The sequence below is a fragment of the Dryas octopetala genome, chromosome 6, assembly GCF_963921425.1.
Source record: "Dryas octopetala chromosome 6, drDryOcto1.1, whole genome shotgun sequence".
Lineage (NCBI taxonomy): Eukaryota > Viridiplantae > Streptophyta > Magnoliopsida > Rosales > Rosaceae > Dryas > Dryas octopetala.
The window spans coordinates 11,208,607-11,332,415 of NC_141371.1; the positions used below are offsets into that span (position 1 = coordinate 11,208,607).

Sequence of the window (123,809 nt, forward strand, 5' to 3'; positions counted from 1 at the left end):
AATGTCAGCTCTCAAAGTCACAATTTAACAAGTTAACAACATATAATTTAATTATAAATAGAGGGGGAAATGCATCACTATAGAATGTGTACATCCCAACTAGGTTGGCACCTACACAACCTATCTATCATTTGCATTTCACATGTACATCCCAACTAGGTTGGCACATACACAACCCTCAAAACTGAAATGTATTGATTTAATTATACTAAAAGTAACAATATGCAGTTATGAGTTATGGTGCTTAACTCCTTATGGAGTTTACAAATTACAAACCAATAGTGAAACTGAAAAAATAAAATCAGTTAATCAGGTGGCTGATTCAGCAGGGGAAAGGCTCTCTTCTTCAACAAATTCAGGTCTTGATAGCTTGATATTCATTAGATCCTCTGCCCAATCCTCCTCTTGAGCAGCCTCTTGCATTCTTGCCTCAGCTAAGCGCCAATCTTTGACGCAGATTAGAGCTTCTATAGTGTTCGGACTCAAGCTAGCCCTCTTCTCCGATACCACTCTACCACCTGCACTAAAAGCAGCTTCGGATGCAACAGTTGAAGCTGGAACAGTTAGCAAATCACGGGCCATGATGGAAAGCACAGGATATTGTGTATCATGTGATTTCCACCATCCCAAAACAGAAAATGCAGTTTCATCAACATCATCTAAAACCGGTGCATCAAGATAGTATTGCAAATCAGAAGTAGAACAAACAGAGGATTGCACCTTTGCCATTTTCAAGGCTCTCATAGCACTGTTTTGAAAGTTAGGAATAGAAATTGGGGAAGAACTAGTACTACCAGAAACAGTACTTTGAGGATTAGTTGTGGTTTCAGTAGAGTTTCGTGATGATGCAGCAGGCACATTAGTCTTGTAATGGTCATACAATTTAAACAGAGAAGACTTAATTTCATCTACCTTTACCTTTATGTCATCTTCCTCACAACCAATAACATTTAACCACTCACTAATTGCCCAAATTTTGAACCTAGGATCCATAACAGTAGCAAAACAAAACAATTTAGGAAAAGTTGCCCAATATTTATCAAATTTACTTTTCATAGCAACCATAGCAGTTTCAAATGCATTAATATGAGAATATGATTGAAATGCACAATGAATATCAATCAAACAAGTCAGCACACGACTAGAAGTAGGATAATACACACCACATAATATTTTTGTTGAAGAATCAAAAGTCTTTAAAAAACCACAAACAAACTGAGCAACAAGCCAATCATGTTCAGATGGAATCGGTAAAGTAGAACTTCTAGTTGATTGATTTATTGTCTGAACATATCTATGCAAGGCAGCTTTATATTGAATCGCTACTTCTAACAATGCATATGTGGAATTCCACCTATGAGGAACATCATTGTCTATGTTTCTCTTATCCAAACGAACATCAACACAACATTTTTTCCAAATTTCATGTCTCTTATTTGAAGAATTCAAACTACGCACAATTGCAACAATTTTATCAATAGAAGGACCTAAAATAGCCAAACCATCTTGCACAATCAGGTTCATAACATGAGCACAACAACGCACATGAAACATTTGTCTAGGCACATCATCAATCATAAGATATAAAGGCAGCAAATCAGCAACAACATCATTATTTGAAGCATTATCTAGTGTAATTGAAAAAATTTTATTGTGGATACGCCAAGAGTTGAGTTCCTCATGTATATGAGTTGCAAGTGACTGTCCACTGTGTGGATACTCAATCATTTTAAAACAAATAATCCTTTTATTTAAATTCCAATCAGCATCAATGAAGTGAGCAGTTAATGACATAAAACCAATTTTTTGTCTAGAAGACCAAACATCAGAAGTCAAACAAATTCTGCCTTCATATTTTTCAAAATAAGACAGCAATTGAGATTTTCCTTCAACAAACAGTTTCATAACATCCCTTTTACAAGTTGTGGCAGAAATTCCTTTATATTGTGGAGTAAAGCCTCTTTGAATCATTCCTTTAAAATCATGTTTTTCCACGAAAGTAAAAGGTAATTCTGCCCTAACTATAAAATCAACTACTTCTTTTCGAGCATTTTCCTCTTTATAAACAAAATTTGACAAATTACCAGCAGCATTTGATTGTAAAAGCATTTGATTACCAATATTAACATTTTGGCTTTCAAGATGTTTCCTATAATGACGAGCTAAATGAGTAGTACCATTTGAAGAACTGCCATCTAATTTTTTTCCACATATTGCACATTTTGCTTTTGTAACAGATTTACCATTTTCAATTTCAACAACTTTTTCAAACCAGTTCCACACTTCACTTCTACTGGATTTAGGAATAGAATTAGATTGGGGTGTGGATGGGGGGGAACCAATGGATTCATGGATTCCAATTACACTAGACTCTGGGTGAGTAGACATCCTAAAAAAACTACCAACAAATAACCAGCAAATAACACTACCAGCAAATAAATACCAGCAAATAACACTATCAGCAAAAAAATACCAGCAAACTGCAAATAACACTACCAGCAAAAAAAAATACCAGCAAACTGCAAATAAACACCAGATCTTATCATAAACACCAGATCTTATCATAAAAAAAATACCAGCAAAATGCAAATAAACTGAAATTCAGCAAATTGCCATTTGCCACTCACACAGCAGCCAGCACCAGCACCAACACAAGAGGCCAACTCCTACACAGGACAGCTTCACCACAAGCTATTAATCTTCACCACAGCTACACACACAACAAAAAAAAAACACAATTAGTGAAACAGTGATGAATTTTTTGCTGAAATCACAAAAATGACAAAGGGAGGCAAACTGGCAGGAAAATGACTTACACTTACACAGTTACACGCAAAGGGAGACAAACTGGCAGGGAGCTTGCGGCGGAGTCGCTGGTGCGAAGGTGGCGTTGCGGTGGTGCTCGGACTGTCTGAGCGATAGTGCTATCAACTATCCGATCGCAGTTCAGATCTCGATCTGATCATTAATTGATCGGATCGAGTCCGATCGATCGGAGTTTGGTGGGTTGGGCTTGCTTTCTGGAGAGAGGCTGGGTTGCTAGGTAGCCTGGGTTCGATCGGAGTTGGGGGTGGCGAGATGGTGAATCGGTGATGATGGTGATGATGGAGAGAGGCTGAGACTGAGTGAACCCTAGGAGAGGCCGAGAGGGTCTGAGAGTCTGATGTTGAAGGGGTTAGGGTGGCGAGATGGTGAATCGGGGTTAGGGTGGCGAGATGGCGAGATGGCGAGATGGGGTTAGGGCCTTAGGGGTTAGGCCGAGAGGGTGGATGGCGAGATGGCGAGGTGGATGGCGAGATGGCGAGATGGCGAGGTGGCGAGATGGCGAGATGGCGAGGTGGCGAGATGGCGAGGTGGCGAGGTGGATGGCGAGATGGCGAGGCGGAGGTGGCGAGATGGCGAGGTGGCGAGGTGGATGGCGAGATGGCGAGGTGGCGAGATGGCGAGAGTGATGATGGTGATGATGGAGAGGCCGAGAGGGTTTGAGAAGTGAGAAGTTTGAGACTTTGAGAGTGTGAAGTTTGGCGAGATCACAGATCACTGATGACTGATGTTGAGAGTGTGAAGGAGGCGGCGACTGTTGAGAGTTAGGGTTATAGTGAAAGTGTGAGACAGTGAGAGTGTGAGACGTTTATATACTTATGACTTAGGGTTTAATATTTTATTAGTTTAGGGTATTTTGGGGTTTGGGCTTAGGGGTTTGGATGGGGTTTGGTCCGTTTGGATGGGGTTTCAGGGTTTGGATGGGGTTTGGATGGGGTTTGGATGGGGTTTGGATTTTTTAATTTTATTACATGTGTAATATATGCTTTATTATATATTTTATTACATATGTTTTATAAACAAATGATGCAATTGTGTTTTTAACGATCTGAACCGTTCAAATTTTAATTTCTCACTCAAAAATAATTCATGCAAAAAATTAGCTCGATCGGAGATGTAAAAATGACGTAACGGTGGTCGAATTAATGAACGATCGTTGTTTTTCTAATGATAATCGAATGGGTAGATGAATTCCGATTTTGCTGATTTTTTGTAAGGATGATCTTTGACTATGAATATAGAAAATGAACGGTTCAGATTGTTGAAATCACGTTGTGGTCTTCACAATTATGAAAACAATAAGGTTTCAACGAGAAAGTTATTAAAATTATACTCTTCAACTCTTCAAGTGTATTTATATGTAGAAGCTCATATATCGATCGTGTTTTCAACGATCCGAACCGTTCAAGTTTTAGTTCCCCACTCAAAGAGAATCCTTGCAAAAAATTAGCTCAATCAGAGATGTAAAAATGACGTAACGGTGGTCGAATTAATGAACGATCGTTGTTTTTCTAATGATAATCGAATGGGTAGATGAATTCCGATTTTGCTGATTTTTTGTAAGGATGATCTTTGACTATGAATATAGAAAATGAACGGTTCAGATTGTTGAAATCACATTGTGGTCTTCACAATTATGAAAACAATAAGGTTTCAACGATAAAGTTATTAGAATTATACTCTTCAACTCTTCAAGTGTATTTATATGTAGAAGCTCATATATCGATCGTGTTTTCAACGATCCGAACCGTTCAAGTTTTAGTTCCCCACTCAAAGAGATTGCTTGCAAAAAATTAGCTCAATCAAAGATGTAAAAATGACGTAATGATGGTCGAATTAATTAACGATCATGGTTTTTTTAATGATAATCGAACGAGTAAATGAATTCCGATTCGACCGATTTTTTGTAAGGATGATATTTGACTATCAACATATAAAATGAACGGTTCAAATTGTTAAAGTAATGAACAATCATGCCATCATGGTTTAATAACTTCAATTATAGTTGTATTATAAAAATTGTATATGCACATATACATTTATGTTTTATTATAGTTGTAAATTTGTAATGTTGTATATAATTTTAAAAGTTTATTATTTATGGTATTACATACTTACATAGTATAGTTTACACTATTACTATTTAGTATTTACTAACATTATAGAATTATATAATAACTTAATAAACATATTAATAATTTATTAGAATAAACAAACGAAAAACCTATTAAATATGTTATGATTCACCAATTAGACAAATAAACTAGTTAGCTCAGTTGGTTGAGAGTTGAAATTTGTTCTATGAGGTCTCAAGTTCGATTTAGAACATAGCCAAAATCCTATATTTTTTTTATTGAAGATATTAAACGGGCTTTGGGCTTTGGGCTTCGGGCTTTGGGCTTTGGGCTTTGGGCTTCGGGCCGGGCTTTGGACCGGGCTTTGGGCGGGCTTTGAGCGGGCCTAAGCGGGCCGGGCTTTGGGCGGGCCGTGGGCTTCAAGGGGATGGCCCAAGCCCAACCCAAAAAATTTTCGGGCCGGGCCGGCCCGGCCCAAATGTCGGGCCACATCGGGCTTCGGGCCCAATGGGCTGGGCGGGCTTCGGGTGGGCTTCGGGCCTTGGGCTATTTGGTGAGCCCTAACCAACAGCCTCTTGGGCTTGGAGCTTGAAGCTCTTTACCTAAGCCATTTCGAAGGTTTCCAATTCATAGAGGTTTTTGTACTCTTTAAATAAATATGCTCCGAAACCGAAAGTTTACGTCCATATTTTATGATCCTAACCATGTAATTTCCTCCATATCCAACCAATCTACCCGCCAACTCTCCCTTCCCTCCTTCCCGCCACATTCATCAAATTTAAAATCTCTATTCTCCAACGGTCTACTGAGAGAAGCCTTGGTGGAAATGACAGTCCAAGGCCTTGAGATGAAGTTCGAAGGCTACTATACGCTCTTAAATGAGTGTGTAAGCCGAAAGGCCTTCAGAGAAGGCCAAAGAGTCCATGCCCACATGACCAAAACCTGTTATCACCCGCCAATGCACCTCAGGACCCGGTTGATCGTCTTCTATAATAATTGTGATTGTTTGGATGATGCACGGCGCGTGCTCGATGAAATGCCTCTCCGAAATGTGGTGTCATGGACGGCCATGATTTCGGCTTATTCTAAGAGGGGGTATGCATCCGAAGCCCTGAATCTTTTTCTTCAGATGTTAAGATCAGGTATTATTGGCTTTAGTTCTAGTTGTAAGTGGGTCTATAATCATTTTATCAATCATGTTTGACCCCAGGAATTCTCAATTAGATAAGAGCATTTCATCAATTTCGGAAGATCAAAATGATCTTCTGATAAGGGTCCGAGATTAGAGATTATTGTTTTATTCTTTTCTATTTCTATGTTTAAAATGGTCTTCTTATATTGGTGGTTATATGTAAACATTGCAGGTACAGAACCTAATGAGTTCACTTTTGCAACTGTACTTACTTCATGTACTGGTGCTTGGGGGTTTGACTTAGGAAGGCAAATCCACTCTCTCATAATAAAAGCAAATTATGAATCACATATTTTTGTTGGGAGCTCGCTTCTTGACATGTATGCCAAAGCTGGTAGAATCCTTGAAGCCCGAGGAGTTTTTGACTGCTTGCCAGAAAGGGATGTTGTTTCTTGTACTGCAATAATCTCTGGCTATGCTCAGCTGGGTCTTGATGAAGAGGCTTTGGAGCTATTCCGTCTGTTACAGAGGGTAGGAATGACTTCGAACTATGTCACTTATGCCAGTGTTTTAACAGCATTATCAGGGCTTGCTGCATTGGATCTTGGCAGGCAAGTTCACAACCATGTCCTTCGTCGTGAACTGCCCTCATATGTGGTTCTTCAGAACTCTCTGATTGATATGTACTCAAAATGTGGAAACCTAAGTTACTCGAGAAGGATCTTTGATAGCATGCCCGAGAGAACTGTTATCTCATGGAATGCAATGCTCGTAGGGTATAGTAAACATGGAATGGGAAAAGAGGTGGTTAAGCTTTTCAAATTAATGAAAGAAGAAAACAAAGTCAGACCAGACAGTGTCACTTTTATGGCTGTTTTATCTGGTTGCAGTCATGGAGGAATGGAAGATAGAGGGCTGGAATATTTTTATGAGATGGCGAAAGGGGAAAATGGAATTGAGCCAGAGCTTGAGCACTATGGTTGTGTTGTTGATCTGCTTGGGCGTTCTGGCCGAGTTGAAGACGCATTTGAGTTTATAAAAAAGATGCCTCTTGAGCCAACTGCCGCTATATGGGGTTCACTTTTAGGTGCTTGTAGGGTTCACTCAAATGTTGAAATTGGAGAATTTGTGGGTTTTCGGCTTTTACAAATTGAGCCTGAAAATGCTGGGAATTACGTCATTCTGTCAAATTTATATGCTTCTGCAGGGAGATGGGAAGATGTAAGAACTGTAAGGGAATTGATGGTAGAGAAGGCTGTGATAAAGGAGCCAGGAAGAAGTTGGATTGAGCTCGACCAAACCCTTCATACTTTTCATGCAAGTGATCGCTCCCATCCAAGAAGGGAAGAGGTGGCTGCAAAGGTGAGAGAATTATCAGTCAAGTTAAAGGAAGTTGGTTATGTTCCTGATATGGGTTGTGTTTTATATGATGTGGATGAGGAGCAGAAGGAGAAGATACTCCTAGGCCACAGTGAAAAGCTGGCTTTGGCTTTTGGCCTGATTGCTACTCCGGAAGGAGTGCCAGTTCGAGTGATAAAAAACCTCCGAATTTGTGTTGATTGCCATAATTTTGCCAAACTCGTCTCAAAGATTTATGGAAGAGAAGTGTCTTTGAGAGATAAAAACCGGTTTCATCACATTGTTGGAGGAATCTGTTCTTGTGGAGATTACTGGTGAGTTTTGAAGATTCTTGCTGTGAAACTTTGTTCTGTCCCTTTGAAGATACGAATCTCTGATTTAAGAACAGAACCAAAGCAAAATGTGGACAGCATGCGTTAACCTTACTGGAGGGTTCACAGCAGCAAACAAAAAGAATTCTCATGGCTCAACCAATATGGACAATTCTTTGAGACACCATCAAAGGTGTCATGGCCACTAGCCATTGTATACAGTGAGTTTTTATTATTATTATTTTTTTTTTTTAAAAGAAGATCAATTTATGTTTTTGGCCACTATAGTTTGGACCAGGTTCCACTAATGTAGTTTGGTTCAAGTCTCATTAAAATCTCTATAATAAATTGTGCCAATTTTTCCAACTTAGCAATTTGGGGACACACTTAATGCTGTCAATTTGTTCGAAGAAAATAGAATGTGAAGCACACCACTAACCATATTTAAGTCTTAGGATAGTTTAGCTTTAATGTATCTAAATACTTCAAATCATGCACATCAGATATCATTTACGTCGATCAAATTGACATAATTAAGGATGTGTCATTAAATTAAAACAATTAGAATATTACATAGGCAAAATTGACACAATTAAAACTATATAGATTTTAATAAAACTTGACCCAAATTAGAAGGACTAAAATAAATTTGACGTAACAAAATTGAGTAGAGATAGGGGGTTGGGCCTGGCCCATAGAACTTGTAGCAAGGCCCAACCTTTCAACGGCAAGGGATGGCTTCATCACTTTGAGCAAAACGCCCCGTCGCATAGTGCACACAGCAAAGCAAAGCAATCCACAGTCCACTGTTTTCTCTCTCTCTCTCTCGCTGGGAGCAAAGTCTAACCACACCCGCCTCCACCACAATGCTCCGCCAGCGCCTCATCCAGACCCTCCGAACCCGAGGCGGTTCAGCCACCGGTCCGAGCCGGTGGACTAGCCCGGGCCACGAGGAGCAGCCCAAAGGTTACCTCTTCAACCGGACCCCTCTGCCCCCAGGCCAGTCCCGCAAATGGGAGGACTGGGAGCTCCCGTGCTACGTCACAAGCTTCCTCACCATCGTCATCCTCGGCGTCGGCCTCAACGCCAAGCCCGATCTCACCATCGAGACCTGGGCCCACCAGAAGGCCCTCGAACGCCTCGAGATCGAGCAGGCGGGTCTCTCCGTCGCCGGGTCGGGTGAATCCGACTGATTTTCGATCTGGGTTTCCCGGTAATGGATCGATCCTTTTTGGGTTTCGTGCGTTTTCGCTGTTGATATGATATGTAGTTGAAATAAGGGTTTTTATGGATGTTTTATTGGGCTTTCGAGAAGCTCGAATACACTAATTTTGTTGTTTTTTTTTTTTAATTATAATTATTTGGATGTTTGACTTGTTCATGTTTCAAAATCTCATCACTTTCTTGTCTCAAGTTAAAGTGTTCATGTTTATTAATTTCTATCATGTAGTGGTAATGTGGTATCAGGAGCTGTGAGCTTGTAATTGCCTTGAGTCTTACAAATCAATTAACAGTATAAATATGTGGGCAATGATCGAAAATTTGCTCTGAAAATTTTGAAGTATTTCGGTTGTGAAATTTACCCCCCCTATACAAGGGTTTTTATCAATACTACATTATGAACACATTCTTAATTACATTATATAATTGATGAGGTGGGTTGGCATTTAATTGAATTGTCTTTTTCTTTACTTCCACGGATTATGTTGCAGTCTCACATTCTAAAACTTGGGGGATCTCTAGTTTTTATCATAGAGGTTATCTGTGCTGTTTTGAAAATCACAATCACAAATTGGGTGTCATTAGCTAAAATGGGAGTGTTGTGCTAATCACCTATATCTAGAAATGAACAGTGTGTTACCCCTTTAAGTGGGGTGTGTGTTGCTTTCACATGTTTTGCACGTGTTCGATTACTCATTAGTTATGCTTCAATTGACTATTATTGAAATTTGAAGAAGAATGTGAATAGTTTGAATTTGATGTAATCAAGAACTTGTTTCTGCGACTTATCTGTGAGGTGTTTGTCATTTGGCATGTGATGGTAGATGTATCTCCATGTATAGGCTCTTGTTTGTATCAAGAAATTGGAGTTTTTATCATATCATTGCTCCATACCATTGCTCAATTTTTGTGCCTGTTTTGTGTAATATAATCAAGGGTTGAGACTTGGTGTTGATGTAATTGTTAAAATATAGATTCTGTTGCCTCTGTCCTATTTTTGAGCTTTTCAGTCATAAAGCCAAGTGATGGGTTGGTGTTATTATAGAGATTGGGTTTAAAAGGGATGTAGTAGCCATTTATGATTCATCCTTTGTCAATGGAGTTCATAGTCTTGGTTTCAGGTTGGTTTCTTGTTGGATTTATGTTAATCCTAGATATCATCTTGAAAAGGGAATTTGAGTTGTTCTGCATGGTTCAAATATGCCTTAACCTTTAATTAGACTAGATCCAAAGATTTTGGGTAGGTTTGTGCTTGATTGATTACCTTGGACCAAGATGTTAAAGTATATTGTGGAAAATACTTGGGAAAGCCGGGACATAAAGGAACTATGAGTACCAAAATGCTGTTTGATTATATACTAGAAATTTCTTTCTCTTCACTATGAGACAGCCTTTTGGGAAAGGTATGTCTAACATTATGAGTTGAATTGGTTTGGATCCTTTGTATGATTATCTCGAACCTCATATGAGTTTGTAGTCACCGCTTTATATATTCATTGGTGCTCAATTTATAGGTGTTAAGTCTCTCCTTGATTAGGAAGCAGAAGAAGAGGGGGGGGGGCGGCGTGTGTTGTTTTATAGGTGAAAATGACATTGAAGCAAACATGATACTAAAATTGTGATATAACCATCTTTCTAGCGGGCTGCTGCTTACTGGGTATCAAGTATCAACTGTATCAGAATGTGTTACTTGTTGTCAGATGCTTCATATGGATATGCGGATGGTAGATTTTTCTCCAACCATTTCTTGTGCCACCATGGTTAAACTATTTTTGCTTCTACTTGTCTGGAAATAGATTTTGCATATAGTTTTATGTTTTTCAAGAGTTTTAGGGTGCGTTTGGTAACGTTTTACAAAACAGTTTTTCATTTTACAAATTCAAAAAATGATAAAAATGCGTTTGGTTTCCGTATTGAGAAAACAGTTTTTGAAAAACACAAAATAGAATTTCTAGTTTACAGTGTAAATTCAGAAAACGGCTAAATGATGTTTTCAGTGAATTTAGAAAATATAGAGAATACGGATACAAATAAAAAAAAAAATTTCAATTACGCTACTAGACGTCTTTTCATATTTTGAGAATACAAAATTTAATTTGTCATTTTCATTTTACAATACAGTTTTTAGAAAATTGTTCTGTAAAACATTACCAGACAGGCCATCCTTGTATACACCATTGTAACATAAGGTTCTGATAATTTGGTTTACTCAACTCCAGTCATGGAGAAAATGGATAATTGGGTATGATTATCATCAACCTGGCTCTGATTCTCTGAATGGGGCAGGGATATAAATATATGATTATCATCAACCTGGCTAGGATTAACAGGTAACCACAATGGTCTTGCACAGAGCAGCAAATATAACAAATTAACAATCCTTGGTGGAAGCCACCACAAAAATCGAACCCAATGCCATCAGGAGGCTCCAGAATTCAAAAAACTGGCAGCAAATTCCGAGTTTTTGAAGCCAAAAGTCTATTCAAACGAAGAAAGCAAAAGAAAGTACTTTTGAAGTTTATTAGCCACCGGATTCCGTGTTTTTGTTTTCTATCAAGTAAAGGGGATTCGAACTTTGTACATCTTTAACATTGTGAAGTGCGAGCAAATTCTTAGTTGGTTCCTCATGATCACGAATCACGGATAATCACCAATTTATGAATAAAAAAACCTTTAAGCTCCAAACAGACTTTTTATAAGAAGTTTCGAGTACTCAAAAACACATTTTCATGCTTAGAAAATATTGAGAAAGAGATCAGGATGATCCGATGATGGAGTGTATACGTATTAGAAAAGTGAATATTGGTCTTTTTTTTGGCTAATAAAGGAATTGACAATTGTATCCCCTTTCCAAATTCAGTCCATTATAATTTGAGCTTGTTGTTTGCTCACATATATGCATCAATAACACCAACTTTAATTAGTATTTGAATCATTTGATAAATTAAGCACTGCACTTCCTACAAGCATACAAGTTCAATAGTTGAAGGCACTTTTTCTCTAAGATGTTGCCTAGCATGATTTCTTGACCATTCTTCCCTCTTCAATTCTTAATATCTTTCTTCAGTCTGTGCTGAGGAAAATACCAAGGTCGTATGGCAGCATCGACAACAATTTTTTCCAACTCAACAGCAGTCTCTGTCAAGTATTTGACAAGTCCAAAATCACTGGTGCGACCAAAGTAGCCTACCATTTCCACCACCCTGAGGTAATGGTGGTAGCATTTGACAGCTTTCTTATATTGTATTTGAATATTATTCAACAAAATACCATGACCAAACAAACAATAAGCAATTGTGCATGGCTACATACTACATGCATGCATATATAGGCAGCTTCCAAAGCGGAAATTTGCAAATTAATTTGTGGATCAGATCTAAGCATTTGTGGGGCAGATCGAAGCCCCTTCAGTTTAGCACAATGGGGTTCCAGTTCTAACCTCATTCCTTGATTTCAAAACCGAAAACCCTACAAGCGAGTTGAACATCGATTTCAAAAAAAACCCTTTGAGCCAAACTAAAAAGGGATTCAATTACTTTGGTCTGCAGTAATTATATATATACACACTGCACACATATTAACAAGTTAAAAACATAACTACAAATCTCAATTGAACATTTGAATTAGGTTATCGGATCATGATATAATCGATCTCTAGTATATTTTGTTGCATTACAGTGACAGACATGATTTTGCAATTTAAAAAATAAATAAATAAATAAAAGGATATATATGTACTCACATGCAAAACAAGTTTGTGCAAGTAAGGAGATGCCTCAATCAAGGAAGTTAACTGAAGAAGACTACAATCATCATCTGAATCGAATAATAATTCCAAATGCTTGAGATTTGCTAGTATATATAGGAAATACAGGATTCTCCTTGTAAAAATGAAAACCAAACAATTAGGAGTAGGCCAAAGGAATTAAAACAAACACATAACAATTAATTACATGAACTAACCAGTGCTATTCGATTCAGTTTGAGAATATGTAGCTGAGAACCACAATATGAAAGTTGGCCGAGGGCAACCTCTATGAAACCACCATTATAGGAGGTCATCTCATAAATTGTTACCTCAACAAGCTTCGGTACATTTCTAAGAAGGAGGTTTATCTTACCTCCAGCATAAATAAATGAAACAAGGTTTGCTTCACAAATCTCAATGCTTTTGACATTGAAACATAGTTGTATCACTAAGTACTTCAATGCGATTGTTGGGCTGCAAACTCTTAAATTACACAAAGATAGAGAATCATACACGAATAATTGTTCGAGAGCTGGGCAGTTAGACAAGATGTACTCTAGAACTTGTCCGGTCACATTAACAGATTTGAAATGAAGAATTTGGAGGGACTTGAAGCGGCCGATACCTCCTAATTAAAAGTTTGTTGGTAAATGTATAAGATCGGAAACTTGATCGAGCAGAAATACCATATTGTAACAAGTCCAACTCAAGCATTTGAACTCCCTTTCTCATTGCAAATTGAATCCATTTACTAATGGAACTTGCAACTCTTATCTAGATCAAAAGCAACCCTAAATTGTTTGATGTTTGGGGCCCTATGTTGTTCCACCACACTATTCACCCAATCCATGTACCTTTGGACTTCCAAATGTCGTAATTTTTTCGGTTTGAGGTGAAAAAAAGTGCATAAAGTTTTCTCAGCATCAAAGTTGAGAGTCATAGTAAACTCCCAAACGTACCTTCATCGCTTGGAAAGGATACTATACCCCCCTAACTCAATTTTAGAAAACGATGCTAACTCAATTCTATTAAATGCTTTACCCCAAAACCGTTAAAAATCAATATCTCTATTATAGACACGTAGCACCATGTTGGCAACATGTGGCTTCTGCCTGATGTCATTTTAGGCTTCAGTTGATGGTTAACACAACATACCCTCACGCAGAAAGTCAAGTGGCACCAATGTCACGTCACATGTGCAAAACTAACAAAGAAATTGATTTTATTTAACGGTTTTGGGGTAAACTTTTTAACAAAATGAGCATCAGAGCATAGGATATGAAGTGTCAAAAATTTTAGTCTCGGGAACAAACAGCAATCATGATATACTTTGAGGGTGATATTTGCAATTAAGCCTTTAAAAATCAATATTGGTTTGGTTTGAAGCATAGTTATTAATATACGGGATGGTTACGTACCAGTATTATCAAAATATTTACTTTAAAAGTATGGTAAAAATTCGGTTATAATATAATTTTTTATTTTTTTCAAAAGTATTCGAATAATACATTATAATATGAAAAATAATACATGTATAATACAAGAATGATACGCATATAATTGACTAATATGTGTATTATATGTTTAAATTGAAAAATTTGCATACTCTTTTGTTTTTTTAAATATAGAAAACGAAACGCGAATTTGCTAACTATGGTTTGAAGTTTATACTTTGATAGTTTGATCCTTCCCATGGTCCCCTCTGACCTCAAGATGGGCTTTTGCCTTTCTGTACTTTGAAAGAGTTAGGTTTAGTTCACAATTTTTTAGTTTTGGGGTATACATTTGGGCTTTGACTATTTGTGCAAGTGCCCTTGGATATACGCTCCAAACAGACATATATTTTAAGAATGTTTCGAGTGCTCATATGAATAATGCTATACTTACCACATTCTTATACCACATTTTTATACCATCTTACGTGCCATTACTTTTTTGGACAAAATTTTTCTTTTTCATTTTGGATTTTTATTTTTATTTTTTAGTATCCAATGTATGAATGCCATGTAAGTTGCCACATAAGGTGGTATGAAAATGTGGTATAAAAATGTAGTATATCTAGCACTACTGTAAAAATTATTCAGCAAGGGTCAAGAGATCAGGATGCGATGGCGTACACACATATATATATATATATATATGCTTATATTAATCAATTTCTTGTAATTCTATATCTGTCTAATTGAGAATCAATTAATTCTTGTATATATTCAAATATAAACCAAAGCACTCTCCAAGCATGTGGGGTACGTGCAATCAGGCACATGCATGCATGTTTCTCTGGGTGTTCCTTTTGTAACCCAGAAAAGGCATACGCATATGCATATGTTCATGTGAAAGTAATGAATGCCATGTTTGTTTAAGAGTATAAAGCAATTCTCGATTAACCTTGACTTGATCACTGGCTATTAACTTATTAAGTGTACCCAAACCATCCATAATCGCATCCTCACATGCGTAAAAACACCTTGGCTTACTTGATGCGTATGTTTTGAGGAGTTCTAGATCCAATCTGTCATGGATGTAAAACAGCCAAATTTAATTAGTGTACGTTGACCTAAAGATGGCCGGGCTTTTGTCTTTCTGTACTTTGAGGAGTTACTTTTTTTTTTTTATCCAACTCAAAAAAAAAAAAAAAGAGAACTCTATAATGTATGTAAAATTAATATACAGTAATCCAACTTTGGCAGTTTAGCGACACTTCGTTAAAAAGAAAAACTAGGGTGTTCACGAAGGGAACAAATAAGTAATTAACAAATTAAGAACAAGAAAGACAACTTCTAATGATAAAATCTAAGCAAGAATTGTTAAGGGATTGAGGATTAGTTGGAGTTTCCGAGCATTTACTAAGGGCTCAATAATTGAATAATAAATAAAAGACTACATAAAATCTATCGAACCCCACTAGCTTCTAAGTACATTCACCTCTATACATACACCATTTTATGATGTGTGTAGCATGGTCCATGCGGACCATGCCGCTGCCATACGTCCAAATTGGCCGGACCCAACTCAACCACTACTTATAATTAAGGTGGCATACCTTATATATATATATATGTGACTGTACAAAGAAGCTAGTTTATTTGTGGACATTCACAACTAAGACAAAATGTAGATGTACAATCTCTAGCCTACGGTCCAATGGGCATGAAAGTTGAAGTGTCAACATCCACATTTAAGAAAGAGAAATGCTAATTACTTTTTTTTATTTTTTATTTTTTATTTTGTCTTCTCTTGCTTATTATGCAGTGTAGTTGTATGGTCGAATTAATTTATTTTCTAGACCCTCTTTAGAGATCATATATCTTTGTAAAAAGTAAACTGTATCAAAAATCATTTAGTTATTTAACTGTTATTATATAAATCGACAATTTTGGTAATAATTAAATTTATCATACATCTATTTGATAACAATTAGATGACTAAATAATTTTCGATACTATTTCGATCATGCGACTAAATTGCATAATGAGTTGGAGAAGAGAAAATGTAGAAGGAAAAGATAGAAAAGATAAGATAACTAACATTTCTCTTTAAGAAAAATCTAGAGCTCTTAGTCCTTATTTGCGGATCGAAAATGTCTATCTTTTAAAATGAATCCTTGAGAAAACTTAGTTTAATTAAAAATTGTTTATCTATTTATTTATCATAATTATCATTTCTGTTTCAACAGATAATTGCATTTATTTGTTTAAGAGTCAAGACCAAACAATATTCCATTTGGTTAATTCTTCTTGAATAATTTAAAAAGTGCACCCTTGATCTCCTGTAGTTTGGTTTTTGTGTACAAGATCACCGGAAGGTGACAAGAAAAAGGTGGATTCTTTTACTGTTTTGTCATAATAAAGTGATGGTAGGAGACAAAGACGAGGATCTCACTCAACAATCAACATAGCCTGCCAAAAAAAATAAAAAATAAAAAATACATAGCCTGCTACCGCTGATTAGCAGAAGGTCATTGTCGGTGGGAGTAGTTGTCCGTGAGAATGAGATGACCAAACTATACAACTAACCATCACAAATTATGTGATAGCCTTTTATAAATTTATATCTAGATTTTCATTAGAGCTTTAATAATAAGTAAAATACTTGCATATATGTTATCACACCCTTTAAAAATTAGAATTTAAATTTTGGATTCTAACATATTCTATAATTTATAAATTTCTTATGAAGTAAATTATGTATTTGGTCGATTTATTATTTTATAAATTTCATTTTGGTCTATAAATTTTTTGAAGTTTTATATTGGTTCATGAATTGTTTAAAGTGTTTCATTTGTTCAAATTAAACAATTTTGTCCCTCAATTTTGTACCAATGAGTTGACTTTGAGAAATAAAATTGTCCATTTTAGACCCAAATAGAACATATCAAACAATTCGTGGACTATGAAGCTTAAAAATTCATGGACCAAAATGAAATTTATAGAATAATAAATAGACCAAACGCATAATTTTCTCTTTCGATGACATTGTGGTAAATTATACAATTTGAGCAACTAGCCATGCCATCTAATGTAAAAAAAAAAATTGATAGATTTAAGAATTTGATTTTAATTGCAAACTAAATTAGATCACGAATATTTGATTGAAATTTTTTAATTCGCATTAAAGATAAAATTCATCCAAGATCAAAAGTGTAGTGATGAATCTAACGCCTTCTCTCCTCTTTTGATGAATTTCGAACTCCAAACTTATGGGTAACCAATTTGTTTGAGAATGATTTAAAGAGAAATATCTATATTCATTAACATGCTAGTAGTACATTATTAAAATCGTATAAAATTTTTCTTTAACGTAAATGTTAAAATGCTTACACAAAAGTGTTTCACTTTTGTATTTTATTACAGAACACTATAAAAAATATTTTATTTTATTTTATTTGTGAGAGAATTTGAATTTGTGAGATCTCTAACATTATGGAAAAAATAACACAAAATTAATAATTAATTGGTATATTTTTAATTATTTAAAAACTTCAAAAATATTTATAAAAACAAAAAAATTTAAAAGATATAACCGATATACCATTATGTGGTATAACTAATCCAACTATAACTATAGTCATAAACTTAGCTCTGAACTTTTCTAGTCTAGAATATGGTAAAAGCTTGAACTACCTCATTATAGTGATCACATGACTTAAATCACATTGTCACGTGCATAGGAAACAACTTATGAAAGTCTCAAAAGACATAAGAAAATAAGTTAATCACCTACCTATTAAAATAATCAATAGATAAAGCCATAAAGGTACCAAATTAGGTCCACAAGTCGCTTGAATGGAAGTCCCCTTTTGTCAACTAGTACAGCTGAATCCTTGCATCTACGAGACTACGACCATAATTACACCAATCTTTAGTCTTTACATTAATTTAAGTTGGCATTTCAATCTCAAGTAGGAATGACAGAATTTAACACCACGTACTGTTAAATAAATGTACAAGTAGTCAAGTAGATCCATAATTCGGCTATGAGCCTATGATATAGTATTTTTTTTTCAAATTTAAATTTCATTTGTCTAAGTATGTTGTATTGTTGCAGTTGGTGGGTAACTCGTTTAGAAGAGGAGTATAATTTACCTCTCCGCACCCAAATTTAATTCCCTCTCCCTCTAAATCTAAAATAAAAATAAAAATTTGTTGTATTATTTTTTGCTAACAAAAAGAGAAATTGGCTTTTTTGCGGGTTTGTCTTGGGGGTTTCTTTTATTTTATGAAGTTCAATACTCAAATTATCATCTCTTGATTTCAGAAGATGAAGAAGAATTTAGCCCACAACACACTTTTTTAGAGGAGACTAAAAGAATTCGAATTCAATTTTTCGAGATTAACTGTAGTTCTGTGTATGAAAATTATAATGAGCCTGCTCATGCTCTTGTTGTTTTGAAATACATTGTGCGAACCTAAAAACTCTCCACAAACTCGTTAAAACCCGAAACTTTTTATTCGGCCTATTGGGTCTATCAAACTTAATAGTAAACGTTGGATTATCTAGACAATAAAAAAAGTTAATTTCAATCTAGAATAATGTTAGGAAGATGGCATTTTGATACCACTTTCACATCTCTTTCTAAGACTCTATGGGGTCGTTTGGTAAGGCTAACTATTAAGGATTTCACTATTTTTTGAGACTGTCCTGTACTTTCTCGGATAGGCCTAAGTTAGACTAATATTATCCTACATTTGATGTATGTTGCATCAGACTAAGAAGATAAATTATCAAAATAGTGATGACTTGTGTTTGTTGTTATATATCGGACTAAAATATTAAAATTTCTTTTTTTTAATAATAAAATATATCATTTGTGTTATTCATCTTTACGATCATAAAAAAATCAACAACTCATATATAAACACTTTTTTTTTTCTTTCTTCTTCTTCTTCTATGATCTGCAACTCTCACCTCCTCTTTTTTCTTCTTTTTTTTTTTTTTTTTCTAATTCTTTTTTCTTCTTGTTTGATCTGAAATAATTAAAACAAAAAAAACATTAGAACCCAGAAAAATCAAGTACATCGCTTGCCTCTGCTTCTGGCCTTTCTCTTAGTCCTGACCAAGTACATCGCCTGAACTGGCCGTCTATTGACCATCGCCTTCATCTTCTGTGTCGATTTCTCTCTCTCCGGTAGACGGGGGAGAAAGAGTTGCAGAAAGGGAGTCAGCTCAGTGAGGGGGAGAGGCTCCTTGTTATTTTGTGAGGTGCATTTGCACAGTGCAATATTAGAACGTGTAAAGAGTTGTGGTTAAGTGAGCTGGATGGATAATACAGTCTCACTTAAAAGTTAAAGCTAGCACTGGTGGTGGTGGTACCAAATACGGGATACGTGTCTTATTTAAGACAGTCCCTCTAATGCCCTATAATCCCGTGCGACATGCCGTACTTGTATTAGAGAGATCATATACAATATAGTTACCACAAAGTAGAAAGAGGATATGGTATATCACATTTTCCATGGACCCATAAAGAAGCAGATCATATCTAATACTCGATCAACTTTGTCCCTCCCAGATCCCAAACCCATCTATCTCACTCTCCCTCCAGCGGTTTAATACATGTTCTCATTTCAAAGACACTGACTGACACACACTTTTTTTTTTTTTTTGGCCGAAGACTGACACACACTTGACTTGCCACTGTGGTAAATCCACAAAGGCAATGATGGCAATTTAGGTATACCAGCAGTAAACTTACACATAACGCGTAACGTAACCGGTACTACCCGGTCACTTCCCGCCACCGACAACTCTTTACCGGTCACCCCCTCCATTACTTTCCGTACCCACCCACTCCAGTGACCCACGAAGCTCACATCTCCCGAGAAAAAACCCTTTTTAAATGCCATCTTCCCTCCCCCACTCGTTATTATTCAACACTGCCAGTCTGCCACTGCCAAAATCTTCACAAATAAAAGCTCATCCTTCAATGCTCACAATCACTCTCTCTCACTACACCCGATCTCTACATACACCTATACATATAGAGAGAGAAAGGGAGAGACAGAGAAGGGCCCAAAGTTGAAAATTGACATTGATAATCCCTAAGCAAAAAGGTTAGTTCAACTTTTAACTGTCAGTTACAGCTTTTTTGACTGCTCGATGTTGTTCTTTTCCGGCTCGGAAACAGACAACACGACCAAACGGCGTCGCATCGTTTTATTAGTATTCTGATCTGAATTCCGAAGCCTTTTTTCATGGTTCGGTTCGATCTTTGTCACTTTCTGACTCTCTGTTTTTTGCTTCGTTCCCAGGTTTGAGTTCTTCAATTCCGGCATTTCCTACTCTTTCATGGTGTTTTGCGTTTAGCTCAATTCGCCGTCGTTTTACGGTTTTAGCTTGGATTTCGACATTGCTCTGGAGCTCTGGTGACGTTTCCGGTTCTGTTGTTTCAACGTAGTAAGTTCTCAAAGCCTTTCTTTCTTTTCCTGTAAACTTGACATTGTTTACGGTCTAGATCTCGCCACGTCATCATATTGGTCAATGAAATCATTGTTATGGCTTATGATTGAATCTCAGATTGTTTTTAAGAAATTTCCATTTTTGTTTATTGTTAATTTGTTATGATGATTAAATTCAGCCAACTTTTCCCTTTTTCTTTGTGTTTTCTGAAATAGTAATTTCATAGATTTGATAGCGTTCTATTGGTTGGCCAAATCTTAAAAAGAGAAAAAGTAAATTAATCTAATATTAGCGATTTAATTGGACCGTGCGTTGTTTAGCTGTACCCAGTTGCCAGATTGAGGCAATATTCACTGTGTCAAATGCTATTCCACATTGATGGGGACGTAGAATATGATAGATTTGCGCTCTACTTCATTTTTGCTGGACCCTCCCAACTTTTTTTTGCTCTGTTTTGTTTTTATATCGAATTGATTCCCAAAATTGACCATTTTCACCCCGCATCATTTTGCACAAGTTTGAAATGTTTTAATTTCATTGTTTTGACATGTAGCTCCTCCCTGTTATTTATGATTTGGACCCCTCTGGCTGAAATTAATGGAAAATATCTGTGTCTTAAATGACAGTGGTAGGGAAGCTGGCCCTTCTGAGTTGAATGAACAAACCAACTTTGTTTGGTCTGTGATGATTGATTTTTTTTTGTTTTGTATTTTATGGTGTATCCTTTGAGTTTGAGATGGGAAGGCCAGGCTCCATAACTGATACAGACTTTATATACAGTTGTCATGAGCTTGCTCCTCACTGGGTTCTGCTGTTATGAAAATGAAGCTCTTGTGTTTTGTGTGTACTCAGTGGATTGCTGTTCTGTTTTTCATTTTTTAAAATTTTGTTTTTTCTAATGTCAAAAGTGTCGTACAAGCCTCCAATTGATGACCCAGAATGATGTTTTATTGCAGGCTGATAAGAAAACAATTTGGAATAAGGAAAGGCCCAGATAAAGTTTTGCAGCATTTTTAATGCAGAGAAAGTCACTAAGTAAGAGGTAGTTGCAATCCCATGTTTTATGCATCTAGTGTTAGCTTGGTTATATTTTCTTTCTTTTGTTTTTCCCCTCTCTCGTCTTCATCTGAGAGTAATAAGAAGAGCTTTGATTGATTGTTGATTGTTTGTCTTTTTCCATGTAACAGTTTCTTCATTTGATTGTTGTAGTTGGAGGAAGTAAAACTTGTTAAGCATGAAAGAGGTTGACAAAAGGAAAACCTCAAATACCAAAAACACCAAGCGCACTGGAAGAAATGACAGGAGAGATCCTAAAGCGAACCAAGGGAATGCCAATAAGACTTTGCATGGAAAAGAAACTGAATCTAAAGACTCTTATACTAGACCAGACCCCTGTACTTTAGTAAGTGATTCAAACACGGGCACAGAGATCTCTGAAGTTAATGAAAACTTGGTTATACATTATGTGGATGATGTCAACAGGTTTGAGGAGGAGCCTCAAGATCTGAAAGCCAATCCGATGATTTCCAAAGAGAACATTGATGAAGCTTTAGATGATCATTCTAGTGATTTGGAAAAAGAAGCAAACAAGGGGAAGGAAGAAGTGTCAGATTGTGAGACAATAAAGGATTCAGTATCATCTCAAGGGGATTCACCTACCCCTGAGGATGCGAATGTAGAAAGAGCTTCAAGGGTTCCCAAAATTATTGCAAAGAAGAATTCCTCGGAGAGCTCTCATGAATCCAGGGAGAGATCTCGTCGTGAATCTATTAAGTCAAGATCCAAGGCATTACATCAGACTGCCAAAAAATCCACTAATTCAAATAAAGGGCGTTCTGGAGGAACCACCAAAACTTCTTCTAGGGATGAATCTAGCAATACAGAAGTTTCCTTTAAATCTTCATCAGAATCATCTGAGGAACTTGATGATAAGCCTATTGAAGAGGTAAAAGGGACTGACATCCTTGATGGGGCCTCAAATGGTGCCCAGAGTGTTGAAAGTGACAATGAAATAGTAGATGCTGAAGAAAATGGTGAACAAGGGGATGCAACAAATTTGGAACAAAAGATTGAAGAAATGGAGATGAGAATTGAGAAACTTGAAGAAGAGCTGCGGGAAGTTGCTGCTCTTGAAATTTCCCTGTATTCTGTAGTACCAGAGCATGGGAGCTCTGCACATAAGGTGCACACACCTGCTCGACGCATTTCTAGACTTTATATTCATGCTTGCAAGCATTGGACACAGGACAAGCGAGCCACAATTGCTAAGAACGCGGTATCAGGGCTTGTTTTGATCGCAAAGTCCTGTGGCAGTGATGTTCCAAGGTAAAATTTATCATGTTATAGTTCAGACTTATAGTGTTACGAAATGTTGTAAATATCTGGAAACTAATTTTTTTTTCTCCCTTTTTATATTAAGGTTGACATTCTGGTTATCAAATACTGTTGTGCTAAGGGAGATCATATCTCAAGCAGTTGGTAGTTCACGCCACTCAAGTTCTTTAACAAAGTTTGCTGAGTCAAATGGGACTAGCAAAAGAAGTGAAGTGAAGTCTGCAACACTGAAATGGAGGGGTAGTTCTGGTAGTCAACAAATGAATGGTTTTATGCAGTTTGCTGATGACTGGCAAGAGACAGGAACCTTCACAGCTGCATTAGAAAAAGTTGAATCCTGGATTTTTTCTCGGATAGTTGAGTCAGTATGGTGGCAGGTACATCTACACAAAATTAAGTGTGATGCATATATTTGATTCTACAATTGAACCATAGTGTTCATTGGACAGAAACAACCAAATAACCTCTTATTCTTCCTTTATCACGTTAAAGTCGGCTGAGTCCCTGAATTCTCAAAAATCACACTGTTTTAATGGCTAAGTTGCATTCTCAAATCTGTTTTTTACCTGAATTATTATATTCATAAACTTATATAACATACTTGATTAACATTTTAATGTGTGTTGTTATCAGTGGGTTTGATTTTTTTCCTGAGTTACTGTGTATATATATATATATACACACACTTAACATTTAACGCGTGTTGTTATCAGTCGGTTTGATGTGCTTTTATGTTTTTCTGATTGGAATCATATCTTTTTAGGCTTTGACTCCGAATATGCAATCTCCAGTTGAGTATTCGTCTAATAATAGGACAACTGTAAGGTTGTTGGGACCTGCCCTGGGTGATCAGAAGCAAGGCAGCTTTTCTGTTGACCTATGGAAAAATGCTTTCCAGGATGCTTCTCAACGACTCTGTCCTGTTCGAGCAGGGGGGCACAACTGTGGCTGCTTGCCTGTGTTGGCGAGAATGGTATGGAATCCTCAAATGTCTTTTTTATTCTCCTTCTGCAGTTTAAATTTTCATCACAGACATTGAAATATAATGTCAGGCCACAAAGTTTCTCGTCTATATGAGCTTTCCCTTTGCTTCCGAGGTTTAATTAGATATGATTTTCCTTTTAGGTTATGGAACACTGTGTTGCCAGGCTAGATGTGGCAATGTTCAATGCTATTCTGCGTGAGTCAGTCCATGAGATCCCTACTGATCCGGTGTCAGATCCCATTATTGATTCCAGGGTTCTACCTATTCCCGCTGGTGATTTGAGTTTTGGATCTGGTGCACAACTCAAAAATTCTGTATGTATCATTCTCATTTTTTTTCCCCTCCCTTTTCTTGTTTTTTTAGACCAGAAGTATTCACTTCTACATGGTTTGCATAGTTGATGAAAGCATTTTCTTATAAAAAAAAAATTGAAATTTCATCCATTTGGAAGGCTAGGCCTCAACTACAAATTTCCCAAGTGCTGTGGTCCTTTACCTTAAAGTATTATGAGTTTTGATCACTATGGTGTACTTAAGTCAAGTGCCATCATAAGAAGTAGGCCTTTAAATGGCACACTAGTTGTTGGTAAAACCACACTTTTGAATATCTGCTTGCCTCGTTTTAATACAATCAAGCATATTAGTCAACCTGATAAATAAAGAAAGTCACATGTGTAGTAGCTCCCTTGATTGATTTGACCTTCCTCATAATATTCATGCATCCTTAGATATTATGTGAAAAAATTATGATGCAAGTGTTAAAGCAAGACGAGGCTCTATGTCATGCAGATTGGAAATTGGTCTAGATGGCTAAGTGATATGTTTGGCATAGATGCTGATGATTCCCTGCAAGATCAGCCGGGAAGTGAGGATGATGACAAGCAGAGTGGAGATGGTCGACCGAAACCCTTCCTTCTTCTCAATGCATTGAGTGATCTTTTGATGCTTCCAAAAGACATGCTTATCGACAGATCAATCAGAAAGGAGGTTGATTTTATAATTTCAGTGCATTTATATTGAAAATGGATTCAGCATTTGCCTTAAGTTGTGGCCATCTGACTGTGATTGAACTTTATGTTGTCTTTTATTTCCTTATTTCCCCTCTCTTTGGGATAATTAAACTTTTGTTGCGTGTGTCCTAGGTGTGCCCATCAATTAGTCTTCCATTAGTTAAGCGGATACTGTGTAATTTCACACCAGATGAGTTCTGTCCAGATCCTGTCCCAGGAGCTGTATTGGAGGTACTCAATGCTGAGGTATGATTTTGCTTTCCTTCCAACACCCTCCTATATTGTTCGGTTACCTTAGGAAAGCTTTTTATTCAGTTTTCAAGTTCCATAACCAGATGATTTTGTGCAATTACAGCTGGAACTCCTTTCATTGAACTGCTGTTTAATGTTCATGTTAAACCAAATGGATAAAATCTTTAGATCATCATTTTGTAGTTCGAAACCCCAAAATTGTCAATCATGAAGGTTTGATTTATTTTTCATTGTTTCTCTAGAGTATTGTGGAGCGGAGATTGTCCGGAGAATCTGCGAGAAGCTTTCCTTATACAGCGGCACCAGTTGTGTACACCCCTCCTTCCTCAGCCGATGTGGCAGAAAAAGTTTCAGAAGCAGGAGGGAGATCTCAATTAGAAAGAAATGTGTCGGCTGTACAGAGAAAGGGATATACCAGCGATGAGGAGCTGGAGGAGCTGGATTCCCCTCTTACATCTATCATCGACAAATTACCATCATCTCCAACTGTCATAGCAAATGGAAATGGAAAACACGAGCATACAGGTCATGCCAGCATGAATGCAAGGTATGAACTCCTTCGCGAGGTGTGGTCTGTGTAAATGTTAGAAGACCGAATTATATATGTACATCTGGTTGTTTCTGTACTAAAACGAAATTATGGGGACAACATAAACAGAGTTGTGAATAATGAAAGGCTCAAGATGATTCAAAGTCTTTAGGAGATTCTCAAATGTCGCTAAAGCCTTTAGCTTTTTTGTGTATTTGATTTTAACAGTTTTGTTATCATTTAGCATATAGTAAAGATTGCATAATACTCGGTGAACTCGAATCTGGTTCAATATCGAATAATCTACAGTCCAAGTGCAGCAAAGATGATTGTTTCTGTCATCGATCATCTTTGAGATGTCAGAATGTGAGTCTTGAGTTTCGTTCAATGGATTCAAACAGCCAGGAAGTACACTGAGCATTGTGGTGGTACTGGTCTGGTTGCATTACCCAAAATCATGGCTCATCATCTTGATGCCAACTACCTTTTACTATTTGAGTTTGAGGCTTTTATTTTGGCTGGGCCTTATTAATTATTTTTACTCCAAAAGGGCCTTGTTAGTTGTTATTTCCTTTTCTATTTTTGTTTTCTGATACGAAGGAGGGGAATGAGAATCAAACACTTGTCATGGATATAAAGTGTTCTACAACTCTCACAGGAAAAAGATAAAAAGAAAGAAAAGAAAACAGAAGTGTTCCACCACTTGAGTAAGAAGCTCCATAATTTATGCAAGTAATTAATTGAGTAAAATGGAGATGGATTAGCGAGTTATAACTAGTTAATTGAGTAAAATGGAGGTGGATTAGCAAGTTATAACTTGCGCACTTGATGTTTCAATGTTACATTTGTTCATACATGGCTCACTCCAACAATTATTATTTCACAATAAGAAAAATGACATTTGCAATAATACATCATTTGTGATACAAATTTCAAATCCTTATCATTGTTGTTTATTTATTTATTTATTTTTGGCCAGGTTATCAATGTTGTTTCTTAAATTCAAAGAAGTTGCATGAAACTTGCATGGCCACTTCATGCCTGTAAATGGCTTTGCCCCTGAAATTGAATATCCTATCAAATTACATGAACTAATTGGTATTCATATGGGATTATAATTGATTTTAAAAGGGTTTGAAAGTCTAGAGATATTCAATTCAGAGTTTTTAAGTATTCTATAAAAATTTAGATGTACTAAAAAATCTAGGTGGATTTTAGTGAATTTAAAGTGAGTGGTATAAATACCAAAGATCATGAGAATTCTAGCCTTTCACTCTCATATTTTCAAAACTCTTCTCTCTATTTTTTCCCAAAATCATATACCGTTCTTGTTGTTGGAAGAAGAAGACAAATTTGTTGTTCCATGTCCGGGTCGTTGACTTTTTGGTAGAGAAGATTCTTTATAATTCATCACGTTCTATAGCCCTCTGTGCGTACCCAGTGTTCTGCAGCATTCTTTTATAAAATATTTGGTAAACAATTCAGTATATTATATTGTATTGTAATATTAGCTTTTTCATAATACATTTTTTTAATATGTTAAAAGAAGTCCTAAATTTGAATCTCCATCCCTAAATAAAAAAGATTAAAAAACAAAAAAAGTTTTGCTTGTACTGCAAGTCTAAATGGGAGCTTGCATTAGAGGTGCCTATAAGTCGGACTTAGAACCTTTTGGGAGTTTTATGTCTTTTGTTTAAATTGTAACGTTATATTTAAGGAAAATGCTAGATGTACTATCTAAGTGTACTATATCTCAAATAGAGGTGGGCCCTACTAAGTGGGACCCACTCAAGTGGGCCAACTTTTATTAGAGAGATGATAGTATTACCCTATATTTAAACGGTTAGGATTGAAACAATTATTATTTTTTTTTTTTTAAGGCAGATAATCCAAATCCTTTAAATGAACCCAAACAATTTTATTAGCTACCTTGAACCCAATTGTAGAAAAGCTTTGGAAATTTGCAACGACTCTCATTCAAACTCTTCAAATGATTATCCACTATCTTCCTTTCTTTATCCGTGTATTAATATTAATAATAAAGCTGTTTTTGATAGTGATGGAATTCAATTGATTGCCCAGTTTCGCAAAGCTCGATCTATCTTTTTTATATGGCTCGAGATTTGCCTTCGACTCTGTTTCAAGTTCCAGATAATTTCCAATGGGTTTGCTCCATTAATTCCCTATAAAAACTAAAGAAATCTTACTCAAAAAAACAAGCTTGAAGCCTTGAACAGTTGAACCACTCAGCCACTCAAGCTTTTAATCAAGCAGGTGGTGGGCGACTAGGCATGCTGGGCAGCGAGGGGGTCACCGGCCAGAGGTCAAGGGGTCGCCGTCCAGATGTTTGGGGGGTCAACGGCGGCTGAGAAAGGTGGTTCACGGCTAGGAGTTCCGGCGTTGGGGGGTCGCCCGACCTCCTTCCTCCCAACGTGCATCCGTCCCTGCCTACACCATGAGCTAGTTTTTGCGGCAGGCTCTTCCTCAAAGTATATGAAAGGATGTCTTTTTGGGCGTCATTTATTTGTAATGTGAGACAAATTCTTCTCCAAAATGAGAGTTTCGGATCAGGGCGTATCAAGAAGTGTCTATGCTTGTAGAGGAACATGGCAGCAAATATGAGTAGAGCTAATGAGGAAGAAACCCCAGTAATCAGGAAGAGGCCCCAAAAGCTATCAAGGCTAAGAGGACTGTTGGAATTAGAAGCCATGTTGTAGTTTGGGTCTCTACAACTTGCTTGTTTATTGAACCACTTGTCCTTGATAGTTTCCATTTTACCTTCCTCTTGCAGATTAGTGATCGCCCTTGAAACATCGAGTGTGAGAGACGAACCTTTTGGGAAGACCTGTAAGTCACAAAAATCAAAGAAAGGTTAATCCCACATGAGAAAACATAATGTTTGTATATATATGTACTTGTTAGAAATAAAAGAGGTTTAAATTAAGTGTCCTCAGATTTGATGCAAATAAATATAATGAGCAAATTTAGTGAGTGTAGCGGTGTAGAAAAAGAGCAATAAGTAAATTAACTTACAAAGGCAAAACCGCTGTCAAATTTAAACAATGTTGGCTCAACCATGGCATATTTGGAGCAATAAGTTGAAAGAAAAAGGTTCATGAAAGGGGTTTCATCAAATGCCGCAGAAACACTCCCTGTTTTAAGAAGTCGATCCAACTCTTCTGCAGATGTATAGGCCTTAAGCTTTTGTGCATGAAATCCTAGTTTTATCAAAATCCCATAAACAAAAGAATGTTGTTGGTAGCCAATAAAGTCCCCATTCTTGAGGAGCAGGTTTACATCAGTAACAGTTGGTTGGAGTTGTTCCACTGTAAGAAGTGATGTTAAACTGGCAGTGTAACTTTGAGTCAGTATGAGCACAACAAAACACCATACTGTCACTACAAACCTAGCTAAGTTGCTATTTATTTGCTCCCCTGTCAAAAATAAAAAGAAAATAAGCAAACAATTAATCAAAAAAATGAGTATCAATTGTTTAGTTTCCTTAAAGAAAAGATGGGGTACATTTGTGGATAGTTTTGATGAAAGCGTCTACAAAATTGATTAAGATGCGCATCACCAAAAAAAAAAAAAAAAAAAAAGACTTAACATGAAGAGAACTTACTGTGCGCAAAAACCATGGTTGAGAAGGAGAACCAAAAGATTGTGCCTACTTGGCGTTGTGGAGACCCGCGAAAATCTTCATTTATCCGGTGCTCAAGAACCCAAACAACAAAACCAGTGATAACGAAAAAACAGCAGCTTATAACCCAAAGGTTCCAGGTAAAAGGCTTCAAGAACACCAATGCACTTTTCTTACTTTTGTTGTGTTTGATAGGAACCACCATTGATACCCCAGATTCTGTGTATGGCAATGTAAAGTCAACATACAACGACCTATTTGCTCTATTCGTTATATCTCCCACTGCTGCATCATAGTTCTGTCAAATAAGATATGACATTGTAATTTGTTTCAATGAAGAAATTTAACACTTTTGCTAGAATAAAATGTGAAATATCAGAAAAAATAAAATAAAACTACTATTTGGACCATCTCCAATATAAGTGGATTCTAGCTCTATTAGAGATGTTCACAACTTGATTGATGTAGCATTACTCCATAAACAAAAAATGATGTATTGAAAAAGTAGCAAAGGATAAATGATTTACCCCAAGAAACACTTGAAAGATCAAATCATTGTAGCTGCCAGCCAGCTCGCCATTAGGCTTTGCAAAGGGATAAAATTCGTAAGAAACAGCATATGGTAGTTCTTCTATCGCTGCTTCAAAGACGTCTATGCAATATCCGGTGACCAAGGTTGTGTTAGTACTAGGATCATATGTCACATTCACAAATTCTTCAAACCCATGCTTTACCGGAACTAGAATTTTCAACTTATTCCCATGGTTAGGAATCTGCCAACCTTTTGGAATGGTGGTAGTGTCTCCAGGCCATATAATGGGTCCAAGAGAACTGGCACTGGAAGTAGTATTAGAATATGTGTTTGTGTTTGTGGAATTTAAGCTTCTTACAAGTCCATTTTGTGGTGTCCAAAACCCAATTCCTCTTACCCCATTACCATTGACATTAACTATCTGAAAATTTGATGATTTCAGTTGTCCATTAACAAGACTGAAATTTCCGGAAAGGCCTCTGAATATTGTACTTGATAGTGCTTGGACAAGTTCAGGACCACTCTGAGAGACCTCTATTCTTTCTAGATCATTGGAACTGCCAGAAATGTTCACCTTTTGGAAGTTGAAGTTTGTAGTACTACTCCTAACCTTCTCAACTGCCATGGCTAGTGCCCAAGCAGCATCATAAGCCCACAGTCCAAAAACATCCAAATTAACATTAAGGATGGTTGGATTGTCCTTTTGGAATTTCCTTTGCCATCTGACTATGAAATCTTCAAGCTCTTTTGTATTTGGAATATAAGTTTTTAAACCCAACACCCCCTGCATGTTATCTATGACAGAAGAATTTATGGAACCAAAAAAGTTGGCCATCCCATCTGTCATTATCCAAACATAACCTTCACCCATCATGCCAATCTCTTTTGCCTTGGCAAAAACCCGAGAGCCAAGAGAAGGCAACATGTGTACGATGAATACCCTTGTTTCATTGTCAACAACTGTTGAAGCTGTGCAACAATTTGGTCATCAGTGGCCATTGGAGAGATGACACTTATATAGGGGATATGAGCACCAACCTCTTGCAAAGCATTAGTCAAATGAGATATTACTCCCTCATCGAACTCATTGTCAACGTAGATGGGCACTACTTCAGTCCAACCAAAGGCTTGGATGATGGCACTTATGGCTTGCACTTGAGATGAGTCATTCAGTGCAACTCGAAAAAAGTATGAACTCCGAAAAGAAGTTATGGAAGGGCTTGTTGAAAAGGAGATTATGGGCACCTGAGCTTTATCACCAAGATCAATTACAAAGTTGGCTTGCATTGAAGATTCCGGCCCAATGATGATTGCTTGTACTTGAACATTCTTTATTAAGTCTAGGGCTGTTTCAATGATGAACATTAGAAATTGAAGTAAATTATGATGCAAGTCCAACTTTAATTAGAAATGAGCAGGATTCTAGGCTGGAGAACCAATATTTATTAGGGGTTTTTAGCATGGGCTCCAAGTGACAGTTTTAAAATTACAAATTTACAATAAAACTTATTAGGATCAGTCGTCTCATGTCTTTTATGTGACTCTAGCATATTGTTTAATTTAAGCCCAAGTTGACATTTTAAAACTTGCTTTCTTTGGACTTCCGGTTTTTACTCCATGATGCTGAGGTTGAAACTTCCTAGGTTTGACATTAGAGTGGGCTTTTAAGGATCTGCTATATCTTGTTTAAGGTTGAATCTAATATAAATGTAGAGATCGATACTGTTTTAGAGATGAGCGCCTATTGTTTTTCTTGATTCATGAAGGAGAGGAAGACGAGACTTGAACTTTGGCGAGATGGAGTTGGAGGAGATGCTCCTTGGGGGAATGAGTTGTTCGCTCAAGTGTTTAATTAGAAGACGACAAAATCAATTTGATTAACTTTTGAGGTTGAAATTGTTTTCAACTATCAAAAGTCAAAATCAATTAAACAAGACACCTAAAAGAATACAATTTCAATATATAAATATTTTTTTCATCCAAGGATTGGTTTTGAACTTAAAACCGTTGAAACATTAAAAATACTACTAAACCAATAAGTAATTGATAAAAAAATATTATTTTATAATGAAAAGCAATTACAGATTCAAAACTATATGCGTGGAACAAAAACAAAACATGATCAAAAGAGAAGAGAGAGGGAGAGAGAACCCTGCAGCAGCTTCCACAACAGCATCTGTCATGGAGTCCCTTGTGTTGTAATAAGCATGAGAGGCATAGAAGTCAGAGAGGGCTATGTTGATGTGCGCAGCTCAGCCCTATCTTCCCAAACAGCGAATCAAAGTCAACCACCACACCCACATTTACTGGGATCGTTGTGTTTTGTGCCATGCCAAAGAAATTAATCCTAAACAATAACAACAACAACAAGAGAGAATAAACTTGGCTGGTACTGTTAAGATTATTGATCATGTTTGAATCTCTTGGAAGTTGGAAGGTCTGCAATTCATGACATCGATCGAGTAGGAAGAAGCTTATTTATATGATCATTATGAATGATGGGGTTTCCAAGAAACCTCGCTTGAATCTCTTGGTAGCTTCAATGTAGAGTAAATTTCAAGTTAGCCGGCCCTAAAAAAAAGTCAAGGAAATTTCTAGCTAACATAAAAAATATATAATATAAATTGAAGTCAATGACAATTTTTGATCTTAGTAGTTGTTCCATAATATTAATATATGTTGCATGCATTATTTGTGCAAATTCATATAACTAAGCAAAAACTAATATTATACAGACTAGAGAACGGTTCAAATTCTGTTTTATAGACTTCAACAACGTACAGAAGACTTTTTTTCTTTGAAGCCTATATAGTTGAACACTGGATCTATTTTACTGAATTCAGACGTCTGAAATTAAAACTAGAGGAGGGAAAAAAATAATGTTTTAAAAAACTGATGTTATCCACACACCTCTATTTTTCTCACCTCACACACATATATATTTTTTAATATATATTACCCCTCTTCATCTCACTACACACCCGTGACACCCCCTTTACCTATTTTTTGAAATGACAAAAATCACCCAAAACAAAATTACCATAAAGGACAGAAAATAAAAAAACTGACAAAATAAACCAAAAATCACCCAACTCCTTGCTGGCCTCTTTTTGCCCGCCACCGCTCTTGTCACCGACCGGTAGTTGGATTCCTTGTCGGCGGCGCATTTCTTCCTTCTGCCTCTCTCTCTCTCTCTCTCTCTCTCTCTCTCTCTTTCTCTTTCTCTTTCTCTTTCTCTTTTTTGCAAGACCCTTACCGAACGGAAAGGGAGGCCGGTGTGCTTGTCGGCCTCTAGATCGAAAGTTTCTGACTTCTGATCTCAAGCTCGCCAGCCTCCCTTCCCGACAAAGGTCCCGCGAAAGAGAGAAAGAAAACGCTAGAGAGAGAGAGGGAAGAGAGAGAGATAGAGAGAGAGAAAGAGAGAGAAAGAGAGAGAAACAGAGGAGGGAGGAAGAATGAGCCGGCGAGTCCAGTGGCAGTGTGGAGGGGATGGGTCGAGTTTGGAGTGTTGTAGTTAGGTTTTTTTTTTTTTTCGTGTGTAGATGAGGTTATTTGGTAATATTGGAGGTGTTTAAAGAGAAATTTAAAAGTAAAATAGGGTTTGTAGAAGTAAAGGGTGTGTAATGAGAGGAAAAATGGTGTGCATATAGAAACCCTCTTTAATTTTAATCCATTTCTCCATACACACCCTCTACAATTCTCAAAATATCCTCATTAAACAAAAACAAAAAAAAAGCAACACAATCCCCACCTCGACCCCAGCCCCAACCCCACTGCGCATGTGCTACCACTATCACCGGCGGGTACCGCTGGCCCCCTTCCTTTCTCTATCTCTCTCTCTTTTCCTATCTTTCCTCTCTCACTCTCTGCTCTCCGATCTGTTTCAAAGGAAGGCCAGTGACCTTGCTGTGTCTAGATCGGAGGTCGGCATCAACTGATCTTACCAGCCTCCCTTTGCAACAGATTGGAGAGAAAGGGAGAGAAGATAGAAGTGAGAGGGAAATGAAGAGAGGGATATAGACAGATAGTGAATGAGAAAGAGAAATAGGAAGAGAGAAAGGAAGGAAGGTCGGCAGGTTGGACCACCGGCAACATTAGGGTTGGGTCGGGTCAGGGTGGGGGTTATGTTGGGTTTTGTTTTGTTTTAAATTGTGTCCTTTATGATCTTTTTGTATTGGGTTTGATTTTACAAATTAAAGGAAAGGGGTGTGAAGTGAAAAGGAATTGAGCGTGAGAATATATAGCAGCAGTCTTTAAAAATAGGAGAAGGTACGAGCTCCATATAGTGGTAGACTCTTTAAAGACAAAGCAACAAAATTCATAACTCATAAGGTCTCACCTCTTCTAATGGAGAAGGACTTGCCTATCAAAGGGATAGGAGAGGTGGCATTCCTCCCTCTCATCTCTATCTCTGTCTTTGTCCCCCTCGATCTCCCTCTCTCCTCTTTCTCTTTCTCTCATTTATGTCATGTCTCTCTCTTGGGAGGGATGCCACGTCCCTTATCAAGGGGACATGCAAGTTTAATTTATTCCTTCTAATGATGTACAACCACCCTTCTCTTTTTCATCATCTTTGAGGGCAGCCTTGTACATTTCAGTGGCAATGGCTAAGAGCTCCCCCATGCAGTATCTTAAGCTTCAAGCCCACCAGCTTTAATTAACAAGTTACAAGTTTATGGTTTATGAATAAAACGTACTATTTGTTCTCAATTGATTATGTTTTATACTATCTTTCTAGCTAATAGAATTGAGACCCTAGCTTCTATATGAGACAGGCGTATGTAAGTCTCATTTCTATGAGAAAATTGATAAAAGACTTATTCAATAATTGAGATGGTACAAGTAGTGATACTCTAAAGTTTTAGATTCTACAAACTAAAGAGACAACTAAGACAACTAAGACAACTAGGTCTACTACACCATTCATCTAGTACAGCTAGGTCTGCATACATAATCAATCCTTGACTTATGGGATTGTGTGATCCCCCTTTACCCGTTAGATATATAGCTTGCTACTTTGACTTTGCACCATACTTGTATTTATGAGTGTTCACACTTAAGTTGTATAAAGCAAACCACTTTAAAAAAATCGGGCCAACGAGCCATTCATTTCAATTTCTTCTCAATCTCCTTTCACCTCTGAAATCCTATACAAACTTGCCTAATAATCTTAGTCTTTTGCTTAATTGTTCGATCAATTAAGTCTATAAAGTCTATAGAATTTGAACACATCTGTAATCGATCTGTACCACTTTAGTATTCAAATATCCATGCCCATTGAATACTATGAAACAACTACTAAGTCACACATTGTCATTGACTTCATATTTATATATTCATATTGCCTTTTTTATTTGGCCGGTCAACATGAAATTCGTTTATTCTACCTTGAAGCTTCCAAGAGATTCAAGTGAGGAATCTTGGAACACCCCATCAACCATAACCATCATATAAATAAATTTCTTCTTACTGGATATCGATACCATGAGTTGATTGCAGACCTTCCTAGAGATTCAAACATGATATTCAATCCAACCTGCAGCCCTCTCTTCTTGTTCTTGTTGCTATTCTTTAGGATTAATTTCTTTGGCATGGCACAAAACTCAACGATCCCAGTAAATGTGGGTGTGGTGGTTGACTTTGATTCCCTGTTTGGGAAGATAGGGCTGAGCTGCATCAACATGGCCCTCTCTGACTTCTATGCCTCTCATGCTTACTACAACACTAGGCTGCTCCTACACACAAGGGACTCCATGACAGATGTTGTTTTTCAAGCTGCTGCAGGTTCTCTCTCCATCTCGATCTCTTCTCTTTTTTGATTGATATATCATGTTTTGTTTTTGTTCCATATTAACTTTTGAATCATTAGCTGTTTTTTATTAAATTAACATTTTTTTTTTTTATCAAGAATCAACATTTCTTTAGATCGACATCATATTTTGGAATATGCATGTTGTGTTTTTTAACTTGTTTTTACTCAAATTTTAATTTTAGCCTTGTATATTTAGTGCCGGCTTAAGCATAAGGCGATCAAACCTGTGCTTAGGGCCTCATGTTGAGGGAGACCTCGTATTGAAAGTATTTGACACACTATTAAAAAAAATAACTTTAAATATTTATAATTAGCCAATTAGGCCTCAGAATTCAGAAAGAGGCTTTCCACTTTCTTGTTATTAGTAATCATTATGTCTAGTAGAAAATTTGAATCTAGATATGAAAAACTTAAGAAAAAAGGCCTCCTAACTTAAGATTTTTTTTAAAAAAATATTTTTAAATTGAACAATACTTGGGTCACCCCTTGGGGGTACCTCAAGGTCACCTCACCCTCCTCAAATCATGATTTCGGTAATGTCGGCGCATAATCGGAACCGTTCACTTTTTAGATAACATATTAAAAATCATCTCTACAAAAAATCAAATCAATCGGAAATCGTTTGGTTATATAACTGTTGTCAATTAAATAGAAAAAATAGATGGTTTTCAATTAAAGAGTAATTTTTTTACCAAACCGTTGATTTTTTCTATTTAATTAACAACAGTTATATAATCAAACGATTTCTGATTGATTTGATTTTTTGCAGAGATAATCTTTAATATGTTATCTAAAAATTGAACGGTTCCGATTATGCGCCGACATTGTCGAAATCATTATTTGGGGAGGTGGGATGACCTTGAGGTACCCCCAAGGGGTGACCCAAGTATTGTTCTTTAAATAATATATTTAGAAGGCCTCTGTGTAATTTCGCCGTATGCCTCACTTTTTATTGAACCGCCACTGTATATATTATTTCAAACAATACTTGGGTACTCAACTTTGAATACGAACCTTATACTCATCACCAATCGCATAAATCTAAGCAAGCAGTTACGTATCTTATAATCTATGCTGTCTAAGCAAAAGTTGACATAGATTCATACTCTTTTGCATAGCATGAAATTGGGGAGCCCACATCTTTTAGACCCGGACCCACCACGTTGCACTAATATTGCATGTCTTGTCTCCAACTTGAGCACCTAAGTCTAATACAGGGTGAGGGCAAGCCCAACTATGAACAATCGCTTATATGGTGTGAGACATTTATATTTGATATCCACAATTCCTTTTTTTTTTTTTTTTTTTGCCAAATTATATCCACAATTCCTAACTAAGTACCCAAAGCCCATATCTTGTTGACTTTGATATTGTAATTGTCCTCAAATTTAACTTTCAAGTCGTTATATATATCCAAATTTATCAAGTAGAGTTGACCAACTCTCGCCACACACGGCCAAAGTTTGAGGCTCATGACCTTGCTGGACTTCAGACTTACTGTGACGTCCTTGGCAGTGTCATTTTGGGCTCTGCCCATGAGGATGAAGATGAGAGAGAGAGAGAGAGAGAGAGAGAGAGAGAGAGAGAGGGAGATTGAGGAGGGAGGAGGGAGGAGTGGTAGCCCCCCGGCTTCTTTAGAAGATGGAGAAACCACTTGCGCCTCGCCCAAGAGGAGGGGGGGGGGGGGGTTAAAGGTGTTGTTTTTTATTTTTTATTTTTTAACTTTCTTTAAGGGCAATTTCTTAAAAGATGTTGTTAGCTAGGTTTAGTGAGCAATAATTGAGAGATGTCCATTTAGAACTTTCCTTTACTTTTTTTTATTTGAGGGAGGAGTAGTCGAACTTGGGACTTCTCCGAAAATATTGTCGGAGAAAATACCACTAAATCAATAGTTAGTGAGCAAATGAGAGATGTCCATTTAGAATTGAAATTCCCTTCGCTTTATTCTAATATCTTTCACCCTTGAAACAGCTCTAGACTTGATAAAGAATGTTGAAGTGCAAGCCATCATCATTGGGCCGGAATCATCAATGCAAACCAACTTTGTAATTGATCTTGGAGATAAAGCTCACGTGCCCATAATCTCCTTTTCAACAACAAGGCCTTCAACTTCCTTTCCGAGTTCATATTTTTTTCGAGTTGCACAGAATGACGCATCTCAAGTGCAAGCTGTGAGTGCCATCATCCAAGCCTTTGGATGGCGTGAAGTAGTGCCCATCTACGTTAACAACGAGTTCGGGGAGGGAGTAATACCTTACTTGACTAATGCTTTGCAAGAGGTTGGTGCTCATATCCCCTATTTATGTGTCATTCCTCCAATGGCAACTGATGACCAAATTGTTGCAAAGCTTCACCAGTTGATGACAATGCAAACAAGGGTATTCATAGTACACATGTTGCCTTCTCTTGGCTCTCGGCTTTTTGCCATGGCAAAAGAGATTGGAATGATGGGTGAAGGTTATGTCTGGATAATGACAGATGGGATGACTAACTTTTTTGGTTCCATAAATTCTTCTGTCCTAGAAAACATGCAGGGGGCGTTGGGTTTAAGAACTTATGCTCCAAATACACCAGAGCTTGAAAATTTCACGGTTAGATGGCAAAGGAAATTTCAAAATGAAAATCCAGCCAATATCCTTAAAGTTGAATTGGATGTTTTTGGACTGTGGGCTTATGATGCTGCTTGGGCATTGGCTATGGCAGTTGAGAATGTTAGGACCACAAACTTTAACTTCCAAAAGATGAACATTTCTGGTGATATTCTCGAAGGATTAGGGGTCTCTCAAACTGGTCCTGAACTTGTCCAAACACTATCAAGTACAATATTCAGAGGCCTTTCAGGACATTTCAGTCTAGTTAATGGACAACTAGAATCTTCAAATTTTGAGATAGTTAATGTGCATGGTAATGGGGTAAAAGGGATTGGATATTGGACACCCCAGAATGGACTTGTAAGACACTTAAATTCCCCAAACACAGGCACATATTCGAATGCCAGTACTTTTGCTCTTGGTGCTTTTGGAACTATCATATGGCCGGGAGACACCACCACCATTCCAAAAGGTTGGCAGATTTCTGGAATTATGAATAAGTTGAAAGTTTTAGTTCCAGTGACGGTCGGGTTTGAACAATTTATGAATGTGACATATGATCCTACAACTAACACAACCAAGGTCACTGGATTTTGCATTGACGTCTTTGAAACAGTAATAAAGGAGTTACCATATGATGTTCCTTTCGAGTATTATCCCTTTGGAAAGCCTGATGGTCAGTCATCTGGGACCTACAATGATTTGGTCTTTCAAGTGTTTCTTGGGGTAAAACGCTCATTATTTGCTACTTAATTTTTCTATTATATGATTTTTTTTTCTCTGATTTCACATTTTCATCTAGCAAAAGCACGGCTGTCTTTGGGAATTAGCACCCGAGTCATGCGGATCTGGATACTATATATACAACGATACATGATGTCCATCCAATACGAGAATGTCTTCATAGATGAAAACTTTATGGTATAGGCCAGGTATAGGATGGGCAACATGTATCATTATATAATATAAGGATGCCGTATAAGAACATAATATAGGATGAACATCATGTATTATCATATATATAAAGATGTTATAGTAAAAGAATAACATTATATTTCGTTGTATGGTATTCGGGACCCGACCAGGTCCTCACGACTTGGGTTTGCATGAGAGAATGACTGCCTCTTTAACATAGTCTCCAGAAAATAATGACAAAATACTTTTTATCATGTATTAGCATCATCCTTCAGGTTCTTGATAAAGTATCTCGGTTTTTTTATTACTTACAAGTAGCCTAACGAACAATAAGACATAGCATGATCGGCAGAGGATGCGGATCGATCAACACATTAGTGTTTCAACTACCAGACCAGAAGTTAACCGGCCTAGAACTATTGATCGATTAATTGACATCCAATCTTTATCAATATTTTCATGAGAATTAAGGATTATCTATATATTCAATTAATTTCTTCACTGAAACAATGTGCTTTGTTACTTGACAGAACTATGATGCTGCAGTGGGAGATATAACCATAAGAGCAAACAGGTCCTTGTATGTTGACTTTTCATTGACATACACACAAAATGGGATATCAATGGTCGCGCCAATCAAAAGTTTGGAAAATACATGGGTGTTTTTGAAGCCTCTGACCTGGGAGCTTTGGTTAATAAGTGGCTGTTCTTTCATATTCATTGGTTTTGTAGTCTGGGTTCTTGAACACCGGATCAACGAAGACTTTCGCGGGCCTAGTCGATGGCACCAAATTGGCACATGTTTTTGGTTCTCCTTCTCAACCATGGTTTTCGCACACTGTAAGTTCCCTTCATCTTAATCTATTCTGAAGAATACGTGATGAACTTTTTTTTGGTCTGAGGTGATGAACTCCAACAGTGCTTTGTAGAAAAAATTGATTTACTCTATACTAAACTGTAAGTAGTCCAATACTGCGATACCAACTGATCGACATATTAGGAAAATTAACTATATAAATTTATAGTTAATATTTGCCTCACATCTTAGAATTCACTACTCATAGCCTCATAGGAACCCTAACAACTTTTTAAAATACTCAAAAGGAAGAGGGATTGTTCCATAACTTTTAAAAATAGAAACTCTGTCCTTTTTCTTTCTTTCAGACACTCATTGAGAATTTTTGAGTATTTTTAAAAGTTGTCAAGGTTTTCCGTAGTTTTCTAAAGAATGTTAGGAAAAAAATATAGATAAATTAATCTAAGTACAAAAATTGCAAGTTTCTTAATTGGAAATACACCTAAAAAAATTAAGCTAAATGACATTATGTGAGCGTACGCGCGTCCGTCAGCATGAAAAGGCTGTTAAGCTAGCATTCAGAATTCTTGTCAAGGCTACAACTTTTGGAGATACAGATGCATCTGCATTTACATTAATTTTGAGTTAATTTTGAAGTTGTATACATAATTTTTAAGTTGCAGATACAAGCTGCATTTGTAACTGCTGAGCACTCAGCAAGAATTTTCGGCGCTCGACATGCGCTAATTTTGTCTTGAGAGATAAGTTTTGGACCGGGTGGACTATGGGTTAAGATTCTTTTTCAATTTGACTTGTTAAGTAGAAAACCATAAAAATATCCGAATCTAAATCTGAAGACCAATGAACCTAAATCAACAAAAAAAAGTGTTTTTAATTAATAAGGGCAAATAGAAAAGTATATAGACAAATGAGGAGAGGCGCTAAAAACAAATAAAGGCTAGTCCATTTTTAAGTGGCCAATTGTCCAACAAATTAAGCCAGCTATCGACTGACCACTCTACCGATGGGTCAGCTTTGTTATACACTTGTAAATATGTGTCAATTACAACTATGTTGCTCAGTTACGTACAACCAAAAACATTGCATAAAAATGTACTTATAATAATGTCTTGTCTTTTTGTTATACATATGAAAATTTAATTAATTAATACACCACTACAAACACATAAAAGTATAAGCATATATGAAATCACATAATCACATCATTACATGCACGTACCTTAATTTTGTAATTGTGATTTACTATTAGTTACAACATGTAACTGACCGACTGTTAAGCCATATTATTGAGTGTAGTTAAAATGAATCTAACCCTGAAGTAAACTACATTATGAGATACGTAAGAGATCAAAACATCAAAAAGGGAGGTGGGGGGTAAAAAGCAGGTCGATCCATCCTTGTTTTAAAAAGTGGATCTGCCGGTCACTTTTGCAAAGTGCCTAAACCTATTTAAGAAAAAATATCAGGGAATTTTTTTTATCGCATTAAGGGGATTAAAATTAATTCAAAATTAAAGATGAACTTTTAGAAGCGGGTCGATACATCCTTGTTTTAAAAAGTGGACCTGCCGATAGCTTTTCCAAAGCGCCTAAACCTATTGAAGAAAAAAAATGAAGGAGATTTTTTTTTATCGCATTAACGAGAATAAAAAAATTCAAAATTAAAGATGAACTTTTAGATCATTAACTAGAAAAAAGACATATATGTGTTAAATCCTAAACCCTACAAGAAAAGACATGTGTTAAATCTAATAACAGCTCAAGCTTTTGAGCATAATCAAAATACCCATTTCATTAATGTCCATATCATTTCTTTTGATTGTTTTGTAACAGCGGAACGAGTACTGAGCAACTTAGCTAGGTTTGTAGTGATCGTATGGTGCTTCGTTGTCCTCGTACTCACTCAAAGTTATACCGCCAGTTTGGCATCACATTTAACAGTGCAACAGCTCCAACCAACCGTTGCTGATGTAAACCTGCTCTTGAAGAATGGGGACAAGGTTGGCTACCAAGAAGGTTCTTTTGTATATATGACTTTGAGACAAGTAGGATTTCAAGATGATAAGATTATGGCCTATACTTCCACAGACGACTTGGATGAACTTTTTAAAGAAGGGATTATTTCTGCTGCTTTTGATGAAACCCCTTACTTGGAACTTTTTCTTTCAACTTATTGCTCAAAATATACCATGGTTGAACCAACATTTAATGCTGACGGTTTTGCCTTTGTAAGTTTACTTGCTCTTTTTCTTTGACATTTTCTTATCTACACGTTTTCTCATGACCAGTTATGTTCTTCCAATGGAAAAATTTTGAGCAACTATGAGCACTTATTACACTCAATGGTTGAATTAAATATAGCGAGTCAATGAGTTATCTATTTAGAGGATTACATGCAATCGAAGAGTGATTATTCATTGTCCCTCACAGTTACTAAAAATTTATCCAATATTAGGAGAACATGCATTTGGGTACTTCTTATATTTTGTGTTTGATTTTGTGACTTGCAGGTCTTCCCAAAAGGCTCGCCTCTCACACTTGATGTTTCAAAGGTGATCACTAATCTGGGCCGGGGAGTTATAAGGAACATCCAGAACAAGTGGTTCCAGAAAAAAGCAAGTAATTGTATAGGATACTCCAACACCACAGGGTCTTCCAACTCTTCCAACAGTCCTCTTAGCCTTGATAGCTTTTGGGGCCTCTTCCTGATTGTATGGGTTTCTTCATCATTAGCTCTCCTCATATTTGCAGCTATGTTTCTCTATGACCATAGAGAAATCTGGATGAACTTTGATCCACAAGCCTCATTTTGGACAAGAATTTCTGTCATATTAAAAGCATACGACAAAAAAGACACGAGTTCGCATACTTTAGAAGAGAGCAAGGTGCAAGAGAGTGTTCGGGGTATAGGTACAGTTGAATCCTCACCAAACAATAACATCAATTACTCCCCAAGGCCATCAACTCCTTTGAACGACACTGTTCAATCACATAGCACTGTTTTTGAAATGCAGGAAAGACCTTCTATACATGTCGATTCGGATCCCAATGGTCAAGCAACCCGGCCAATAGATAATATTGTGCGAAAACCATGGTCGAGAAGGAGAGCCAAAAGCTTGTGCCAATTTGGTGATGTTCAGGCCCAGGAAAATCTTCGTTGATCCGGTGTTCAAGAACCCAGACTACAAAACCAATGAATATGATGATTGAGTAAGTAAAATTCATGATTGGTAGCTAAGAAAATATGCAAGAAAATGAAAAGATAAACTGGAGAATTCTCATTGTTTTTCACACACCCAAATGTTACAGTGAGAGCTTATATAGCTTTGTTACAGAAAACTAATTTCTAACATATTCGTAATTAATCTTGCCAGCTAATCAAAAACTGTAACAGACTAACTTCTAGAAGCTGACTAGATTGGCTGCTGACTAGTCAAGCTTACAGCTAACGTATGATAAAACAATGGCTTATAACCGGCCCAAAGGTCCCAGGTCTGAGGCTTCAAGAACTGCCAGGGATTTTTCCTAGTTCTTTTGATAGGCACTATATCCCAGATCCTATATGTACGTATGTCCATGTAAAGTCAACATACAATGACGTACCTGTTTGCTGTATTGGTTATTTCTCCCACTGCAGCATCGTAGTTCTGCCAAGTAACACATATATAACATTGTTTCGGTGAAGAAATTGCATACTAGCTTATTATTCTCTTTTGCCGGACAGTCTCGCAACATAAGTACATGATAAGATATTTATGCTGAAAGATAATCTGACCGCATATTTAAGTAAGAATCAATCTAATCAAAGATCTAAATTTCATAAGAGAATATATATTTTATATTTTTATATGTATATACATACAAGATCAAAGAGGATGCATGTCATATCATCATATGTGTGGACATCCTTTTCTCGGCTACCCTACAATATATATATATATGTAGTTCAGTGATCAGATGCATCCATTGAACTAATCAGATGATTAAACAGCCACACCTTATTAACATAAGTATTTTGATGTTACAATACTCTAGCAAGAGAACATTTTCTTATATATATATATATATATATATATAAACTAAAAGGTTCCACAAGCTATATTTCATTATGTCTAAAATGAAATATATCTAATACCTCAAGTTAAGGGCCCTCTATATACATATATAGGCTAGTTCCCTTCTAAAGAGGGATCCCTTTCAATAAGAAGAAAAATCGAAAATTATATGACCATTTGATTACCATCATTATCATTTCAATGTTTATCGAAAACATTGAATTCATCTTTTTAGTTTGTCATAAATGACTAAATAGGTTTTAATTTGATTAATATTTTATAAGGATAATTAATTCTTAAATAGGAACCTAACATACGGTTCAAATCATTGTAAATCCTATAGGTGTTAAATTACGGTATTGCCCTTAATTTGGTTTGAACCGTATCTTCGGTTCCTATTTAAGATATTGTACTTAATTTGCTTAAAATTATAGAATTGCCCTTAATTTTACACCTAAAATTACGGTATTGCCCTTCATTTGCAGTCCTGTTAATTGTTAATGTGTTATTGAATATATATGCGGATACACTCGCGCACACACTTATTTTTTCTTTGGTAATCAATGATATTTTGTTGAATTCAAGTTTCATGGCTTAGACATATAATATCCTTGTGTAAGTAGAATGTCGCTTGGATATGGTAGGCTATTTAGGTTAATTTTCCAGTGTAATTAGCATTATCTGTTCAACCTTTTAGTTTTAGTTTTAGTTTTTTTATTTTTTTGTGAGAATGCATTTTATTTCACGGCGGCTGTGTTTCTATAATAAATTTTTAACTAGAGTCGTTGATTCTAGTTTAATTAATCTATTTGAATATGTTCCATTAACGAATTTATGTACTTCATCCGTCCTTCAATTTTGCTGAGAAGCCTGAGAACATCTATTTTCAGTAGAATGCAATCTTCATCCTATATAAACTTCATTACCAATTCTGAAGAAGAAAAAAAGGCTTTGAACCAAATCAAAAAGGTTGAACTTTGCTGCTGGGTTGGGGTCTGAGTGGAGAGTTAGGTCATTGGAGGTTGTGAATCATGCTTTGTTCCTAATAGCGACCTTGTTTCCATTTATTTTACTGTTTCATATTCTAAGAGATGTTTCCATTTGTAATTGCTCTAAAGGTTTGTGAGCTTAATGGTAATTCTATATGGTAGCTATAGACTCAGTGAAATTTTTGGTCATTGTTACATGTACTCACTAAGTTGTTTTCTGAGTTAATTACACTTATACCTCCTGAGATTTATCGTCTTTTCACATACATTCCCTGAAAAACTCAAAAAACTAGAGCGAAAGAGGATTTATAGAAGCTCCCGAATGCTCCCATCATTACCTGATGCATTTAGAAATGGTTGTGGAAATGGTAGTGAAAGATGGTTGCTCAAGTGATTTTTTTTTTTTTTATAACGGCGGCAAAGATGGAATATTAGAGGGAAAAATTTTGAGTAGAGTGGGAAAATTGGTGTGGTTTATTCAGAAATCCCCTTTTCTATGGCCCTTCCTCATGGGTGGGGAGGGAGGGCCCAAGTTAAATGGGACTCTCAATTGGCCCATTAGAAAGCCCAGGATTACCATGATATGTGTCTTTCGGCTTTCCTTTTTTGCTTCGCTGCAAATATTTCGTTTTCCCTGTTTAATATATTTTGCATTCCAAAGCCCAAAACAGCTCTATGTCTCCTTGGGCTTTCCTTTTTGGCGGCAAAATTTCGTTTCCTTCTCAAATCAATCCCCATATATATTTCGACCTTCCATGAGTTCCATAACCTAGCTAGAAAAACACTCTTCCCAAAATCCTTGTAAAACTCTGTTACTCTTCATAACACAACCATAACCCCCATCACATATTTTGGGGTCAATTAGATTCATGGGTGATTTCAACCACAATAGTAACAACCACAACATGGTGGACCGAATCAGTGCCTTGCCTCATGACATTCTTGTTAGCATATTGTCTTTCTTGCTGCTGAAGGAAGCACAAGCTACTACTATTCTGTCTAAGAGATGGAGGTATGTGTGGGCGTATACTGAGACTCTCGATTTTGATCATGACAAAACTTTATGCAGACTCTCTGAACTCGAACAAGAAAGTACGTCGATTGGGGTAGTAGTGTGGTGGAACAGCATAGAGGCCCAAATATCAAATGGGTTCGTGTTTATGTAGATCATACGTTGGCTTCAACTTACACTGATAAATGGATTCAATTTGCAATGCAAAAGGGAGTTCAAATGCTTGAGTTGAGGGGATATACTAATAACCACTGGTCTCCTCATATTTCAACTCAGCACTCTAGTGTATACATTGGCTTCTTCAAGTCCCTCAAAGCTCTTGATTTCAACAGTGTTGATGTGGATGGAGAAATTCTCGAGTACTTTTTGTCCAAGTGTCAAGTTCTTGAACGATTATTAGTGTCTTATTCCTCAAATTTGGATAATTTAAGAGTCGTTGGTCTATTGATTTCATTGAAGTATTAAATAATTTTTAATTTAGTTAAATTTTTATAGAAATGATTTTTATAATTATATCTAAAAAAATATAATTTATATCATAAATTTATTAAAATAAAAAAAATCCAACAAAAAAAATAAATTGAAAAAAATAGATAATTTTCCTAAAAAAAACATCCAATTTGTAATTAGCCCTAAAGTTAATTAAAATCTTCAATTAAGCATTAAGCAATCATACGTGTGTGTTTCAACTTTCAAGGCAGCTGCTATTGAATAACAGTACACCAAAAGTAGACCACACAACAATCGAAAAGAGAAAAACGCTAAGTAGAAAGAGACTGATTGATTGACCGTCCCATCACCAAGGGCCGTGATGATTACCAGGGATTAAAGCCTGCCCCATTTTTTAAAAATCCTGATCTCCCACTCACCCACGCGCCCTTACCTATAATTTTTTGTTTTGGTGAATCCCTTACCTATATTTTCACCCATTCTCTCAGGCCAAATTATCAATGTTGTTTTTTTATAAAGGAAATCTATCAATTTTGTCCTGATCAAAATGTCGATAATTTTAATCTCAATAATTATGTTCATGTTGTTTTAGCCATTTGTAATTTAAAATAAATTTTAATTTTTGTCAAATAGTTTGATAGAACAATCTATTCTATCCAATTTATTGATTGGAATAGACAACAAATTTGACGAAAATTGAGATTTATACTTAAATTGAAATTGCAAATAATTGAAGACTTGAAGTAGAGATATATGATTGTTGAGATTAATATTTCGGTCAAACTACAGGGACAAAGCATTTGTCCCCTGTCTTTGTGTGATCGTGAGGTGTCACACACTCTCTTTTATGGAGTGTGGGATTGAAAATTTTCTTTTTCTCTCTACTCCTAGGAGGCTAGGAGTACTGGAATAATTGCTCTCCTCCCTCCCATCTCTTTTCTTTTCACTGAGAAGTACAGGAAGCAACAACACACGCACACATATGATCTCAAACCCTAGCATAGCATATGCAGAGCTAATTTGCTTCTATTCACAATACAACACAAAAGAAAGTGAATAACAGAAAAAGATCATGGAAAATCTAAAAAAAGAAAACCCCAATCTGGAATCTGTGTTTTGCAGCCAGCTTTCCTTACTTGCAAAGTTGTTTTATGTTTTTTCTCAACCACAGCTCTAAAACGATCAAAAGATCTTGTCTATCTGGCAGACTATATATCCTAGCTACATTGGACATTGTGTTGCCCATATATGCTCTCTGGCAGACTATATATCCTAGCTACATTGACATTGTGTTGCCCATATATTCTCTCTCTCTCTCTCTCTCTCTCTCTCTCTCTCTCTCTCTCTCTCTCTCTCTCTCTCTCTCTCTCTCTCTCTCTCTCTTTATAGTACCACTACTCATGTTTGATAAGCTCTCTCTTTATAGTACCACTACTCATGTTTGATAAGCTTAATTATAGCTGAGTCTTCTATGCGGCTCACTCTTAATTATATATATGCTAACCTGCTAGGATTAATGCAATCTTGTACATAGGTTCTTCTGCCTCTCGGACATGCATGTAATATGTATGTATGCATGGTTATAAAAAATTAGTGGATTAATAATCATAACATTAATTATGTGTTGTACTGTACATACAAAAAAGTGAGTAGATAAAAATTGCCCTGCATCAACAGCTAGCGCAAATGGTCCTTTTACCAAAGTTTTGCGCATTAATTCTAGTGTATGAAATGTCATTGTACATTTAAGAGATTTTCAGAAGACTAGCAGGAGTATATATGGTATCCACTCACTATAGTAGAAATTAATTGAAACCGCACATAGTATGAGTAAATTATCACAATGGTACTTGAAGTTTCCTTATTTTTTGAATTATATAATCTACAAACTTTTACTTATGTATTACTTAAATCTATTTCATCAATTTCATTCATTTTTTCTATTAATTTTAGCCACTTAAGTACTTAACACGTGACTAAAATTAACAAAAAAAAATGAAACTAACAGAATAGACTTAAAAATTCATTGTTTATAGAATTCAAAAAATACGTTCGCAAATTAAAGTTGTACTCAAGCTTAAGTTCAAGGCCATGCTACAGTGACTCTATGATCCATATATATGGATAAGGAATAATTTCAAGGATATATCAGGATTCATAAAGACAAATTTGTAAGAGCATGTGCAATGATTGTGGTCATTGATTATAGAATTCAAGTTTTATTGACCATGTCAATAATTGAATTGACATAAAACAGTTTTACTGCAATGATTCAAGTCAATTACATAAGTTAATATCTATATATTTTTTAATCACTCTTTGTATATTCTTTTACAAATTAAAATCAATAAATGTATTTATTTAAAATATTATACTATTGAAAATGTCTCACTAAAATTGTTCAAATGAGCCAAATATTTAATATTTTAAATAATTTTATCCAAAACAATATAAAATTTCGACAAAAACAAATGGTAAGAGTGAAAATATGAGATGAGTTTTGACCAATAAAAAGTCGCCAATTGTACACTCTCTCTCTCTCCTCACATGCATCTTATTTTCAAGTGGATCCAACTTTTTCTTGGCATTTGTGAAGTTAATTTCAATTTGCGAGATAAACTTCCCTGTAACAAGAATTTGTATCTTAACCCAACAACATGATGCCACATATGTTATTATATTTCATCACATAAAATTTTCTCTAATTTTAAGACAAAACTTATCTCTTAGGATATCAATTCAGCCATTATCCCTGCTATGAGTAAGTTTTTTTTTTTTTTTTTTTTCAATTTGCATATCAATTTTTTGACTCAATTTTATGCAGTATACGTGTTTGGCATATCTATATTTTAATTTTAGAAGATTTATTTTATTTTAATAATTTGTAATAAGAAGTGTATTAGTTTTAGGGATTTTTCTTAGATTTGGTAAGATAGGATTTTAATTAATATTTTAGATTTCGTTTTAATTACGATTTTTGTCACCCAAGTATGTTTGGTGCCTAAGTAATGTAAGCCCTATAAATATGGGTTCTTATACTTTTTTTAGGGGTGGTTGATAATTAATAAAATTTGAAAAAAGATGATTTCTCTTTTTCCTATTTTTCTGATATAGTAGTTTAAAAAATTATCAGTCTAATAGAAGTCTTTATTTTTTGCCATTCTCGATGTAGAGAATCAATAGATCTAAGGTAAGTTGCATGTGTTTCGAAGAATCGTATATCTTTCATCCGCCGCACACTGCATCACAATTCTTGGCTTTTGATACCCACATCAATTGAGAAGGACTTACATGTCCCCGGGATACCAGCTGTGGTATCCCTCTCTCTCTCTCTCTCTCTCTCTTTCTTTCCTTCTCCTCTCCTTTTTCTCTTTTTCTCTCTCTGCCGTTACACAAGCCTACCCCTATCATAAGGGCATGCAAGTTATTCTCATATCAATTTAATTTTTGACCTTGACACTCTATTGCAAACTTTTTTTTTTTGCCAAGAACTCCATTGCAAACTTTTTTTCTTCAAAAATGTCAATAAATTGAAATTGACATTGACATTGAGACTTCATTGCACATGCTCTAAGGAATTGCCATAGAGTCAAACAAGCCTTTGTAGTATGAAAGCGAGAGAAAGAGAGAGAAAGGGAGAGAGAGATGGGTGCAATGCATATATGGTGTTTTATTGCACAACGATACATACAATACTGTTTGAAGATTTTCTCATTCCCCCATCTCTCATATCTCTCTCCTAGATAGAGAGAGAGAGACGTGCATTTGCAGTGATAAGGTTCATTTGAATTTTATTGCAATAAATTGAAATAAAAGTAAAAGAATAACTTGCAATGATAGAGTTCATTTTAAATTGGGGATCAATAGTTTATTTTAAAGATAATAAATATGAACTCTTAATGTAAAATTTATTTCAATAAGCTAACCTAATATGTGACAAAATATATATCTACAGATCTCTTCTGTTGACATATGAATTACAATATATTTTCTTATCTTTCATTTTATATTTTTGAATTAAATTACTATAATTAAAATTGTAGTTTAGTGTAATAGATACTAAAAGAGTTCACACAATTGAACTATTAAAACAACTATTGCACAATCTATGGGAATGCTCTAGTGCAATGCATATATGGTGTTTTATTGCACAACTATACATGCAGTAATGTTTGAAGATTTTCTCATTCCCCATCTCTCTGATATTTCTCTCCCTTGAAAATTCGAGATATTCTCTTTTGAATTTACGTGACTTAGAGGTTAAAAGATGTCAGGGTGAGGAAGTCAGACAGAAGGATAGTAAAGTCACATTACTACTCATCACACCCTCTGCCTCCACTGTACTTCCCCCCAGTCTCTCTCTCTCTCTCTCTCTCTCTCTCTCTCTCTCTCATACACACACAACAGAGTCTATTCTGTAGCATATAACGAGAGCGTACTTTGCAAGAACCAGATCTAGAAATTTTCTGAGAGTCCAAACGGCTAGCTTGAAAAACCTAATGCTCTAGATCAAGATTTGATAAAAAGACCAATGTCCCTCATTTGCCTTATTTGCGAGCTCTTTATTTTTTGGTCATTTAGCAAGCTCATTTGGATGAGTACGTGGGAAAAAGAACTCCCAGAGTTAACGAAGAAGAAAAGGGTACGTCCTCTAACTTCTAACTTTGTCCAAGGCAATGTAAAAATGGCATCTTTGTTCTTCATTCCCATATATATATATATGTCTAACTAGCAACTAGTATCAAACTGTGTCTTTGTTTAAATCGTTTGTTTTTTTTTTTTTTTTGGGTCAATTAAATTCATAGGGAGATGACAACAACTTGGTGGATCGAATCAGTGCGTTGCCTGATGAAATTCTTGTTGGCATACTATCTTTCTTGCGGCTAAAGCAAGCACAAGCTACTAGTATCCTTTCTAAGCGATGGAGGTATGTTTGGGCGTTTATTCCGACTCTCGATTTTCATGCTCAGCAAAATCTACGCAAGTTGATGATACTCGAACAAGGCCAGAGAACAAAAGTTGGAAATCAGAAGGTACGTCGATTGGGTGAATAGTGTGGTGGAACAGCATAAATCCTCAAACATCGAACAATTCAGGGTTGGTTTTGATCTAGATAAGAGTTTTACAAGGTCCATTAATAAATGGATTCAATTTGCAATGAAAAAGAGAGTTCAAATTGCCTGAGTTGAACTTGGAGATGCATAGGGCTTTCAGTAGACCTAAACGTTATCAAACCTATACGTTTCCCGACGACCTTTTTGGTGTCATTATTCCAAGTCTACACCCTAGCGTATACATTGGCTTTAACTCCCTCAAAACTCTTAAATTCAAACATGTAGACGTGGGTGGAGAAGTTCTTGAGTACTTTTTGTCCAACTGTCCAGTTCTTGAACGATTATCAGTGTTCCATTCCTCAAATTTGGGTCAGCTAAGAGTTGTCGGTCCATCGATTCCACTTAAGTATTTAAAGATAAAAAGATGTTACAACGTCATAAGTATTGAGATTCGTGATGCAAATCTTGTTTCATTTTGCTATGATGGAGATAAGATGAACTTGCTTCTTAAGAATTTGCCGCTTCTTGCTGAGGTATCCATTGGAAATTTACATGATTTCGGTAGGAACGGGTACAGTAGTGATGTCTTAAAGTTTGCCTTCACCCAACGTTCATGCTGTCTTTCTCAGCTACAGTTTCTCAAACTGCATGAAAAACTGGTTAGCATTCTCAACTGTTATGTGTTGGTTTTCCTTTCGTTCTGTTGGATTGTGTTAGTGCCTTACTCCTTATTTGGTACTTTTCAGTTCTACAATGAGAATCTTATATTTCCTATACTAGCAAATCTGAAGCATTCGGAATTAGCAATTTGTGACGATGATAGCTTCATTCTTCTTCAATTAACTTCTTCTTTAAGGCTTCTCCTACTTACACAAACTTGTGTTGCATGTATGCATCCTTACTTGGTAGATTACTTGCAGAACTTTGTATTTGTACGTGCACTTTGGGAGATTGTGTGGATGAGATCAACGTACTGATGGTTTTGATATAGGTCATGATACAATGTGATGCATCTTTCTAATTGTCTTGTCCTTATTATGTGTTATTCATTTTACTTCTTCTGTTTAATAACAAATCCATGTTTAATATTGCTATGAAATGAGATCAAAGAATAACAAGATAAAAGGATTTTATGACTCTAGACCTAATTCAATAGTTCAATCCATGTTCAATTAGAGTTGTTGATTCTAGTTTAATTAATCCATTGGAATATGTTCCATGAACGACCTTATGTACCTCATCCGTCCTTTAGTTTTGCTGAGAGCATCAATTTTAGGTAGAATTCACTTCACTATCAATTCTGAGTATTAAATATAAGTATTAAATTTGGAATTCAACTTAATTTTCAACCAAATGGTAGTCAATTATACGCACACGTCATTTGAAAATAATGATTTTAGGGAATTGATTTATATGCCTCAGGTATAATGGTCCATTGAGACTATTTATGAGTGACAATGTTTTTAATCCATGGTTAGACTGTTCTGCCCATTTATTATATATACATTTTCATATTTTATGAGATTTGTTCACTTGTATTAATTGTTCTAAAGGCTTTAGAGCGTAATGGTAATTCTATTTGGTAGCTACAAACTCCGTGAAACTTTTGGTTATTGTTACATGTACACAGTAAGTTGTTTCCTTGGTGCAGTTGCAATACTTATCAGACGTGAGAGAAAGAGCATTTATAAAAGCAGCCAAATGCTCCCATCAGTACCTCAAGGTTGTGGAAATTGTAGGGTATGATGGTCGCTCAAGTGTTTTTGAATTGTTCCAGTACTTGACAGAGACTGCTGTTAAATTGGAGAAATTTGTTGTTAGTCCTACCTGGAATATGTGGTTTTCTGGTCTTCCAGGAAGCTACTTTACAGGAATTTGGAGGGAAGAAAATAGTCAGGAAAATAGGCAGAAGCTTAAAGAAATACTGCCTTCAAATGTAGAATTGATCTGGCGAAGTGCAGTGCGTACGCCTTAATTTATCTAGAAATTGTAAAGTGCCACTACTACAAAAATGGTTAATCTTGGCGGACAATGCTGGCGGATTAGAGTCATATATCCGCCACAAATACTTAAGAATTCTTGGCGGAAGTTATTATCCGCCAGGACTAAGTGAAAGAAACAGTCTCGCGCCTCACTCAATCCTGGCGGTCCAAACCGTCGGGATTGAGTGCTTAACCTAATCCGCACCCTCTTTCTTCTTCTCCTTCCTTTTCTCTTCTTCCTCGCGCTGCATCTTCCTCCTTCTTCTTTTTCTTCCTCCCCTTCTCTTCTTCCTCGCGCTCGATTCCTTCTATTTCCTCCATCTTCTCCATCTTTCTTCTTCCTCCTCATCTGCCACCACCGCGCTCGGCTCCGGCTCCACGTCCACACTCGGCTTCGGCTCCGGTAATCTCTCTCTCTCTCTCTCTCTCTCTCTCACTCTCTCTCTCTCTCTTATTTTTGATTTTATTTTCAAATTTTGTTAAGTTTGTTTTTGATTTTGTTTTATAATTTGTTAGGTTTATCCAAATCTTCTCAAATTTCTTGTCTCAGAGGCCAAGATCTACTTCATTCTTCAATTGTTTGGGGGTATGCCGAATTTGATTTTTGTATATACTAGATTATATTTAATTTTTGTATTTGTATATTCATTTTCATTATTGTTATATATGTGAGTTTTTGTGTTTTTTTTTTTTTTGCAGGCCAGATAAGTGGTGATTTTGGTGCAGCAAGATTTAAGTGTTGATTTGGATTTTGCAACAAGGTTTTTCTATGAGTAGCTTGGATATTTTTTATTTTATTTTATATGTTGATGTGTTGAAATATGTTAATATATGTTAGATATGTTAAAAATTATATATACTTGATTTAATTGATATATATATATATGTATATGTTAGATTTGTGTTCATTTTTTGCATTGTATGTTAGTGTTAATATATTATTAGGGTAGGGAGTATAATATTAATTATTTAGCTAACATACAATTATTAGGGTAGTATATATGAAAAATGTTAGTATTATGTTAGTGTTCATGTATCAATGTTAAAAATAAAAATAATAGGAGAAATAAAAAAATGCAAATTTTTGGTTAAATAGATAAATAAAAATATAACATATTAGTGAACTTAATTTATTCATTTGTTCTATTTCAAATTAAAAATAAAATCGACTGAAAATTTTTAAAAATTTGGGTTAATTAAATAAATAAATATAGAACAACTTATTTGTAGATATAATTTATTTGTTATAGTTCAAATAAAAAAAAAAAGGTTAAGTAGATTAACAAACATATAACTTATTTGTGAATATTTTGTGAATTTAATTTATTTGTTTGACATATTTAAATAATCATAAATTATTATTGAATATTTTTTGAATTTAATCTAATAGGTATGAATAGGTATGCCTACATGATAGAGATTGAAAGATTGTAGGCGTCAGGGTCTAGAGTTTTCATCTAAGAGGTAAAGCATGGATAGGACTTGGTTGACGATTCCGCGACAGTTAGAGGCATACGTAGATGGAATTAATTTGTTTTTTGATCAAGCAGCTGCGAATGGTGTTGGGCCAGATAAATTCAAATGTCCGTGTAAAAAATGTTGCAATAGATTTATTTTTAGAAGACAAACTATTGTGGATCATCTTGTTTGACATGATATGGATAAAGATTACAAAAAAGCTTGGTGGCGGCATCATAGGGAGTCTAATATTGGAGAGCCAAATTTAAGGGAGATAGAAGATGATGTAGGAGGAGAGATAGATGGTATGCATGATTTTCTTAATGACATATTTGTTCAACCAGTAACGGAAGAAGAGGTTGGGTCATCGACACAACCTACTATCGTGGATGGGCGTCCAACAGAGGCCGAAAGTTTTTTCAAGTTGCTTGAAGAGGCAAATTAAGAGTTGTATCCTGGTTGTAAAGAGTTTAAGAAATTGGAGGCCGTTGTAAGATTGTACCAGATCAAGTGTTTAGGGAGTTTGCCGGACAGTTTATTCACTACGTTACTAGAGTTGGTTAAAAAGAATGTTGCCTGATGGAGATTGTTTGCCTGACTCGTGTTATAAGGCAAAGAAACTTATAAATGGGTTGGGTCTCACATATGAGAAGATTGATGCATGTCCCAATGATTGCATGATATATTGGAAAGACACCTCAAAATTGACGGCATGTTCGGTTTGTGGCAAATCAAGATATAAAGATAACAAAGAAGATGATACATCTAGAAAGAAAGTCTCAGCTAAGGTTATGTGGTACTTCCCTTTAAAATCGAGATTGAAGAGGTTTTATATGTCGAAACATATTGCTGAACATATGAGATGGCATGCAACTGAATGTCTCAAGGATGGGTTTATGAGACATCCGTCAGATTCTCCAGCATGGAAGCATTTAGATAATTTGTACCCTAACTTTGCGTCAGAAATTCGAAATGTGCGTTTAGGGCTGGCAAGTGATGGATTCAATCCTTTTGGCCATATGAGCAATGCCTATAGCACATGGCCTGTGGTGCTTTCTGTTTACAATTTGCCTCCATGGATGTGTATGAAGCAACCAAATTTATTATTGTCCTTGTTGATTCCAGGACCGACAAGTCCTGGAAATGACATCGATGTGTATTTGCGACCATTAATTGATGAGTTGAATGAGTTGTGGGAGGTTGGCACTACCACGTATGATGTATTTTCAAACCAAACTTTTACGATGAAGGCTGCTGTGTTATGGACCATTAGTGATTTTCCAGCTTATGGAATGTTGTCTGGATGGAGTACGAAGGGATATAAAGCATGTCCGCATTGCATGGATGATAATGTATCTGAACATTTGCCTGTGAGTCATAAGATTTGTTATTTAAGGCATCGAAGATTTTTACCAATTGGGCTAGGTTTCGAAGGGAACAAGCAGCATTTAATGGTCATCGAGAAGATCGTCAGGCACCAAGACAGTTGAATGGGTTACAATGTCTTGAACAACTATCTAGTTTGAGGTTTACTTTTGGAAAACATGACCAAAATGCTCATGTTGGACAAAGAAGACGAAGGCCTTCAATTTCTAGAAGTAATAACGGTCAGTGGAGAAAGAAAAACATATTTTTTGAACTACCCTATTGGAGGCATCTTTTGATCAGACACAATCTCGATGTCATGCATATTGAAAAGAATGTATGTGATAATGTGGTTGGAACATTGTTGGATATTGCGAAGAAGACAAATGATGGATTGGCTGCACGTGCAGATCTTGAAGTCTTGAATATAAGACATAGTCAACACCCTCGTAGAGAAGGAGATAAAACATTTTTGCCCCCGGCAATATTCACATTGAGCAAAGAAGAAAAAACCTCATTTTGCAAAGTGTTGTCTACTATTCGGGTTCCTGATGGATATTAAGCAAATTTGTCTCGATGTGTGAATGTGAATGAGAGGAAAATAAATGGGTTGAAAAGCCACGATTGTCATGTTTTAATGCAACAATTACTCCCGCTTGCGATACGTGGTGTGTTACCCAAATCTGTCACTATGGTTTTACTAGAGTTGAGTACTATCTTTAGACAGTTGTGTAGCAAGAAGGAAACTGAGGCAGCATTCAATCAACTAAGCTCTAGAATTGCATTGACCTTATGTCAGATGGAGAAGAGTTTCCGTCCTTCATTTTTTGATGTCATGGTGCATCTCCCAATTCACTTGGCAAATGAAGCTGTTATTGTAGGACCAGTTCAATATAGATGGATGTATCCCATTGAACGGTAATGGTCATTTCTTTATGCTTAATTTGCATAAATTTTAGTTTTGATTCTCTAATATATTTTTTTTTTCATGTTGAATATTTAAGGTATTTGCAAACATTGAAGCGGTATGTGCGAAATAAGAGTCGTCCTGAAGGTTCTATTGTTGAAGGGTATTTCGTTGATGAGGGTTTATCTTTCTGTTACATGTACCTTGGAGATGTTGATACTCGTCGTAATCGTAAAGGTCGAAATGCAGATGGTATTGGACGTGGAATATGTGGGGGGTTATCAATTTTTTACTCCACAGGTCAATATTTAGGTTCAGGTGAAAATGTGGAGCTTGATCTAAATGATAGGAATCAATGCCACAGATACATTCTTGATAATTGTGATGAAGTGATCCCTTTTAGAAGGCAACATGAGGACTTTTTGAGAGATAAATATCGAAGGGAAAGGTTCACTAGGCGACAAATTATGGAGATAAGCAAGAAGAAATTTCCTGAATGGTTCAAGAAACATGTAAGAATTCAATTACTAAGTTTCTACATCATGTCACTAATATTAGTTTTTACCTAATGTTTCTACATCATCTTTTTCACAGATTAATGCAAGGTTTTATGCTAATGATCCGTTAATATCCGATGACTTGCATTGGCTTGCTAATCCTCTTCGTACACTTGTGACGAAATACAAAAGCCACGTTATTAATGGTTTTAGATTTTGAATAAAATCGGTGGATGATAATCAAAAGAATCAAAATTGTGGTGTATTTGTTCCTGCAAATATTCCGGGTGGTGTTGGGCAAGTTAATTGCTATGGTGTTGTCACAGATATTGTGGTCCTACCGAGGCAGAAGATATGGGTTGTTGTGTGATGTTGTTTAAGTGTGATTGGGTTGATAGTGGAAGTCCTAGGGGTATGAAGAGAGATCAGTATGGTTTTATCTTTGTGAACTTCAATCGATTGGGATTTAGGGATGACCCTTTCATACTAGCTTCACAAGCAATGCAAGTATTTTATGTTGCAGATTTGATTGAAACAGATTGGCATGTAGTGGTCCGAACGCATCCGAGGGATTTTTTTGATGTATTAGAGGATAAAGATACAATTGATGATTATACTATACCAAATCTGGATGATCAGGTACTTGACAATGAAGATATGCAAACAAGGGTTGGCGTGGAAGAGACACCTTTTGATGAAGCATTACCTTTGCCCACTGAATTGGTTAATTCAATTGCTGACAATGAGCTTGATGATGATATGGATGCTTAAATTAATTGTTTTTTTTTTTTGGGTGTTGTTTTGTAATTAAGAACTCTTATGTAATATTTTTTTATTATTGAATTTTTTTTGTGCTGGACTAGGTCCCGTGGTTTTTACCTTTCGAGGGTTTTCCACGTTAAAATATATTTGTGTGTTTATATATTGGTTTTATAGCAATTTAATTTAATTTAATTAATTAATATTTATGTAGTATGTATTTGGTGGTGTATATATATATATATATATGGTTAATTATAATTTATTTAGATGAGTGATAATGAAGAACATATGGACGAGCACCACGATGAGCAAGTTGAGACTAGTTCAAATGGTAAGATATAGTTTGTTTATATAAAGTTTTTATTTATTCTATTATTTACAATATTTTTGTCATTCATGTATATTAATTTGGATTAATATGTAGCAATGCCTCAAAAGAGAAGAAGTGGTCCCGGAAAGATTAAGTGGGCTGGTAAAGATCATAGGGGTAAATAGTATTGTGAATTTAGTTCGAGCGGGAAATGTATTTCTCAAAATAGTATAGAGTTTTCGAAGTTTATATCTTTTGAAGTAAAAGATCTCAATAATGTTCCTATACTGCATGATTGGAGATTGGTTGAAGAAGAAACAAAGAACACTTTGTGGGACAGAATACGGATATCAATTTATTTTTTAAAAATGATATTAAAAGTAAAATGCCTGTAAATATTTACTTATAATTGTTTTTTTTATGGATATAGGTCACTATCACTTTTCATGATGAAGATTTGGTAAAAATGCTCGTGATTAAGACCATGACTTTGCACATTGCTAAACATGCTTATAAAGAGTACAGATCATATTTGAAATGGAAGTACTACACTGGCAGGACAGGTCAGCGGCGGCTGAGATGCCCCAATAATGTAGATCCTGTGCAGTGGGCGAAGATGGTGGAATATTGAGATAACCCAAAAACTCAGGTGACAACCTTTAATCAAATATTTAATAATACTAGTATGTGCAATTATAACTAATTTATATTCTGTTTGACCTTTTAGGAGTTTGCTGTGAAAAATAAAGGTAATCGTTCTCAACAAACGATGAGCAATACATCAGGATCGTGGACATTTGAACGTCTTTGTGAAGATTATGTGAGTATAGTTAATTTTTTTTTCATCTTATTGAGTTACAATTTTATTTAATTAGGGCACATAAATATATTCTAAATCCATGTTAATAATTAATGGTTTAAATTTGTAGAAGAAGAAGCATGGAGTTGAACCTGATCCCGTTACTTTCTTTCGTGTCACCCACACGCGCAAAGACAGTAGTTGGATTGATGTGCCATCGGAGGAGAGAGGGGTAAATATTATACTAGTTTTTTTTTTTTTTTTTCTTTAATGTGTATTATATGTTCTTAAATCTTACTTACAAATTTATCTAAATATTTGTTTATTAGATGTCTATGGAGAATTCTGTTGAGTCACGGGTTGAGTCTGGAGCGGATGACACTTCTGAACTTCGCACAGAAGTGTATGTTGAGGAGATGGGTCCTGAGAGGAAAAATAGAGTTCGGCTCTATGGACATGTGGTGACACCTGAAATGGTGCCTTATGCTAGGGCTCAATCTAGTAGTTCTTCTCGGAGATCATCGAAGACTAGAGAAGCTCTTTTGGAGGCACAGTGCCTCGAATGGCAGAAGAAGCAGGAGGCTATGCAGGCTAAGCAGGATGCCCAAGATGAGGCAATTGAGCTGTTAAAGACTCAGCTACAGTAGCAGCAACAGCAACAGATGATGATGTTTATGCAGCATCAACATCAAGTGATGATGCAGCCACAGACACACCCGCAAAGCTTGCATCCACAACAGCCTTCTAGTCAGAGTCAGCCTCCACATTCTCCCTATGGAATGTTCTCAATACATCCTATGTACCAGGTGCCATTTATGCCTCAGTCACCTTTATAGATGCCTATGTATCGGCCAGAGGTACATTCTCAGCCATCTCCTGGTGGGTCACATCATTCTACGGGTGTTGGATTTTCTGGATTGCTTTCCGGCAATTTAGGTGATGATGAATTTATGAGACAGTTTGGTCCGCAGGGAGGATCAGGGTCACATTCAGCTTCTGCTGCTGAACTTGAGTAGATTATTTTTGTTTGCCTACTTTATCTTATCTCTATTGATGAAACAATATTATTTGACATGTATTGTTAGTTGAAGGATTTTATCTTTATTAGTATATAATTATTATTTGAAATGTTTTATATTAATTATTTCAAATTTTATTTTTTTTATTTTTTTTTATTTATATTCAATAATCCTGACGGTTGTATCCGCCAGGAAAGAATTTTTCTAATATATTTTATTATCAATGCCGGCGGATATATTATCAATGCTGACGGATATATCCGCCACGAATTAATTAATGCCGGCGGATATATCCGCTACGAATTAAGTAATGTCGGCGGATATATCCGCCACGAATTAATTAATGCCGGCGGATATATCCGTCACGAATTACTCAATGCCGGCAGATATATCCGCCAGGAAAAGTTGAATGCCTTGTCAGCGTTAAATGGTATTCCTGGGGGATTTGGACATTTGTCCGCCAGGAAAAGTGTTTTTGCCTGCGGTTTTAATCCTGGCGGAGACCCTATCCACCACTGTTGTATAATCCTGGCGGATTTGGCTATTTGTCCGCTAGCAAATTGTTATTCCTGGCGATTTAGTTCCGCCAGGAATAAGTGATTTTGTAGTAGTGTGCTTTCTCTATCATTATGTGGTTTAGTGGGGATTATTGTATTGAGATTGTGGAGAGGCCTCTGTATTGCTAATTTGCTCATGTTGGTAAGCTTTTAAGATTATATGGTGCTTGGGATCCTATTTAGTATGTAAGACCTTTTGTTTTTTGGCCAAATATTTAGTATCTAAGACCTTAAATCTTTGAAAAGAAGCACAATGTTATAATTCTACCCCAATGGTCATGACTTTATTTCTCCCTTTTTTTTGCTTTCACCTACAACTAAACCCTATTAGCTCATGTTGGTAAGTTTTTAAGATTATATGGTGCTTGGGATCCTATTTAGTATCTAAGACCTTAATCTATGAAAAGAAGCACAATGTTATAATTCTAGCTCAATGTTCAAGACATTATTTCTCCATTTCTTTTGCTTCTACCTACAACTAAACCGGTGAATGTTTGTAATTATTGAAACAAAAAATTATTAATGCCATAAAGTTTATTACATGGTATAGTGGTGATCTGATTAAAGTTTAGTTTGATACTGCTGTGAGAAAAAATACATAGGAAAAATAGTTGTGTAGTAAAATTGTAAAACAAGTGTAAAGTAAAACAATTGAATGTTTGATAAATTATGTTTTCAAAAGTGTCGTAAGTGCAAATAACAATATTAATGTGTTTGGTAAATTTTATTGTAAAATTGTTGTAACCGTGTATAATTACCAAAATTGATATGACGTTGAAAGTGTTTCAAAAGAGGAATAATCTTTTGTCATTTTGAATAAAAATTGAGGGTATATTGGGGCAATTCAAAATTTTTATTAATGGGGCTCACAACTTTCATTCACAACAATTTTGAAAAGTATGTGGATAACTGTTTTTTAAAACTATAGTGAGTGACTTAGAATTGTGAAGCCCTACAACTTTTGCTTTAGTGGAAATTGCACTTTGGTCCATTTATTTTTCATTTAGTTTCATTTTGGTTTACGTTCTTTTTTTCGTTCCATATTGATCCCCTAATTTTGTGATGTGTTCCATTGTGGTCCAAACCATTAAATGAGCACAAACATTTGTCTATTTTAGTCATGTGCCGCGTAGGGGTGTTGTTGTGGGCTAATATGGAACTAAGTGAGGATTTAGTGGACCACAACAGTGCCTCATATGCGCAGGACATTACTAAAATATATAGTTTTTTGTGCTAATTTGACGTTTTGGATCACAATGGAAAATGTCACAAAGTTAGTGGACCAATATGAAACGAAAAAAATATCGTGGACCAATAATGAAACTTTCTAAAGAAAAAGTGGATTAAACCGTTGTGAATGATTTAAAATTGTCATCTACAATAGTTTTTTGTTGTCCAACTATAATCTCAAATGAGCCCTAATTATAAGAAGCGTGACAATTCTGAGTGATAGGAGAATTCAGTAAAATGGTACATATTGAGAGACAGGTGAAGAACAATGTATTTAATGGTTAAATTTGATGCAATTGTTGACTGAAATTCAATACCCAAGAAATTCGAGTTCTAATCACTTTTTGGAAATCAAATCCAAGAAATAGAATGATTATGCAGGAAGATCTATATTCCAGGCTTATTGCCTCTCAAAATTTGTTCCGATGAGTAATAAGCAATGGACTTTATATATACATATATAAAAAAACCATGGCAGCCAAGGGTTATGTGTAGGAGACGAATTCATCAGGAAAAAAAGGTCAATGTTCTCCTTTATTTTATTTTTTCTAAAGTTAAATGTTCACATACTACAATTTAAATGAAAAACAAATCTAAAATTATTGTAGACTATTAAATTTTATAACGAGATTAATGTCATTTTGGTCTCCAGACTATTACATTCGTATTAATTTGGTTCACATACTTCTAATTTGGAAAATTATAGACTCTGATTTTTTCAATTTTGTCAATCGAGGGTATTCCGTCAATTTACACATTTTTTATCCAAATTTACGTTTGCATAGCACTATGTGCCAATCGTGTAGGGTCTTTTTTTAGGGCAAAATGGTCTCTTCCATTTATATATTACCTTTTTTTCTCTCATGCACCATTTTTCCTTCCTTCATTTCCCTCTAAATTTGGATAAAAAATGTGTAAATTGACAAAATAACCTCAATCGGTAAAATTGAAAAGGTTAAGGTCCTTAATTTTTCAAATTAAAAATCTGTCGATCAAACTGATACAAGTGTAATAGTCTGAAAACTAAAATAACGTTAACTACTTTTATAATAGACACGTGGCACCTTAAAATAAAAGACTTAGTTAAGTTATGACTTAGAAGATTAGCTAGCTTAGGAAAGTATCCGGATCCATTCCGGACTAACATTTATTCTGCCCACCCCTGCCCATTGCTCCATTCATTCCAGTTTAATCCACGCTTGCCTTTTTATCTCCTTGTTCTCTCTCGGCTGCTCAGAAGCAAAGCAAAGCAAGAAATTTTCTCTAAGTCCAAACAGCTAGCTTGAGAACCTCAAGCTCTAGATTAGTATGATGGAAAACCCACTGACATTTTTAATGAAGAAAAGGGTAAGTCCACTAACTTCTCAATTTAAATGAAACTATAACAATTGAATCTTTGTTTTTCATTCCTTTGGTTTGGTTTTCTAATTATCCTGTGCGTCATTTGCATTTTTAACTTATTTTAATTTGTTCCACACTCCTCAATATTATGAACAAATTCAATAATATATAAGAAGGGTCATTTACAAATAAGTTAATAAAAAGTTTCAATATTACAAATACTTCAATAAACTATTTCAAAATACTATTATAGTTAACACTAACTAAAATATAATAAACCACATTACAGATTGTACAAAAGAGGACATAATTATAAGAAATTACGTGCACTGCCATTGGTAAAAAATACCAGTCAATAAAAAATTTCAATATTACAAATATTCGGTTTGTCGGCGTTTATATTATAGTTTAGCTCAGAGATTTTAGACCCCTCCACCAAGCCCATTTTATACCTTAGGAGAAGATGAGATCAAAAAATGGGGATTTACCCTTACAAATCGGGAAAGGAAGCAACGGCGATCACTGGTTGCAGCGATTGCTTATGTAAAAAAAAGAAGGGCAAAAAAATAAATGAACGAAATCAATATTTAAAATAAATTAGGTACTGGCTGAACCATTGACTAAAATGTAATTTGTGATAATATCCAATTGATCATTTTAGAAACTCAAATTACATGTTGACTAATGTGTAATTTTCAAATGTTTTATTAACTTATTTGTAATTTGCTAAATATGAGAATCGTGAAAGAGAGAAGATTACCTTACCTGGGTAACACTCTTCAGTCCTCAGTCCTCAGTCCTTTTTTAACATTGTTTTATTTTATGTTTTTGGATCAATTAAATTCGTAGGGTGATTACAACTTGGGTAAGAGAAAGAAAAATAAGTGTGCCAATAACAACTTGGTGGACGGAATCTGTGCGTTGTCTGATGAATATTAGTATAGTGTCTCTCTTGCCCCTAAATGAAGCAGCAGCTACTAGTATCCTTTCTAAGCGATGGAGGCATGTGTGGGAGTCTATTATGACTCTTAACTTTGATATTGATGAGAAAACTTTATGCCTTTTTGGAAGACTCAAACAAGAAGAACCAGAGTTGGAAATCAGAAGGTACGTCGATGGGGTGAATAATGTGGTGGAACACCATTAATGAGGCCCAAACATCCAACAATTCAAGGTTTGTTTTTATCTAGATCATAGGTTTTCAAGTTCCATTGGTAATTCGATTCAATTTGCAATGAAAAAGGGTGTTCAAGCTTGAGTTGGACCTGTTCCGGGTTTACACTGGACCTAATACTCTAATGGTCGAAGCTATACGTACTTTTCCGCACCACCTTTTTGGTATTAGTAAAGGATCTGGCTTGAAACACTTGTGTCCTGATATTCCATGTCCACACCCTTGTGTATACACTGGCTTCAAGTCCCTCAAAGCTCTTCATTTCAAAGGTGTTGGTGCATGTGGATGGAGAAGTTATAGGGTACTTAATTATGGACACTACTTGGGTCACCCCGTGGGGGGTACCCCAATGTCACCCCTCCCTCTAAAATCGTAATTTTGGTAATACCGGCGTATGATCGGAACCGTTCACTTTTTAGATCACTTATTACAGATCATCTCTGCAAAAAATCAACTCAATCATAAATCATTTGGTTATATAATTATTGTTGATTAAATATAAAAAATCAACGGTTAATTTGGTCAAAAAATCATTCTTTAATTAAAAACCATTAATTTTTTTCTACTTAATTGACAACAGTTATATAACCAAACGATTTCCGATTGATTTGATTTTTTACAGAAACGATCTTTAAAAATCAAATTTTAGGGGGATGGGGTGACCTTGAAATACCCCTGGAAGTGACCCAAATATTTTCCCTTAATTATTGTATGTCTAACTCTCTAGGACGTTCTTGATGATTATCAGTGTTCTTTTCCTCGAATTTGGATTATCTAACAGTTGTTGGTCCATTGATTCCATTGAAGCACTTAGTGATAGAACGTTGTGACAACATCAAAAGTATTGAGATTTGTGATGCAAATCTTGTTTCATTTATTTATGATGGAGATGATATAAACTTGTTTCTTAGGAATGTGGCGTTTCTTGTTGAGGTATCCATTGGTCGTACCCCCGTAACCATGATTTCTTAGAGGTTGGCTTCATTCAACTTTCATCATGTCTTTCTCAGCTACAAATTCTTAAACTCCATCAAAAACTGCTTAGTATTTGGTTTGTCATGTATTGTTTTTGTTTTCTTTCTGTTGGATTATGTTAATGCCTGACTCCTTGTTTGGTACTTGTCAGTTCTACAAGGAGAATCATGTATTTCTTATACTAGCAAATCTGAAGCATTTGGAATTAAGATTTGGTGGACATGATAACTTGATTCTTCTTCATTTAACTTGTTTCATTAAGGCGCGCTTCTCCTTACTTGCACAAACTTGTATTGCAGGTATGTACCCTTACTTAGTAGATTACAAAGTAAAAATTTACATTTGTATGTGCACTTTGGGTTATTTTGTTTATGAGATTCACAGATGGTTATGATATAGGGCACTTCATTACCAATTCTGGAGAAGAAAAAAAAGGTTGAACTTTGATGTGGGCTTGGTGTCAAGTGGAGGGTTAGGTCATTAGAAGTCATGGGTCATGCTTTGTTCCTAATTGCAACCTTGATTTCATTTTTGTTCATTCAATATTGCCCCTCGAGCACAAGGTATATAGGAATAAAAGGACATCTAAATGAAGATTCTTTGTTTTTCTTTGGACATCTAAAGGATTTTGAGTTGTAGTTCAACAATTTTTTGTTTGTCTACCTAGATCACCAATAATGCCACCAACTATTTGCCCGGAAAATCTACAAACCATAAAGTAGGCCAATGATCGAGCTATATCTTAAGTTTTGTTTTAGACTCTTGGATCTTCTAAGATTTAAAAGCTCAAAATGATTGATAAAATATTTGTCTTATGATCCCATCCCCAATAATATATAATGTATATAGAAGGTGGATCCAAAACATCATATTTTTGACACAAATTTTCAATGGAGCCTACTTTATATAGAATTTAAACAATCCAAACTGTCATTTTATCATATATTTTGTTCTCCCTTGTTCCTTTCTTGTAGTTACCTACTTTAGAATAGTAATAGAATTTCTAGCCTTTTTGGGCTGTGCTGTACTTATGTGAGAGAGTGAGTTATTTTAGTCTTTTGTTTTATTTTATGTTGTGAGCACCTTTTTATTTAATATTATGAGTTCTTAGTTTAATATTTCTTCTTTCTCTTCTCTTATTCTCTTTTATTTTATTTTATTTACTTTAAATCTTTTATTTTTTGCAAGAAATCCACCATGTTGGGTTTGTAAGCCTCCTCATCAAGGTTGAGGATGAAACACTCCCATGGTTACACCCTAGATATTTATTCTAACAAATTTTCCTTAGTAATCCCACATTTTACATAGATCTTGTCTATTAAATGAGAAAACTTTATCATTTCACCCTTGATGCCATGTATCATTAATGGTAGTTAGGTCAATTTTCTACATATGCTTGGTATTTAAATGTTTAAATACAAAGTTCTTTGATTCCTTGTAGTTCCTTAGATTTAGTTCACTTGAGATGCTTAGAGTTTGTGATTTTCTAAACAAAACAAGATCTTACCAAAAAAAAGTCACACCTTCAGTGCTTAAAAGAGAAACATCCTTGGAGAGATCGAGTGTCAGATTGATTTTTGGTACTCTCTATTGTGAGGATTGTTATATGGTGGTGTGGAATTCAAGATCTTGATACCATATATCATTGTTTAAATTCCAAACCTTTTTTGGCCAAAAAAAAAAAAATTCCAAACCTTTTAATTGTTAGAATTTTAGCATTCTCTCTGTAACTCTTTAAATCTATTTACTTTACCAATCTTTTGCACTCTAGTTCCATTTAGTTTAATTTATGGCAATTTATTTTAGTTATCAATCATCCAAACTTCTTAGCTAGGTTAGTTGTAAATTAATTAAAGTTAAACCCTATATAGTAGAATTATTTTTAAAATAATCCTTGTGGTTTGATTTCATTTAGTGTCATCTATACTATAGATAAGTACACTTGCAAGTACAAATAAACTAAACACAACTGTCAAGAAGGAAGAACCCACCTCCCTACATCAATATCCGCAAATTGAGGTATTTTTTTTCTAGGTTTTTGTTTTATGAATTTTTTTGTTTGTTCATGAATCGAATATTAAGGCTTTGATTGTAAGTTATTTGTTATATAGTTAGTATTTGGGATAAAATAGTTTGAATCATAGCTGTTTAATGTCAAATTTGAACAAAATTGGAAGAGCTCAATGCTGGTTTGGATCATAATCGTTTTTGTTCGGCACTAGTTCACTGAACGCCTGTTAGAATGTTTAGTGCTGCACCACCAAACACTTTTGTTTTTAAGTTTTCAGAGCTATTCAGCATCTCTGCTACCAAACACATCTCTGTGCTTGGTGGTTAACCATTGAACGTGTTCATTAGTGTTTGGTGGCTGAAAGAACAACACCTTGTTCGATGATTTAGTATCGAACAACTTAAAACATGTTCAGCTTCAATGCGTCAAAAATTCGCGATTTCTATTTTTGAAATAAGCATTTTTTTTAACACACGAAGAAACGATGACAATACTTTATTTGAAGACTACCAAACCATGACTTAAGCATCCATTCATCAATATTACACTTGTTTGACTGGATATAATTAAAGAATGTTGTAGTGGGGTTTAGGGTTTTGTTAAAGAATTGAGTGAAAATTTGTGTAGAGATGTTTTTGAGAGTTGAGTGGGGATGTTGGGTATTGTTAATTTTTTTAAAAAATAAATTAATTGTTATGTCCTTAAAGTCAATTTACATTAGAATAAAAAGAAAAGTTAAAATTTCAATTAAGTGTTGGGGATATAAATAAAAAAGTTGGGCTCAAATATTAGCACTCCAAAGAAAAATTGTATTACTAGTTTCTTAGGCCCAATAGCAAGCCCAGGATTGGCATTATGGTTTTGTCTCTTTGTGCTTTCCTTTCTTTGCTCCAAAGATTTCCTTTCCCTTTCAATGGTTTCCATCTTGTTGTTGGGTCCTGATCAGTGATCAAGTTGGAATCAATCATACTCTTCACAAATTGCCTCCACAGATATACCGAAACCCAAATCAAATCACTCAGTGATGAAAGCTGTTGCTAAAATGCTAAGCACTCCAACACCACCATCGTCGCGTTCCATTGCAGCAACTTGCTCAAGTCGACTGATGAGTCACCATAGCCTAATTGGGCTCTAGGCAACTTGGGTTTGGCCCTATATTTTTTATTTTTTACATTACAGTTGTTATTTCCAAATTTCCAATTGGGGGGGGGGGGTGTTCAGACTACCCTAATTCACTAAGTTGACCACCCCACTTAAATTTTTACCATTTTTTGTCCATTTTGCCCCTACATTAAAAAAAAAAGAAAAACCATCTCCAATTTTGGCCGGCCACCCTCCCCTCCGCCGGCGCAGCCCCACCCCCTCCCCACCGCCGGCGCAACCCCACCTCCCTCCTTCGCCGGTCGACCCCACCTCTCCCAGGCGAAGACCCACCCACCCAGGCGAAGATCCGATCGGCCCAGGGGAAGACCCGACGGCCCCTTCGCCGGCGATCTTCCTTTTCCGGCAGAGTTGAGACGCCGGACCACTTGGGTTTTGTTCCCCAGGTCACGGCGAGTCCAACCCTGGTCTTCCCTTGCTCATTCGACCACTGTGCGCGGCTAATCGACGTCGTGACCCGATCGGCCCCTTCGCCGGCGATCTTCCTTTTCCGGCAGAGTTGAGACGCCGGACCACTTGGGTTTTGTTCCTCAGGTCACGGCGAGTCCAACCCTGGTCTTCCCTTGTTCATCCGACCACCGTGCGCGGCTAATCGACGTCGTGAAGCTCCGCGGCGGAGGGGAGGGTGGCCGGCCAAAATTGGAGATGGTTTTTTGTTTTTTTTAATGTAGGGGCAAAATGGACAAAAAGAGGTAAAAATTTAAGTGGGGTGGTCAACTTAGTGGATTAAGGTGGTCTGAACACCCCCCCCCCCCCCCCCCCACCCTTTCCAATTTCTTATTTTCTGTTTCAGTCACAGCTGTTGTGTACTTGTGTGTCGTACGTGGCTAGTCACACTATTTTCATTTCTTGCTTTTTACAAGATTACAAGGTGTGGATGTAATCGTTGAGCAATTCGCCTGTAAGCTTAATTCTTAGATTTCAACTCTATCTTTCTAACTTCTCAATTAGTCCAAAGCCACTCTCGGAGTTAATGGAGAACAAAAGGGTACGTCCACTAACTTCTCAATTTTTCCAGCACAAACTATTAAACTAAAAAAATTGCATCTTTGTTCTTCATTCCCATATATATATATGTGTGTGTGTGTGTGTGTTTTTGTTTATTTCGTTTGGTTTGGTTTTCTTCAGCCTTATTTGGTTTCTGTAAAATGAATCAATTTATTCAATTAAGGGAATCATGAAATGAGAAGGTCACCCAGTTTTTAAAATTGGTTTTCTTTCTTGGGTTCAATTCATAGGTTGATCCCAACAACTTGGTGGACCGAATCAGTGCGTTGTCTGATGAAATTCTTGTTAGCATATTGTCTTTCTTGCCGCTAGAGGAAGCAGCAGCTACTAGTATTCTTTCTAGGAGATGGCGGTATGTGTGGGCGTCTACTATGACTCTCAACTTTGATATTTCTGAGAAAACTCTAAGCCGTTTGAGAAAACTCAAACTAGAAGAACGAGTGTTGGAAGTCAGAGAAAGGGATTGAACGATTCAGGGTTTGTTTTGATCTGGATAGTAAGTTTTCAAGTTCCATTGATAAATGGATTCAATTTGCAATGAGAAAGGGAGTTCAAATGCTTGAGTTGGAGTGTTTCGCATATGGTATTAATCCTGAAAGGTCCGAAAAGTATACTTTTCTTGGTGAATGTGTAGGTATCAAGAAAGGGTCTTCCAATATTCCAAGTCTACACCCTAGTGTATACATTGGCTTTAAGTCCCTCAAAATTCTTCATTTCAAAACTGTTAATGTGGATGGAAAAGTTCTCGAGTACTTTCTATCAAACTGTCCAGTTCTTGAACGCTTAACAGTGTTTCATTCTTTAACTTTGGGTAATCTGAGAGTTGTTGGTCCATCAATTGCATTGAAGTACTTAGTGATACAACTATGTGACAACATGGAAAGCATTGAGATTAGTGATGCAAATCTTGTTTCATTTATTTATGAAGGAAACGAGATAAAATTGCTTCTTCGGAATGTACCTCTTCTTGTTGAGGTATCCATTTTTATTTATGCTATCTGTGATGTCTTAGAGGTTGCCTTCAACCAACTTTCATGCTGTCTTTCTCAGCTACAGATTCTCAAACTGAATCGAATGCCACTGGTTAGTGCATGTAATTATTAAGTGTAGGTTTGCCTTTGTTTCTCTTGGATTATGTTAGTGCCTTACTCAATCTTGTTTGGTTTTCAGGTCTACAAGAAGACTCGTGTATTTCCTATACTAGAAAATCTCAAGCATTTGGAATTACAATTTGATTTACATGATGGCTGCGATCTTCTTCAATATTTAACTTCTTTCATTAAGGCTTCTCCTTACCTGCACAAACTTGAGTTGGTGGTATGTATTCTTAGTTGGTACATTCCAAAGTAAAACTTAGTATTTGTACATGCACTTTGCGTGATTATTGACTGATGGTATACCTCAATGGAAGGGCTCTATATATATAATATGTATAATGTATATATAGGACATTGTGTAATGTGATGCATCTCTGTTACTGTCATGTTCTTATTATCTGTTATTCATTTTCCTTTTTTTGTTTACTTGCAAATCCATGTATACTACTGTTTTGAAATGAGATTAAAGAAATGATTTTAAGATCCTAAAACATAATTCAAACGTTCAATTAAGTTTTTTTACAGTTATGTTGTTAAATTTTTTTATTTTATTTTCGTGAGGATATTTGAATGTTATTTCAGAGAGGCAGCGTTTCTATAATTATAGTTGTTAATTCTAGCATAACTAATTAATTTGAATATGTTCCAATTAATGTCTGACGAAAAAAAAAATGTTCCTATTAATGAGCACATGTACCTCAATCAGTCCTTTAGTTTTTCTGAGAACATCAATACATTTTATGTTTCTCAGGGCCTACTGGACTTTGTTTCACTTTCCAATGAGATTTCTTTTGAGTGTCAATGTTTGTAATCCATGGCTAATCTGTTCTGCCCATTTATTATATGTACTGTTTGATACTCTAAGATAAAATGCTCACTTCAATTGCTCTAATGACTTGTGAGGTTAATGGCAATTCTATTGGTAGCTATGCACTCAATGAAATTTTTGGTTCTTGTTGCATGTGTAGGTTGAATCCATGTTGGAGTTGGACTGTGAAACAGCCTTGAGCAAAAGAGTGTTTGAGAAACCCGCCAAATACTCCCATCATTACCTCAAGGTTGTAAAATGGTAGGGTATGATGGTCGCCCGACTTTTGAACTTGTCGAGTACTTGACAGAGACTGCTGTTAAATTGGAGAAAATTGTTATTGATCCTGACCCGCTCCTGGAGGACATTGCTAATGATAGCTCGCTGGAGGAAATTGTTTACTTTGCCAAGAGACTAGTAAACATTGGAGAAATGGAGAGGGAAGAAAATAGGCAGAAGCTCAAAGAAAAAGTGCCTTCGACTGTAGAATTGATTTGGCTGTAGGAAGTACCAGGTGCAATGATAAAATTATCTAGAACTTTTGTTCGTGTTTGAGGAAGTGATGAAGGAAAAAAACTATAGAAACCATGCTAGGCAGCAGCTTGTTGAAAAAGTTGCATTAACTATAGGATTTGCATGCCTGCTAGTGCTTAAATTATCTAGAAATTGAGTTGGTAATTACTAAAGCTTCTTTATTGTTGGGTGATCTAAAAGCTTCTAAGTATATTTTTGGTGGGCTGATTTGCAAACCCCCTCACATTCCAAATATAATTTCTTTATAAGGAAGCCTTTTCGGATGCAACTGAGCAACTCCTAGTGCATAGCTAGCCAACACTTTTTACTTCAATTTCTTCTTTTGGGACTTCGATAGAGCCATGAGCCATGAACCATGAGCTTCATCTTCTTCCGCCTCAGCAAGACCCCTATGAACAAGAAGTCACCATATTCATGTCTGCCAAGGCATTTTCAACATCCAAGTCAATCTCAACTTTAGTCACTTGGAAAGATATAGATTCATGTGTGCCTAAAACGAAAAAACTAGATAAGGCAGATGAAATGAATGTAAACATAATGTCTATTAGGCACGTTTAATTTAAGTATGTCCAAAACATAAGAAACATTCATTGATCAAATATATTTTTGAAAATGATATACCATTTTCAAAACTATATTGTAGGTAAGTTGATTGGGTGAATAGTGTGGCGGAATAGCACTTAGGCAGTTAGGCCCAACCATCGAACAATTTAGTTTTTTTTTTTTTTTTTTTTTGAACTAGTCTGGTGTCATAGTTTTTCAAATTTCAATGATAAATGGATTGAATTTGCAATGAGAAAGAAGGAGCTCAAATGCTCGAGTTGGACTTCTTAGCATTATTCTATGACAAATTAGGCTTAGGTTCACTTTGAATTAAGTGATGCTTATCGACTAAAATTTTATATTTGTTTGGATTTTGACTGAAATTTGTTGTTTTTAGACTAAGGTCAAGAAGCTCTAACGCATGAGCAATGAATGATTCTATTTTAAAAGTATATAATTATGCAATACCTTAAGAGTGTTATTTGGACCAAATTAAGTGACTAAATGAGAGAGATCAACCGACCAAGTGAGGTGTCACTTGGGGAGGTGCTCCTCATCTCCACATCTCCCCAAGTGACATCTCACCTGGTCCCTCTCATTTGGTTACTTAATTTGGCTCAATTAATTTGGCTCAAATAACACTACTCATACTTTAATTGATCTTGATGTTTTGTTTTATTCAGTTAAATGGGTCCGTTAGTTGTCACAAATCAACTTGGAAAATTATATTCAATAACCCTTTTAAATACACAATAAACTTTTTTGACCACCCAGCCCCAAAACTTACAATAATGACCCTTTTACGTGTGTAATGTCCATAACCTTTCACATATATATAATATATACAAGAATGCTCTAAAACTAACTGGTTAGCAAATTAATACAAATAGCTTTATCGAAAACAATGATCGTCTATTTATTTGATCACACTTAGATGACTAAATGATTTCTGATTTAGTTGATTTTTTGCAATGATGATCTTTGAAGTATGGCCTAAAAAATGAACAGCTCGGATTATGAGTTTAATTATGTGATGGGCTTAAAAGCACGGTTAGCTTCGTATTAACTTACTAACATATTAGATTTAGAGCACTTATATATATAATGTTTACAACATTTTTTACAAACCCTACATTTTTCAGATCTCTCTTATCTCTCTCTTCCCTCTCTACTCACTCAAGAAACCCAACAAACCTGGCCCCACTCACCGGCGTCCTCCAACACCTCGTCCTCACCCTTCAGCGCCTCCTCGCCCTCCAACGCCTCCAGTTTTTGGTTTTGAAAAAGACATCAAACGTAGATGTAATAAACTAATTTTGTTTGTATTAGTTGATTGATATAGATGGATGTATAGCAAAAGCAGATGTAATAAACATTTCAAATAGATGATTACAAACTTATAGAAAAAGTATAGCGAAAGGAGATGTAATAAACATTTGTTTGTATTAGTAAACTATCATAGGAATATTTCAATTGTATTCAATAAAACATTTTGTTTGATATTTCAATTGCATTCAATTGATAACAGAGATATTTCAAATCAAACCTCTGTTAAAACATTTTATTTTCAGATCTGTACGTTGGGGTTTCCTTGTTTGTTTTTTTTCTGGGTTGGTATGCCTTTTCTCTGAAGTGTTTTTTCATCGTTGAAGTAATTTCCTTTGGTTTGCTAGGTTTCTTTTCTTTATGGCTTTCTTTGTTTTGGTTTTTTTTTTTTTTTTCAAGTTTCTGGGTTGGTATGCCTTTTTCCCAAATCTGCATTTGGTGGAATTTCTGGTCGCCACATGGTTGAATTTGTGGTGACCAGAAATTTCACCATGTAGCGGCCATGTATGTAGTGACCATGTGGTGACCATCTTCTTCACCTCCTCTGGTGACCGCGCATTCCAATTTCCACTGCGCATTCCACCAAATTCAACTCACCACCATCCTCTACCGGCCTACTCCACCTCCCCTAACCGACCTCTCATATATATACATATATATATATATATATATATATACATCTCTCTCTCTTTCTCCTTCTCTCCCAACCCATTTAGAGAAAACACCCAAATTTGGGTTTTCAAATTTTTTTTGTTTTTTGTTTTGTTTTTTTTTGTTTTGTTTTTTTTTTTTTTTTATTTGGGTTGGAAGAGAAGGGAAGAAAGATAGAGAGATGAGATGATGGGTCGTTGGTCGGTGAGGGATGTCGCTCTCCATGGCTGCTACAGGAAGAAAGTGCATCAAGTGGAATTTTGGGTCGAATTTTTGGTGGACTCTGGCAACATTTTCATATATAAGAGGGGTATTTTGGTCTGAAAAAATATAAAAATAGTCATTATTGTTAATTTTGGGGTTAGGGGGTCAAAAAAAGTTTAAGGGGTATTTAAAATGATTATTGCATAGAATTTCACAATTAACTTAGCTTTTCATGCCCAAATTACCCTTGGGCCTTCTACTACAATGATATTCAAATTGTGTGACCTAAGCACATTTTGAGTCTTAACTAGCTAGTGTCAAAATTTTGGGTTTCAACTTTTGCAAAACCAATATAGTGCTGAAGAGAATTTTTTTATGTAATCGATACACCGTCACATGGTGTAACCAATTTATGAACATAATTAATTCATTTGAATACGTTCCAATTTATAAGCTTATGTACCTCATCAGCCTGTCCTTGAGTTTTGCTGAGAACATCAATATTTTATATTTATCAGGACCTATTGGACTTTGTGTGTCACTTTCCATTAAAATTGCTTATGAGTGTGAATGTTTTTAATCCATGGCTAAACGTACTGTTTTGCCCATTTATTACATGTACTGTATGATATATGAACTGTGAGATTACTGGCTGGCATTTCTACTGGTAGCTATAGTCTCAATGAAATTTTGTGGTTCTTGCTGCATGTATACACTAGGTTGATTCCTTGTTGGAGTTGGACTTTCGAAACACCTTTAAGCAAAACATTGTTTACCAAAGCCGCCAAATGCTCCCATCAATATTAGCTCAAGGTTGTGGAAATGGTAGGCTATATGATGGTCGCCCAACTTTTGAACTTGTCGAGTACTTGGCAGAGACTGTTGTAAACCTGGAGAAATTAAACTTGTTATTTAATTATCCTGATCCGTATCTGGAGGAATTTGCTATTGATACTGACCCGGATCTGGAGGGCATTGTTAACTTTGCCAAGAGACTATTAACATTGGAGAACTGGAGAGGGAAGAAAATAGGCAGAAGCTCAAAGAAAAAGTGCCTTCAACTGTAGAATTGATATGGCTGTGATTAAATTATCTACAACTTTTGTTGGTATTTGAAGATGTGGTGAGGGAAAAAAGTTATTGAAATCATATATGCTAGCAGCAGCGTGTAGAAAAAGTTCCTTAATGTTTTTTTTTTTGTTAGACATGATACATGGTAGTGGTGAGTCAGTAAATTAGCTGAATCTTCAAATGCTGATCCATGTTTGTCTTTTTTTTTTTTTTTTTTCTTGGACTACCTGTTAATTTCATGAATTATATGAATTTTAAAATTTATTTTATGCCACGTCCATTAGCAATGATCATTTTGTTTTGTCAAAACTATTTTTTCCGTCACATTTGACATAAGCTTTTTGTATAAACTAAATTTCATTGTAAGGATTAGCTCTTCAGTTCTTTGTTATTTGGCTCATAAATAGGTGAATGGCAATGAGTTCCAAGTGCAAGATAACCTTAAGGAATTTGCGGCGTTTAATTTCTACCAATTGGCCCTCCCTACCACTCTCATGGGGATGGTCTACAAGATTCATGACTACTTCTCTTACTAATTAATATAGAACACTTACCTGGTCAATATTGCTTTGCTAGGTCCACTAATCTTTCGAGTAATAGATCTAATCACTGAAGCCACATTTGGGTCAGTGTCTCAAGATCGGGACGCTAAAAATGGCGTGCTGCTGTGGCAGGTGCTGTCATGGTGCGTGGCTTTCTTTGCATTTTTATTTTTCTTTTCATTTAGAGTTAGGGTTAGGGATAGGAAAGAAGAAAGGAAACGGCAAGGGGTAGAGGTAGATTGGGGATAATTGGAAGCTGGGCTAAGTAAGTAATATTCTCTTAAAATCTGGTGTTGGTTGGGGAAAATAAAATAGAATTGGGGATGGTAATAGAGTCATTCTAAAGACAAATATGCTCTACCAAAAAATAAAGAATAAAAAGAAAAATGTAAACCAAGGTTACTGTCTCAAATAAAAATGCCAATAAGTTCTTCAACCATAATCCGATGACTAAATTCTCGTAACATTTCATGTCTCTATAACTCTGAAGATAGTATTATTCTACAAATATGCTTATATATATAACCTATTCTGATGCTCATAATCTCTGCAGTTAAGCTCACATTGTCTCACAAGCTAGATCTAGTTTTGCCAACCACACAACACAGGCTCCTTACACGCTTTAAAAAATTACAGCAGATGGGTCTGATGAGGCGCTCATCAAGAAAATCTCCAGCCAGCTAGCAGGAATATTGTACGACCCAGATTTGTCCACCCCAAAGTCTTCAGAAAGATTTCCACCATTTTCTTCATCTATTCCTGATATTGTCAATGAGTTAATACCCTCCATAACTGCAGGTTCAAGATCAACTGGAAGAAGTACTTGATTGCTACCCTTGCCCGGACTAGTCTCGTTAGTGATCAACCCATCAAGAAAACTAGGGTTTGATTGATAGTAGTTAGGGTCAAGAAGGTAGGAGGAGGAGTCTTGATCATGAATTAGGGCCTCAGTAGTACTGTTATAGTACTGATCATGAAAATGAAACTCAGGGTTCTCTGTGGGTAGGATAGGTTGAATAAACTGGTCTGGTAATGGCTGCATGTGCTCAATTTCCCTGCCAAAATTAATGTAACCATCTGAACCATCCAAACCAGTCCCATAAATTTGAGATCCTCCATTAATCATGTTCATCTCTGAGTCACCTCCAGTACCATATGCAAACCAAGGATTGAAGCTAGCGTTTGTTTGGAAATTATGGTTTTGGTAGCCATGAACATCATGAACTTGAGAGCTGCTACCTATAGGGTTGTAGTAGTACTGCATGAGGAACTGGTTATTTTGGATATCAGTATGGTGGGCTTGAAGGAGGAAGGGGTCTTGATATTGATGATGTGGATTTGGATTGTAAGGGGTTGTTAGGGTTTGATGAATTGATGGTTCCAATGATTGGCCTATTGTTGGGGTAATGAGGTTAGACATACCTGATGAGCTATCAAAACTTAGGTTTAACCTTGGAAATTTTGGAGTACTGTCAGTTCTGCTCTGAATGACCTCATCAACTGCAGTCCACCTCAACAACTTTGAAGCACCCTTCCCAATTGGAAGCCTTGTGCTCTCAAGAATGCTTTTCACATCATATTCTTTCAGATCAAAATTTGTGACAGCCTCCTTGCCTTTAACCCTGATCACTGCAACATCATAAGCTCTTGCTGCTTCCTCTTGAGTATCTGATCATTGTTCCAATATATAATTTAATTCAATATGTAGGACAATTAATTAAGGTCAAGTAGCTAGTAATTAAGAGTAAACTGTGAGTCTGTGAATATTCTTTTCTAGCCAAATTCTAACATCTTTTAATGTGACCTTGGTCGATCTTCAAATGATCAATAGATAAAAGAGCCATAAAAGGGTCATAGGACTTACCGAATGTTCCCAGATAAATGCCTTTGAATCCTTTGCCTCTCCCTAATCTAGCTTGCCATTTCCTATTGTACGAGTTCCTGTACTTCAAGCTAGGGTTGCATATCATTAGAGAGTGAGTGAGAGAGAGAGAGAGAGAGAGAGAGAGAGAGAGAGAGAGAGAGAGAGAGAGAGAGAGAGATAGAGAGAGAGAGAGATGGGGGGGGGGGGGGGGTTAGTCATATGTAAGGAAGATATATGCTATTTGTCCCAACATTTTTTTCCAACTAATTTATCTCAACTTATATGACAATCATATATTGAACTTTATAAGAAAAAACTAAAAAAAAAAAAGATAAAATCTGTCAAATGAATTGATGCCACGTAGGTTGGGAAGCAAAAATAAAAAAAAAATGTTAAGAGAATTAGTATTTTCCTAGTTATAATACCTTGAAACTCCACGATAATTAGATATGCCTTTGGCAAAGCCTGGACTTTTTCTGAAATTTGACAAAGTTTAAGATACAACTAATTAGTATTAGCTCTGGACAACAGACCAAAATATTATAAATATATTGATAAACAAAAATAAAATAAACAAAAAACAAAGACAATACAATGCCAAACCAAGAGAAAAAAAATTAAACATTAATTAATTCTCTCTTTTTAATTTGTTTTCTATGCATGGACATCAAAAATCCACCTTGGTAAGTTAACCAACAATTTTACCTTCTAATGTGGAGCAAATAGTCTTTTTTGCTCATATGTTGCATCTCCTCCAAATCCTTCTTGTAGCGGCTCAACTACAACAATTAATATAGGGTAATGAGTTAAAATTAGAATAGATTTAGAATTTGATTCCTTCCAATATATAGTTAAAAAAAAAAAAAAAACACATATATGTGCAGGATATATATATATATGACTTAATTAACCCTTAAGTCATTATATTATTGTCAATTATCTAGTAATTAACATACAGGGAAATTTAAGTGAGCAGACTCGCCCCATAGCTTTAGAGCAGCAAGATCATAAGCTCTAGCAGCCTCCTCTTCTTGTTCAAATCCACCTGCCAAATTAAAAGGAGAATTAAAAACTATTGAGAAGTAATTGCCAAAATTAGTAAGTTTGTAATCATGTATACATTTTCACCTTACAAAGAAAAAGCAATATATGTAATAAAATTCTAGAAAAGTAATGCATAATATATGCTACGTACCCTCATGCTTTAGTTATAGAACAAATTTAACACAACAAATAAACCACTCCATATAGGGCTATATATATATATATGCACCATTTGTCTGTTTTGTGTGTGTGTGTGTCTGATTTAGGATATATATATATAGGGCCCTTCGAATAAGGGATCCCTCGTTTAGTGTTAAATAAGGGATCACCTTGTGTGGCCCACACGGGTCGTTCTGTGTTAATCTGAATCATCCATTTTTTACATCTCTATTGATAGATCATCCCTTCAAAAAATCAGTCAAATCGGAAATCGTTTACCCGTTCGTTTAAGCGGTCAAAGTTTAAAACAAATGGACGAACAACAAATTCCTCTATAAACACTTAAATTTTGACTGCTTAATCGAACGGGTAAACAATTTCCGATTTAGCTGATTTTTTGCAGGGATGATCTATCAATAGAGATGTAAAAAATGGACGGTTTGGATTAATACAAAACAACTCGTGTGAGCCCCATAAGGTGATCCCTCGTTTAATACTAAATGAGGGATCTCTTATTGGAAGGGCTCTATATATATATATATGAATTTAAGTTTATTTAAACTGGAGAGTTACAAGAAGATTGTACTCACCAATGTAAACTGTGTATGTCGTTGATGGAGGAGGCAAAGGAGAAAACAAAAAAGTTAGTTGATAATGATAGGTGTTGCATAATTAATTAGTTAACAAAATGGGAAATTGATACTCAAATCATTGCTGTACCTGTCCTTCCTTTCTTTACTGGATCAGTATTATCCCATAGAAATGCTTCAAATCGTCCTATGTACCTATAGCAAATTCAATGTTAGTTTTTGTTTTTATTTTTATTTTTTTTAATATTTTGGATACTTATTTTTATACATAGGACTTTATCAAATTGATACAATTTAATTTAGAGAGCGCTATTCAGTCTTAATTTGCAATGTAGGATTAAATACACATGCATATAATGGAGAATATATGGGAATACTCTAGGGAGTGTGATTCACGCTTCCCTTCAATCATTTTAGCTTTTCTGTTTTTCTTAAATTAGCTTATGGAGATAAAATGTAATTCATGATATCCATGAATTAAATAGGAAGAAATATACCTCGTAACTCCACGATACTTAGAGCTTCTCTGGCCAAATATGTGTTTAGAATTTTTACGGCGACGTTTACCTTGCATTTTCATAAGATTTTTGCGAGGTCTTCTACCCTTTTGCTTTCCATTGTTGCAGTTATAACTGATAATTGTGGAATAAAATATAATTTATACATAGATGGACAAAATAAAGTTTTAAAAAATAATATTATAAAGTAAAGAAGTAAGTCCAACCTAGTTTGGTTTCCTTCAACCATGTTTTCACCAATAAAACCCATATCATGACTTTCCACAGGAATTAGTGATGATGAAAATGGATGGTAGGCAGGTGTCAATGGAGTAGTATGGGATTGCAAAGGGTACTGGCATAGTATTGGAGCATTGTTGTGAAAAGTAAAACCCTCATTTGGGTCATTACTATAGTATTGTGATTGCATTGGAAGTAGTGATAGACCCTGCTGACCTTGGTTTGGAGGAATGGCAAAATCATTTAAGAACCCTAGAGAGGAAAAGTTGCCAGGGTCAAAGCTAAGTGAAGGACTCGAGCTAGGAGGAAAACAAAAGGAGTTGCTTGAGTTGATCATCATATCAATGTACACACTTGATAGGGAAATGACTAAGACTACCTCCTGCAAAAACAATACTGAACTATTAGGGAAGCTAGCGTACCACACAATACTGAACAATAGGTGTAGGAGATAAATGAACAGTCGAATAATATCACATAATAATGCACAAAGAAAATATGTAGGAGCTAAATGGCCAACAAAAAAAATATGTAGGAACTAGGAACTGAACATGATGTGATGAGTATAAGGTTCTATATATGAATCCGAAAATGACTATATTTCAGAGAATGCAAAAAATTAGGGAAACAATTGACTTGGCAAGCTAGTGTAAGTGAAATTACAATTAATATATATACTATATATATATATACAGACTAATTCAAGTTATATATTCTTAGGAATGCAACAAGCTAGGGAAGGAATCAAATGATAACAATAAACAAGATCGAGTCCAGTTAATACATGGGTTAACTATAGTAATGTGCTGAATTATATATACATGTACGTGTCTCGATCACTTTATCCTTCAAATTTCATTTTAATTCACTTCAGCTCTTAACTTTAATTTGCATCAAGTTACCCCAATATCCATCAACCTACTTATAACTTCTTCCATCTACTATGTCATGATGTAGTTGACACATGATCATTGACAAAAATGACACATATATACTCCTATAAAAATTATCATGTGTGGGCCACATCAACATTGGCGACAAAACGTTATATGGATTTGGGTAAATTGACACTCCAATTAAAGTTTGAGGGACAACGTAGTAAACATGAAATTAAAGGAGTAAAGTAAGACACGGATAATAATTTAAGTAGGGGCATTTCTATAATTAAAGCTCATATATATATTAAAGCTAATATATATATATATATATGCATTTGAAACATTTATTTTAATTAATAATAGTACATCAACTGATATAAACAAATAGCCTTCACAGCTTCACTAGACTTTTCATTCAAAATGATCAAACCTGAAAATACTGTTAATTAAGTTTACCCTTTTTGCACAATATATTTAATCCCCACCTATTTTTCACAATGAATTCTTACATACCTCGATCGAACGCATTGTGACGATTTCTATCACATTGGCCCACCCACTACATAACAATTGATCACACTTATTTTTTATTAGAGTTTGGCATAATGCACTAAACATACTAAATATTCAATATCTTACCACGTACGTGACCGGATACATGTACTTATGTAAGTATATTAATCTTCATAGGATGTGCATATTACCATTATTTTTAGAGGGCAAGATGACAATAATATCAAAGAAAATGTAACCTAGTGCACTATAACAAACTTGTGAGCTAGGCATCTCATTTTGCACCTCTTTTGAGCTAATGGTCACAAGTTTCATTTTCACATTTATACTTCAACAAGTTTTTTAAAAAATTTAATTTTAATATTAAATTGTAATTATATATAGATAAAAAGAACATGTTTGAACTTTCTTAAACAAATTTGAATCCCGTGAGAACCCCAATTTAGTTCCCGGTTCATGTTTTTCAGTTCTTTTTTAATTTATCCCTAATCCTAAACCCTTAAACTAATATGCACTAGTATATATGAGCAACAGTGGAATAGTTTGTAAATAAACACTGAAATCTCGATCCAAAAACAGTTCAAGATCATATGGTCATAATTAAGGTGAAATAAGCACCATATATAACTAATTCAGCAAACAGGATCTATATCACCTTGGTTTGAAGAAAGGGTGACATTTAGGCAATTTAGATTTGGAAATGTCCGGATCTATTAAATCCGATCCCCTTACAAAAATATAATACATAATTTACATATGTATGCTGGGCAAAAATGAAGGGCAATGCTGATAAATTAATTTTCTTTGTCCCAGAAGAGTTAATCAACTTAGATGCATCGATTTGTGTCTAATCAGTAGTAATCAGGTTTAAGATGATGAAGATCTAGTGAATTCATCATCAAATGACAACAAGATCTATATCATCATTATAAACTATATATATACATGATCTGATTTTTGATCGATGGAGTAGTACCTGCCTAGCTTACTCGATCTTCTTCTGTGAAGGACAGGCTAGCTATGGCTAGGAAATGTACTCGAAGGTAGATAGCAGCAACAAGTTAGCTAGCTAGCTAGAAGCTCTCTGACTGTCTCTCTCTTAAAAGCAAAGGCCTTCACAACCCTGAAAACGTGAATAATGAGTGGAAGCACTGGCCAGTAGATAAGTAAACCCAGAAAACCCAATAATCAATTGTGCATGTCGATCTCATGACAATTGTAATCTACTGTTAAGAAAAAGGAAAGCTAGGGAAAAAAAAACAAAAAAGAAAAAGGAAAAAGTAGACCAAAATTTACCAACCCTTGTTGGATTTTCAACAAATAATTATTTATCTCTCACAGGGAAATTGAATAATTTTTTAAAGCTTTTTTTTTTTTTTTTTTGCGTTGAAGAAACTAGCTAAGTTACAACGAAGCGCGTACTCCTAAAACGCCCCAAACCTTGAATATCTCTTACGCACAGCAAACACAGCTCAAAGGGAAATCCCTCTTCCCAATTCAAAGAGTGATGAACACCATGACCACGACGAGCAAGCCAATCAGTAAATTTTCAAATCTAATTATTATATAATTCCCTTTAACTGTTTTGCATGCTCAACAGATTTTGTTAATTCATATTTGTTTTCTAAATTGCAATCCTCAGTGATAAATAGGGGTGATTTTGGTAACCATATTTAGCTCTCAGAATTGAATTCCACAATCCTGTCGTTTTGGCAAATATTTATGCTTGTCAACTTTTGTAATTAAGAAAACGTTGGTCAAAGGTCAAAGGTCAAGGTGTATAACTGTATAAGCCCACCAATCCAATGCTTTCAATTTGTAAAATGTGGTTACATGTTGTCTAAACTAGTCGGGGGATTTATTATTAATTAATTATTGCACTTCTTGTTAAATGGAAAGTAAATAATTGTGAGGATATCATCTTTTCAAATTAGGATTCAAAAAATGCTCTTATCTCTCTTATTATATGAAACAAATATATGATTTTAATGATGCATGCATACACATTTGTATGCAAAATATCAGTCGTTATAGAGTCAGGCTGGCCACTTGGCTTAACTTTAATAAGGTTATTGCATGTCATGGCATGGAAGAGAATATATTCTAACCTTTGGATTGAAAGTTTGGAGTTAAACTAATCTGAAGTCAATTATACATTCCCCCAAACTATTATAAATTTATAAGGATCGGTCTCATACATGTAAGAGTCACTTCTATTTAAAAGTGGGTCTCACTTAAGGTGAATCTGACTGGATTTTTAATTTATATAATCTCTATTGATAATTTTGTGTACCATGTCTTTATATATAATAGACGTAAGGATCTACATAATAGATCTCACATATGTGGGTTTTATCTTTATTAGAGAAATAGTATATATATAAGACCATGGTTAGTTAGAATGGTACAAATAATCTGAGTGCATTTATATTTTTTGGACATGAATATCTAAGAAATCTAATAAAGTGATTCTTAATATTCGATATTCTAGATTAGGTAAGGAGTTGTTGTAATAATTACAGATTTACTTGCCATAATTTATTTTGCAGCTATGTTTTTTTTGCCACATTCATTATTACAAAGTATGGTTTGACAAATCTTACAAAAAGATTTTAATCAAAGTATGATCGTAACTAGAGAGAAAAAAAAAAAATCATTAACTTTTTTCTGCAGCAACTACGAGTATGGTGGTCATTCCTTCACGAAAAAGTCTTGAACGGGACAGGTGTACCACGAGTATGGTGGGACCACTAAACAATTTCTCTTGAGAGCTTGCATGGATTCCAAATTTGCACCAGGTGTACTAATTGATGCCACATAGACAGAAAGAATAAAAAAAAAACACTAAAATTTTAAAAATAAGATAGGATGAGTGGAAATAGAAGTTAGAGTGGGAGTTGGGAAGCATTTTGTTTTTCTGGATTGGACGTGGAACTCTCTCTCACCCAAGGAGTTAAATTTCGAAAATTTCGGCGAAATTGGAACTCTCTCTCACTAAAGGAGTTAAATTTCGAAAATTTCGGCGAAATTTCGCCGAATTTTTCGTTTTTTTGGGCTATCGAAATTTTGACACTAAACCAGTTAGTTTTCGACAAAATTTCGATAATTTCGCCTTTGGGGGTGAGATTTCTGGGAAGTTTCTAGATTTTGGGAGGAACTGAGGCTATGGAGGGAGGAAGAGAGGAAGGGAGCTGGGTTTTCAGTGACAGGGGCGGCGACAGGGGGCGAGAGATGGAGAAGCTTGGTGGTGCTCAAGCCGGTGGGGGAGAGAAAGCAGGAGAGAGAGAGAGAGAGAGAGAGAGGCTGCGGGAGAGAAAAGAGGGAGAGGGTGGTTGACTCCTCAAATCGAATTAATGTTATGTTGAAATGGACTCCTCAATTTGATCTTCACCTGCACAGCTACACTCAATCAATTTCAAACAAAAATAGGATAGTTGCAGAGAAATGAAGAACTGAGTGTGAGAGAGAGAGAGAATAGATAAGGCCTAGCAAGCTTACTGCCCCTGTTCTTTGATATAGCTAAGAGATCTAATTGCTTAGGAGTTAGGACAAGTTCCTGAAAAGTCAACACCAAATAAAATAAAATCCTAGCCTTACATGTGGCATTAGACTAAAAAATAAAATTGACAAAATATAAAACAGTAACTAGATATTTTTATGTACAAAAGGCAGAAGGCCGGCATTATATTTCAACACCAAATAAAATCCTAGCCTTAATGTCTTGTTATTTAACACTCAATAGTTGCCTTAAATAGATAAACTTATCTTTAGGTAGAGCTTTTGTGAAGATATTAGCTGCTTGATCTTCAGTCTTGCAATAAATAACTTCAACATCTTTGTTATTCACAGCATTTTTAATGAAATAATCCTTTAAAGTAATGTGTTTTTATCTTATATCACATGAAATTTATTATATAATTAAGTTTTTTCAATGTTTTTTTTTCAATGTTTTTTTTTCAATGTAGTAGATAATGTGTTAAATAAATATATGGTAAAGTTTCATTCAAAATTTCCGTATTTTGATAACAATTTCCGTCATTTCCGTCGAATTTTTGTCGAAATTTAAAAATTTTCGAAATTTCCGTCGAAATTTCCATCAAAATTTCCATCAAAATTTCTTCGAAACCCGAAATTTTATTCCTTGCTCTCACCCACATTCATTTTTATTTATTTTCTTCGTTTTTAAACAATTTACATATGATTTTAGTTTATTTTATTTCGAAGGGGTATTTTTTGTATTATGTATTTTGGTGAAGCTTATTGACAAACAAAAATATATAATAGTATTCTTTTACAATGGCAAAGATCACTTGAGGTACGTGCCACGTGCGATCAAATTTTTAAGTTTTCAAATAACAATCATATTTTTCACAAGTAACATGTAAAAAAAAAATAATACTATATATCTTACAAAAAAAACTATGTGAATGAGTGCCTTTCCTAATTTGTCTACCTAGTTTCTAATATGGCCTTATAACAAATAAAAGACTCTATTTTTTATAGAATAAAATACCAGTCAATGGTTAATTTTAAAAATACAATAAAAACGTAAAAAACTTATTGTATAAAAATCATATAAGGACATTTAATCCGAAACAATTGATATGTACTTTTTCTTAAGGTTATATGGAATTGTTTCTGATCAAGGCGCCGACCTGGTGCGGGCCAACCAATGCAACCATATAGCTAGGGTCTTTACATTTTTGAGAGGTGGATGTACTTTATTTAAGTAATTATATATATATATATATCAGAGTAGTGAGTGAGTGGAGACCTTAAGGAATATATTAAGGTGTTTTCAATTGGGATTTTATTACATTTTAAAGTTGTGTTGTTTAGAAAACGTACAGGCAATTGTGTCGTATTTGGGTTGACCCACATACATTGTGAACTAAAAACTTTGAACGGAATTTCTTTTAATTTTAAACCAAAACTATCTTTACATGTCACTTGTAAAATGAAATTTACTTAATTGTGAGAGCAACAAAATCATGAAAAAAAAATTACTCTATAGTTATACAATGTTTCATACAATATATATAAATGGGTTAATCGAGTTAGTATTGAGTTATTCAACACCATTAATTAAATTGGTCATATTAGGGTTGAATAGTATATATATGACACGAACACAAGCACGAAAATAACACAAACATGAACACAAGCACGAAAATGATACAACACTCTAGCTAACACAAATTGTCACCCACAACACCTCCCAACAAATAGTAGCTGACTCAATTCTTCTTTTGTGAACAATAAGGATAATGATTTTCCCAAAGCTACGTTATAGCTAGAAAATGTTGAAAGCAACAAGCTGATCAGCTGTCTGCCTCTATTTAAAGATCGAAAACCTTCACAACCCTAAAAGCATGAGAAATGAAATCATTGGTTTTAACTCTTATGATTTTGAGTTCTCGTTCCTCGGTTAAAATTTAGATTTTAACTCCCAAGTTTTGGGCGGAATTGCTAAAACTTAAAATATAACTTCGAATAATAATTTTATACCCTAACATGTTGAACCCGGTAAAAAAATGGCCTAAAAATGACAAAATGTCATAAAAATACTCATGTTGATCCGTTCTTTAGTTAAAAAACAGATATTTTGTAGAGAGAATTTGTATATATATATAAATTTTCAAACAATTCCCTAGCTAATTGTTTCGCATGCTCAATCGAAAAATTTTGTTCATATTTGGTGGTCCAGATTTAAAAAAATGTTGGTCAAATGTCAAGGGTGTATGAGCCCAACAACCATTTGCTTCCAATTTGAAAATTTTTGTTACATGCGGTCATAAACTAGTTGAGGGATTTGTTATTAATTAATTATTGCAGTTTTGGCTCAATGGCAAATAAATAATTATGAAGATTTTATCTTTTCAAATTAAGATTTAAAAATTGCCTCTTATCTTTTATTACATCAACAAATGTATGATTTTGGTGATGCATGCATACGTACACATGCATTTTATGCAAAATATAAGTGGTTATATATAGGATGCTGGAGTCTAAAATTTAGTCATAAGGCCTAAGCATACCAAATTACTAAATATATTATATTTAAGTCATATCATGTCGCACACATAAATACACATCATGCCATGCAAGTGGACTCAAGCTAGAACTTGTGTTGTGCTCATGTCATGTCATGTCAAGCTTGTGTTGTGTCGTGTCGATCTGATGGGCTTAAAATTTCAGCGGAGGCCGGCCATCTCTCTTGTAATTAAATATTAACATTTTTTGCTTGAAATATTCAATTTTCTTGTTGATGAACTTTTAAAAATGAAAATAATTTCTTAAATGTCCCATTTCGTGTTGGTGCCATTCTTGGCATGTGTTGTGCTTGTGTCATGTCGTGCTTGATGTACTAAAACTTCATCTCGGCCCATCCCATTTACTTGTATCATGCAAACTCAGAGCGCTTCATGCTTGTGCCTTGTCTTATTGCACAATTTGCCCTATCTATTTATGAGTGTTTAGTTTGGGTGGAAATGATAGAGTTTGCATTTGCTGATGCATTTGGTGATGCCTTCATGATTGTTCTCCACTCTCCAAATGATAGAGTTTTATTTGGTGATGCTTTAAGCTAATATTATTCTATCACCGATTCATTTAACGAGAAAAAAAACATATAAAAAGGCAAACACAACAACCTGGCCTTAAGGCTCTCAACAATGATATAAAATGGCATTCATAATAAAAAAAAAAATTTCATTACTATTAATCAAATCCCAAATCATCTTTTGTTGAATGACACACAAAAAAGGCCAATCAATTCCTATCTTTCCCTTTTTATTTTTTTTTGCAATTCACAATATCAAGAGACTCAGGTTGCTCCCCTCTCCTGAGCTTTTTGGCAGATCACTAGCTCCAACATACAACAACAAAGCTATAAATTAATATCCATTTGTTGATCAATTGCTTAAATTCTTCTTATTGTACCTGTATTCTACAATCAACCAATAAACGCTATAAAAAAGTTGAGTTATCAAATCAAGAGAGAGTTAAAAGATGACATATATCATGCCAACAACAATCAGAATGTGTTAGATATGATTTGGTCAATTAATGTCTCATAATTGAAAATGAGATTGTCCTCCAATATAATATATGCAAATAATAAAGGATGTTCTTCAAATGCACTAATTAATTTGTCTTTAGAGAAGGAATTAAGCACATACCAGCCAAAATTGAGAAATGTTACAAATTACAAATTAATCGAGGGCTCAAATGATAAGTTCATGAATATCAATCATTGCTACCATTGATAGAAGAACTGTCATTAATAATTGATCAAATCATCAAGATCAAATGTAGGTTTTGCTTGAGAGTAATTAGGGTTATGCAGGGAGTCTTCATACTTCCAAATTTGAAAAATATTGGTCAAATGCATGCATGTCAAGGGTGTATTAGCCGACCACCTATTAAGCACAACAACCCATGATAACAACCCGTGAGCCCGCCAACCAATAAGCCCATTGACCCATGAGCCCGCAACCCACTGCTTCCAATTTGCAAAATTTGGTTACATGTCTTAAACAAGTCAAGGAATTTGTAAATTTATTAATTATTGTAGTTTTGGTTGAATAGCAAGTAAATAATTATGCGGATTTCATCTTTTCAAATTAAGATTAAGGAAATGCCTCTTATTTCTTATCACATCCAACAAATGTGTGATTTTCATGATACATGCCTACAAATTTGTATGTAAAATATTAGTAATTATATATAAAATGGTGGAATCTAAAAATTAAGCATAAGGCCAAAGCAAACCCAACTACTAAAATTTTTATTTTGAAGCCATGTCTTACGCATAAATATACATCATTCAAGTGGCCACATCCAAATTTTTCTTTAAGGTCGCCCTATTAGTGAGTTGTGGTTTGGAAGGCATGAAAAGGAACGATAAAGATCGATTGCATTATTTATATAGCTTGAGTAGCTAGCCCCGAGCATACTTTGGGATCCAAATTTTACAAGAGCACTAAATTAGAAAATTAATCATTCCTCAAAAATAAAAAGTTGAAGAGTTGAAAATGATTGTGCTGAAATTTAAACTTGATTTGGGGACGAAGCATATAAGCATTGTTCATAAAGGTACATAACAGGTTTGGCCATGCTTCGTGTTGTGTTTGGGCTAGTCCGCTAGTCTGGGCCCATTCAGGTTGGTTTGTGCTCGTGTTTATAAACACTTTGAGAGTGGGTATACAGGATTTAAGGATTGGGCCGGTTAATTATGGTGATTTAGCTTTGTATCTTGTATTGTTATTATTCTCATAGTGAATAACAGATGTACATCTCTCCAAGGACGAAGACAATTAATAATTTTGCCAAACCTTGTCAAATTTCTAGTGTGCTTGTTTTATATGTCGTCTTGGTTTAATTCTTCTTTAAATTCGAATTATTAGATATGACAAGGGGATTTATTCCCAACTATAATGAATGATGAAAATATTGACCGTATTGCCTATATATGTATTTGCAGGTACCAATATATACTTAAATAATAATAAAAATACTAATTAAGTTGGCCCTCTACGTAAAAATGCAACTTTAGGAACCATCTTATCCAATTAATGCTTGGATTTGTAATACAGTCGTTCAACAAGGATATAACATGGCATTCAAATTACAAATTCTCATACTAAATCTCAAATCATTTTCTATTGAACAACAAGTAAAAGAGGAAAAAAAAGACACGCCGAAGCCTATCTTTTCAACTACATGATTCACACTATCAAGAGACTCAGATAGTTCCGCTAGCTCAGCTTGCAGGCTCAAAAGATAAGTACATAAAGATCAACTGGAAGTACTTCATTGCTACTCTCACCAGGAGTACTGTCATTAATGATCAACCCATCAAGATCAAATGTAGGGTTTGTTTTGGAGTAGTTTGCAAGGAGTCTTGTTCAAGAAGGTAGGAGGAGGAGCTAGGGCTTTGTTGCAAGTATTGTTGTTGGGAATTAGTATAAGTGTTATAGTAAGGATCATGAAACTGAAACTAATCTTCAAGGTTCACTGTAGATAGGATATGTTGAATAAATTAGTCTTCTACTGATGGCTCCGGCCATGTGCTCAATTTCCCTGCCAAAGTTATGTAACTTGAACCATCCACGTACATTTGATCAATTTGACACCCTCCACCGTAAATTTGAGACCGCCCATCATTAATTACGTTCCTCTGATCTCCATCCCAAATACCTCCACCATTAGCAAACTAAGGATTAAAACTAGGGTTTTGGTAGCCATGAAGAACATGAACTTGAGAGCTACTACACCTATATATAGGGTTGTAGTATATATTGCAGGAATTGGTTATATTTTGGTAACCATTACTATTTTGGTGGGCCTCAAGGAGAAATAGGTCTAGATCGATATTGAAGATATGGATTTGGATTCGGTGGGTTTGATTATTTATTTATTTTTAATTATTTAAAAATTGTTGTACATGAGATTTCAACTCAAAATATCCAAGGGGAGACTGAGTGTCAGTAGATCAAATGGTCATTGACGGGTTTGAGTAGGCTATGGTCACTTAGGAAGCAAAATTTTCACAAGAGCACTAAATCGAAAAATTAAACATTCCTAAAAAAATATAAAGTAAGAAAGTAGAAAAATAAAAGATTGTACTAAAATTTAAATTAAATTTGGGTGCGAAGCATATAAGCATTGATCATAAAGGTGTAAAACGGGCCACCGAGCCCTGCCAATTTAATACGTACGTGTCTAGTCGCACTTTGTGTTGTGCTTAGGCCAGTTTGAGCTCATTCATACTTGTATATTCGTATTATGCTCGTGTTGAAAAACACTTTGAGAGTGAGTGTGGGTTGAGGGATTGGGTTATGGTGATTTAGCTTAATTGTATCTTGTACTATTATTATTCTCATATTGTAGAACAAGTGTCTCTCCAGGGATGTATATAGGTAGGAATTTTGTCATACCTCATTAAATTTTTAGTTTGATTTTTTTTGGTCTTATTGGTTTAATTTTTCTTTACAGCAAAATTATCTGTCATGATAATGGAATTTATTCCCATCTACAACTAAAGACGAAAATATCAACCTTATCATATTCATCGATATTTGTATAGAAAGATAGAAAAACGGACAGATTAAATACAACTTCATCTTACAAGTTAACATCACAAATGATAAAAGTGAGGATAAGGTTTGAGGTTCCGAACGTAAGACCTCGATTTTGGAACCATATATAATTGCTACAATATAATGTTAGATAATCACTAGATGCCAAAAACTTAATTAACATGTCAGAGAATGAAAATAAAAGATGAGATGGTTATCCGAAATCGATCATCAAAGAGAGATCGGAGAGTTGATGGGTACAATAATCCATCAACTTTGTGGAAATTTCCCAGAAAAAAAGCTATTGATGTTCCAGCTGTGGTTGTAGGGTTTAAATTGGCGCATGATCTGAGATTTTCTCACTCGCTGCATTCTTGATCGAATTGGGTGATGAACAAGATGCATCTACAAAACAATTAATGGCCAATAGTAACCATTTGATTTTGTCTTTGTTTTTACTTTGGCGCTTCAGGTAATAATTTGTTGAATTATTATACAATCTTGTGAAACATGACAACCAAAAAAATAATGCAGCTATGGACATCCTGGATGCTAATGCCTTGGGTGTTGTTGCAATGTAGGTATTGGTTTTAACCCCACATACTCGTGGCTTTATATGGTTGATCACCACAAATGCCGGTAGTGGGTGTTCAAAGTTTAAGCTAATATTATTCTCTCACCGATTTTTTTTCATAAAAAAAAAAAAGAAAAAAAGAAAAAGAGCAAACACAACAATTTAATTTGAAGGCCTTCACATTGATTACAAATGCTACTGTTAAACAAATTCCAAATCATTTTCTGTTCAAGGACAGACAAAAAAAGAAGAAGTAAAAAAAACATGCCAAATCCTTTATTTTCTTCTACATGATTCACAGTAATAATTAAGAGACTAGATATGATGGTTCCGCTAGCTCAGCTTGTCAGCCAGTCACTGCACCAAAGCTGTTAATAATATCCATTTATTCTATTGCTTTCTGCTTGCTATACCTGTGTTTTGAAATCAAAAAATAAATGTCATGAGAAAGTTGAGTTATCAAGTCATAATAGAGGTATTAAAAGATTGATGACACCGGCCATGGCAGCAACAAGAGATTTTTAGATATGATTGTCATCCAATATATGCAAATGGTAAAGTATGTGCCAGCAATTAATTAACTGCACTAATTAAGTTGTTCCTAGAAAAGGAATTAAGTACATACCAGCCAATTGCAAATCAGAGGCTCAAAAGATAAGTCCACGAAGATCAACTGGATGCACTTCATTGCTACCCTCACCAGGAGTAATGATCAACCCATCAAGATCAAATGTAGGGTTTGCTTGAGAGTCACTAGGGTTCTGCAGGGAGTCTGGATCAAAAAAGTAGGAGGAGGAGCCAGGGTTTTGATGCAGGTACTGCTGTTGTGGATCATCCTCTGTGGATAGGATCTGTTGTATAAATTGGTCTTCTATGGATGGCTCCATGTGCTCAATATCCCTGCCAAAATCAATGTGATCTGAACCATCCAAATTCCCATCTATCTGACACCCTCCACCATAGATTTCAGACCCTCCACCACAAATTTGAGGACCCCCATCATTAATTATGTTCCTCTGGTCTGCATCAGAGATACCTCCACCAAAAGCAAATGAAGGATTCAAAATAAGGTTTGTTTGGAAATTAGCGTTTTGGTAGCCATGAAGATCATGAAATTGAGAGCTGCTACCTACAGGGTTGTAGTGCTGCAGGAATTGGCTATTTTGGATCTCAGTACTACTATTTTGGTGGGCCTGAAGGAGGAATGGATTTGGGTATTGAAGATGTGGGTTTGGATAATTGGGGGTTGTTAGGGTTTGAGGAATTGTTGGTTGATGATAGAATGATTGGGCTATTGTTGGGCTAAGTAGCTTAGAGATGCCTGATGAGCCAGTAGTACTGCTAGTCTTCATTTGGATGACATCATCAACTGAAGTCCACCTCAACAACTTTGAAGCACCCTTGCCAATTGGAAACCTTTGGCTCTCAAGAATGCTTTTCACATCATATTCTTTCAGATCAAAATTGGTGGCAGCTTTCATGCCTTTCACCCTTATCAGTGCAACATCATAAGCTCTTGCAGCCTCCTCTTCAGTATCTGATCATTGATCCAATATATATAGATTGATCAGCAGGAAATATTTAAGACTAATTAATTAATTAATTCAATGCAAGAGATAATTAACCAAATCATCTTTTAATTTGGAGATCACCAAATCAATCATTTCATAATATGAGGCATCAATTAAAGCCTTAAAGCTAGGGATAATATATAGGACTTACCAAATGTTCCCAGATAAATGCCTTTAAATCCTTGACCTCTCCCTAATCTAGCTTGCCATTTCTTATTGTACGAGTCCTTGTTCAAGGTTCCGCTATCAAAAGTGAGCGAGTGAGTGAGATAGAGATCAAGTTAATTAGAGAGAGAGAGAGAGAGAGAGAGAGAGAGAGAGAGAGAGAGGATTATTTATAAGACCTTGAAACTCCACGATAATTAGATTTGCCTTTGCCAAATCCTGTACTTGTTCTGAAATTTGACAAATTTAATTAGATACAGTTGATTAACAGAGATGCTATGAGATCATAAGAATAACCAATAATAACAAGAGAAATTTGAAAAACTAACCCAAATTGAAGTCAATTAAAGACTTTTAATCTCTTTTTAAAATTTTTGAAAATTTGACCCTCGAGTAGTGCTCGCGCGAGCTCTCCTCGAGAAGTACTCGAACACCCCTTGAGCACTACTCGATAGGGTTCGAGTACTACTCGAGAGGTTTTTGAGCACCTCTCGAAGAGAGTTCGAGTACTACTTGCACAATTGAGGGTTAAAATTTTAAAAATTTTAAAAAATAGTTAAAAGTTTTTAATGGCATTCAAAATAGGTTAGTTTTCCAAATATCTCTAATAACAAGGTAACTAGCGTCAACAGATTTACCAAAGTTCCCCAAAAGCAAATTGAATTAATTGATTGGAAACGCTCTACTCCAAAGATAGAGCATTTGAGTTTGGGCTTGTAGCTCTTGTGGTATAGCACATATTAGCTCTTTACATTCATGATAAGAGTTTGACTTTAATTTTTCCCTTCATCTTATATCACTTTTTAACCCAAAAAAAAAATTAAAAATAAAAAAGACTTCAGAAATAATGAATTAAGACGATCTAAACAACACACTAAAACATAACAAATAGAAAAAATAAAAATCAAACAAAAACTAAATTAGAAAACACTACACCAGACCACTAGCAAAAACAAATAAATATATCAAGCATTAATTAGTTCTCACTTTTTATGGAATGATTCATTAATTAATTAATTTTTTCTCTATGGACATATCAAAAATTCCACCTCTGTAATTCCACTATTACCTTCTAATGTGGAGCAAATAGGCTTCTTTGTTCATACTCTTCATCTCCCCCAATTCCTTCTCGTAGTCGCTCAGCTACAGCAATAATATGCATATGCAAGGGGAAGATCCAAATTATAAACAATAAGTAAATCGTAAAATATATATGATTGTCAATTATCTAGTAATTAATTAACATACAGGGAAATTTAAGCGAGCAGACATGCCCCAAAACTTTAGAGCAGCAAGATCATAAGCTCTAGCAGCGTCCTTTTCATGTTCAAATCCACCTGCTAAATTATAAGGAGAATTAATTACAAAACTATTATTAAGTTGATAATTGCTTTAATTTTCCTTTTATATATGTGACTGGTAACCAGTTAATAATAAATAATGGTTTAAATAGGTAGAGTATAACAAATATTTAATTTTTTTTAAAAAAAGGTAGAGTATAACAAATATCAATCACTCGTTATAGTGCTAGTAACGATTTTAATTTTTGCCTTTTTCCTATTTTTGTCTAATTAAGGATGTGTGGTTTTCAATTTCAAAACTAGAGAGTTATGTAAAGAGAATGGTACTCACCAACATAAACTATTGTATCGTTGATGATCGAGGAAGCAAAAGAGAAAACAATAAAGTTAGTAGATAATTAAATTTAGATGCTGCATGATTAATTAGTTAACAAAAATGGGAAAGTAATGGCATGCATGGATAATGAAATATTTTGGTACCTGTCTTGCCTTTCATTACTGGATCAGTGTTATCCCATAGAAATGCTTCAAAACGTCTTTTGTACCTGTAGCAAATTCGATCATTGTTAATTTTTTATTTTTTATTTTTAAATTATGTTTATATATACATACATATATATAGGTTGGCAATTTTCACATTCTAATTTTGTACTGTTTTTATGCTTTGTAATTGAATAGACAACAGGAGAATGAAATTAAGCATATATAAAATAAGAGATAAGTGCAAATTAATGCATGTACAGAATAGAAGTATCAAAATCACTACCCTATAGTGTTATATATATATATATATAGCAAATTCATTGAATTGGGAGAGCCGGCCTATTTGGTATTTCAGTTGCCTTTCCAACTCAAGTGTATACTGGAGTGTGGTTAACTCATAGAGATTGAATGTAATTGATTTTAACGTACAACGAAACAGGTAGAAACATACCTAGTAACTCCGCGATACTTAGAACTTCTTTGGCGGTGTTTAGAATATTTACGGCCACGTTTACTTTGCACTTTCGTAGGATTTTTGGTGCGTCTTCTACCCTTTTTCTTTTTATTGTTGCAATTATAGCTAATCATTGTGGAACAATAAGTAAATAGATGAACATGATAAATTTTATGAAAAATAACATTAGGAATTAAAAAAGTACGTCCAATGTACCTAATTTCGTTCCCTCCAGCCTGCAGGTTGATACAATTATTGTTTCTGCTGTTTATACCAATAAAACCCATATCATGACTTTCCATCTGCTGCTTAAGCCATGTTGAGGAAAATGGATGGTTGGCAAAAGGATAATTATTGTAATTAGGATATTCAAATAGGAAATTTCGATCAAGCGTCAATGAAGGAGTCTGAGAGTGCAAAGGGTACTTGCATAGTACAGGAGCATTGTTGTCAAAAGTAAAACCCTGGTTTAGCTCATTAGCATAGAATTGTGATTGCATTGGAAGTGATAGACCTTGATGACTTTGGTTTGAAGGAATGACAAACTCATTCAAGAACCCTAGAGAAGAAGAGTTGCCAGGGTTAGAGCTCATTATTAGTGATTGACTCGACCAAGGAGGAAAACAGAAGGGGTCGCTTGAGTTGATCACCATCAATGTACACACTTGATGGGGAAAATGGACTAATTAAGAGTACCTCCTGCAAAAACAAAACAATTAGGGAAGCTTAGTACACCAAACAATACTAAACAATAGGTAGGAAATGAATGAACGTACAATCGAACAATATTACATGATAGTGCACAAACAAAGTATGTAAACAACACTGAAATCTTCAATAATAGTTCAAGATATAGTCATAATTTTGGGAAACAATTAAGCACCATATATAACCAATATTTATTGTGGTCAATTCTTTGTTCAATTAATTCAGAAAACCGGCTGTCGAAGAATGGGTTACATGATGTGCATATAAAAAAAATAGGTAGGAAATAAACAGGGTACTATGTATCTATAGGATTGCGTACAAAAAACTAGTGAATGTATCAAATTACGCCAATAAACGAGAGTTCAATTATATGGGTTAAATATTAGGAAAAATTATAGTTTAATTCTTCTAACATACATTTTTTAAGAGGGCTGCTATTTGCACACCCTTTTTTTTCTTTTTGCACACCCTTTTTCTCTTTTTTTCTCCTACACACCCCACACACTTACTTCAAATTCAAAATCTCTCAACACACACCCAACCCATTACTAAAATACCCTCATTTCATTACACACCCTTCTTTCTTTTCCTCTATTTTTTCTCACGTTCACACCCCCCTCCCCCTGTTTTTTTTTTTTTTTTTTCTTCTTCTTCTCCAGCCAGCCAGCCAGCCCCTCCACCCAACCAGCCAGCCAGCCCCTCCACCCAACCCACCAAGCCCCTCAACCCCCTCACCCGACCCACCCCTCCCTTGGCGCCATCGACTGCTGGTGGTGAGGGATGCGATAACATGACCATGATCTTGGTGCAGTTCAAGAAGCCCCTTCGGTCCACTGAACCTGCAAATGACCAATACTCGTCAGTCGAAGCAGCAGGAAGTGATTCAAAGTCAGGTGAAATTGAATCGAATTAGTGGCTGCCTTGGACCATGAATTACAAGAGCTTTCATTGCGTTTTACTCTTTCAAAAGAAATGGTTTCTCAGATTCGTAACTGTAGATGATGGTTTAGCATGAAGATGAATGGATCAGTATTTAGTAAAATTCGTTTTTCTGCTCGTGAATGTTTGCTTATGCTTGAAATGCAAGAATATCACAACTTGAATAGTATGTACAGATAATGACAAGTCAACCAACTGTTTGAACAACAGCAGCATCTACCCTATATTTGAGCTGTTTAATATCATCATCATTTCTTTTCTCTTCCCCAGCCCACCCCAACCCAGCTCCGACCACCCCTCACAGCCCACCCCAGCCCCGACCCACCCACTCAGCCCCTCACCGGACCACCTCATTCCCTCCCGCACCCCAGCCCTGTAGCAGCAGCACCTCCTCTCTCTCTCTCCTCCCGCGCGCAGCTGCGCATCCGTTCGACACTGGCCCGCCGAAAATGTCACACTCGTTCGGCAGGCATCCGCCGAACGATGTGAGTGTTGTTCGGTAGGTACCCACCGAACATCAAGGACCCGTTCGGCAAGTGCCCGCCGAACCAGCTACTCGGAGAGAGAGAGAGAGAGAGAGAGAGAGAGAGAGAGAGAGAGAGAGAGAGAGAAGGGCACGCCGGTGGTTGGAAGCCGCTGCGCGCGGTGGCTGGAGGGCTGGGGTGGTCGGGGCTGGGTTGGGGTGAGAAGGGGCGGGGCTAGGGTGGTCGGGCCTGGGTTGGGGTGGGCTGGGGCGGGGCTGGGGTGGTCGGCAGAGATGGTAGAGAGAGGGAGAATGGTGGTGGGCGTGGCTGTGCAAGCTTGAGAAAGATGGAGGGGCTGGCTGGCTGGCTGGAGAAGAAGAAGAAAAAAAAAAAAAACAGGGGGAGGGGGGTGTGAACGTGAGAAAAAATAGAGGGGGGGGGGGGAATGGGAATGGGGTGTGTGGGTGTGTGGGTGAGGGGAGGGTTAAAGTGGTATTTTTCTTGAGGCTTTTTTTTTTTTTTTCAAAAGGGGTGTGCAAAAAAAAAAAAGAGGGTGTGCAAATAGCAGCCCTCTTTTTTAATTGAAAAAAAAACCATATGGTTTTTTTTTTTTTTTAAATAAAGTTCTTGTGGTGCACACATGGTCATCAACCTAATTATCTCTTCCATCCGCTATATATGCTCTACGTTGATGTGGTGCACACATGGTCATGAACACAAATAAAACATACTCCTCGAAAATTGCCGCGTGTGCCCTAAACCAACAATGGAGACAAGAAAGTTAACTAGGTTGATGAATTTGAGTAGTTTGACATGAGAGTTTAAGTTTAAGAAATAAAGTTAATCAAAATAAAATTCGAGAGAAAAAAGGAGAAACGAGTGATCAATAATTCAGTGAACAATGCTATAATATATCTATATATGTATCTATGCATAATGGGACACATTTTTTCTCAACAATTAATAATAGATTAATAGTACAGCCACTAATATAAAAAGCCTTAGTGGACTTTTAATTAATTCAAAGTGAATAATTCTGAAAATAATGTTAAAGAATATATTCTATAGCCAAGAGGAATTCAGAATTCTTACATACATCATTGTGATAAATTAAATTCTAATAAAATATATTCATGTGGGGTCCTTTTACTACACAACAATACGCGAAGAAAAAAACTTGGGTATCTCAGGATACCAGAGAAAGAGAGAGAGAGAGATCATGAGAGAGAAAGAGCTAGAGAGAGAGGAAAGAATAGAGAGAAAGGGGAGGATGGGAATACCACCTGTTGGTATTTCCGGGATATGCAAATTCTTCTCATACGTGAAAGCGCATCATGAATATTCTGTATCTAACCACGTACGTGATTGATAAGATATACAAATGTAAGTATATTAATCGCCATAAAATCTCCTACCGTTAATTTCAAATGGCAAGCTCACAGTAAAATAAAAGGAAAAGGCTAACCTAGTTATATATAACAAACCATTGAGGCATATCATTTTGCACGTCGCGCTAATTATGATCATCACAAGTTTCTTTTTCACATTTAGTTATACTTCAAATGTATCAAATATGTTTTTTATTTTAAGATTAAATTGCAATAATTCCTATGTAAAAACGAATAAACAAATTTGAAACCCCCTTGGCGCGAAACATCATAAAACTTGGCGCGAAACATCTTAAAACTTGGCACCCCATTTAGTTATGGATTCATATATATTTTTTATTTCTTTTGTTGTCCCTAAATCCAAAATCCTTAAACTAAGACCAGTATAAAAAAAAAATGTACAAAAAGGCTTCCGAATAAACTATGAAATTTCCAGGGATATATATAGTTCAAGATATGGGCATAATTAAGGTGAAATAAATTATAATCACCATAACCAATTCAGCAATTACAGTCGATCTGTATATATATATCACCTTGGTTCTTTGAAGAAAGGGTCGATCACAAGTTTTATGATTAGGTACTTGAGATAGATTTGGTTCTTGATATATCTAGTAGTTGGATCCGGTCCACCACCTGCAAAAACAGCACATAACATCATATACTGGGAAAATATGAAGGGAAATGCTGATAATCAGGTTTAAGATGATGAATATCCACTGATCTAATGAATTCAGCATCAAAATGAAACAAGTTCTATATCATCATCATCAAAAACTATGTACATGATCTGATTTTGATGGAATAGTACCTGCCTTACTCGATCTTCTTTTGTGAATGACAAGGCTAGCTATGGCTAGCTAGGAAATATGTACTTGAAGGTAGATAGCAGCAACAAGCTGGCTAGCTAGCAGCTTTCTGTTTGTCTCATCAAACCGGCCTTCAGAACCCTGAAAACCGTGAGAATTGAGGGGAGGAACCAGAAGATAAGAGAACCCGCAAAACCCAAAATATGGTCTAAAAACAAAATTGTGCATGTCTCATGCCAATTGTACTGCGATGGGGCAAAAAGGCAAAAGGACCAATGAAAGCGGAAAAGAAAAAGGCAAAAGAAGACCTATTGAAGGCCATTTTAATTACCAACCCAGCCTTGGATATATTTTCTGCATATATATAATTATTTATCTCTCAGGGGAACTATATGTAAATTGTGAAAGCTTATGATTCCCTGTAATGGTTTTGCATGCTCAACAGGTTCATATTTGGTGGTCTAAATTGCAATCCTCAGTGATAAATAGAGGGAGATTTTGCTACCATATATATCTCTCAGAATTCAATTCCACACAGTCATGTCGTTTTGGCAACATTTTCATACCTCTCTCAACATTTTGTAACGTTGGTCAAATGTGAAGGGTACCTATATAAGCCCACCAGTCCACTACTTCCATTTGTAAAACTTTGTTACATGTGGTCTTAAACTAGTGGAGCGAGTTGTTAATTAATTAACTATTACAATTTTAGTTGAATGACAGATAAATAATTAATTACGAGGATTTATCTTTTCAAATTGGGTTTTAAAAACTGCCTCTTATCACATGCGACAAACGTGTGATTTTGGTGATGGATGGCATACACATTCGTCTGCATAGTATCAGTACTGTGGTTATATGACCACTTGGTTTAACTTAGAAGAGGCCATTGTCATGGTATGGAAGAGAACCTTACCAGCTAGCTTGTTGGATTGAAAGTTTTGGAGAAATGGAGAACCCAGCAAATATTCAATAGGGAGACTTAGACTTCAGTATATTTTATGAGTTTTTTTTCGACTAAGACCGGTAGTGATTTAAAGTTTTTAATCAAGTTCTTTTATTTTTCTTTTTTGACAGTTTTACCCAAAATTTTGAAATTAAAACTTAATATGCAGCCTCTACAAAGCACACTTTACACCCTAGGAGGGGTAATACTCTTCAAATCGGGAGAGAGGACTTATTATGAATTAAAAAAAATTTCTTATAAATTAAAATGACTTTATTATGAATTAAAAAAATAGAAAATTAGGATTAAATACCAAATGTCAATAGTTTTTTAATAAAGCAACAAGACACTAATTTTTTTTAGTTTAGGTACTAACCTAGAGTAAAATATTTTGGATTAGGTCACAAATCAGTTTGTTATACAGTTGTGACTGTTGAACAGTTACAGTTGTAATTGTCGAACAATCACAGTTGTGACTATTTAAAATTTATAAAAAATCCAAATTTGTAAGGGTTTCATACTTTTGATTTAGGTTTGGGGGATAAAATCCTATAACCCAAAGACTAAATATTAAAGTTTAAGCCTTGCAAATATTGAAAAAACAACAAATCAATAAAAAAGTTATAACTGTTAGACAGTCACAGTTCGATATAACCATGTTTTTTAAAGTTGGTACCTAAACTGAAATTTAGTACCTAAAGTAAAATGACATAAATGTTTTAATAGTTGAAATGAAAAAACATTATAATTTGGTACCTAAAGTCAATGGACCTTTAAAAAAAATTCTTATAAACTAAAAGACTTTATTATGAATTAAAATTATTTTTTTATAAATTTTAAAACACCCTTGGACTTTATTAATTTACTAACAAGTTAGTTTTAGAGCATTCTTGTATATATATATATATATATAAGAGTGCTCTAAAACTAACAAGTTAGCAAGTTAATACAAAGCTAACTATGCTTTTGGGCCCACCACATAACTAATCTCATAATCCGAACCATCAATTATTTAGGCTCTACTTCAAAGATCATTATTGCAAAAAATCAACTAAATCAAAAATCATATAGTCATCTAATTGAGATCAAATAAATAGACGATCAGTATTTTCGATAAAAGCATATAAATAGTTTTTATTATAATCAAATGACTAAATGACTTACGATTTTGAAGATTTTTTTACAGGAATGATCTTTGAAGTAGAGCCTAAAAAACAGATGGTTCAAATTTTGAGATTACATTGTGCAGTGGGCCCAACAAGGTGGTTAGCTTTGTCAAAAGTTTTCTCAAGCCCCAAACAAATAACATAACAAGCTTTACAATCATCTTCTAGACAACAATCAAATACTGGAAGAAGATCTAAACTTAGAAAACTATCATCTTCCAAGTCATCCAAAGTTTCTTCAAAAGGGTTATCCGACTCATGAGAACCACGATACGCAGATTCAACACCATCATAAGCGAAACTTGGATAATCATAACTCACCACTTCTTCCACAAAACGTTCGTCCTCAAGACTACCTTCCGGTATGTTCGAGGGGTTGCGTCCGCCTTCCAAAATCTTCATACAGGCTTTCGCACGTTCCTGTCGTCGAAGCATTTTCACTGCTCTTGACAGATCTTCAATCATACGCCACATCTCTGCCTCTACCATGTCCAGCCATGGTGTAGAACTAGGTTTTGCAACCAGGGTTTGCTCTGATACTAATTGATGCAAGAACGAAGCATAGGCTGATGTCCAGCTATAGTAATAGGGCAAAAACCACAGTAATCCAACAATAACAGTAGAAAAGAGAGAATAAAGCTCTAGAATTAAAGTTGGAACATAGATAGATGAATTCTAGGGTTTCGGAACCCAGAAGAAACTCTCATATTAGAAATCTCTAAATAATATTATGCCAAAAACTATCTATTACAACCTAAGCCTTAAACTTATATAGGAAAACAATTTCCTCAATTGACTACGAAAACAATAAACCTTAGCTAATTAGGAATACATAAAGACCTAATTAAATAAGAAAACTAGACCCATGAAATAAATATTAAAAAGCTACTAAAAAAATAGTAAGTCTTGGAACCAAGGAGATGCTCCTTTTTAAGACTGCACAAAAACAATCTACTCTACAAATTAGCTTTTTTTCTTTTTTCTTTTTAAGACTCTGCAAATTAGATTGTGTGTCTGCAAATATGTTCTTGTATCATTACATCGTTCCATAGCTGACTGTTTACGAATACAAGGTGAGTTTTAACTGTTGCTCTGTTTGTTTCACTAAAAAAGCATCTTTAGAAATCAGGTTGTTTAATTTTCTTTTTGTTTCCTAAAGGCTGAGTTGATGGCTGGTGTTCGGGAAATAACAGCTGCTAAATTCTTTCAAGTAAGTTTTTTCTGTTATCCTTGTTTGGTTACTAAGAAAATTGTAGCATTCTATTTTCCGTATTATTGCTGCTTGTTTGATTGTACTTTTGTATAATTCCCCAGCTACTACAGACTTTGCGATTTAGTTAAACGCAAATGTGTTATTTATTTATTTTCTCACTTTGATTACAGGGTACCCATAGGCAGAGCCTCTCTTTGCATAGAAATTCTCTTACGCGAAGTAGCCATACGCTTTGGGGCGCACTTCATGGTCGCAGTTCAGCACTGGGTTTTGCTGATAGGAGAGGTGTTTCATTGAGGTGTCGTGCTCAAGAAAAGCCTAGAGCTGTTGTTTCTGATGGTGTGAGCAGCTCGGTAGATGAGAAATCAAGCTTGGTTGAGAAGCCTGCTGCGGAATTTATTCATTTTTATCGTGTCCCACTGATTCAGGAGAGTGCAACATCTGAGCTTCTCAAGACAGTTCAAACAAAAATTTCTAATCAGATAGTTGGTTTGAAAACTGAGCAATGTTTCAACATTGGGCTTGATCTGCAGCTTTCGAGTGACAAGCTTATGGTTCTTATGTGGCTTCTCCAGGAGACCTATGAGCCTGAAAATTTGGCGGCCGAGAGCTTTCTTGAAAAGAAAAGGCAGGAAGGACTGAATACAGTTATTGTTGAGGTTGGGCCTCGGTTGTCATTTACAACAGCATGGTCTTCTAATGCTGTCTCAATTTGTCGAGCTTGTGGCCTGACAGAGGTGACTCGTTTGGAACAGTCAAGGAGGTACTTGTTGTTTAGTAAGGGCATGTTGCCAGATCATCAAATTCATGAGTTTGGTGCTATGGTTCATGATCGGATGACTGAGTGTGTTTATACCCAGAAGCTCACTTCCTTTGAAACAATTGTGGTTGCGGAAGAAGTTGGTCATGTACTTGTCATGGAGAGAGATCGGAAGGCATTGGAGGAGATTAATCAGGAAATGGGTTTAGCATTTGATGAGCAAGATCTCCAATACTACACTAGGCTATTCCGGGAAGAAATTAAGCGGAATCCAACAACGGTTGAACTTTTTGATATTGCACAATCCAACAGCGAGCATAGTAGGCACTGGTTTTTTACAGGTAAAATTTGTATAGATGGACAACCTATGGATAGAAGTTTAATGCAAATTGTGAAGAGCACTCTGCAGGCAAACCCAAACAATTCTGGCATTGGGTTCAAGGATAACTCAAGTGCAATCAAGGGATTTCTTGTGAACCAAATGCGACCAGTGCAGCCAGGTTCAACATGCCCGTTGAACATAGCTACTCATGACCTTGATATTTTATTTACTGCTGAGACCCATAATTTCCCATGTGTTGTAGCACCTTACCCTGGTGCAGAGACAGGTGCGGGAGGTCGAATTAGGGATACCCATGCAACTGGGAAGGGGTCTTTTGTTGTTGTAGCTACAGCTGGTTATTGTGTCGGGAATCTCAATATGGAAGGATCTTATGCACCTTGGGAAGATTCATCTTTTGCGTATCCGTCGAATCTGGCTTCACCTTTGCAGATCCTCATAGATGCTAGTAATGGTGCATCAGACTATGGGAACAAATTTGGTGAGCCCTTGATTCAGGGCTACACTAGAACTTTTGGAATGAGACTTCCAAGTGAGGACAGACGGGAATGGTTGAAACCAATCATGTTTAATGGAGGCATCGGGCAAATTGATCACAACCATATATCAAAAGGAGAGCCTGACATTGGAATGTTGGTTGTAAAGATTGGAGGCCCTGCATATAGTATTAGAATGGGTGGTGGAGCTGCATCAAGCATGGTTAGTGGTCAGAATGATGCAGAGCTTGATTTTAATGTTGTACAGCGTGGAGATGCTTAGATGGCACAAAAACTGTATCGTGTGGTTCGTGCCTGCATTGAGATGGGGGAGAATAACCCAATCATTAGCATTCATGATCAGGGAGCTGGTGGAAACTGCAATGTTGTTAAGGAAATTATATACCCGAAGGGTGGTCAGATTGATATCCGGGCAATTGTAGTTGGTGATCACACAATGTCTGTCTTGGAGATATGGGGTGCAGAATATCAGGAGCAAGATGCAATCTTGGTGAAACCTGAAAGCTGCGACCTTTTGCAATCAATATGTGAAAGAGAAAGGGTTTCTATGGCTGTTATTGGAACAATAAATAGTGAGGGGCGTGTTGTTTTAATTGATAGTTTAGCTATTCAAAGATGTCTGTCAAATGGACTCCCTCCCCCTCCCCCTCCCCCACCAGTCGATTTGGAGCTTGAGAAAGTACTTGGTGATATGCCACAAAAAAGTTTTGAATTCCACCAGATGGCTGATGCACGAGAACCACTTGATATTGCTCCTGGGATTACAGTGATGGATTCGCTTAAGAGGGTATTGAGACTTCCATCCATCTGTTCAAAACGCTTCTTGACATCAAAAGTAGACAGGTGTGTTACAGGTCTTGTAGCACAGCAGCAAACTGTTGGGCCCCTGCAAATTCCCCTCTCCGATGTTGCAGGGGTTTTACTGATTTGACTGGAGGTGCATGTGCCATTGGGGAGCAGCCAATCAAAGGTTTGTTGAATCCAAAAGCAATGGCGAGATTGGCTGTTGGTGAAGCACTCACAAATCTTGTTTGGGCAAAGGTCACTTCTCTATCTGATGTTAAAGCAAGTGGGAATTGGATGTACGCGGCCAAGCTTGATGGGGAAGGAGCAGCTATGTATGATGCTGCTACAGCTCTTTCAGACGCTATGATTAAACTTGGTATTGCTATTGATGGGGGGAAGGACAGTCTTTCCATGGCAGCCCATGTTGCAGGTGAGGTTATGTATATTTTGCTTGTGATTGATATCTTGTCCACTTATATTTATATGTTGTGATTGAATAAAATTTTGTTTCTTTTATAAAAATGCTGCAGGTGAGGTTGTTAAGGCTCCTGGAAATCTTGTAATCAGTGTTTATTGCACTTGTCCTGACATAACAAAAACAGTAACCCCGATTTGAAGCTTGGAGATGATGGCATGCTGCTTCACATTGACTTGGCAAAGGGAAAGCGGCGGTTAAGTGGGTCTGCTCTTGCTCAGGTTTTTGACCAAATTGGCAACGAGTGTCCTGACCTTGAGGATGATCCTTATCTTAAGCGAGTTTTTGAGGGAGTTCAGGCCCTTCTTGATGATGAATTGATCAGTGCTGGTCATGATATCAGTGATGGTGGACTACTGGTTTGTGCCCTTGAAATGGCATTTTCTGGGAATCGTGGCATTACCTTGGAATTGACTTCACATGGGAAGAGCCTCTTCCAAACACTTTTTTCTGAAGAACTTGGTCTTATTATAGAGGTCAGCAAGAAAAACTTGGATCTGGTGATGGGTAAGCTTAGCAGTGAAAGTATTTCTGCTGAGATCATTGGACAAGTGACTGCCACCCCCTCAATAGAGTTAAAGGTTGATGGGGTAACTCATTTGAATGAGAGTACTTCTTTCCTAAGGGACTTGTGGGAGGAAACTAGTTTTCAGCTGGAGAAGTTCCAAAGATTGGCTTCTTGTGTGGATCTAGAGAAAGAAGGGTTAAAAGATCGCCATGAGCCTTCATGGGAATTGTCTTTCACTCCTTCTTTCACAGGTGAAAAGTATATGAACATAGCCTGCAAACCGAAAGTGGCTATTATTCGAGAAGAAGGCAGCAATGGGGACAGAGAAATGGCTGCAGCATTTTATGCGTCTGGTTTTGAACCATGGGACGTTACAATGTCAGACCTTCTTAATGGAGCCATATCACTGCATGAATTTCGTGGAGTTGCGTTTGTTGGAGATTTTAGCTATGCTGATGTGCTTGATTCTGCGAAAGGTTGGTCTGCTTCAATTCGATTTAATCAGCCCCTTCTATATCAATTTCAGGAGTTCTATAAGCGGCCAGACACTTTTAGTCTTGGAGTTTGCAATGGGTGTCAGCTTATGGCTCTTTTGGGGTGGGTCCCGACTCCCGAGTCCTCAGGTTGGGGGTGTGCATGGTGGTGGTGGGGATCCTTCACAACCGAGGTTCATTCACAATGAGTCGGGACGGTTTGAATGCCGATTCACCAGTGTGACAATCAAAGACTCATCCAGAGCGTTGCTTCCTAATGTGGCAATTCCCATGGTATCCCAACAAATGGAATGTGGACAAGAAAGGCCTTAGTCCATGGTTTCGGATGTTCCAGAATGCCAGAGAGTGGTGTTCTTGACAACTTTTTAGTGTTCTTTTTCGTACAAAGATGGTTCGTGTTTCAGTGTTCTTCATGAGAGTTCTGCTTTATTGCATTCTGAAACACTACTTACTGCTTTACTTGTAGAGTATGCTCAGTGGCTGTGGAAGCATGCTTTTGAATTTTCACCTTTGTATAAAGCTTTATGGTTTTGTTTTAGTTTTATTTATTTCGCCTTTTTCTGAAAATTTGATGTGAACTTGCCAAAAAAGAAAAAAAAAATTTATTCATGAATTCATAACCATTAAATTAACTTTTATCATGATGATAATTTCAGGGAATTTTGAATTATCCACTAGCTATTTTCTTCTTCCTGGAGTATTCAGAGACAAGCCCTTTTTGCATGTCAGCATTCAGCCCCTTGTTGCTCGTTATTGTGGCTATTTCAAGTTGGGGCCGGCCTAAGGACACGTCATCTGGTATTCTTACCTTTTTTATTGTAGGACTATTAGTTTTTTTTGGTCGATAGGACACTACTCGTTTAATACAAGCTTTGTTGGTTAAGTTAGGGAGTTAAATTGGCAGTTCTTGTTGTATTGAACCCTATAGAACTGCTGATAAAGCACTAACAGATTTCTTAGCAGTATAGGTACTTTGCGTACTTAGTTGACTTCAGATTTCCACCAATTAAAAAAATCATAAATCACTGCCGGTCTTAGTGTAAGAAGGGCTCATACAATGGACTGAACTCTAGTTTCCCTTAAAATTATTTGCTTGCTCAGAGAAAAGGTTAAAGGATTCCAAATTCCTGCGGGGTCTTATTGGTGAACAAATGGAGCATACATATGGTGATAATAGATATTATGATTAAAGGACTAAATATTTCTGCTTTGGTTTCTGTCATTTTGGAGATAATCAGACCATTACTGATAAAACATCTCCCACTATCCTTGAGTTTGGCTTTTATTGTTTAAAGTACAATGGTTGTTGTAGAACCAAATTACATAGTGAAACAACCTCTTATGCTGAAAGGAAATGTAAATAATTAAATTAACTTAAGATACAAATTTGCACTAGAGCTATTAACTTGAGTGTAAATAAGTAATATAACCATGTAAACCAACCTCCTGCATACAGAATTGATTTCATTGTTCTGTCCTGCCAATCAAATTTGATGTCTTATTTTTAAAGTGAAAAAAAAACCTTCAATAGAGTTGAATTTTTCTGGATTGAAACAAGTATTTCTCTTTAATTTGCTTGAAATATGCAGACATCTGAGATTAGTGTGATCAACATGTGAAACATAGTATTATAACACTTCAATTATTGTACAGACCTTCAGATTGCACTTTATTGAACAACCTTGTGAATTTTAGGCGCTGATTATATCATATGTGTATAGACTTTCTCCGTGCTGCATTTGTCATCCTTGCTGAGAGGTTGAAGGGGAACAGGAGTGAAACAGTAAGTGGCCTCTCATATATTTCAGTTTTTTTTTGTCTTTCTTCTGATAAATCTGTTGGTAATTTTTTAGCTCTTAATGTTTGTGTTGATGGTTGATTTCATTTTGAGATGGTTATAGAAATATAATGCAGAAAAATAAGAAAGAAAAGGTTATAGGACAGGATCTAAGTTGCTTTCTTGTTTCTGTAGCAAATATATATATTACAAATATAAATATAAATTTGTGGTTTAAATTAGTGAATTGCCATAGAATTGAAATCTATATATTTGAGGTATGATTAGTTTGTTTAGAAATAGGGCTTGTTCTAGTGTTATGCATATTAGAGTGAGATGGACAATTAGTATGTGAATTTGGAAAAAGAAGGAAAGCTAGAAAAGATGTGTGTAAGTTTATAAGCATGTGTCCGAACTTTGTTCTGCTGAGCAAATGTGATATATTTGGTTGATGACCCTGGTTTGCCCTGCTCTTCGATTATCTTTGTGAATTTGTTGGAAATTTATTTGTAGGAAAGGTAGAACCATCAAACACTGGGGTTAATGGACTCAACCAGCTTGCTTAATTGCTTTTAGATGGTACATTGATCTGTTATGGACAGTTAGGAACTCAAGTTCGTTAAGCTATATTTGTTACGATATGTTTGATCCTATTTTTTGGATCCTGAGAACAGAATTCCATGCAGGCTGCCATCAATTATGTGCACCTATTTATAGAATCTAGGGTTTTCATTTGAACTAGTTCTAGTTCTATCATGTCAATGAGAGCTTTAATCGTTTGGTGAAAAGGATTTGAATCATCTGCAACAGCATGCAGGAAGTGAGGAGTCAAATCATCATCTGCTGACTACACCAAATGGTGATTTATAGCTTTCAGATGATAGTTTATTAAGATATAGGCCCATATCAGAATACATTTACTTCCTTTCCTTACGTTAGTATTCCTTTCCTTACGTTATGCCCATTGAAGAATACATTTACTTCCTTACGTTATGGTTTTTTTCCTTTATTGTATATTCATGATTGTATAGCCTATTTATCTGTACAATGACAGATTGTAAATCAATGAAACATTATTCCTTTCCAAAAAGACTATCTCTCTGGTGTCGTTTTCACATGGTATCAGAGATATTCCTCTGAATTTTCTATCCTAAGAAAACTTCCAGAATCTTCAATGGCCGGAGAAGATGGATCTTCACAAGACGATGGAAAGAAGATCAGTGACAACAAAAGTGTTGAAGGATTCAATGATCCTTCAAGCCCTTATTACATTCATCATTCTGACCATCCTGGAATGGTTTTAGTATCGAAACCATTAGTTGGTGATAATTACGGTACCTGGAGCCGATCTATGAGTATTGCCCTGAGTGCCAAAAATAAGACAGGTTTCATCGATGGTTCGATCAGGAAGCCCTCATCGATATTCAAGCCTTCAGAATTTCATCGATGGAAACGGTGCAATGACATGATCCTCTCTTGGATTATCAACTCCCTCGACTCGGATCTTTCCAATAGCGTAATCTACGCTGAGACTGCACATGAGGTATGGTCAGATTTAAATGAACGTTTTTCTCAAAGTAATGCTCCTCGAATTTTCCAGATTCAACGAGATATTGCCTTGAATACCCAAGACCAGATGTCGCTTGCAACATATTATACAAAGTTGAAAAGTTATTGGGATGAATTATCATCATACAATGATGTCGATCCTTGTACTTGTGGATCCATGAAGTCGGTGGCTGACCGAGAGGAGAGACAAAGGCTTATGCAATTTTTGATGGGGCTTAACGATTCTTATGCAGCGGTCAGAGGCCAAATCCTTCTCATGCAACCTCTTCCCTCTGTAAAAAAAGCTTATTCGCTTTTGTCACAAGAAGAAAAACAGAGAGAGCTTTCTATGACTCGAAATAATAATACAGAGAGTATGGCTATGTTAGCTATCAACAATCAAAGGACCTCATGGCAGAACTCCCGCAGTAATTCCAAAGGAAATAAAAGAGAACCTCTTCATTGTAGCCATTGTGATAGGGACTATCACACTGTGGAAAGCTGCTATTACCTCATAGGCTTTCCACCAGGACATCGGTTGTACAAAGGAGATGCCAAGAATGGGACCGGAAATACCAAGTCATCTTCAGGTAATCGGCCACAACAAAAGAACAAATCCACACCACCAACTGCGCATCATATCCAAACTGATGAGGCATCCACTTTGCATCAACTTCAATCTATTGCGCCAGGCTTGACGGCAGAGCAATGCAGCCAAATTATGGGTGCAGTCAGCAATGGAGACGGTATTAATCCTTCTCAAGGTTTGTCTTTTTCTTCTTGTCTATTGTCTCAACGTTCATCTAATAGGTCTGATGTCTGGATAATTGATAGTGGTGCCACATATCATATAACAAATACTCCACATTTTTTTCAAGACTCATTAACCCTCTCAGCTGCACAAACTATTCATTTACCCAATGGAGAAAAAGCAAATATTCATTCAAAAGGAACTATTTCCTTAAATTCAAAATTGCAACTTCAGAATGTTCTTTGTGTTCCTTCCTTTAATACAAACTTATTATCTGTTCCTAGACTAACCCAATCTCTCAATTGTTGTGCGATGTTTTTCCCAACCTTTTGCGTTTTGCAGGACTTGGAAACGAAGAAGATGATTGGTTGGGGTAGGCGACATGGCAACCTTTACTACCTGGAGCCGGCAATCTCATCACCATCTCCTCCTCCATTTTCATTTCATGTCACTTCTCTACAAGATCTATGGCATTTGCGGCTTGGACATCCATCATTTGGTCGTTTTAAATTTTTGGCTAAACATTTTCTGGATATTTCTTTTCATTCTAATAAGCAGTGTGATTTTTGTCCATTGGCTAGGCAAACAAGATTACCATTTCCATTAAGTTCTGTTTCAAGTACTCATCCTTTTGAATTGATTCACTGTGATATATGGGGTCCACACAAAGTGTCTACACATTCTGGAGCACATTATTTTTTGTCTATTGTTGATGATTTTACGCGCTGCACATGGATTTATTTGATGAGATTTAAATCTGAAACTGCTAGCTTGCTTAAATCTTTTTTTTCTTTTGTTGACAATCAATTCAGTCACAAAATAAAAAATATTCAAGTGGACAACGGTTTAGAATTTTTTTTTATGCGGGATTTCTTTGCTGAACAAGGAGTCGTTTACCAACACACTTGTGTCTATACCCCCCAACAAAACGGTGTAGTTGAGCGGAAACACCGCCACATCCTGGAGGTGGCTCGTGCTCTATGATTCCATTCTCATCTACCTCTTGCTTTTTGGGGGGAGTGTGTTCTTACTGCTGTATATCTTATCAACCGTTTGCCCACACCGCTTTTAAATGGTAAATCTCCCTATGAAAAACTTGTTTGTCGTCCACCCACTTACACACATTTGCGTGCTTTTGGTTGCTTATGTTTTGCCACCAATCTCACTCCTAAACACAAATTTGATAAGCGAGCACGTAGATGCATTTTTGTTGGTTATCCATTTGGGCAAAAAGCATACAAACTATATGATTTATCCAGTCACCAATTTTTTACAAGCCGGGACGTTGTCTTTCATGAAAATATTTTTCCTTTTAACACTAACGTGCCTGCACCTGACAAAAATAGTTCCATTTTTCCCTTGCCAACTGATGATGCTCCAACCCATTTACCTACATCTTTACTTCCTATTGAACCACCAACATCCCCAGATACACCAACTAACCCTGAACCAACTACTCCTTTCTCCGACAGTCCTGGCCCCACTACTCCTCTTTCCGCCCGTCCTAGCCCAATTTTGGATTCCTCATCAGGTAGCTCCGCCTCACCACCTTCTGCTCCTCCACCTCAACCAACTCGGCATTCTGACCGTGTTCGCCAACCTTCAGTCTTGCTTCGCGATTTTCATGTGTACAAAGCCACATTGCCTACTTCCGCTACACCATCATCTTCGGTTCCATCTCCTCTACAACGCCAAGGTACTCGTTATCCTCTCCATAAATTCATTTCTTAATTATCATAAGTTATCTCCCACTCATCATTCTTTTGTGGCCTCTATATCTAGTTGTGTGGAACCAACTTCTTTTGTCCAAACAAACACAGATCAAAGATGGCGAGAGGCTATGGACAAGGAGCTTGAGGCTCTTGAGCAGACTAATACCTGGACACTAACCCATTTGCCTGCAGGAAAGCATCCCATAGGTTGCAAATGGGTTTATAAAATCAAATATAAACCTGACGGTTCCATTGAGCGTTACAAGGCTCGCCTTGTCGCTAAAGGCTACACTCAACAAGAAGGGTTGGATTACACTGAGACATTTTCTCCTACTGCCAAAATGGTCACCTTTCGTTGTTTGCTTGCTATTGCTGCCGTCCGTAATTGGCCTCTTCATCAACTAGACGTTCAGAACGCCTTCCTCCATGGCGACCTTGATGAAGAGGTATACATGTCTCTTCCACCTGGTTTTAGTCGACAGGGGGAGAATCTTGTGTGTCGACTAAATAAATCGTTATATGGCTTGAAACAAGCTTCACGCAATTGGTTTGCAAAGTTTACAATTGCACTTGAAGATGCAGGTTTCAAGCAGTCATTAGCAGATTATTCACTCTTTACCAGGTCACATGGTTCTTCCTTCACTGCCATATTAATTTATGTGGATGACGTTATTATTACGGGGAATGATCCGAAGGCCATACAGTCTATTAAGACATTTCTTCATGTTCGCTTTCGAATAAAAGACCTTGGTCTCCTCAAATATTTTTTGGGCATAGAGGTGGCTCGCACGAAGCAAGGAATTTTCATCTCCCAACGCAAATATACTTTGGATATATTAGATGATGTGGGTCTTCTTGGTGGCCAACCCACTTCCTTTCCCATGGAACAACATTTGAAGCTCAGTCCAACTGAAGGACAAATCTTAAAAAATCCTTCACGTTATAGGAGATTAGTAGGAAAGCTCATTTATCTCACAGTCACTAGACCAGATATAATATTCTCGGTTCACATGCTTAGTCGTTTCATGCATCAACCACGAAAGCCACATTATGATGCAGCTTTGCGTGTGGTACGTTACCTTAAGAGTTCACCAGGTCAAGGTCTCATCTTTCCTGTGCAAAACTCACTAAGTCTGAAAGCCTACTGTGACTCAGATTGGGCCACTTGTCCAATCTCAAGACGATCTGTCACTGGTTATTGTACTTTCCTTGGTAGTTCCTTGATCTCTTGGAAGACAAAGAAACAAGACACAGTGGCACGCTCATCCGCAGAAGCGGAATATCGGGCTATGGCAGCAGTTAGCTGTGAGCTTGCTTGGTTGAAATTTGTTTTACAAGATCTTGGCGTGAAGCACTCACATCATGCACGTTTACATTGTGACAATCAAGCTGCACTTCATATTGCAACCAATCCAGTATTTCATGAGCGAACTAAACATATTGAATTAGATTGTCATGTGGTTCGGGATTACATTAAGTCTGGATTGATCACTACGGCTTACACTCCCACTTCTTTGCAGATAGCCGACATTTTCACAAAGCCTTTGGGAAAGGCTTCTTTTGGGTCTCTTTTAGGCAAGTTGGGAGTTTATGATATACACTCTCCAACTTGAGGGGGAGTATTAAGATATAGGCCCATATCAGAATACATTTACTTCCTTTCCTTACGTTAGTATTCCTTTCCTTACGTTATGCCCATTGAAGAATACATTTACTTCCTTACGTTATGGTTTTTTTCCTTTATTGTATATTCATGATTGTATAGCCTATTTATCTGTACAATGACAGATTGTAAATCAATGAAACATTATTCCTTTCCAAAATATAGGCCCATATCTTAATATAGTTCTTGGTATAGTGATGATGCTAGTGATTTGCTTGCTACCTGTGTTGTACAGAAATGTTTGTGTATGCTTCAACTTTCAGTAAAAAACTTGCACTTTGTAATCACATTATGATTGTTTATTTACTTTTGCAGAGCAAGAGATTCAACCATTGACCTATCTTAATTCTAATTCTGAAAACACTGTTTATTGATGCTATTTATTTAAAAGGAAATTGCAGGTTCCTGGCAATGTCTTAATTCATAGAAAGTAAATATGCAGTGCAAACAAAACATATTTCCTACACGTACAATTCGCTGTATTTAATTATTTGTTCTTGTTCAAAAGAATGTGTTTGTTTTAAAAAATGATAAAAATTTTACCAAAAAAAAATGGAAATAATAAATAATTGGGTTAATTACAAATAAATCAATAAATTTTTTCAAAATTACAGATTTAATCTATGCACTTTTTCTTAATTATTATTTTAAGAGATAATTAGACTTAGGTTTTTAGAAAAAAAAAAAAAAAAAGTTTTTAGATAGAGAACGAAGGTGTTTTAAAATTTATAAGAAAATCATTTTAATTCATAATAGTTTACAAGAAAATCATTTTAATTCATAATAAAGTCTTTTTAATTTAAAAAAAATCATTTTAATTCATAATAAAGTTGTTTCCTAATTTGAAGGATATTTTCCCTTATTTGAAAGGTATTTTCCCTCCTAGGGTGTAGAGTGGGTTTTGTAAAGACTGCATATTAAGTTTTAACTTTAAGATTTTGAGTGGAGCCCAAAATTTTGGAGTTAAAATCTAACATAAAGCCGTCAAAGAAGAAAAATAAAATAACTTAATTAAAAACTCTAAATCACCGGTCTTAGTCTAAGAAAGACTTATAAAATGGACTAAATTCTAATTCTCCCTTATTTTAATCACCATATACCAAAATGAAAAAAATATATATATATATATAATAGACCAAAATAAACATTCATTACTAATTGTACATATCAAAAAATTCCACCTCGATAATTCCACTATTACCTTCTAATCTGGAGCAAATAGGCTTTTTTGTTCATACTCCTCATCTCCACCAATTCCTTCTCGTAGTCGGTGGTCGCTCAGCTACAACAATAATATGCATATGCAACTATGCAAGGGGAAGATCCAAATTATAAACAAAGTAAATCGTAAAATATATATATAATATTGTCAATTAATTAACATACAGGGAAATTTAAGCGAGCAGACATGCCCCAAAACTTTAGAGCAGCAAAATCTAAGCTCTAGCAGCGTCCTTTTCATGTTTAAATCCACCTGCTATAATTATAAGGAGAATTAATTACAAAACTATTGAAAAATAATTAAGTCCAGATTAGTAAGTTGATAATTGCTTTAATTTTCTTTTATGTGGGGAAAGATAAAAATACCATTAGAGATATAACATAGATTAGAGTATTAGACTCATAACTAGTTAATAATAAATAATGTTTTAATTAGGTAGAGTATAACAAATATTTAATTTACAAAAAAAAGGTAGAGTATAACAAATATCAATCACTCGTTATAGTGCTATTAACCATTTTAATTTTTGCCTTTTTCCTATTTGTGTCTAATCAATGATGTGTGATCTTCAATTTCAAAACTAGAGAGTTATGTAAAGAAGATGGTACTCACCAACATAATCTGTTGTCTCGTTCATGAGGAAGCAAAAGAGAAAACAATAAAGTTAGTAGATAATTAAATTTAGATGCTGCAGAATTAATTAGTTAATAAAAATGGGAAAGTAATGGACAATGAAATATTTTGGTACCTGTCTTGCCTTTCATTATTTAAGATTTATAGTTTTTTTTTCGAGCAGTTTTGATTTTTTGTTTTGTGTTTGTTTAGTTGCAGTTGCACCAAATTTTGGAAAATTTTAAATGAGAGGGTGTTCAAATACTTGATGTTGAATGTGAAATTGTCTTAAAGTTTTAAAACCAACCACTCATCCTTTTTAATATTTTTAAAGTTTGTAATAAACTTATAATTCGGAATCCCAAAACACAACAATCTTCCAACATATTACAACAATGGTTCGAAGCATAAACAACAATTTTTCAAGAAATCTTAACAGAAGCTCAAAGCATAAACAACAATCTTCCAGCATGTTGGAAAATTGATTTTGGAGCGTTAGTTAATAGTAAACTTGGGTCAAATTTCAAGTGTCCCAATCAGCTATTCATTTGTTTAAAATCTAATTTATGAGTGGATCATAAATTAATTTCAAAGTAGCTAGGCTACATGAAGATGAGTAAGATCAATTAGAGAACAATAAGCCAGAGGCTATTCCGACCACCCTTCATTGCTGAGTTGACCACCCTAACATATTTTGGACAAATTTTTCTTATTTTACCTTTTCTTGCAAAAAATTATGAAATTATCCAGATTCATTCAGCATCATGCTCCTGAAAATATACTAAGAAATTCGGCAACTTACGGCTAAATATAATGACAATGTTCGGTAGAATACTACCAAATGCCTTTTTTATTTCCATTCGGTGGTTACTTACCGGAAACTTTGCTAATGTTCGACAGTTAGGTATCAAATAACCACAAATATTTCGACAGATAAGTGTCGAATGATCCAACAAATAAAATTAGAATTTTTTATTTTAAGAGTAAAATTAAAATTTAAAAATAGAATGATTAACTCAACAATTTAAGGTGGTCGGTAGAGCTTGGGCCGAACAATAAATCTCACATGAGAGACACGAGGGGAAGTTAAAGAGTTTTGGTCCAAGAATGCACTTTTGGTTGATGCCTCAAGGCTTATCTTTTTGGGTAAGGCTTATCTTTTTGGATCACACATTTTCTGTAAATTATCTTATTTTCATTTTTTGGGCTTGCTGTATTGATATGCATATGGGCCTCATTATGCTTGGGCTTGCATGGGTCTGAGTGGCCTCTGGCCCACATTATCTCTAAAAGTTGGGACCCAAAAACCTTCAGAAAGGTAGCATGCCCGCCCTTCTATAAAGTTAGAATGGCTTTTTTGTTTGTTTAGTCATGGCTGTTCATTTGACAGTCATTTCTTCTCATCAACAGACATTCGACTTCTATAAATAGTGCATTTGTTTCATTCATTTGGAAGCTGGAACAACTTTTCAATCCGAGATTTCTCACAATACAGCAGGCCTAATATCATCTCTCATTCTAATTGCTTTTGAGAACTTGTTCTCTCGTAGAGAACTTCCTTTAGAAGAATATTTGTGCTCTTGCTCAAATTCATACATGGTTATAAGAGTTCAAACATAATTCTGAACCTCTGGTTTGTAGAGTCTTGTACATTGAAGTACTACTATTACAATGGGAGGTTGTTGTATCATGTCAACTATTGGACTCCAAAAGTTTAAGTTGCCAAGAAATAGGCCAACAATGTATATTAAGTTAACACAAGAAAACACAAAGCTCCCAACAAGGATATAAAATTGCATTCATATTACACCGTAAAATTCTCATTTCTGTCAACCAAATCTCAAATCATTCTCTGTTGAACGACAAACAAAAAAGGGAAAACCATGCCCAACCCTATATTTTTTTTCCACAATCACAAGTCACTATGTAAATGCAAGTTCAATTTACATGCAAGGCAAACAAAAATGCAGTCATTTGTCATTCAATATTCAGACTGAAACTGAATGATGCTCCTCAAAGTTAGAGAAGTCATCCCTAACTTGAATTTGAGTCCTTGAGTCAAGGGACTGAAGTGATCTCACAACTTCAGACATTGATGGTCTTTTCTCCGGCATCACAGAAGTGCAACAAAGGGCAATTTCTAGAGCTCCTAGTATTTCTTGCTGGGAAGAATCTGGGATCTTGGGATCGAGAACTTGGACAGCCCCATTTGTAATGTTGACCTTCCGTCGCACCCACTTCACAATATCGAGAGACTCAGATGGTTCCGCTAGCACAGCTTGCCGGCCTGTCACTAGCTCCAATAATACAACACCAAAGCTGTAAACATCCATTTGTTCAGATGCTTTCTTACTGTACTTGCATTCTGCAATCAACAAATAAATGTCATAAGAGAACTCTCAATTTATCAAAATATGATATTTGTCATCTAATATGATGCAGATGGTAAAGAATGTGCTTGCAACTAACTGCACTTTAGTTGTCCCGAGAGAAGGAAGTACCAACCTAGATTGAGAAATGTTACAAAATACAAACTAGAGGCTCAAAAGATAAGTTGATGTACCAAACAAAGCAGTCCATATTCACATGCCATAAAAAGTTCCAAAGTAGTTATTCAATGACCATTGACCAACAGAACATTTGAAGACCACATATATGATGCAAATCTAAAGAGATTGCTTTGGAACATATAAGATGCAGAAATATCAGTAAGAGTATAATCTATTTGAAAACTCATTAGGAATGCTGGTTCTCTTACCTGGTGCATTGTAACAGGAGAAAACAGATTCTGAAGCCATGGTTGATTGAAAGGCAGCCTCTCCCACAATTCTGTCAAGAGCAAAATCTGTGAGCTTTGGTACAAAATCTGCATCCAGAAGGATATTTTTCGATTTGAGATTTCTGTGAAGTAAATGAGGAACATAATCCTTGTGGAGGTATGCTAGTCCTTGAGAAACACCAATGGCAATTCTCAACCTAACACTCCACTGCAAATGAAAATCAGGTCTGGAGATCATGTCCCCCAAGCTCCCTTTTTGTAAGAATTCATATATCAGAAATATCGATTCATCAGAATGGCAAAACCCCAGAACTTTTACAATGTTTTTATGCCTGATCTTGGCCAAGGTCTTGATCTCAGCCTTCAAAGCTTTGGAGGACTGGACCCCAAAGTTGACAAGCTTCTTCACAGCAACAAGTTCACCACTTGGCAAACTTACAATGTGGACTCTACCAAATACTCCACCACTTCCGGCAGCATTTTTATCATCCATTCCCATAATCAAATCATGCTCAGTGACCCTGAGAGGATAAAAGAACACCGAACGCCAAAGGCCAATTTGAGATCTCTGCTTGCGATGTCGATGATAAGCAATGAACCCACCAGCAACAATGAAAGTTCCAACAGCAAAAGCTATAGAGATCAGGGCACATGTCAAGGTTGTAAGATCAAAAGAATGGTGTCTTGGCTGGTCATCAGAACAAGCATTGAGTAATCCTTGACCACAAAGTTTAGGATTTCCTTGAAGAAATGAAGCCGGGAGACCTGAAATAAGAGAGTATGGGACTCTACCAGATAGCTGATTAAAGGAAACATTGAAGAGCGCAAGCTTCAAGTTCTGAAGCGCCTGTGGGATTGGACCAGTAAGCTTATTATCAGAAAGATCAAGGTAAGTTAGGACTGGTAATTCACCAAGAGATGGTGGGATATTCCCACTAAGACTGTTGTCTGCCAAAGACAATGACACTAGCTTCCTGCATTTTTTAAGCTCTGGAATTTGACCCGAAAGCAAATTGTGGGAGAGGTTTACTATACTCATAACAGGTGAGTCGCAGAAATTTGGAGGGAGTTCACCATATAAACCATTAAGAGATGCAGAGAATCTATACAAGCTCTTGACTAACCCAAGACCATGAGGAATGATGCTAGTGAAACTGTTGTTATCTATTTGTACTTGCTCCAATTGAGCAGCCTTTGATACTGAATCAGGTATTTCTCCAGAAAATCTATTATTTTCAGCTCTCAAGAGCTTGATTTTGGGTAATGACCATAACCCAATTGGGAAATCGCCAGAAAATAAATTGTTCTGAACTTCAAACCTCTCAAGATTCAAACATTCACTAATGGAGTTGGGTATTGAACCATTAAAGACATTTGTATGAAGGCTGAGGTTTATAAGGCCTTTTCCAGTACAGATGCCATATGGGAATGACCCAGAAAGCCTGTTCTCTGAAACATCAAAAGACACCAAGTTCTTGAGAGAAGACCCTGGTGTCTGAGGAACCGTACCAGTTAAGTTATTCTGGGAAAGGTCTACAAAAGTCAAAGTTTGCAAACCCACAAGAGAATCAGGAAGTTCACCATGAAAACCAGAGCTTTGCAAGAATAATTTCTCAAGCTTCACAAGCTTCCCAATATCAGTAGGAATCTCACTCACCAAGTATGCATTTTGAGACAAATCAAGAACAAGTAGCTCACTTAAATTCCCAAAGATAGAAGGTACACTACCTGAAAGCAAGTTGCTTCCCAGGTTGAGAACTTGGAGTCTGTTCAGTGAGCCAATGCTTTCTGGGATCTTTCCCTCAACATGGTTTTTGCTCAAGTCAAGAACTTTCAAGGAACCAAACTGAGAAATCTGGTTTAGGATTGTACCCCAGATGAGATTGTTGCTGAGATTCAAAGTCTCCAATGAAGTACACTGAGAGAGATGGAGAGGAATGGGTTGGTTGAAGAGATTGTCAGCAAGGTTGAGAATGGACAGATTGGGAAGCTCACAAATTGAAGATGAAATATCACCTGAAAGGTTCAAGCTTGAAAGTTCAGAGAAGTTACAGAGAGTGGAGGTGTGGTTGTGCAAGTAATTCCAGTCCATTGACAATAATGAGTGGCTGAGGTGTTGGACCAGCTTGAGAGAGAGTTTGAAGAGTCTTTAATGGAAGCCTTGAAGATGAGAAGAATGTCTGCCTCAGATAATGCGGAACTGAGTATGAAAAATGTGGAGAGTAGAGAGAGAAGCAAAGGGTATGTGCAGGTTGTAGCCATTGGAGGTGACGCTGAGAGGAGCTTGGTTGTGTTCCCTTCAATCTTTTGATTCTTTTCTATATATCAGCGAAGTGGGAGAGTGTAATAAGACAGAGTATGTCAAGGATTGCTAGGTGTTTAATGGGTTCAAGGGCATATTGGCAAAGATCCAAAAAGGTCATCAATAACTTTTGAGGATTTTCAAAATTTCTTTTTGATTACGGAAAAAAGCCTCACACATTTCTTATGTAATACATAGTTACATACAAATTTTAAGTAAATTCTAAAAACTGCAACCACTCACAAGCTACACAAATCAGTAAGTAGATTTTCTCATTTATAATGGTTTAGGTCTAGGATATCTCCATTTGATTATAAGAAGTTATTGGTTAAGGTACAAATACAGCATGCAAAAATGTAACATTGCATTAAACTAATTCTTTTTCCATTGTAATAAATTGAAGTGAGGAGAAATTATATATAGCTCCAAACCTTGTTGTAACTACAAATAGGTAATTAAACACATACAGAAGTGTTGATTTTTGAGAAATATTTGTATGTGAGATTTATCTCACAATATATATGTAGGTTTTAAATACATGTTGTAAGAGGAATAATAAAGTACAATACTTTTTTCTTATTTTATAATCAAATATATAGGCTTTTATATCTAACTGATTACAATTTAAAGAAAAAGTTGAGCACTTAGATGAGACTATGA

The 123,809-nt window shown here is 35.8% G+C and overlaps 7 protein-coding genes and 6 pseudogenes across 17 annotated transcripts; 10 read left to right on the forward strand and 3 right to left on the reverse strand.

The window, feature by feature from the left end:
• Positions 1–5,565: 5,565 nt before the first annotated feature.
• Positions 5,566–7,897, forward strand: LOC147282358 (Pentatricopeptide repeat (PPR) superfamily protein). The gene is made up of 2 exons (XM_086249093.1): positions 5,566–6,040; positions 6,263–7,897. The coding sequence occupies exons 1-2, from the start codon at positions 5,725–5,727 to the stop codon at positions 7,705–7,707; spliced, it is 1,761 nt and encodes a 586-aa protein (XP_086105219.1). The 5' UTR covers positions 5,566–5,724; the 3' UTR covers positions 7,708–7,897.
• Positions 7,898–8,474: 577 nt separating this feature from the next.
• On the forward strand, positions 8,475–9,119 carry LOC147282359 (ESSS subunit of NADH:ubiquinone oxidoreductase (complex I) protein). Its single transcript, XM_086248649.1, has one exon. The coding sequence runs from the start codon at positions 8,567–8,569 to the stop codon at positions 8,891–8,893; it is 327 nt and encodes a 108-aa protein (XP_086104775.1). The 5' UTR covers positions 8,475–8,566; the 3' UTR covers positions 8,894–9,119.
• Positions 9,120–11,964: 2,845 nt separating this feature from the next.
• Positions 11,965–19,940, reverse strand: LOC147282360 (F-box/LRR-repeat protein At3g26922-like; annotated as a pseudogene).
• Positions 19,941–20,019: 79 nt separating this feature from the next.
• On the forward strand, positions 20,020–25,846 carry LOC147282361 (uncharacterized). 11 transcript variants are annotated; one of them, XM_086245978.1, is made up of 10 exons: positions 20,020–20,222; positions 20,421–20,565; positions 21,525–21,603; positions 21,756–22,893; positions 22,988–23,279; positions 23,666–23,875; positions 24,028–24,201; positions 24,676–24,873; positions 25,029–25,142; positions 25,391–25,846. In XM_086245978.1, exons 4-10 carry the CDS (start codon positions 21,803–21,805, stop codon positions 25,727–25,729), a joined length of 2,418 nt encoding a protein of 805 aa, XP_086102104.1. In that variant the 5' UTR covers positions 20,020–20,222; positions 20,421–20,565; positions 21,525–21,603; positions 21,756–21,802; the 3' UTR covers positions 25,730–25,846. The 11 variants fall into 11 exon arrangements, with proteins under 11 accessions (XP_086102104.1, XP_086102105.1, XP_086102100.1 ...); XM_086245979.1 differs by having other exon boundaries at positions 21,778–22,893; XM_086245974.1 differs by having other exon boundaries at positions 20,021–20,222; positions 21,525–21,610.
• Positions 25,847–27,943: 2,097 nt separating this feature from the next.
• LOC147282362 (glutamate receptor 2.8-like) lies at positions 27,944–30,489 on the reverse strand. The gene is made up of 4 exons (XM_086248200.1): positions 29,845–30,489; positions 29,300–29,615; positions 28,711–29,111; positions 27,944–28,522 (listed from the first exon to the last, which is right to left on the reverse strand). Exons 1-4 carry the CDS (start codon positions 30,472–30,474, stop codon positions 27,944–27,946), a joined length of 1,926 nt encoding a protein of 641 aa, XP_086104326.1. The 5' UTR covers positions 30,475–30,489.
• Positions 30,490–35,425: 4,936 nt separating this feature from the next.
• Positions 35,426–43,144, forward strand: LOC147282363 (glutamate receptor 2.7-like). The gene is made up of 5 exons (XM_086248201.1): positions 35,426–35,633; positions 37,633–38,978; positions 39,698–40,007; positions 41,817–42,211; positions 42,494–43,144. The coding sequence occupies exons 1-5, from the start codon at positions 35,441–35,443 to the stop codon at positions 43,142–43,144; spliced, it is 2,895 nt and encodes a 964-aa protein (XP_086104327.1). The 5' UTR covers positions 35,426–35,440.
• A 2,752-nt stretch (positions 43,145–45,896) lies between these two features.
• LOC147282364 (putative F-box/LRR-repeat protein At4g15060) lies at positions 45,897–54,268 on the forward strand. Its single transcript, XM_086248203.1, is given in 8 exon segments — positions 45,897–46,119; positions 51,501–51,670; positions 51,672–52,202; positions 52,290–52,402; positions 52,404–52,431; positions 53,195–53,503; positions 54,042–54,111; positions 54,225–54,268. Coding segments are annotated over 8 exon segments (1,488 nt in total).
• Positions 54,269–54,996: 728 nt separating this feature from the next.
• LOC147282365 (uncharacterized) lies at positions 54,997–58,523 on the forward strand (annotated as a pseudogene).
• Positions 58,524–58,781: 258 nt separating this feature from the next.
• Positions 58,782–60,639, forward strand: LOC147282366 (uncharacterized; annotated as a pseudogene).
• A 3,101-nt stretch (positions 60,640–63,740) lies between these two features.
• LOC147282367 (F-box/FBD/LRR-repeat protein At5g56420-like) lies at positions 63,741–66,359 on the forward strand (annotated as a pseudogene).
• Positions 66,360–70,064: 3,705 nt separating this feature from the next.
• Positions 70,065–76,329, forward strand: LOC147282368 (uncharacterized; annotated as a pseudogene).
• A 28,549-nt stretch (positions 76,330–104,878) lies between these two features.
• LOC147282369 (putative phosphoribosylformylglycinamidine synthase, chloroplastic/mitochondrial pseudogene) lies at positions 104,879–109,141 on the forward strand (annotated as a pseudogene).
• Positions 109,142–119,959: 10,818 nt separating this feature from the next.
• Positions 119,960–122,826, reverse strand: LOC147282370 (Leucine-rich repeat receptor-like protein kinase family protein). The gene is made up of 2 exons (XM_086248432.1): positions 120,827–122,826; positions 119,960–120,433 (listed from the first exon to the last, which is right to left on the reverse strand). Exons 1-2 carry the CDS (start codon positions 121,884–121,886, stop codon positions 120,057–120,059), a joined length of 1,437 nt encoding a protein of 478 aa, XP_086104558.1. The 5' UTR covers positions 121,887–122,826; the 3' UTR covers positions 119,960–120,056.
• Positions 122,827–123,809: the final 983 nt, after the last annotated feature.

Bases quoted from the DNA above. Each gene is read 5' to 3' on its own strand.
- LOC147282362 (XM_086248200.1), bottom strand. From the start codon at position 30,474: ATGGCAGTTGAGAAGGTTAGGAGTAGTACTACAAACTTCAACTTCCAA. The intron at 29,112-29,299 runs GTAAGTTCTCTT...TATTTTTGACAG, and splicing joins AACCATGGTTTTTGCGCACA to GGGAGCAAATAAATAGCAAC. The intron at 28,523-28,710 runs GTAAGTTAATTT...TGTGACTTACAG, and splicing joins TTGACAGCGGTTTTGCCTTT to GTCTTCCCAAAAGGTTCGTC.
- LOC147282358 (XM_086249093.1), top strand. From the start codon at position 5,725: ATGACAGTCCAAGGCCTTGAGATGAAGTTCGAAGGCTACTATACGCTC. The intron at 6,041-6,262 runs GTATTATTGGCT...TAAACATTGCAG, and splicing joins TCTTCAGATGTTAAGATCAG to GTACAGAACCTAATGAGTTC.
- LOC147282361 (XM_086245978.1), top strand. From the start codon at position 21,803: ATGAAAGAGGTTGACAAAAGGAAAACCTCAAATACCAAAAACACCAAG. The intron at 23,876-24,027 runs GTATGGAATCCT...TTTTCCTTTTAG, and splicing joins TGCCTGTGTTGGCGAGAATG to GTTATGGAACACTGTGTTGC. The intron at 25,143-25,390 runs GTATGATTTTGC...TTGTTTCTCTAG, and splicing joins TGGAGGTACTCAATGCTGAG to AGTATTGTGGAGCGGAGATT.
- LOC147282359 (XM_086248649.1), top strand. From the start codon at position 8,567: ATGCTCCGCCAGCGCCTCATCCAGACCCTCCGAACCCGAGGCGGTTCA.
- LOC147282363 (XM_086248201.1), top strand. From the start codon at position 35,441: ATGGCACAAAACTCAACGATCCCAGTAAATGTGGGTGTGGTGGTTGAC. The intron at 38,979-39,697 runs GTAAAACGCTCA...GTTACTTGACAG, and splicing joins TCTTTCAAGTGTTTCTTGGG to AACTATGATGCTGCAGTGGG. The intron at 40,008-41,816 runs GTAAGTTCCCTT...GTTTTGTAACAG, and splicing joins AACCATGGTTTTCGCACACT to CGGAACGAGTACTGAGCAAC.
- LOC147282370 (XM_086248432.1), bottom strand. From the start codon at position 121,886: ATGAGTATAGTAAACCTCTCCCACAATTTGCTTTCGGGTCAAATTCCA. The intron at 120,434-120,826 runs GTAAGAGAACCA...TGTTGATTGCAG, and splicing joins CTCCTGTTACAATGCACCAG to AATGCAAGTACAGTAAGAAA.